The 144,179-nt window shown below is 38.6% G+C and overlaps 1 protein-coding gene across 1 annotated transcript; it reads right to left on the reverse strand.

The window, feature by feature from the left end:
- Window positions 1–86,979: 86,979 nt before the first annotated feature.
- Window positions 86,980–87,492, reverse strand: LOC141617021 (uncharacterized). The gene has a single exon (XM_074434191.1). It carries the CDS (start codon window positions 87,490–87,492, stop codon window positions 86,980–86,982), a length of 513 nt encoding a protein of 170 aa, XP_074290292.1.
- Window positions 87,493–144,179: the final 56,687 nt, after the last annotated feature.

The following is a 144,179-nucleotide window of genomic DNA, read 5'->3' on the forward strand; positions in this document are numbered from 1 at the left end:
TCAACCTCTCTGCTAGGCGAGTGGCGATAGCACCACAACTAAGGTAACGAGTCGAAGACCTCGCCATCAATGCTAATCTGGCACAAACTATCGCCGGAGCACTGTAGGCAAAGCACTCCTGTCGGGTGGGGTTCAGGTAAGAGACCAACAACATCGCCTCATGTGAGTTAAGCTTACTCACATATTTCCTACCATAGAGAAAATAGGTCAAGGCTCGGAGAAAGATCTTCAAAGTCACATGATGAATGTCATTGATCAACATGTTATTCGAAGTAGGGGCAGATCAACCAGTGAACAAGAGCAGGTAGTCACTAGCTCTACACTCAGTCGGGACATCCCTAAGATATCCCTTCTGGGCCCGTGAATGTAACACGCCCATACACCAAGGTGCCTTACCAAGACCACCTAAGGTATAAGAATGCTACCATCTTGGTTTGTCGAGGCAAAGTATATCAAATAGACCATCAAAGAACGTACTTTAATTAAATAGTTTAAGTGATTACATGCAAAACCAAACTGAAAAAGTACAATACAAGTTTTCCAAACCAAAATCCATCTAAAGTAAATAAAATGTCTCGACACGACAGCGGAAGACTACTAGCTGACTCGTGGTGACTCATCCCCAGCTAACCCTCGTGCATCCAAGTCATACCTGCTCAATAACTGCTCACCACCCCGAATGGATCACCACAGTTTTTAAAACAATTAAACGGGGCCAGTTACTGCATACACAATATAAGATAATACAACAACAAATACACAATCACAATTCTCCAACACCGTCACATCACCAATCATCTGACTAGCCTGAAGGTCTAGCCCTGCCGGATTACCAAGTCGCAACCAGTAATCCACTCCGCCAGTGGGGGACCGCAGCCGTTCCCACCTAAGCCCCGCTCATCTCCATCGAACGATCACCCATTTTCCTTAATGTGCACATCCCCTTGTGTTGGCAACCAAAAGGGGCAAATCAAGGGTGTAAAGCCACTCCCGAAAGTGACTCCACTCAACCGAGGGTGCACCTCGCGAACCACAGACAAACAACAACAACCAATTATAATATCAACAATACCAAAATCAACTATGATATAATCACATGCCAACAACCAACAACCATCTTAACATCATGTATATAATAACTGAGTAGGAAACCCTACCTGAAATGCAATCACCACAAATCGATACAACATCAGATCAAAAGCGCTCCTCTATGAAATCACCTCCTATCAACATATAATCATACAATCACAATCCATAATCAACATTACTCCAAAAAAACCCCAAACTACCCAATTAGGGTTTAACCAAAACTTACAAATTAACATAAAACTTGTACTAGGATCTTACCCACAATACGACAATCTCAAAGGTGTAAAGAACTCCGAAATCCGATGACTCAAGCCCTTGGATTTGATAGCAATGCGAGAGCGGGATGCAACGTAGACTTGTTCTCTTTTGTAAAATGTTTAGAATAAATTAAAAAAGGTAAAAGAAACTAACGATTCCACTTTATATAACTTTCTCGTGTTGCTATAAAAGCCCGGCCAAACACCCGTAAAAACCAACGTACTCGATCGAGTAACCGAGGTACTTGATCATGTAGCCCCTACTCGATCGAGTATCTATCAGGCAGAACACTGTCCAGAACGCAAAACTAACTCACTCGATAGAGTAAGCCTTACTCGATAGAGTACCCAACAGCTCGGAAATCCGTAGTATTACAGTAAAAGCCTCAAGTGATCGGCGAACTGGTCAAGGGTCAAATAGAAACTAGTGTTCATCAACCGGAAATCCACCATCTTCTCAGGCACATCATAAGTAAAAGAACTCATAAATTCTAGGGTCAAAAAGGCATATGAGTGTTTCCTCAAGTGGTACAACCTCTCCAAACCCAACACCTCAAAGATATGTCGGACATCTACTTGTATTTTCAACTCCTCCAACACACTCGTATCTATGCACCTCGTGGGTCTCAAGGTGCGACTCAACAACTCTACAAAAGCATCTCTCTGCTTAAAGTCAGCAAAGATTACCGTAGGGTATCCAGGTACCGGTGGAGCAACGGGTCCTTGGCTTCCTTCCTTCACCTCTACCTCAGCGGCGCGTGTCCTCTTGCTTTGTCGTGTAGCTGTACTTCTCGGCATCTGTTTTCAACATAGTTAGCCACACATCGGGTTTTACAAATTCAACGTAGAAATTTTCAAATGCTTTATATACGACGAAGATGATGTTTAAGACGGATTTTCTAGCCAAAACATGAAGAAATTTGGGAGCAAAACAAGATGTTACCAATTTCTCTTACCTTCACAACCATAAAAGATGATGTAAAAGTTCCTAAATATGAAGTTTAAACAAGTTGTAGAAGTAACCAAACTTAATTTCTACCAAAAGCAGGCTTAACAAGTCGATTATTGTAGTGGAATTGGGACAAAATTTCTGCTTTGTACACTTTTAAGACGGAGTTTTAAGACGAAAATTTTGATGAAAATAACCAAAATCAAGCACCAAATATGATACTACTAGCATCCATTACCCTTTCTCAACACTTTAAGACGAATTTGATGAACAAAATCGAAATTTGGGGCAAACCCTAGAAAAATTCGAGTTGAACATAGCTACAAATCGGGTTTAAATTTGCAATTCCTAACATCAATACAATGATTCAAGGTGGTTGCTATCAAAATACACAATTACAATACAAGATTTGGGTATAAAAATCGAAATTTTCAGAAAAACCAACACCATAACATATTACAAATTGATCTAAAATCAAAGAAAGGGGTAGAAATTTACCTTGAATTAGTTTGCAAATGGATTAGGTGGATGAACTTAGGAAGATGCGGAAGAATCAAGCACAAAAATCACCAAAGATTTGTAAAGGAAGAAGGTTTATGAGAGAATTAGGGATAGAAATAAGAAATAGAAGGAAAGGAATAAGAATAATGAAGATATAAGACCCGAAGGATTTTACGGAAACCCGTGTACTGTAGCGAGTTATTCGATCGAGTATCTGAGGTACTCGATCGAGTAGCCTCTACTCGATCGAGTTGAGGTTGCTCGGTCGAGTTTTGACGCTAGCAGAATTAGCATTGATTATGTTTTCTATCAAACTTGATCGAGTGACCCTCGTGCTCGGTCGAGTAGTCCCTCGTACTCGGTCGAGTGAGTCAAAATACTCAACGAAAGATTACGAATCGGGTTAGGCGTTCCTGCAAAATAATAAATCGTTCGGAGTCTAAGGCATACTTATAAATCATCACTAATTATTTCTATACTATTAATATCGATTCACATTACCTTGCATATAACACAGTTACCGCAGTTAAGACATTATAATTCTACTTTATTACATGTCATACAACATACGATCTTACTACCACGTACCTTAATTCACATATTCATTCATATCGATAACGGTATTCTACTTATACATATGCATATCATATTCTACCACACAACATGCCCATACAGTTTTATCAAAATTACAAACATGTATGTAAATCAATTATCACTTACATGTCACCATATGTCCTCAAGTATACTTCCAACACACCTCACCGTCCATCCACAAATTTTCGCATACACAACTATACAAGTAATTAGACATCACATGTATTACCATCTACACACATAACATTACCTCCGAACACACACACACATACACACACACACACACACACACACACATATATATATATATATATATATATATATATATATATATATATATATATATATATATATATATATATATATAAATGGGATCAAGTAAGTCCTTCTCTTAATGTTGAGTCCATAAGTCCTCTTTAGGGCCATTGGATAGAGAAGATGGGCGTCTAAGAATGAAAGGCAAAATGGTGCTTAATAATGTGTTTAACACACACTCTCTCCTACATACTCTAATTAATCACTAATTATACTATATATACTTTTCCCCCTCTCTCTACCTCACTTCTTCCTTACCCTAACAAAAAAAATCTCCAAAAAAATTACTCTCCCTCTCTATTACTCCCACTACTACCACCCACCACCAAACAAAAAAATCCCCAAAATTTTCTCTTCTTCCTCATAACCACACACCACCCAACCACCACCACCACCACATACAACATCACGTCGGCCACCACCACATACAACATCACACCGGCCACCACCACCACCACTACATACAAAATCACGTCGGCCTCCTTCCACGGCCACCATTCCTCACGGCCACCATATCTTCATTTTTATTCCTTTTGCCTTGAATAGCTAGATCTACACACAAAAAACTAGATCTACAAAAAAAACCCAAAATCTACCAAAAAAAGCTAGATTTACAAGAAAAACAAACTAAATCTACAAAAAAAAATAGCGTGGGGCTGCGATAGTTGGGAGGCGGTTGTCGTGGGCCGTGGGTGTAAGACGGTATGGTGACATCTTGGGTGTTGGTTTGGTGGGGTGGTGTCCGTGGATTAGTAGGGGTTGTCACTAGGACGAGGTGGGGCTTGTGGGTGGATGGTTGTGGTGGGGGTTTTTCAGATCTCGTTTTAAAATGGGTTTTTTTGGGGTTGAGGTTGTGGGGATGGCGACGGGGTTAGTTGTGGTGGACCGTGGGTGTGGGTAAGGTGGCGTGGTGGTTGCGGCCGTGGGTCTGGTGGATGGGTGGGTTTCGTCTTTCAGATTTATTGTTACTTTTTCCCTCTATTTTTAGATCTACTAAAATTCTAAAAAGTATAATTAATTTCGATAAACCAATAAAATAAATCCACCACCACATTTTTAAGATCTTGTTTTTATTTTGTGAAATCCTTTTATTTTAATCTTAGATTTACTAAAGAAATCTCATATAATTTGTTAATTTTTAATCTTTGATCTACTTAAATAAGAAGTATATTTTTGAAAAAATAATCATATTATCTTGTTTTTTTGGTGAAAAATAGTTGTTGTTGTTATTGTTGGTTGTTGAATTGATTTTATTGTTGACGGCGGCGGAAGTTGTTGGTATATTGAAGTTATATCATATAGGATTAAAGTTATACTCTTAATCGACTAAAGTTATACTCCCAATGGATTAAAGTTACACTCTCAATATGGACAAAAGTTACACTCTCAATGGACAAAAGTTACACTTTCAATAGACTAAAGTTACACTATCAATATGGACTAAAGTTATATTCTTAATTGACTAAAGTTACACTCTTAATAGACTAAAATTGCATTCGTAAATCAGTTAAATTAATAAAATTCAAAATAAGATGTGTTAAAATTACTTTTTAGTATAAAAATTACAGTTTTAAGGAGACCTGGCAAACAGATCGGGTCGTGTCGGGTTCGTGTTCGTGTCACATGTAAACGGGTCACAAACCCTTCAACCCAAACCCGACCAGTTTAAATCTCGTGTCGTGTTCGTGTCGACCCACTTACATAAATGGGTCATCAAGCCTCAACCCTAACCCGCTAATATCGTGTCGGGTTCGGGTCGTGTTTTCGTGTCATATCAATATTTGAAAAGTTTTAAGTATATTTATGTGATGAAAGATAAAAAAAATAGGATTGATTTAATAAACATGTCATTCGTGTCGGGTGCGTGTTTAGAGAGCTCAACCCAAACCCAACCCAATTAAATATCGTGTCGTGTTTGTGTCGACCCACTTACATAAATGGGTCATTGAGCCTCAACCCAAACCCGTTAATTTCGTGTCAGGTTCATGTCGTGTCATTATTTGCCAGCTCTAGTTTTAAGGATTGAAGTTACACTCTAAAAATATAATAAAGTCATAAAGTTATCCTAAAATTCAAAATATCAAAATAATTTAAGTCAAAATCATTTTTTAGTATAAAGTTACACTATTCATAATTAAAGTTACCCTCGTAAAAGACAAAAGTTACACTCTAAAAATACTAAAATGTCATAAACTTGTTTTAAAATTCGAAAAAATCAAAATAATATAAGTTAAAATCACATTTTAGTATAAAGTTACACATTTCAGAATTAAAGTTATACTCTAAAAATATTAAAATGTCATAAACTTGTCTTAAAATTCCAAAAAATCAAAATAATATAAGTTAAAATCACTTTTTAGTATAAAGTTACACATTTCAGAATTAAAGTTACACTCGTAAAAGACAAAAACTACACTCTAAAAATACTAAAATGTCATAAACTTGTCTTAAAATTCCAAAAAAATCAAAATAATTTAAGTCAAAATCACCTTTTAGGATAAAGTTACACTATTTAGAATTAAAGTTACACTATTTAGAATTAAAGTTACACTCAAAAATACTAAAATGTCATAAGCTTGTCTTAAAATAAAAAAAAAATCAAAATAATATAAGTTAAAATCACTTTTTAGTATAAAGTTACACTATTCAGAATTAAAGTTACACTCGTTAAAGACAAAAGTTACACTCGTGAAACAGTACACTCGTAAAAAAGAAAAGTTACACTTTAATAATCCTAAAATGTCATAAACTTGAGGCTATGAGAGAGAAAAACAATTAATTAGTGAATGACTAATTAATTAGTGTATTGGTACTTTAATTAATGATGGGTGTGCTTTTTGCTTTTTAATCTCAACCATCCACTTACTAAGATCTAAGGGCCTCTAAGAGGACTTATGGACTCAATAAATATAAGGGACTCATTGGAGCCCACCCCCCTCTCTCTCTCTCTCTTTCTTCTCTCGTATATATATATATATATATATATATATATATATATATATATATATATATATATATATATATATATACAATATTCCCATCCGAAGTGGCTGGCTTAAGCATAATGGGGCCATGATTTTGGAATGAGGGCGCATTCTAACACAAAATCAAGACATTCAAGGGGCTCCCAACACACATACATCAGGTTCATGTTATTAGACTCACTACGTTCATTAGGTTCATTGGTTACAGGTTCCAAAATCGTCGCTCTGATACAACTTTGTAACAACCCCATCTACCAATGAGCCTTAACAAGACATTCCCTAGCAGATAAGGGCATTACCTGGTATAGTTATGGTGATACTACTCCATGTTAGAATTCGGTGAAAGACTCGTCTCTCTAACGCACCCAGTTAAGCTCCACATATCAACACATGCTAAGACTAACTGCTCACCATAATGGTTCACGGCAGACACATAACATGAAAGAAAGACAAACAACACCACTCAAAGTCAGTAAATGAAGAACAACAGACAACATAAGGTATAACATACACACATCCATCTCCAACACCAATCATCCATCAATCATCTGACTAAGCTGAAAGTAAAGTTCTGTCAGAATATCCATCGTAACAGATATTCCACACCGCCAGTGGGGGACCGCAGCCTTTCCTGTAACACCCCCTCATACCAGGGTACCTTACCAAGGACTACCCTAGCATGAAAGACTGTTACCATCTGAATTGTCCGAGACTAGTATATCAAAGTTAACAATCCAAAACACATTTATTAAAGTGCAGTTGAGTTTAACGATTACATATTCTCAAAAACCAAAAACCAAAGTACAACTCTGAATGTCTAACAACTACAAATGAAACTAAGTCTCTTGATGGCGGAAGCTAGACTCGGGTGATGACTCCCATAACTGCCCCATAGCTAAAGAACTGCAACACCTATCACAATCTGCTCACCATCCCCGAATGGATCACCACAGATTTTATAAAACAACACGAGGTCAGTTATTGAATAATCAAAGTAAGACAAGTACAAAAGGCAACCAGCTGATCATCAACCTCCTCCGGTCTCCCAATCTCGTACAGTAACCGACTACACACCGAAGTGTGTAGCCCTGCCAGATTACCCATCGCAACAGGTAATCCTCGCCTCCAGTGGGGGACCGCGGCCAATCCCCACCTAAGCCTCGCTCATCAACGAGCGATATCTCTGTCCCTTAATGTTCACATCCCCTCCCGTGGCGGGTTCCACGGAGGGCGAACTAGGGGGTGAAGCCACTCCCGCAAGTGAATCCACCACAATCATCACAACACCAACATCACACCAACACCAACAGCAACACCAACAGCAACACTCCCACAAAGATCAGCAGGCAATCAATCGTAGACAATACAACATAATCTCAAATCAATTAAACAGGAACTGAGTAGGGAAACCCTACCTTAGCACAACTGCAAGAGATACACGCAAGCAATCTAGAACGGCTCCTCTACGAAGTCCTCACCAAACACAATCACATAAACAACAATCACCATATGCAAAACCCCTTTTCCCCAATTCCAAATTCAGGCTAAACCCTAAAAGATTAATCAAAGAATTAGGAAAAAACAACGACTTACCGACGATAGAACAAAGGATGAAGGAACTTGCTAACGATCACACACACTAGGGAGATATTTGGAGAGGATTAGAGCGTCGTTGAGTGTTTAGGTTTTGTAAAAATGTAATTAGAAACTGATTAACGCGTTTTATATCATCTCTAAATCAAACCGCGGAAATAACACCCGTCAGACCGGATACTCGGTCGAGTATAGAGTATACTCGGCCGAGTACCCTCTACTCGATCGAGTATTCCACATAATCGGCCGAGTATTCCTGGGCAGTAAGCATTCCAGGATACACGACACCTCTTACTCGACCGAGTAGGTCATACTCGGCCGAGTACCAACTTAGGAAAACCGTAGTATTACAGTCTTCCCTCCTTAAAAAGAATTTCGTCCCCGAAGTTCACACTCTACGCACAAAACAAGACTAACAAACTCCCAACACAACGCACCAAACGACCTAAGCATAGCAAAACCAACACAAAACATCACAAAACATTACTAAACCGACTAAAACTAACTCAAAATACAAACACGCGACTATCTCCTACCCCCCTAACCAAACATACCTGATCAAAAAGGTTAGGAAAACGTTCTCGCATAGCCTCCTCGGGTTCCCATGTGACCTTTTCCACATTATGATTAGACCAAAGCACCTTGAGAAAAACGGTCTCACCACTCCTTGTCTTGCGTACTTTGCGGTCTAAGATCTCTTTAGGAACCTCGGCATATGATAAGGATTCATCAAGTTCGATGTTCTTAACCTCAAGCACATGTGACGGGTCACCCACATACTTCCGGAGCTGTGAAACATGAAAGACGTTGTGGACTCGATCCAAAGCTGGTGGTAAAGCTAACCTGTAGGCCACCTCACCTACGTGATCCAAAATCTCATATGGACCAATAAACGTCTGGCTCAACTTACCCTTCTTCCCAAACCTCATCACTCCTCGAATTGGTGACAATTTCAATAGGACTTTGTCACCCACTGCGAACTCGATGTCCCTGCGGTGCAAGTCGGTATAACTCTTTTGACGGTCCTGAGCTGCTTTCATCTTTTGGAGAATTATCCGAACTTGGTCAACCATGTTCTGCACCATCTATGGCCCTAAAAACACTGCCTCTGAACTGTCATCCCACCTAACTAGACTTCGGCACTTCCTTCCATATAAAGCCTCAAAAGGTGCCATCCCGATGCTAGTATGGTAGCTGTTGTTATACGAAAACTCGATCAAATCCAGTCTACCCTCCCAACTTCCCCCGAACTCCATGGCTTAAGCTCTCAACATGTCCTCCAAGGTCTTGATAGTCCTCTCAGTCTGACCATCTGTTGCAGGATGAAAAGCTGTACTCATCGTTAAGGTCGTACCCATCGATTCCTGCAACTCTTGCCTAAACTTCGATATAAACCTCGCATCTCGATCTGACATTATATCCTTTCATATACCATGTAACCGGACCACATGTTTCCTGTAACTCAAGGCTAGCTGTATCTTAGTCCAGGTATCCTTCATAGGAACGAAGTGAGCTAACTTTGTTAACCGATCGACGATCACCGAAATCATATTGGTACCTTGTTGTGTCCTAGGTAACCCCACGATAAAGTCCAAAGAGATCGACTCCCACTTCCACTCAGGTACCTCAAGAGATTGGAGCTTACCCTGCGGTCTCCGCTGCTCACCTTTGACCCTTTGGCAAGTCAACCATCTAGCCACGAACTCAGCCACATCCCTTTTCATATTAGGCCACCAAAAAGTCTTCTTTAGGTTTATAAAGCTTGTCACCTCCTGGGTTAACCAAATAAGGAGTGCAATGAGCCTCTGTTATGATCACTCTCCTCAAGTCTGCATCATCAAGAATGCACCATCTCCTATCAAAACGAACACTCCCATCTGTATGGAAAGAAAACCTGGAAACTGTGCCACTTTCCACGCTAGACTTCCACTCTTGGAACTTAGGATCAAGCTCTTGTTTTCTCTTGATATTCTCATACAAATCCGGCTTGATCGTCAAATCCCCGATGGTATCCCCTTTCCGAATCATATGGATCCCCATCTTGGACATCTCATCCCTCAGTTTCTGTAAAGACATAGCTGTACATAGCGAATGAACACTCTTCCTGTTAGGTTCATATACCTATTATTAGACTTTTCTAATGATGAACTAATTAACATTTTAATATGAGTTATTAAGATCTAGTGCATGCATAACTAACGTAGAGATAAAAGAAGAAAACATTGGTTCTTACATTGTTGTTGGTTCGAAATAATGGGCACAAATAAGGACACCTTTCTTATTTGTTCTTGAGCTTAAATATTATGGATGATCCTCCAACCTCAAGTATAGAGATACTCCTTAAAAATTGCACCCAAAACTTTCCCTTAAAACTAATATATTAATTAACTAGATTAATATACTAGTTACCCTTAAAATGATTCTAATAACATATATATTACTACACTAGCAATATTATGTGATATTAGAAAGTGATTGAATAATATTTAGAGATTCTAAAACTATTTTTAGAGACATGAGAAAGAAAACCACACAATTAAATATTGTAAGAATGAATGAATAAAAATAAGAGCCAAACCCTTATTGTATAGGGAGGGTACCGATTTTGGAGGGCCAAGAGAAGGCCAATGCATGCCCCCTTCTTTTTCTTTTGTTCTTCACAAGAAACTAGATGTAAGGCTACTTACAAATAGGTTATGATGGTGTTTTATTTAACCATTAAATAAAACATCCACTATCCTATAAACCCCCCATTTTTCGGTCCATTTATAAAATGGAGTCCATTTTATTTTGTCAACTTTCTCAATTGTATCTGTAGATACCCAGTATCTGCACCTTCCAAAACCACCCGATGATGATCGGACTATAACGTGTTTTTGATATGCGTGCGTGGATTGGCTATACATGAGACGGTTTAATGCACTACTCGGATATGAAAAATGATTTCAAAATTTTTCTAACTTCATTTGCATTAAAATAACACTATTTAGAGTTAAAACTGTCTTCGGACCCAAAACCGACTCAGAAACCCGCAACTCGAGTCAACCTGAGTCAACCCAAATCTCGAATGTCAAAAATAATGCCATGAATGTTTTCATCATGTCATTTCCATTAAAATGACCCTAATTAGAGTCAAAACCGTCTTCGGACCCAAAACCGATTCAGAAACCCGCAACTCGAGTCAACCTTAGTCAAACCAAGTCAAACCAAATCTCGAATGTCGAAAATAATGCCATGAATGTTTTCATCATGTCATTTCCATTAAAATGACCCTAATTAGAGTCAAAACCGACACCGAGCAAAAAACCGACTCAAATTCAAATCCCGACTCACACGGGTCAAACCCGAGTCAAGCACACAAAACACCTACCTCAAGTAACACCCAAAATCATCTTATTAGATGCCCATATTGTTACATGACATCTTATATGAATACCACATATCAAACCAACCAAACAATGGATGGAGAATAGGCCACGTCCAAATTGAAAGGGACAGTACACCCCATTGAGTCACGGGGTGGCTCGCGCCTCAATGGGGTGTCTCCTTAGCCTCCAAGAAAAATCGACCGACCTACCATCCCACCTTTCTCTATAAATACCCATCATCACACACCATAATCTTCACGCGAGCGTCCGCCCCCTCACATCTCCCTTAAACTTCTATACTCGACTTCCTAAGTCACAAAATCGACACGTGTTTACGACCTACCGATCGTAAACACAAGCCTTACACATATTGTTTGGTACCGTCGCCATGCATTCGACCGACCCATTCGACCAACTCAACATTAATCAACATGTTTTAATTAACATATTTTCAACATATTTTCAAAACCAAATCCTTTTTTAAGGCACTCTTTTTAAACTTCTTTGATCGCGATTAGTCACAACGAGAAAACCGTCTCTAAAGTCGTCTACTTCGCAAACATCAATACACGTAAGTTTGAGAGTGTAAACAACTCCTTTATTTCATGTATTTACTGTTTTTATGAGTCTATAAGCATGAACAATGTATAACACGATTCAAATATAGGTTAGACGAGCCAAAACCGAGTTTTGGCCTGAGACAGAAGCTCCTTGCTATGCAAGGGAGCTCGCACCTCTTGTGGGTCTCGGGTCAGACTCATCCGTGTTTGAGTTCGTCTTTCCTTCAACACTTTCTTTTATTCTTACTTCTTTCCTCTTACGGTTTTTACCATTTCAAATGTTTTAATTCATTTTTATGATAAACATATTTTGACCATTACAAAAATCATCCTTGGTTCTTTATACCATGACAGTTTATTCCGTGACTCGATGATATTATTGGTTAATTACATTTTAATGGATATTTTAACACCCTTTCATTTTATTTACCATTTTTCTCGTTTGTTTACATTTGTAAATATATTAGTCATAATTCATAATCATCCTTGGTTCTTTATACCATGTCGGTTTAATCCGAGTACGATGACAAACTTGCCTAATTACAAATAATTGAACTTAACATAATTAGTTCAAATCAAACATTTTCCTTTTACACATTTTATCATGCTTTTCAAACATGCAAATCCGAAAATGAATATTACTAACATAATAGTAATTATTCCGAGTCATGGAAATCATATTTGCAAATCTTTCATTATAAATACGGTTTTAAACAACCTTTTCAAAAACCAGGAGACGCCCCCTTGTGTCGGCTCATGGCTCGCGCCCCAAGGGACCGCCTGTTTTCACATTTCAAAACCAGGGCAGAGCCCCTTCCATCGCCAATCGGCTCGCGCCCCAATGGGGCTGCCTGGCGCTGTTCTGCCTCGTTTTTAGCACTTGTCTAGGACGATCCTGATTACGGTTACTCCGAATACATGACGGATCAGATTGACAAGCTTACGTTTTTACACTTTGTCATTTGACATCCTTTTTCAAATAAATGGATCGTGTTAAGCATCATAACCCGAATTTGGTAAATGGATGTTTAATTTCCGTTTTCACATGCAAATCAATCTAAATCCAACTTTGACATCTTATACTTGATATTTGGATTAACAAACCGACTTAGAAAGCTCACATGTTAGGTTAAACTTTTGGATGCACATTCATGCATTTACACCGTTCTATCAACTTTTGCACTTAAACAACCACGATCGATCAGTAGAGGCCGCTAACGCGGGCGGGATTGGGTGTCCGATTAAAGGGCTTCCCAATACGTACCCTCACCCCTTACTCAGAACCTTTGGTTAGTGGATGGCCTTATCCAGGGCGCACGAGAGTCATTTTAGGCATAGAATTCTAAAAGGGGGACGAGTCCTTATCTTTAGTACCTATGTCAAACACCGCTTTTTGCCTTGATTGACCTAGGTATAAAGTGGATTCGAACGGGTTCCAAGCATCCCACAAATGCTTGGTGGCGACTCCAAACATCTCTACATCGTTTCGCGGCCTTTGCCGAGACGATACCGACCGATCTAAAAGCGATCCGGTCGAAAGCATTTTTACGCCGCCGAGCGTGGCTTTCAAGAGACCGCTGCATGTCCACAGATTGGCCTGGCGTGCAGGTGGCTCGTGACTACGGACCGGTAGGTGGACCCCCAAATCCACAGACCGAGACGCGGCCCATGTCCACAGTTTGGCGACTCTGCTGGGGAAAACTAGGACACTTATGTCTTTGTGAACGTTGGAGGTGAAACTCGAACGAGGTCGTGGTTAAAGTGCATTAATTGATATTATGGTCATAAGTCGGGTTCCTTGTCCAGGCCCACAACCTAACCCTTTTCGACCAATTGGCCCGTCTCATCGGCGTGAGTTTTCTCATCCCCGCGTTTTGAATCCCGATTGAGTCAAGCATACCGTTGACGTTACACATTTCTGTTTCGTCAAAGAGCTTTCATCACTTTCGAGCACGAGGCTAGGGCACCCTCGTTACACATTTTGTTTGGATTGGTATCCCTCTCGCAAATCGGGGTTTGATTGCTTGGTGTGTAACCCACCCTTCTAAACCAAAACCCGTGTCAGCATTATGCATAATATAATGAAACTGTGAGTGCTTATGTGCTAATTGATCATAAGTCCTTCCGTGTCATTTTCAAACTTTCAAAAATGCCTTTTTGCGCCGTTATAATGGCCATTTTAAACCTCGGTCTTTCGCCGACCGTTGCACGCCTTTCTAGGCCGTCGTAATGACGATTTTCAAAACCCGGTTTTTACAACCGTTTCAAATGCACCTCTTCATACCGTCGTAATGACGATTTCAAACCTTGGTTTTCACAAACCATTTCAAAGTACCCTTTTACATCGTCATAATGGCCGTTTCAAACCTCGGTCTCTCGCCGACCGTCGTATTCTCAAAACGCTCTTTTACGCCGTCGTAGCGACGAATTCTACCCTCGAATTTTCAAAATTCGAAAACAGTATTCAAACAAAAACGTTTTTCAAACCGTCGTAATGACGATTTCAACCCATGCAACTTTCCGAATTTCAAATCTCGTTTCAAATTCAAATTTGGCTTTTCTAAGCCGTCGTAACGAAGATTTCAATTCTCATAATTTTCGATTTGCATGCCTCCTTTCAAAGGTTAAAGCGGTTTTCTAACCCGTCGTAATGACGAATTCAATCCTCACGACTTTCAATTTCAAATCTTGAAAACGAATTTAACCATTTTCAAATTTCATTCAAAATCAAGTCATTTGAAAAAGAATTTAACCGTTTTCAAATTCCAATTCAAAATCAAGTCATTTGAAAGCCAATTTAACCGCTTTCAAATTGCAATCAAAAATCAAATCATTTGAAAGGCAATTTAGTCGTTTTCAAATTCCATTCAAAATCAAATCATTTGAAAGGCAATTTAACCGCTTTCAAATTCCAATCAAAAATCAAATCATTTGAACGCCAATTTAGTCGTTTTCAAATTCCATTCAAAATCAAATCATTTGAAAACAAATTTAACCATTTTCAAATTCCATTCAAAATCAAGTCATTTGAAAACAAATTTAACCGTTTTCAAATTCCAATTCAAAATCAAATCATTTGAAGGCCAATCTAACCGCTTTCAATTTTCAATCAAAAATCAAATCGTTTGAAAACAAATCTAACCGTTTTCAAGTTTCAAATCCTTTGAAAACAAATTTAACCGTTTTCAAATTTCAATTCAAAATCCAATCTTTGAAGGCAAATCTAACCGTTTTCAAATTTCAAACCCAATTTCAAATCTTTGAAAACAAGTTTAACCGTTTTCAAATTTCAAATTCAAAATCAAGTCTTTGAAAACAAATTTAACCGTTTTCAGATTTCAAATCAAAATAAAATCTTTGAAAACCAATTTAACCGTTTTCAAATTTCAATCCAATTTCAAATTATTTGAAAACAAATCTGACCGTTTCCAAATTTTCAACCTAATTTTAAATCCTTTGAAAACAAACTTAACCGTTTCCATGGCCATTGTGATGACGATTCCAAATTATTCGATTCTCGATTTTCTAATCCGTGATTCAGAATTTCAAAAACCGTCTTTGGAAACAACACTTTGTTTTCAGAGCCACCGTAATTTCAACTCAAACCGTCTTTTGAAAACAAACTTAAGACAACTCTTCAACTGGTCGACTTTCGGAGATCCCTACTCTTCGGAAGCCGTCCATAAAGCGACAAATGAATCTTTTTGAAAATTTACTATTTCTGAAAATTTCAGTCCACCTTTCTGATTCAGCCTCGAGTCGATTAGAGTCCAGTCGATTTCAAGTCAAGTCGTCTCGATAACGTCGAGTCTTCGCCAAAGTTAGTCCTACCTTGTAGTCTAGGTCATGTCGCCTAATTGTCGAGGTATTTCCAGTGGCATTAGCTGAGCTAAAACCTCTCGGGTATTAAACCCACATTTCCCCTACATTACGAGTCAAAGGTCAAGCATGTGTACATGTCTCATCCAATGGCGTCACGCCATCAACACACATCCAAACTGAGTCAGAAGTCATCTGTCTAGGTATCACTATGCCAAAGTCGACACTTGAGTCTAAGTTCAATGTCATGCACCAAGAGTTCAAACACAAGAGGTCATTCACGATCTTTAATGAACTTATAACCTAGTCACACTGTCGCGTCTTCACGACAAAACAGCCTTTTGTACATATGTGTCGCACTTGCCTTTGTTTGTGCAATATCTTACCAAGACAAGTTATAACGCCTATCGTTATGTCAAATAGGAATACCTTGGGTGCCATCGATCATCGACAAGAAACTCAAGAAGCTGATCAACCTTCATCCGCCATGACTTCTGCTGAAACCAACGACATGGTCCTTCGACTCCTAGCTACCGTGGAAAACTTGAGCACTCGTCTCTCCCAAGTTGAGGACAAAATGATAACCGGGAATTTTACATGTTCTGATATTGAGCAAAGGGTTAAGCTCCTTGAAAGCCGGCTACTTGCCATGGACAAAACTAAAACCAGACGACCTCATCGGTCCTTTCCTGATCTGGGTATGCCTTATGCCACAGCCTTGGAAAGGCTAATCTCCCAAGGAAAACTTCGACCACTTGGTCCAACTCCATACCCTCTACCAAACAAGCGAGGACGAAGATGGGACGAAAAACGGTTCTGTCAATATCACCAAGGCCGCGGACATGACACTGAAATGTGTCTCCCCCTCAAAGGCGTTATCCTTGACATAATTGAAAAGGGAGAATTACCACTACCCCCCTCAACAAACAACAAAAACAACCCTCCAGAAAACCCTATTGGACACAGTCAGGAATCTTCCCTAGACTGCTCTCACCTCAGTCCTCCTGACGATGAGGAAATTCATGCAATTGATGAGGATGGCATACAAAGCGGTATAATGATGCTCTCCGTCTCTATCAACAACATATTCTCAAAGCTGCAAGTGGCTATCGATGATTTGAACACTCGGGTAGCTAATTTGGAGAAGAGGTTTGGTAGTACCGAAAATGAACCTGGCCATCAAGGAAGAAACCAACCCTCCGTTCACCAACCAACAACCGTTGAAAATGAGGAGTCAACCGATGGTTCCCACATCCACGAACCTACCAACAAAGAAATCACCTCACCAAAATACCCTTCAAAATATCAAGCAACATCCCCAAAACTTCCCATTAACAACAACCAAATCCTGCTTCCGCCCAGGATTGACAAAAACAAAAACACCCCAAAAAACACCAATGTGGGAACCATTGGAAAACATCAAAGGGTATTCACATATCTGGGAATAACATATGGCACCGCTCTGGAGATACGTGCTTCAGAAGGAATGCTCCAACCCATTGGTCCGACTCTGGACAAACCCGAACACAAAAGAGCCCGATTCTGGGATGGTAATGCCTATTGCCAATACCATCAAGGCAAGGGTCATGACACCGAAACCTGTTTAAAACTCAAGCATGCCATTCAAGATATGATTGAAGCTGACAAAATCATAATTGCACTTCTCAGTCAGGACAATCCTCCTGAATGTCTAAAGTCAAACAACAAGGTTGAGCGTTCCCAAAGGACATTCACCAAACTAAACACGACCTATACCGCAACTCTTCAAAAGCTTGTGACTGAAGGGAAGCTACAACCAATCGGGCCCACTCCGGACCCGTCTGAATGCAAGAAAAGCCGTTTCTGGGACGGCAATTCCTATTGCCAATATCATCAAGGAAGAGGTCATGACACTGAAACATGCTTCAAGCTGAAACATGTTATTCAAGATATGATCAACAACCAGGAACTGATAGCTTCATCCCTATGCCAACCAAGTGATGAAGACAACCCTAATGAACATCTCTTTCTGCAAGGAGATAAAAGCCTCATCGACTATTGTCCTCATATCATCCCCAACAACGAGAGTGAAGTGCTCAAGTGGGTCAATGCTCAAGACCAGGCATTCAAGCTGCCGGATGCTGCGAAGGAGACCTTCAAGGAGGAAGATGATGATTAGGAGTCCGTATCTAGATTAAGTCTGAGTCCGAGTCCGAGTCTTAGGCTTTCTCATATCTATCCTAGTGTCTTTCTTTTTATTCCTAAGTGACAACTGGGGGCTGTCCCCATAAATCACATGTATTCATCGAGTCTGTGCTAACATCTTATTTATCTAAATAAAAGCACAATTTCCAGCTATCATATATTCTCCTCTTTACCATTCCCCGTTGACAACGAGAATTGATTTAAAACGAACAATATGTTCCAATTCAATGTGAGTACACTCGAGTGACGTTCCGTACCGAGTAAGCAGAGGACTCGAAACTCCGTGTCCATTTTCTTTACCTTTTCCACGTCTGGCAATAGAAACCTTTCACTAGCACCCTATTTAGGACGAGCTTTTATCAAAGGGATTCTACGACGAACCTAGATAATAAACCAGGACATCTCCTTGTTCATGTTCAATAACGGAAGGCAAGCCCATTCCCCACAAAAAACATCCCATCGCCAAATTTCAACCTCTCACCAACGGGTACATCCCCGTCTGCACCTTTACCTGCCTCGAACGAAGGACGGCAAAGAACCAATAATTCAAAAGCCAAAGCTCACAGCCAAATCAAAAGCCAAGGCTGAAGCCAAATGAAAAAAATAAGAATAGTGAAATTCAAATTCGCTATCTCTCACAAATTCCAAACGACAGAATCAAAAACCGTCCGTTCAAACAAAAATGAAATAGCGAAATTCAAATTCGCTACTTTCACAAATTCCAAACGACGGAATCAAAAACCGTCCTTTCAAACAAAATGAGATAACGAATTCAAATTCGCTACTTTCACAAATTCCAAACGACGGAATCAAAAACCGTCCTTTCAAACAAAAATGAGATAGCGAAATTCAAATTCCTGCTTTCACAAATTCCAAACGACGGATTTAAGAACCCGTTATCTTCAAATCAAAAAACGAAATAGTGAAATTCAAATTCACTATTTTCCGACAATTTCAACTGAGGAAATTCAAAACCGTCACTTTTCTAAAAAATGAAATAGCGAAATTCAAATTTGTTATTTTCCCACAATTTCACTTTTCAAACTTCGGACCAACAAGTCCGACGCCAACATCAAAAATCCAGGACCAACAAGTCCAAAGTCCAGGACCCATGAGTCCAACACCCAAATACAAAGTCCAGGACCAACAAGTCCAAAGCCCAGGACCCATGAGTCCAAAACACCAAGTCCAGGACAAATAAGTCCAAAACCCGAGACCCATGAGTCCAAAACACCAAGTCCAGGACAAATAAGTCCAAAGCCCGGGACCCATAAGTCCAAAACACCAAGTCCAGGACCAACAAGTCCAAAGCCCAGGACCCATGAGTCCAAAACACCAAGTCCAGGACCAACAAGTCCAAAGCCCGGGACCAACGAGTCCAACACATCAACTCCCGGACCCACAAGTCCAAAACACCAAACACTAAAACCTCGATCAAAACTGCTTCACCCCTAAGTCCTTCTAGAGACTCTTACAGGGAGACCTATCTAGGATCCTGGGGATTTCCCTCAAGATTAAAACCAATATCGCTTCACCCTTAAATTCTTCTAAAGACTGTTATAAGGAGAACTATCTAGGCTTCTGAGGATTCCCCTCATGCTTGTAATATCACACCTTAACCTTTAAGGTCCAGACATGGAAATCTGATCCCATATTATTTACAAACCATTTCGTGCTCAGGCCACATCAAGTCGGAGACCCTATTCCGCACCACACTACAAGACGTTACCCTTCGGCCTAAACACCACAAAATTCTTGCTCCAGATTTTTATCTGTTAAGCAAACCCATTATTACCAAGCTCCACATTCCCTAATGTTGAAGCCATTTTTCACCACAAACCCCACGGAGTCCTCGAATGCTTTGCTATCGAGAACGGGACATACCTATTCTACCCTTAGAGTCCACTTTTTAGTGTGCTCAAATGATAAGGAACTTTTTCACAAGTTACACCTCTTCGATTCACGATCAAGAGGTATTTATCTCCAATCAACCTTCAAGTCACCAAACGGAATTTTCCGTCGTGACGCTCAACCCCAGATTTTTATCTGTCAAACAAACCTATTATTACAAAGCTCCACATTCCCTAATGTTGAAGCCATTTTCACCCTGACCCAGATACGGAGTCCTCGAATGCTTTGCTACCGAGAACGGGACATACCCAATCTACCCTTAGGGTCCACTTTTTAGTGTGCTCACATGATAAGGAACATTTTCACAAATTACACCTCTTCGATTCATGATCAAGGAGGAGTTATCTCAAATCAATTTTTCGAGTCACCAAACGGCTTTTACCGTCGTGACCCACACACTTTAAGGTCCTAACAACTCGCTTAGGCACACACAGTTCTGAACTACGATCTGGTTTGATTTCACTTCACGTGTATACGTAGGCAGTCCTTCATGGACACAACCATACACCTCAAAATCACTTTAAGGTCCTAACTTTTCGTTTAGGCACACACTTCAGAACTATGATCTGGTTTGATTTTGCAAACACGCGAATATGTAGGCAGTCCTATTACGAGGACACAACCACACCCCCATACACATTCAATTTTCAAACCTTCAATTTGCAACTCATTGCACACACACTCAGAACTACGATCTGGTTTGATTTTGCAAACACGCGAATACGTAGGCAGTCCTATTACAAGGGCACAACCGCATACTCCTTTCACAATATTTCCAATTTTCAATCCTCAATAACCAGCTCAGAACTACGATCTGGTTTGATTTCGCAAGCACGCGAATACGTAGGCAGTCCTATTACAAGGGCACAACCGCATACTCCTTTCACAACATTTCCAATTTTCAATCCTCAATAACCAGCTCAGAACTACGATCTGGTTTGATTTCGCAAACACGCGAATATGTAGGCAGTCCCCCAACAAGGACACACCCGCATATCCCTTTCAATCTCAACCATCAACATCAATCCTCAAAAGTAGCCCACCCAGCTGCAAATATTAATCTTATACCTCTTTACTGGGGGGCTTCTTCTTTAAGATGTCGCCCATTCCTTGTTTTGTCAAATTCTCACCTTTTCACTCTGGGGGCTTCTCTTTCGAGACGTCACCCGTCCTTTATCCTCAAACATCTTTTGAGTGTCGACTACAGTCTAAAATAAACCACCTTTAGCCTAGTGCTCGGTTCGGACGATGACAAGGTCTTGGTTCCGCTTTCCGAATCATCATGCCTCAAGGAGGGATCTCAAACAAGCAAACAGAGGCAAAGGTGTCTGGCGAAGATAATCAATTCTTATTCCCCAACCGAGCGGATCTTCTACTCCGATGATCTGATGCGCGTTGACACCCTTTCTTGGCTAGGAGTTGCACTTACATGTGCAAAGTCTGTCAGAGTTACCCCCGTGTCGTGTCAATACTGAGTTAGCATCACGTTCACGACTGTGTGAGTCCGTGTCCCAACGGCCACGTGTCTCCAATCTATTAAATCACAGATCTACGAGTAACAAGACTCGCCTTTAAGCTTCACAACATTCAAAATTTCTATCTCCCCTCCCGTGGGATATTACGTGCTAGTTGCTTATATGCTAACTGCTCACATGCTTATGTGCTTACGTGCTTATGTGCTTACATGCTAGTTGCTTTTTTGCTAAATTCTCACATGCTTATGTGCGTACGTGCTTATATGCTTGCATTTAACGTGCTTGTCTATGCGACTGCGGATTTGTGTGGTCACTAACCATGCAGATAATCTTGAGAAGACAAACTCACTCCAATTGAGTACTGGGTTCTTCCCAACAAACGGGGACCCATCAAGTCCAAGGGCTTTAACCCCGTCGATTACATGGCATACACTACCTCCCAGCGAGCATTAACTCATATCCCCGGCGAGTCCTGAGAAGTTTCTAACTCCCCAGCGAGTGTCGATTTTCAAATGGATGTCACACATGCTATTTCCCACAGTCGATCTTTCGACCACCATGGCTGGCGAGCCTTTGTCCGCAAACAAGATACAACTCAAGGACGTATCCCAAAGATGCCTCGGGTACGACTCCTTTTCACAAGCGGGCGAGCCTTTGTCCGCAAACAAGGTATAACTCAAGGACGTATCCCGAAGATGCCTCGGGTACGACTCCTTATCACAGTTGACGAGCCTTTGCACGCACACAAGATACGACTCAAGGACGTATCCCGAATATACCTCGGGTACGACTCCTTATCACAACCGGCGAGCCTTTACACGCACACAAGATACGACTCAACGACATATCCCGAAGATGCCTCATGTATGACTCCCTCCTATGGCTAGCGAGCCTCAAAACGCACCACCTTCATCACCGGCTGGCGAGCCTTTGCGCGCAAATGATTGAAGGACGTATCCCGAAGATGCCTCAGGTATGATTCCTTCTTATGGCTGGCGAGCCTTTATACGTAGTCTAATGGACTTTAAACGACCCGAATCGGAAGTCGGCAGACTCTAAAATGTTCCCGACGGTAGGTCCTTGACTCGAATCCCCGAGTCGCCTTGACGTCGCCCTTCCCGACGGCAGGTCCTTGGCTCAAACCCTTTTGAGTCTCCTCGACGTCACAATGGTCTTCAGGTTGTAATCTTCGATTGACCTGGAGCTCATACTTTGACTTTCGCCCTGTCCAAGCCTCAGTCAAAGTGGGGGCTCTGTAGATACCCAGTATCTGCACCTTCAAAAAACCACCCGATGATGATCGGACTATAACGTGTTTTTGATATGCGTGCGTGTATTGGCTATACATGAGACAGTTTAATGCACTACTCGGATATGAAAAATGATTTCAAAAGTTTTCTAACTTCATTTGCATTAAAATAACACTATTTAGAGTTAAAACCGTCTTTGGACCCAAACCCGACTCAGAAACCCGCAACTCGAGTCAACCTGAGTCAACCCAAATCTCGAATGTAAAAAATAATGCTATGAATGTTTTCATCATATCATTTCCATTAAAATGACCCTAATTAGAGTCAAAACCGTCTTCGGACCCAAAACCGACTCAGAAACCCACAACTCGAGTCAACCTGAGTCAAACCAAGTCAAACCAAATCTCGAATGTCGAAAATAATGCCATGAATGTTTTCATCATGTCATTTCCATTAAAATGACCCTAATTAGAGTCAAAACCGACACCGAGCCAAAAACCGACTCAAAATTCAAATCCCGACTCACACAGGTCAAACCCGAGTCAAGCACACAAAACACCTACCTCAAGTAACACCCAAAATCATCTTATTAGATGCCCATATTGTTACATGACATCTTATATGAATACCACATATCAAACCAACCAAACAATAGATGGAGAATAGGCCACGTCCAAATTAAAAGGGACAGTACCCCCTATTGAGTCACGGGGTGCTCGCGCCTCAATGGGGTGTCTCCTTAGCCTCCAAGCAAAATCGACCGACCTACCATCCCATATTTCTCTATAAATACCCATCATCACACACCATAATCTTCACGCGAGCGTCCGCCCCCTCACATCTCCCTTAAACTTCTATACTCGACTTCCTAAGTCACAAAATCGACACGTGTTTATGACCTACCGATCGTAAACACAAGCCTTACACATATTGTTTGGTACCGTCGTCGTGCATTCGACCGACCCATTAGACCAACTCAACATTAATCAACATGTTTTAATTAACATATTTTCAAAACCAAATCCTTTTTTAAGGCACTCTTTTTAAACTTCTTTGATCGCGATTAGTCACAACGAGAAAACCGTCTCTAAAGTCGTCTACTTCGCAAACATCAATACACGTAAGTTTGAGGGTGTAAACAACTCCTTTATTTCATGTATTTACTGTTTTTATGAGTCTATAAGCATGAACAATGCATAACACGATTCAAATATAGGTTAGACGAGCCAAAACCGAGTTTTGGCCTGAGACAGAAGCTCCTTGCTATGCAAGGGAGCTCGCGCCTCTTGTGGGTCTCGGGTCAGACTCATACGTGTTTGAGTTCGTCTTTCCTTCAACACTTTCTTTTATTCTTACTTCTTTCCTTTTACGGTTTTTACCATTTCAAATGTTTTAATTCATTTTTATGATAAACATATTTTGACCATTACAAAAATCATCCTTGGTTCTTTATACCATGACGGTTTATTCCGTGACTCGATGATATTATTGGTTAATTACATTTTAATGGATATTTTAACACCCTTTCATTTTATTTACCATTTTTCTCATTTGTTTACATTTGTAAATATATTAGTCATAATTCATAATCATCCTTGGTTCTTTATACCATGTCGGTTTAATCCGAGTACGATGACAAACTTGACTAATTACAAATAATTGAACTTAACATAATTAGTTCAAATCAAACATTTTCCTTTTACACATTTTATCATGCTTTTCAAACATGCAAATCCGACAATGAATATTACTAACATAATAGTAATTATTCCGAGTCATGGAAATCATATTTGCAAATCTTTCATTATAAATACGGTTTTAAACAACCTTTTCAAAAACCAGGAGACGCCCCCTTGGGTCGGCTCATGGCTCGCGCCCCAAGGGACCGCCTGTTTTCACATTTCAAAACCAGGGCAGAGCCCCTTCCCTCGCCAATAGGCTCGCGCCCCAATGGGGCTGTCTGGCGCTGTTCTGCCTCGTTTTTAGCACTTGTCTAGGACGATCCCGATTACGGTTAATTCGAATACATGACGGATCAGATTGACAAGCTTACGTTTTTACACTTTGTCATTTGACATCCTTTTTCAAATAAATGGATCGTGTTAAGCATCATAACCCGAATTAAGTAAATGGATGTTTAATTTCCGTTTTCACATGCAAACCAATCTAAATCCAACTTTGACATCTTATACTTGATATTTGGATTAACAAACCGACTTAGAAAGCTCACATGTTAGGTTAAACTTTTGGATGCACATTCATGCATTTACACCGTTCTATCAACTTTTGCACTTAAACAACCACGATCGAGCAGTAGAGGCCGCTAACGTGGGCGGGATTGGGTGTCCGATTAAAGGGCTTCCCAATACGTACCCTCACCCCTTACTCAGAACCTTTGGTTAGTGGAAGGCCTTATCCAGGGCGCACGAGAGTCATTTTAGGCATAGAATGCTAAAAGGCGGACGAGTCCTTATCTTTAGTACCTATGTCAAACACCGCTTTTTGCCTTGATTGACCTAGGTATAAAGTGGATTCGAACGGGTTCCAAGCATCCCACAAATGCTTGGTGGCGACTCCGAACATCTCTACATCGTTTCGCGGCCCTTGCTGAGACGATACCGACCGATCTAAAAGCGATCCGGTCGAAAGCATTTTTACGCCGCCGAGCGTGGCTTTCAAGAGACCGCTGCATGTCCACAGATTGGCCTGGCGTGCAGGTGGCTCGTGACTACGGACCGGTAGATGGACCCCCAAATCCACAGACCGAGATGCGGCCCATGTCCACAGTATCATTGTGTGAAATGTGACATATAATAAGTCACATGTCATTTTAATGCATATTTAACCCCTTAAATATCATTTTACAACAAATAAATTACTTGTGACAAATTAACTAGTAATGCATGATTACAATTATTAAAATGGGTCATATAAATATAATTTACAATATTTTGCAATTATAATTATTCAATCATTCTTAATTTAATTGTTTCACAAACAATAATAAATTTTAATAATGAAATCTTTTAATTACTAAAATAAATCTTATTTAATCAAATTACAATAAGATACAATTATTCTCACTCACAAATGAATTGTTCAAATTTAAGGAATTGATTAACTTGTATCGATATACAATTAATCAACTTTTCTATTAAAGGAATTGTCCTATAGGTGTGACCTTAAGGGATCAACTGATCACCATCGTCAAACGACAGTAATGTCAAACTCTAATTAGCCAATCATTACCGGTTAATGTTGATCAGTTGACTATATAATTGAATCATCCCTTACGTATTCTTATCATGAGATTTAAACATGTGATTGCAATATTGTTGAGGACACTTACTCCAACAATATCCCACTTGTCCGAGACATGTGTGCGTCACCAATTATCTTGTCCTATTACAATCTCCCACTCAATGCAAGGTGTCTTGCAGGTCGTACTTGCATTTGATCATATCTTGAGTGGTTTCCTCGATCTGGAGTGTAACTGTCTGACCGGAATTATCTACCGTAGATACCTTCCAAGCGTGGCCATGCATTTTCAGTTCACTACTCCTCGAGTGGCCCTGAGATTTTAAACAACCCTGACAAGGGGGTGGACAATTCCTATCGCACTATTCCCTTCATATAGCCACTGTTCATCACGACCTAAAATATACTCATTTGACATTAGTTACGACAGTCGTAGAGTATAAATCAAAGCCAATCAGAAACTTGTGCCAACTCGGACGAACAATCTCTAGTCAAAAGAATTGACTCATAAGAACACTATAGTATTAGCTCTTGCCACGACCAGGCTTTATGAACTTCCAGAACTCTATAAGCGATCACTGCCCGATAGAGTATCTCATACAGTCTGCCTATGTGATCGACTAGGCATCCCATATGACTCTATGACACTTGAACTTGCCATCAATCGCATCACACTCTAGTCACTTCGAGACGTCACCTCATATAAGCAACTAGGGGCCAATACTATGTTAATCCAGTTCACTTTAATAGGGTTCAACGTTGTCCATACAACCTATTTGGATATAACAAAGCAATAAAAGAGTTTTTAATAAAACTCAAATGATGAATGCATTATCACAAATGTAAAATTGATACAATATCAATTACTACATAATCTATAATCCATATTCCATTTTGTATATAATTGCATATTTCAACTCAATTAAAATGACATGACTTATCATGTTAAGCCATTGAAAAGGCCTTTGGTTAGTAAGTCTCAGCAACACCTTTCACTCTTCCTAACCTTACATTATACTATTTCCCATTGTTATGTATAATCTTTATTATAAAAACCTTTTGAGTACGTGTCTAGATCCAATCTAGATATAGGCTCTCTTACCTTAAATAACTCCTATTGTCCCCACAGTGTGTAGGGATAGGACTTTTGGCTATTGGAACGAACTACCATAGTTCCTCCAATTCATAAAACCGACTCCTTATATGATCCCTTCCTTCTTGCCTATCCCATTATTGTAAGTGTACTCAATTTCCGTTGTGTATATCTCATTGTTCAACTGCCTAGGACGTTTCTAGCAGACATCCTCCTTAAAATATAGCCAAGATGGTTCTCTAACCATCTTTGTTCTCTAACCATCTTTGTGTGATTAGAATATGGTTATCGTGTAACACCTTGCACATAAATCCATATCATTTTAAATCACTTTAGCTTCATCTCTTTAGTGCTTCATGAGTACTAACTAATGAACTATGTGGCTATATAGAGACTTCTCTCAAAGATTCGATTCATTACTTCTCGTCATACTCCAAGTATACGAAGTTTAAGAATGGTAGGTCTGGAAACCTTATAGATGTATTCTCCTTCTCCTAAGTCTTCCATCATTCACAATGATCAATATGTCCCTTACACATAAGACTAGTAACACCATATTACTCCCACTAAACTCCATGTATAAACAGAACTACTCGATAATTCGAGAAAATTTTATCACATGATCAAAACATACAATTCAACTCCTTTACTTCTACTTAAGACTTCTTAAGTTTTCATCCTACCTTAGGATAGTTGCGATTTTAAAAAACTCATACAAGATGATTTTTAAATCCAACTATAAAATCTGAATTTTAATGAAGCGTTGTTGCTGCGTGCAAAACCCTTTGCCACCAACCAACCAAGCTAAATAAACATTTTCATGTTTATGCTCATCTCGAACTTTTGTGGAGTTGAAACTAGATAAAGCATCTTAATAAGTTACAGGTTTGTTACTTTCAAAAATAACATGACTCCTGTCCACTTTGATTTCGAAGAAATATTACTGATTTTGTCCAAGAAGGAACATCTTCCTACGTCTTATTTTCAGTTTGTGGCTCTTGAACATTTTCTCCCACTCTGTCTTTAAGAAATAATCCTCTTTTCTTTAATAGACAGCATACCGAGCCACAAACTTGTTGTTCTCGTGATAGTTGGGTTAGAAAGCCACATGCTTTCTTTCGAAATAAGCTACAACTTAGGTATTATGCCTAATCATATCATATATGAATCGTACTTGATTACTTTAACTATGTTTGGTTTAGTGGAATAAATAAATACTAGACAAATTGTAATAGAAACTACTTCCAACTTTATAGTAAAGATTCAATCATATCGTATAGGATTATTTGTCACTTTCTAACACACCTTATTTAATATTATGTGCTTATGAAGGTGAACTTGTGATATCATATCACACTCCTTTTGGTGCAAATAAAAGTCTTCACTTTATTGTTCCCTATGAACAAAGTACTAATACTTTGGTTTTATAATCTCTAAGTTTTGATACTTTTTAAACATTCATTGAACTTATTCAAAGAATTTCTCTTCTTACCTCATTAAGTGGATACCAAGTATCTACCTAGCTAGTTCGTTGGTAAAAGAGATGAAGAAGTAATAACCTTCTCTGATTGAAATTTTATTCGACCATACACTTCAAGGTGTAAATAGGGCGAATATCTTGCTCTATTCATAATCCTTTTCAAGGAAAAATCATGAATTATCTTGCTTTGAATATAAGATTCGCACACACCAAGAGATTTCCAATCAAATGGTTTAGGACACTAGTCAAAACTAGTTTTTAAATGCGATTTTCAATCGTGAAATGAGAAATGATTGGGGTCACCAACTTGAGTCTTGTATATATGACATTTATTTTTAGTTTGAATATAATTACCTTGATTTGTATGGTCACACCATAAACTTAATTGTGGTATGTAAGAGCACAACGATTGTTTTAATTACATAATAGAGAAACCCTTTGCGTTTTATACAAAAGCTTGAATTATATTCTTATTTAGACTTAGTGTACATCATAACAATTATCGAGGTACATTTCTAAATACAAAACTAAAATGAGTACACTACATCATTCATACGTTCATGGATGAAATGGCAACTACCCTAGTTCCATTCATGCAAATTTCTAAACTTATTCTTGCCAGTCGTCATACGATAATGCCAAATATTATGATGAAATCCACAAATTTGTATCAAATACTCATGATGTGGTAATTTGGCAAGAATGCAGTGTCAATGTCACAGATATTCAAGAAGGAATATGTTGGGGTCACACAACCAACTTTCTTGATATTTAAATATTTGGGGTTTGTATCTATTTTTGTGTCTAACACTTTCTCTTTTTGAGCCCAGTTCTATCCTTAACAATTAAGATAGGTACTTACTTCTTATTGCTCCCACTCACTTCAAGAATTTCTACTTGTTTTTTTTTTTGTTTTCTTTTTGATGACGAGGGGTTGAATCCCTCCGGGTCCATGCATTCCCGCACTACCACATGGACCATGTAAGCCACCCCCTTTGAGGGCTGCAGTGGCCAAGTGATCATCGCCTCAGCTGGTAGTCTATTGTGAAGACTACTTGATGAAGACTTATCTTCATATAAAATTCTAGTTAATCCTTCGCAAGGATGAACTCTATTGTGGTATTTGGTCAATCAAAATTTCTAACAAATTAATTTACCAATTTGACATTGTCATGTTCTTAACAACTTAAGTGCTTGATGACAAGTGTTTAGGTTGAGTAATAAGACTTTTGAACCGTTGATGCATAAAAGATATTATCAAAACATATTTTGACTTAATCATTACCTCTAGTCATATTTCTTCACAAGAAATAATACATAGGTATGTTAGGAGTTTAAGATGCTAATCTTATATGACATAGGACAATTCCTATGGAGTTCTATGGAATAGAACAATTCCTAGGGAGCTAGTCCATGCCTTATTTAAATGGTTCAATTGACTCTATTTGTCTTTAGCTATAGTGGTTTAATGGAGACATAAGTTAAAATCGAAATGACATCGTATATGTCTAGGAGCAAAGATATAGAACAAATTAAACAACGAAATAGTGGTAAAAACATCATTCATCGTAATATATAAAACATTTAAGTATGCTTTAGCATTTATAGAATGCCCTCCACCCAATTATATAAACGATTCCAAGACCCAAAATTTATATTAAATCTTGGATGTGAGCCTACGGGCCCTTTACACCTCTTGCTAATATAATCTTGGTGGGTTAACCCTTTTAACCGATTCTACAATTAGAACTCTCGGTCGATGAATTTACGTTAAGTTCATCTTTAGCCCGGACAACGGTCCCTCTAATACTTTCATTGAGATCAACCGAATTTCGAAGTGTAATAACTATTTATTACCCCCCTTACCCAACGTCAAAGAAAGCACCCCGGCATAATATTTCAATACCGTATTGTACCCCTAATGAAATTGGATTCATGGGTTCCTACTATTTGGTAAGGCTAAGTCTCAATTTTTAATAACGTGAGAGGACGAGTCAATTTATTATCTATCAAATTTAACTGAACTAAATTTTCGAACTAACGATAATTATAATTGACACGGTCGAATACTCGATATAATATGCATGTTTAGTTTATGACGATTTGGCTATGCATGCAACATATTAAAAGAAATGCAAAGCAAACAATAAAATTCCTAGTATGGCCTTCCTAAAATAGAAAATCAAATAATCTATTACAAATTCAGAAACCAACTCCTTTGGTCCCTTGAATCTTCAAGTGGCACGCCTCCCAAGAACACCGTCTTTGTCGAAACGCCTTTCCGAATGGCACCGTCTTGAAGGAACTCCGGGATTACAAATAATAATAAAATACATAGCTATTCCTATTATACATTTGTAATATGAAAAACTAGTAAAAGTAAAAGTGATACGAGATCACATTAAATTACAACCGAATCAATATCCCCTTACATTACGGGTAATATCGATTAAAAACTAAGGCCATACTAAGATAAATTACATAATTCAAAAATACATAAATTAAATATGACATTCATCAATGAAAAATTCAGCATTATAATATGTATCTAACATGCCAATTTTATGTGCCAAATCGCCCTATTTAACTTATATCATTCATATAACTCGGTTTTATGGAAATTCACGATTTTTAACTTATTAAAATCGCTAAATAATACTAAAATCTAATTTTAGTCCAAGTTAATTATTGAAGCCTTCTTAAGACTAAAAAATTAGTCATTAATCAATTTTTGACAATAATTCAACTTGATATAATTTTTATGCTCATTTTTGACCCTAAAATCACAACTTTTATTAAATAAATCCAAATTAAATTACAATAATTTCAAATTTTGAATTATAAATTTTTGAACATTCTCGAATATATCCATGACACTCATAATGTCAAAAATTATGGTTTAAAATTTTCGAATTTATTTCGAGAAAATGTGGTTGCGATTTATCGGTTTTATCAAATAAAACATCTAAAGCATACAAAAAATTAATCTAATTAATTTTACAACTTTAGATATGATAAGTGGGATATAAATGCAACCTAAAATGATTTTCTCATGCCATGTAATTTGTTTTAGCTATTTTTGCTAAAATAGTCACTATTTATGTCATTTTTGTACTAAAAATTCATAAATCATGCATAATGAAACAAGTTCATCTTAAATTTTACACACAGTGAGTAAAAAGTGCATGTGACAACACATTAAAATTTCATAGCCTGTTTCGAAGTCTAACTATTTTTAACCATTTTACGTCCATTTATTTCATTTTTATTTCATACAAATCATAAGTCATGCAAAATAAATCAAATTTATACGAAATTTTACATACAATAAGTAAAATATGTATGTGAGGTCATATAAAAATTTAAAGGTCATAAACTAAGTCTAACTATTTTTAGCATTTTAAATACCATTTTACCCATTAAAATGTAATAAAATCACTAAAAATCATTAAAATGAGCAATAAAATACCATAAATCATCAAAATGACCTAACTATATTTTAGGACCGGAATATATAACATGCAATAAGATTTCGTGACATTATCTAATAAATCACAAATTTTTAGTTTTAATTAAGTTACTTATAACTCGAAAAAACTATAAATCGATTATGCATGCAACATCCTATGCTCTGATACCAATTATTATGTTCATATACCTATTATTAGACTTTTTTAATGGTGAACTAATTAACATTTTAATATGAGTTCTTAAGATCTAGTGCATGCATAACTGTAGTAGAGATAAAAGAAGAAAACAATGGTTCTTACATTGTTGTTGGTTCGAAATAATGGGCACAAATAGGGACACCTTCCTTATTTGTTCTTGAGCTTAAATATTATGGATGATCCAACAACCTCAAGTATAGAGATACTCCTTAAAAATTGCACCCAAGACTTTCCCTTAAAACTAATATATTAATTAACTAGATTAATATACTAGTTACCCTTAAAATGATTCTAATAATATATATATTACTACACTAGCAATATTATGTGATATTAGAAAGTGATTGAACAATATTTAGATATTCTAAAACTATTTTTAGAAAGATGAGAAAGAAAACCACACAATCAAATATTGTAAGAATGAATGAATAAAAATAAGAGGCAAACCCTTATTATATAGGGAGGGTGCCGGTTTTGGAGGGCCAAGAGAAGACCAATGCATGCCCTCTTCTTTTTCTTTTGTTCTTCACAAGAAACTAGATGTAAGGCTACTTACAAATAGGTTATGATGGTGTTTTATTTTACAATTAAATAAAACGTCCACTATCCTATAAACCCTCCATTTTTCGGTCCATTTATAAAACGGAGTCCGTTTTATTTTGTCAACTTTGTCAATTGTATCATTGTGTGAAATGTGACATATAATAAGTCACATGTCATTTTAATGCATATTTAACCCCTTAAATATTATTTTACAACAAATAAATTACTTGTGACAAATTAACTAGTAATACATGATTACAATTATTAAAATGGGTCATATAAATATAATTTACTACATTTTGCAATTATAATTATTCAATCATTCTTAATTTAATTGTGTCACAAACAATAATGAATTTTAGTAATGAAATCTTTTAATTACTAAAATAAATCTTATTTAATCAAATTACAATAAGATACAATTATTCTCACTCACAAATGAATTTTTCAAATTTAAGGAATTGATTAACTTGTATCGATATACAATTAATCAACTTATCTATTAAGGGAATTTTCCTATAGGTGTGACCTTAAGGGATCAACTGATCACCATCGTCAAACGACAATAATGTCAAACTCTAGTTAGCCAATCATTACCGATTAATGTTGATAAGTTGACTATATAATTGAATCATCCCTTACGTATTCTTATCATGAAATTTAAACATGTGATCGCGCTATTGTTGAGGACACTTACTCCAACACTTCCTACTCAAAGCATCTACAACAACGTTAGACTTACCCTCGTGATTGATGATCTCAATGTCATAGTCCCCGATCAGCTCCATCCATCATCTCTGTCGCATGTTAAGCTCTCTCTGAGTGTAGATATATTTCAGACTCTTATGATCTGAAAACACCTTTAAGGTTCCCCCGTAAAGGTAGTGCCTCCAAATCTTAAGAGCAAAGATAACTGCACCCAGTTCCAAATCATGAGTAGGGTAGTTCTCCTCATATGGCTTCAGCTGCCTCGACGCATAAGCTATAACCTTCCCATTCTGCATTAAAACACAACCCAATCCCTTCTTTGAAGCATCGGTATATACTTCAAAGTTCTCACAACCCTTTGGTAAAGTTATGATAGGAGCTGTGGTCAAACGCTCCTTTAAGGTCTGGAACGCCGTCTCACAACTCTCATTCCATCGAAATCTGGTCTCTTTCCTCATCATGGTGGTCATAGGTCGTGCTATCATAAAAAAGTCCTTCATGAACCTCATGTAGTAACCAGCTAGACCCAAGAAACTCTGAATCTCAGCAACATTCTTCGGTGATTCCCACTTGGTCACTGCCTCGATCTTGCTAGGATCCACCGACACACCCTTCTTGGATATCACATAACCCAGAAAAGCCACCTCCTCTAACCAGAACTCACACTTGGATAGCTTGGCATAAAGTTGATTGTCTCGCAAGGTCTACAAAACTAATCTCAAGTGCTCCTCATGTTCTTCCTTAGTGTTAGAATAGACTAAGATGTCATCAATGAAGACAACCATAAACCTGTCCAAGAACGGTCTAAAAATCCGGTTCATCAGATCCATGAATGCTGCTGGTGCATTTGTCAAACCAAAAGGCATCACCACATACTCATAGTGACCATAACGGGACCGAAAAGCCGTTTTGGGAATATCCTCATCTGCTATCCTCAACTGGTGATAACCTGACCTCAGATCGATCTTAGAGAACACCCCTGCACCACTCAGCTGGTCAAACAGATCATCAATCCTAGGCAAAGGATACTTGTTCTTCACCATGACACGGTTCAGCTCCCTATAGTCGATGCATAGCCTCATGCTCCCATATTTCTTCTTCACAAATAGCACTGGTGCTCCCCATGGTGACACACTAGGCCGGATGTACCCCTTGTCTAACAGCTCATGTAACTGTTTCTTCAACTCTTCCAGTTCTTTAGGTGTCATACAGTATGGTACTTTAGATATAGGACCAGTTCCCGGTTTAAGCTCCACATTGAAGTCGATATCTCTTTTCGGTGGTAACCTCGGTATGTCTTCTGGAAAGACATCACTAAACTCTTCCACCACATGTATATTTGAAGCTGTCAGCTATTTCACGCGTTGATCTCTCACTTGGCAAAGAATCCAGGGACACTTTTTCCTCAAACATGACTTTAAAGTCATTACCGCGATGAACTTACACTTAGGCCTCACAACAAACCCCTTATAAGACACCCGTATACCCTTAGGACCCTTTAAAGTCACTTTATTTTGTCGACAATCTATCTTGGCATCAAACTTACCCAACCAATCCATCCCGACGATGACCTCAAACCCATCCATAGGAAACTCTATCAAGTTGACCGGTAAGTCTACCCCTCCAACCAACATGGACACATCCCTATACAACTTGACACATGACACCGACTCCCCAGAAGGTATAAACACGTCATCCTTTACAAGCTCAAACTCCCCCAAACCCATAGACAAAGCATGGCCTCTAGACACAAAAGAGTGTGTTGCCCCAGAGTCAAATAAAACAAAAGATGGTGTATCGTGAACAAGAAAGGTATCAGTAACCACATGAGCGTCGTTCTCAGCTTCCTGCTTGCCCATGATGAAGAGCTTCCCGCTGCTTTTCTGACCTCCACCCCGGACCGAGGTGTCAGAAGAACTCGGCTTAGCTGCCGAATTTTGAGTCACACTATTGTTCGGGTGCTGAGAAGATCCTCCACTGTTGCGGTTGAAGCCGCCATTGTTGTTCTGCCCTCCACGGTTACCCCACGACCCAGATGGCCTGTTGCTAGCAAAACTTTGACTCGGACTCTGTGAGAAAATTCCCTGATAAGCCCTTGAGGCTCCTCCAGCTCGAGCACTAGTACAGTCCACCACCCCTACCCCATGCTCGCGACCCTCCAGAGAACACAGCTCCTCCTGAAAAAGCCCTTTAGTGACCAAAGTTGCCCTTCTTGTGACCCGACTGGTTGCTACTCCCACTCTTTGCTTTCCTCTTCTCGGTAGCGGTTCTCTCCATAGCTTCCTTGGATAGATTCACCAACCTCTCTGCTTGTCCAGCCCATAAGTATACATCGTTCAGATCGGTGATAACCCCAGCTGGTAACCGGTTCATGATCTTGGGTGCCAACCCTCTCTCAAAATGAAGAGCCAAACCCTTTTGCCCTAACTGCATGTCCTCCGCATAACGAGATAACTCAAGGAAGCGGTGATAGAACTCTATGGCTGTCATGTCCTCAGTCATGGTAAAGGAATCGAACTCGGATCTCATCTTGTGACGGATATGTTCCGGCATAAACTGTTCCCTCATAACGCTCTTCAAACCCGACCACGATATAGCTCCAAGCCCCTCATCCTTGTAGTAAGCTCTGGCATCTTCTTTGACATTCTGCCACCACAATGCAGCCTCACCTCTCAGGTAGTACACTACCTGCTCAACAGATAACTCGGGCGGACACTTCCCCACTTCAAGGAGACTCTCCATCTCACGGTGCTAGTTATCAAGCAGCTTGGGTTCCCCGACGCCCTCATAAGTTGATGGGTTGAAGCGAGCGATGATAGTGCTAAGGTGGGTAGCATCCACCGGTTTCTCAGCCCCCTTACCCACATTCTTAAGAGCTTCAAGGAGTGCATCCTGCTGCTCGATCATACGAGCTACCTCATCCGTGGACATCTCAGTTGCTTGGATATAGGCGGCTGACCTCTTTGGCAGCATTTTGAGCTGATAAGAAGCAAGGAAACGTACGCACAAAGCCTACGACTCAAAATATAAATGACCCTCTGCCAAAGAAGCACTCGACCGAGTATAACATAATACTCGGTCGAGTATGGACTACTCGGTCGAGTACTACTAATACTCGGTCGAGTTTTCCACTCCAGAAGCAAACGTCAAAAACGCAGAAAACATACTCGGTCGAGTATGGGTGATACTCGGTCGAGTATGGGTGATACTCGGTCGAGTATGCTCCACTCGTATGAGTATGGTCTAATACTCGGTCGAGTGCTTGGTTACTCGGCCGAGTACCCTCTACTCGGTCGAGTACCTTCCCTGCTCGGCCGAGTCATGCCAAAAACGATCTACTGCTATACGTAAACATACCCTACACATGTTTTTCTACCAATATATACATACGATATGTCACTACCCTTTGAAAGCCACATAATAAACACTTAACATGCCAACATATTCCACGCTCAAAGTTCAACATCAACAAATTTTGATACGTCTTTCAACTACTATCATGTTCCACTTCCTTCATCATTTCATTCAACCATGCATAAGATTCATGCCACAAGTACTAAACACACATGACTCGACACATAACAATTCCCCCATGTGACCGGCTTGAGATCGTAATGGCCTTAATGCGATTTCGGGACGTCTCCCAAGTCTTTGCGGTAGCTCCAAACAACTCTCCCCGGGTTCATTTTATTTAGACTCCCTAAGCTCATTGGGTTCATTAGTTTGTAGGTGCTAGAATCGTCGCTCTGATACTACTTTGTAATACCCCCTCATACCAGGGTACCTTACCAAGGACTACCCTAGCATGAAAGACGGTTACCATCTCGGTTGTCCTAGACTAGTATATCAAAGTTAACAATCTAAAACACATTTATTAAAGTGCAGCTGAGTTTGACGATTACATATTCTCAAAAACCAAAAACGAAAGTACAACTGTGAATGTCTAACAACTACAAGTGAAACTAAGTCTCTTGACGGCGGAAGCTAGACTCGGGTGATGACTCCCACAACTTCCCCATAGATAAAGAACTGCATCACCTGTCAGAAACTGCTCACCATCCCCGAATGGATCACCACAGATTTTATAAAACAACACGGGGTCAGTTACTGAATAATCAAAGTAAGACAAGTACAAAAGGCAATTAGCTGATCATCAACCTCCTCCGGTCTCCCGATCTCACACATTAACCAACAACACACCGAAGTGTGTAGCCCTGCCAGATTACCCATCGCAACAGGTAATCCTCGCCGCCAGTGGGGGACCGCAGCCAATCCCCACCTAAGCCCCGCTCATCAATGAGCGATATCCTTGTCCCTTAATGTGTACATCCCTTCCCGTGGCGGGTTCCATGGAGGGCGAACTAGGGTGTGAAGCCAATCCCGCAAGTGACTCCACCACAATCATCATAACACCAACACCACACTAACACCAACACCAAAACTCCCACAAAGATCAGCAGACAATCAATCGTACACAATACAACATTATCTCAAATCAATTAAACAGGAACTGAGTAGGGAACCCTATCTTAGCACAATTGCAAGAGATACACGCAAGCAATCTAGCACGGCTTCTCTACGAATTCCTCACCTAACACAATCACATAAACAACAATCACCATATGCAAAACCCCTTTTCTCCAATTCCCAATTCAGGCCAAACCCTAAAAGATTAATCAAAGAATTAGGGAAAAACAAGGACTTACCGACGATAGAACAAAGGATGAAGGAACTTGCTAAAGATCACACACACCAGGGAGAGATTTGGAGAGGATTAGAGCGTCGTTGAGTGTTTAGGTTTTGTAAAAATGTAATTAGAAACTGATTAACACGTTTTATATAACTCTAATCATCTCTAAATCAAACCACGAAAATAACACCCATCAGACCGGATACTCGGCCGAGTATAGAGTATACTCGGCCGAGTACCCTGTACTCGGTCGAGTATTCCACATACTCGGCTGAGTATTCCTGGGCAGTAAGCATTCCAGGATACACGACACCTCTTACTCGACCGAGTAGGCCATACTCGGCCGAGTACCAGCTTAGGAAAACCGTAGTTTCCCATTTCCCACATAAGCCCCGCTCATCTCCATCGAGCGAATAACCCATGCCCACTAATGTGCACATCCCCTTGTGACGGGAACCACAAGGGGTGAATCAAGGGCATGAAGCCATTCCCGATGATGACTCCGCTCAGCCAGAGACGCGCCCCGTACACAAACACAACATTTCTATCACACAATCAACAATGTTATAACCACACATGACAATCAATCAACAATACTGAGTATGAAAACCTACCTTTAGCAATCAGCATCAACACAGCATACACCCCTATGAAGACAAAGCAACCACCATTAACACCTATCACAAACAGTAGGGAAAACCCTATTACTTACAAACATAACCACAAGAAAACCAAAGTATGATGATGATGATGATGATGATGACTTACCTATGCTCGGCATTCCGGCGACAAGACCGCTACCCGACTCAAGTATCCATCCCCTTGGTGTCTCCAAGGGTAAAGATATCTCATGGGTTGAATGTTGGTGAAGGAGAGAAGTGTCGTCGATTAGGTTTAGGAAGAAAAGAAATGAAAAACTGATTTGGGGTTTATGACTACACGATTTATAACTTACCGCTGAAACTGCCATACTCGACCATGTATGGGACATACTCGATCGAGTGGCCTCTACTGGCGCAGGCGAGTGGTGGCAGGAGTGGGTGTGTGCGAGTGTTGTTGTGTAGTGCAGGTTGTGTGTTGCGTAGTGTTGTGCGTGGTTGTTGCTAGAGTGTCGGTGGTGCTGGCCGTGGACCACCATGGCTAGTGGTGGTGGCCCACGGTGGCAGCGGCAGGTGGTGGCAGCGGCATGGGTAAGGAGGGAGTCACAGTGTGAGTGAGTCGGGTTGATCCATGTTTAGCAGACATGTGTGTAATACCTAGTATTTATAAAGACTGAGACTTGACTGAGTAGAGACCGAGTAGACGATTCACTCGGCCGAGTGAAGGACCGAGTGCCATCTAGCAGTAGGCTGGAAGCCTGTAAGGATGGTTACCCGACCGAGTGACCGTCCACTCGACCGAGTGGAGCCCCACTCGATCGAGTCGACCGACCACTCGACCGAGTGTTGGACGAGTGTAGCTTATACGGGAAGTTCAGTTGGTGGGATGTCGCTTTCATGCCTTATCCCCTTAGATTTCCCCACCCAAAACCCATTCTTAAACACTATTCACCACTCTCTACAATCCTAAATATCTCTCTAAAAACCTCCATCTTCATATCCTCTCAAAACCCTAATTCTCTAGAGAAGATTCTTGCCTCCTTTGTTCACCACTTTGTTTGTAAGTTAATCTATACTCCTTTTTCCCTTTAATCTTGTCTTAATAATCTTAATTAGTTTAGTAGACTACTCCATATTTAATTAAGTTGTAGAAACTAAAGGGTATGTTTAAGGGGTTTAATTGGTATGATTATTATAATATATTGTAGTAATGAATGTAGTAATTAATTGTGTAGAGAGCTTCATTGAGGAGCACTTCTAGTGGCTAGCTTGAGGATTTGGCAAGACAATCTTAAGGTAGGGTTTTCCCTAATTAGCTATAATGATATGAGTGTTTAATTGTGCATTCAGTACCATTAATTGCATTTGTTTCATGTTAGTTGCATTGTAACATGTTTTGGATAATTAGGGTTTATCACATAATGATTCTTTATGATGATTATGGAAGAGTAAGTATGGTGAATGGTCACAATGTTGATTATCTTGCATAATAACATGTTAAAGCCAATTAAATGAAAAGAAATAGATTAATGAAGAATTGAGCATGATTTTAATTATTGTGTTGATATGGTCGTATATGTGCCTTGTTTGGATGTATATGGCTTGTTGGTGATTGGGTTGATAATGGAGGATGTTGGAGGATTCTTGGTTACGATTGTGGAGACGGAAGGCGGTTGAGAAACCGTCTTCCGCTCAAGTTACCCTTGGAGCTTCCCACTCTAAGGAGGATGTGCACATTTTGTACTTGGGTTATGGAGGGACTCGTGTGCTTAGGCACAGCGCCTGGTAGGGGACTCGAGTCGCACTCGGCCTAGTACCACGAACGTGTTCCAAGTACCTTGTGTGATAGTGGCGTCGTGGGCGTGTGCCGGTCACCGGTTTGTGGAGATGTATGTTGGAGGGTGTTTCCTATCTTTCATCATACCTTGTTGGTTTCATCTTGCGTTGTCATATGATTAGGTAAGCTTAGTATTGCATGCATTGGACATTTATATCGTTAAGCTAACACTTGGGTTTGAATTATCTGTGATGAACCATATGGTGACTTCCGCCCATATGGGGAGCAGTGTGACAGGTGTGCATATTGAGTCGCGGACTTTGGGAGCGGTCTCCATTGTTGTCACCACTTACTCTTGTCTTAGTTTTTGACATTTAAAACTCCTATTTTGATTTGGTTGTATAACATTTGGGATGGTATTTGCATCCCCCAACTTGTAACCACTTAACTACAACTTATCTATTTCTTTATATTAAGTTGAGAACTTCTTTACTTGATTGTTCGCACTACAAACTTGGGAAACCAAGTCTTGTAATGTCTCCATGCGTTGAGAATGCCTAAGAGAAAGGATCCCGACTTATGAGGGTGTTACAAAACGGTATCAGAGCAACGGTTTTGGAGCCTAAACCAATGAACCAATGTACCAATGAACTAGGGTGAGTCAATCTAAAATGAACCCAGTTTGAGTCATAAAGAGCTTGTAACAAGTTTGGGAGACGTCCTAAGGTTGTGTCATTGTCCTCTTAACTTAAGTCGGTCATTATGCGGAGGCAATGGGGCGTGTGTAGTGCATATGGTTGTTGCATATTCCTTGTTTAGTGTTGTGAATTTGTTATATCCTTGATAATATCCTATGTGATAACATGTTGGTGATGGTACAAATATGAAGACTGTGTTGGATGTGTTAACATGAATATATACTAATTACCGTCATATGTGAGTTGTATGTTGATACGTGCAATTAATATAGAATTTTTAGCCTCTTATTGCACGCAGTTCTATGCCTTTTTTTATCAGTTTGTATTGCAAAACGCCCCGAATTGGCTACTTTGGTTTGTTTTGTATTAATTGCAGAAATGGACCCGAAAGTAGTGGAATCGACCATTATTCGTCTCATTTAGCATGCATTGTAAGCAGACGAAAATATTGGAGCAAGATTGTGCCTCGGGATGTGTGAGGGAAGTCATATGAAGCTGCCAAAGACGAGTTGAAAGTTGATGAATATGGAAATCACTCGATCGAGATACTTTGGAGGTCGATCGAGTGCTTTGGCAGTAACATGAGGTCGATCGAGTAGTTCTATTCACTCGATCGAAATGTGCTTTATTGGAGATACTCGACCGAGAGCCTAAAGTGTTCGATCGAGTACATCTTCTGAAGAAGACCTCGATTGAGTAGTCTGAAAATACTCGATCGAGGGGTTTGCTAGTTTACACGGGTTAACTTAATCCGTGATAGATTTATTTTGTTAGTTTTATGCTCCCCTATATAAGGAAGTCGTAATTAGGTTAATAAACACTTCTGCTTTACAACTCTTTATCTCTCTTTACTTCTCTTAGTCACTTTTACAGCTTAATCTCTTAACTTGGCTCTTGCACTTTTGTGGATTGTTCTTTACGCTGGATTCTATTTGATTGTAATCTCTCTTTTCTCTTTAATTTTAAGACTTCATTTATCCATAATTGCTTGTTCTCTATTTATTATTCTTAATTTTATTTAGTTTATGTTTGATTGTAATTCCTTTATTATGTCTCTTATTAGCATCATCATGTCTATTGTGATTATTGTTAATTCCAAGAACATGAGTAGCTAATTCTCTTTATGTTAGGACTAGGGGATCCATGGTAGCATTGTGACTATGCAGTAAATAGACTAGATAATTTGCATGTGAGAATCTGTCCCCATAGCAATATAACTGTAACACCTATTTAGTTGAGTGCACGCTTCTAAATTACATTAATCTGGTTAACTTTGTTCCTAGATCAGAAGATTGGAATAAACAGACCTGCTATGAACAGTAGACTACCCTAACGTGGACGGAAGTTAAGTTAGTGGAATTCTAGGGTGGATAGCGGACCGGAAGGACCTTTCCCATGCCCTTCTCACAGTAGATTGTCTAGGCTATTTGCAACTGAGTCGATAGACTACCATGGTGAATCGAAATCCTGGCATATTCTCTCTTATTTGATCACTTTTATCACATTTTCTCGTTCTACTGTTGTTACTTTATTTCTCTTGCCCTCAAACCTTTAGTAGTTTAGAAAACCAAACTAAACCCCCCTATTTGTGACCTAGATAGACGAACTATAAGATAGATATATTGCCTCCCTGTGGAGATCGACCCTACTTACTGCTAGTTTCTGTTAGTGTATTTAGGTATTTATTTTTGGTATAGAAACGACCGTATCAAATTTTGGCGTCGTTGCCGGGGAAAGATTATAAGTTTCAAGCAGGCACCTGATGAGAATTTTTATGAGGCTTGGTGTCGTTTCAAGAAGTTGGTGAGGTCTCTTCCTCACCATGGCTTTGATCAGTGGTTTCTATGCAACCAATTCTACAATGGTTTGTATGATGACCACCGTGCTATACTTGACGCCTCATCTAATGGGCGATTTCAAAAGATAATGATGATGATAAGGGATGGGGCATTATTGAGGAGATGGCGACCCATTGTGCTGAGTATGGGAACCCAAGGGACGGCATTCGGACTGTTCATTTGGTTGATAATGCGTGCAGTTGTGGCTCAGCTGGAAGCCATAAATGCCCGTTTTTATAAGTTAGAATTACAAGCTGCTGGTGACCAACAAACGGTTCACTTGTTGACTAGACAAGAAGCCGTTATTTGTGAGAGATGTGGGAGCAATGACGGTCACACTGCTGTTGACTGTCTGACAGAGAAGGAGCAAGTCCTTGCCTTTCAGCAATATAGGCAAGGAGGAGGTTCCTATTATAATAATCAAAGTGCAGTCCATCCCAATTTAAGGTGGACTAGTCAGAATGTGCTCAATCCTACTCCTCTGCAGCAGCAGCAGGCTTGTGTTCCTCCTCATAAGGCTTAACAAGGCTTTTAAAAGCCTCCATCTTTTCCTCCACCGCATCAAGGAGCTTCCTCTAGTTGAGTTAGTGAGTTAGCTGAGTTGAAGCCGATGATCCAATCATTGACTAAGCATATGCAAATGAGTGACCAACAAAAAGAAGCATCAATTAAGTCACTCGAGACCCAAGTTGCCCAACTCGCCGCTAGCCAGTCCACGAGGAAACCGGGTCACTTACCGTCTCAATCTGAGAAGAATCCACATGAGACGATAAATTTGATTAACCTGCGAAGTGGTCGTTCTTATGAAGGACCAAAATTGTCAACTGTTGAGGAGTAATCAGACCCGGGGAACGCTTTTGCTGACAATGAACAGTCGTCCATTGCTGAAACCATGCTTAATCCGAAGAGACTGATTTCTGGTGGTCGATCGAGTAGAAATGCTGATGATATTACTCGATCGAGTAGTTCTGAGGGTCGATCAAGTAAAGTGGATAATCAGGGTTTTGATCGAGAGGCTGAAACTACTCGATCTAGTGTAATGCCTGAGAAAATTGTTCGATCGAGTGATATTTTGTCTCGATCGAACAATGCTGATTATGAGGAACTCGATCGAGAAGCTGTGAATGCTCGATCTAGGTGCTAGCGTGAGTGTCTTACCCTTGTAATGCCCTATCCTATGTTGACTCGAGTACAGACACTCCAGTTGAGAAAATTGAATATTGTTCTGCAATTGTAATCCCTCCGCCTCAGACTGAGAGCGAAAAGGAGGACCATTCTTTTGTTTGCCTTGCTGCAGGTACATATAGAGTGGATGCTGGAGATGATAACGGTCAAAGTGCAGTTAGAGTCAATCAAACTGATGGAGATACCAATGTCGATGAGAATGTCAAGGGGAAGAAGAAAGTTCGGGCGTATGTGGACGTCAACTACTCTCCTTCCACCAGTTTAAATTCAGCCTCGTGGCGATCAAAGAGGACGGTCCGAGATGCTGAAGGGACCTCCTCCAGTCAGAAGCCCTCTTATGGGCTACTAAAATGTTTTGGAACATGAGCGGGAATGCCCCGTTGTAATAACTTTTAATTTTGAATTTCCGTTAAGACTTTTTAATTGCGGTTTAGACTTTTAGACAATAGCTTAGTTAGTTTTTAACAAAAACCGACTATAGACTGCATGTTTTTGTGATTTGGTATTTTTGGGAATTATTTTTGCGTGTTTTTATGCAGGTTTGGGGAGGACATGTCGCAATGGGATGTGTTCCACGAGAAAACAACCCGATCGAGTACTTTTTGTACTCGATCGAGAGGACTGCCCTGCACAATTGTTCGATCGAGTGGTTTCAGACACTCGATCGAAATGTCAAAAATAAGGAGTTCTCGATCCAGTGAAAAGCTGTTCGATCGAGCAGAATGAATGCCAGAGTCCTCGATCGAGTGATTTCAAATCACTCGATCGAGTGAATATGCTTATTATACACAGGAAGTCTCCTTTTCTTCCTCTATTTTTCATTCAAACCTTTTATCTTATTATTTGTGCGACATCTTTGGCGATTTTTCCCCAAATCCTCCATTAATCTTTTCCTAATACCAAATCTAACACCCACATTATTTTCCTTGTGCCTAAATCGATAAAAGCCCTCACTTTTCCCCTTAAAATTTGTCTTGGTTGCTTCGATTTTGGGAAATTAGGGTTTATTGGGTTTTTGTTCGAAATCCGTCCGTTCGCTAGGATTTTTTGTCGATTTCTTGCTATTTCTAGTGGGATTATTGATCAAGTAATTCCTTTATTCCTTTTTAGTTTAATGCTTGTTTAGACTTGAATTGAAGGATTAGGGTTTGATTTTTCGAAATGTTTTTTCGAAAATCCGTTTTTAACTGGGGAGTTCGTGTTTCAATTGTTTAATTGATTAAATTCCTCCCTTACTTGATTGATTAGGATGGCTGGTAGCACTACCCCTTCGACTAGTTCGACTGTTGCCCCATCCTTGACTGAGATGGTGGTCCATGCTGCTACCTCCGTCACTTCGACTGTTAGTACTGCTGTTTTTACTGCTGTTACTTCTGGCACTACTGCTGCCTCTACTATTTCTGCTGTTGCTAGCTCTATTTCCGCTGCTGCTAGCTCTGTTCTAGCTGCCACTGTCAGCTTTGCCTCTACTAGTGCAGCGACAGCCAATGCTTCTACTTCTGGAACCGTCTCTGCTACGGTGGAAACCCTTGCTCCGTCGTCACCAGCTGTCACAGCTGCTTTCCGGGCTGCCCTAGTACCTCACCCCGCTACTGGACGGGCTTCTTCTTCAGGTACTGGAGGGCGTGGACGGGGTCGAGGACGAGGCACACCCGCTGCTATTCGTGTTACGTTGCGTGCCGATGTCTCTCTCGACTCGCATCCTGACTACCCTGAGGTACGTTTTTTTAATGTTATGCATCGTACCCGTTTTTATGCTTTAGAGAGCTGTGACTTTGCTTCGACTAATTTTCTGTGTCGAAAATCGCTTGAGAAGTTAGGTATTTACGAGCCTGTAGTTGAGATATTGAACGGGAAGGGGATGTCTGGACTGATTACTATGAGTGCCTCGACCTATAAGGAGCTGACCCTCGAGTTTTTCAGCTCCTTCACTTTTTCTGTTGGTGCCTACGCCACTGACCAGGGTAGCTCTTGTGTTTCCTTCCGGTTGTTTAACCGGACTATGACCTGGACCCTAGCGGAGCTGCTGACGAGTAGCTACTGGTCTACTCACTTCCCTAGGTTTCTGGCTGGTTTGGGGAAGTTCGTCATTTTGTATGTACTTTTTGCTCTTTTATTTATTTTTGTCTCCTTTTTATTTTCTGTTTTTCATTCATTTATTGGTTGTATATATCCCTTTCTCATTATATACCTGCTTGTGTATGCTGGAGGACAACGAGGTCGTTGTCCGTTTTGGTTTGGGGAGGGTAATGCATCCTTTAAGTCTGCATTTTTGCATTGTTTTTGCATTCACGTTTACTTTTTCCGCTTGCATTGTATTTATTTATTTATTATTTCAATAAATTCATGAAAAATCCAAAAAAATTGAAAATTTCACAAAAATCAAAAAAATATTCACGTTTCATTTTACATATAGGTTGAGTCGGAATGGTAGATTTCCCTGATGAAATTGCACTTTAACTCGTCATCTTTACTTGAGCCTTGCATCCAATTGACAGTTATTAGCTTAGTCTTGCGCATATCTACGAGTTAATGTTGAAAATATAGCTGACTGTGTAGACTTGACCTGATAAATTGGCAACCTACTTTACAATGTCTGAGTTTTAGAGCCATATAACTGGTGACATTCATGACCGGTTCATGTAGGAATTGAGAGTTGTACTCCTTGCATAACATGTTTATCACTTTTGCACATTTATGAAATTCGATTTCTTGTCAATTGCATACATTCGGGTTTGTGGTTGGTGTCACATGCATGGAGGTGCTTACAATTTCCCTTTCTTTCATTTTCACCCATTTAGCTCCATTTTAGCCAAATATAGCCTTTTTGACCCATTAGCTACACCCAAAATTTAGCTTGCCAGTCAAGCTAGTTTAGTGTTACTCTTGTGGTATTTTTATCATTGTTGTGAGTTTGGCCCGTTTGTTATTTGTACGGAGTTGGTAAGAAATGAGAAAGAAAGAAAAAGAAATGAAAAAAAAAAGACATGAACAGAAGAAGAAAAAAGAAAAAGAAAAAGAAAAAGAAATGAAAAAAAGGATGAGAAACGTGAACAGAAGAAGAAAAGAAAGAAAAGAAGAAAAAAAAAGTTAGAATTTTAAATAGAAATTAAACCGTGTTAAAAAAGGGAAGTCTGTGAAGGTCTTACTCCTCTGTTTTATTCATATCTTTTTGAGGAGATAGTGTATTGGGTAGTGAGTTGTGTGCCAATGAAGGACACTTGTGCTTTATTTGCCAGACAGTTGAGATTCGGATGGTCTTATATGGTCCTGTGTAGGAGCTAGCTTGACGCTTTACCTCCACATTTCCATAATCTATTTTGCCTTTCTCACCTATAACCTCACGGTCCCATATTAATTGTAAGCCCTCGGCTGTGACGGACATTGTTGTTTGGAATGTGTGTATAGTACTTGAATCGTCTATCATTTTTGTTGCATGCATGTTATGTAGGTCGCAGTTTAGGTGAGTGACTGTTTCCTCTTTCTCTCTTACACATTTTTATTCACCCTTTGCTTCATGAGAGAAGAGTGACCCCGCGAGAGTCCGATTTTGTTGGTCTTGCAAGGTCGATAGGTCAGCTTTATTTATGGACATCATACAACTCGTTTGCGTACTTGACTGCTGTAGGTATAACTGTTAATTTTTGATTGCATTAAATTGGTTCAAGTAGACAAGTTATAGCTAGCTATGAGTTTTCGTATCCGTTCGATTAGTTTGCATTTAGTTTACTCGAGGACGAGTAAAGGTTCGGTTTGGGGAGATATAATACGTGCAATTTATATAGACTTTTTAGCCTCTTATTGCACGCATTTCAATGCCTTTTTGTATCACTTTGTATTGCAAAACGCCCCGAATTGGCTACTTGGTTTGTTTTGTCTTAATTGTAGAAATGGACCCGAAAGTAGTGGAATCGGCCATTATTCGTCCCAGTTAGCATGCATTGTAAGGAGACGGAAATATTGGAGCAAGATTGTGCCTCGGGATGTGTGAGGGAAGTCATATGAAGCTGCCAAAGACGAGTTGAAGGCTGATGACAGTGGAAATCACTCGATCGAGATACTTTGGAGGTCCATCGAGTGCTTTGGCAGGAACAGGAGGTCGATCGAGTAGTTGATGTGAACATTATTTGCACACATTTAGTCCCCTAATTGAACCTATTTTGTATACTATTATATCATTCCCTAGCCATTTTATCCGTCAAATGCTTCCTATTTTGTTTTCCTAGTGCATTTGGTATGATTTGTAGGAAAAAAGGTAATTAGGCGGAAATTCCCGTCTCCCGTGCATATTTAGAAGCTTTTTGACGATCTTGGATGGACTAGTATGAAGAGGAGGCAAGAATGATGACCAAGGATGTAGGAATAAAGAGTATATAGAAGGCTCATAGGCTTAAAAGCAAGGATGAGGAGAAGGAAGTCAATGTAAGAATAAATTGCTCGAAACCAAACCAAGGGTTGTTCCTTTGGCTTTGAAAGTATACTAGATGAAACGGCGTCGAAAAATCAAGTGATCTAGGCTTTTGGATCACTCTAATAGAAGTCCGGATGAGAAAATGACGTCCGTTTTACAATCCGAGCTCAAACAAAGAAGCTGTCCGCCAATCCGCTCGTCCCGAGACTAAGACGCTCGGATTGTTTGACAGACAAGAATGAAGAAGAACACTGACTTAAGATCCGAGCGTCCCGTGCTTGATCCGCTCGTCTCCCCTTGCTACAGGACGAGCGTCCCGACCCCTTAGCCGTTCGGATTCCTCTCCAGTGCCAACCGTCCCTACTGCCTAGACGCTTGGGATGCGCATATTTTTGAAAGACTAGCTAAAAGCATACCCGCATCTTGTCTTGAGAGGAGCGATTCCTCAATGACTTAATTGTTGGGGCTGGTGTCCTCTACAAGTAGTGCAATAACATTTAAATCTCTAAAAGGATCAAAGGGTATACTTTTGTATTATTATCAATTGGTCCACGTTTATCAATAACGGTTGGCTTGCTAGATAAGTTTGACGTTATTGTCATACAGATGGCGGTGATCAACTGGTCCCTAAAAGTCACACCTATAGGATACGTTTGAGAGATGTGACGGTATGAAAATACAGTCATGTTGATGCCAAAGTTGACTAAGCAGTTAGTCGGAGTTATTGACTAAACATTTAGTCAAACGCGATGTTGAGATATTTTATTTAATACGGATTAAATAATATTGGCTAAGACGAATTAAGCAGTTAATTCGTAAATTAAATATAAACGATTATATTTGATTAATGTATATTGAATAAATTAATTATACAATATTGTCATTATCAGACATGTATTATTATATCGACTAATTCATGTTACTTGACGATGTTTTAATAACCGATAACCGATGACGGTTTATAATAAAATCGTGTCATATACATTTAGCATTTTACGAACCGGACCACGAGGTAAAATTAAGAGGAAGTGGAAGCCCACTTCCCCATGTAGGCTCACGGCCGGCCAAGCAAGAGGAAACAAAAGAGAGGCTCTCTCTCTTTTGTAATGTAACACCCCCATACTCCGAGTGCCTTACCAGGACCACTCAGGTATGAAGACATCACCATCTCGGTTGCCCGAGGTATGATAATCAAATAGACAAAACAGAAACAACATTTATTATAATAGTTTAATGAATAAGTACAATCCTCGAAACCAAACTGAAAGTATAATACATTATTCCAAACCGTCTGTGCTCAACTGAAATGTAAATAAAACTAGACTACAGCGGAAGACTCTATCGTCATGTCGTGGCCATCCCAGCTATCCCAGTATCATCTCTATACCTGCTCGATATCCGCTCACCATCCCCGAATGGATCACCGCAGTTTACAAAACAACACCGGGTCAAGTACTAATCACACAATCAATATAGATAACAACAATAAGACAAACAGACAAATTTGAACCGCCACACACACACACATCCAACCAACCGTCTCAATCATCGATCGTCCCTTTGGACCACCCTGCCCGATGGGGACCGCAGCCGTTCCCACCTAAGCCCCGCTCATCGTACGAGCGATAACCCGGCTCATTAATGTGCACATCCCCTTCCGTGGCGGGTTCCATGAAAGGCGAAACTAGGGCGTGAGATCACTCCCGCAAGTGACCCCACTCACCGATAACGCATCTCGAGAACCATCAACAAACACAACCACAATCACAATTACAATCACAATCACAATCATCATATCAAACAACTAATCACAAAGACATCACCAATATCCCATTATGGGACTAATACTGAGTAGGAAATCCTACCTGGAAAGCACAACACGCAGACGGTATCTACAACTGTCTCAAAACGCCTCTTCTATGAACTCTCCTCCTACCATACAACACATAGGTACTACTATTCAATTACTATTCATAAAAACCCCCAATTCCTAAATTAGGGTTTCACTAATCTTAACAAAACATTATATAAATTACATTAAAAGCTTACCCTCGACGCAAGGAAACCAACGACACGAACTACGATGCAAACCGACCGTCTGAACTCCGGGAATTGTCAAGAACGCGATTAGGAAGAAGACAAGTTGCTTTCTCTCTTAAACAGGTTTTAGGTTTTGTAAAAAGTGATTTAGAACAATGCCGAATATGTTTATATACCTTAATCGCGTAATTAACAAAACCCGAGAAAACTCCCCCGATAAACCGGACACTCGATCGAGTACCCACGGTACTCGATCGAGTACCCCCCTACTCGATCGAGTGCCCCTGCTACTCGATCGAGTGCCCAACAGGTCAGAAACTATTTATCTGCGCAACTTGCCCTTACTCGACAGAGTAAGGGCTACTCGATAGAGTACCCCCAAGACTATAAATACGGAGTATTACATGTAACCTAAGCATTTCATTTGCAAACAAACTAGGGTTTTGAGAACAATTTTCTTTCAAAACCTAGATCTCACATCTAAAGAAATTCACAACAAATTCTCTCAATATTGCAAGGCAATTAGAGAATACATTTCTAGCACAAGGGCATAGTCTCAGACGGTCTTGGGTGTATCGATTAGGAGGAAATCTACTTTGATTTCTGTTCTTAGGCCACATCTCAAAGGACCCGAGGTTATTTCTAATGCTTTATCGTTTCTTTGTTGTTTTTCGTTTATGACCATAAATCGCATATTAAATTTACGTTATAGTCCTATAATTTAAGGGTTTTATACGGATATTACCCTACAAGTGGTATCAGAGCGAGGCCACGTAAATTTTTCTATGTGTTTTTCATCAAACGAATTTGAATCGATAAATTGTTTGCATAAAATTTCGTGCGGCATAATATTTTTTTTTGTCTCGGCCAATTTTTTTTTGGAAAACCGTGCGGCCATTCTCGGCCTGTTTTCTGTTTTTTTGCCTAGAAATGCGTGCCACACGTTTCTTGCTGGATCAGACGATCTTTTGTTTTTTTTTTATTCTTTGCATATTGTAATTTTAATCGATCATTATTGCAATATGTTAAAGATGTATCAATTGTAGTTTCAATTCTATACGGATTAGATTAAATTGCAATTGGGTTTTAACAAATCGTTTTGTTTTGTTAATTGATGCTCACGTTTTTGAGCCGAGAAATTTTTTTTTGTTCTTTTGTTGCTCTCGGCAATCAGCAGCAGTCATAAAAAAAAAAAAAATTTTTTGGTACTGTTCACGTTCAGCCGTGAAGAAAAAAAAAAAAGTTGTTTTGGTTTTTCGGCCATGTTTTATGCATAATACAGATTTTATGCAATCGCTTGATAGTGAAACGGTTCACTCACGTACCATTTAGTTATTTTAAAACGATTTAAAGTAACGGATTATCACGGATTAAAATTAAGTTGATTAAAGCGGTTTTGTCACATAATTTTAATCATTAAAGGTGGTTTGGATAAATTTAACATAATTACGGAATTATGTCACGAATAAATTTGTTTTAGTTGATGCATTTTATTTATCGTTATTTTGAATGTTTTGAATGCTTTTATTACGTATTTATTTATTTTTACAAACGGTTGTAACTTAGTGTGGCCTTAGTAGAACGTGCTACCGTAATGATGGAACACGGTCTTGGTTGTATTTTGAGATCTCGCATCTCCATTTTGTTTTTTTTCTTTATTACAGTTTTTTTTAGAATGTAAATAGGTTTATATTTTGTAAATTTTAATTGTAATTTTGAGAAGACCAAAGATGGAGATCGGATGCTCACTCATTTGCATGGAAAAGATGGAACATCAAGACAAGCTTCTCGGGTCCAACGGTGGATTCCAAAGTTGTATTATGTTCTTTTTACTAGGATAGGCCACACTAGGAATTTTTATTTACGTATTGCATTCTTTTATTTATTTTATCGTAACGATAGATTGCATCATTTTCCGCCTAAAAACCAAACCACCTAATAATTGCATGAAAACTGACTCATATAGAGGTCACGCGTTAGTTTTCTTTGATGTACAGATATCACACGTTTTAATTAAGCCATCACCTAAATTAATTCATTCACGTAATGCTAGTTTTCGTTCACTTAAAATGAATTAAAATTAAGTCGATGGGATCTTCCTCGTATAAACAAAAATTGAGAACAGTCTTTATAGGTCAAACTCCAATGAATCCCTTCTTCGTCGGTAGGCATAATATGACCCCTTCTACGTCGGGTAAGTTGGAACTGATTGACTTATTTTATCTCAACACTATGGTCACTCGTACGATCCTGTGACTATGGTGGACTATAGATAGGATTTACGGAAATCTATCGACCAAGAGTTCTTACGGAAGAACTAGCTAAACAGTTGGCTTATCAATTTACGGAAATTGAGTCTTGGGATCACTTGTATTATTCTTGAGGGAGATCAATTATGCAAGTGCAATGAGTTTACACGATTAAAATGAATTTTAAATAGACTTAAATCACCTCGATGAGTTGCTTATTTCGTTTTTGTTTTTCTTTCTTTTTCAGCGTAGATCACTTTTTAAAACTGCTAATAACATAATGGCTGGCATCCTCGATGACCCAATGCCAAGTGCCACATTGGACCGTGAGTCCTGGCTTCGGATCTTTATGAATCAGATGAATCATTCTACTAGACTGAAGAATGATGGATCAAACTTCGCGGAATGGGAGGCGGCATTACGGAATGCTGCCACTGCTGACGGGAAGCTCAAGTATCTGACTGAGCCCCTCCCGCCAGCCCCAGGCTCCACGGCTCGAGTTAACGAGGTCTCCACGTATAGCGACTTCGTCATGGAATCGGGTGCGATTAAAAACGTACTCATTTTTGCAATGGAGTCCAATTTGCAGAAACGCTTCATAGCCCAAGGTGCAAACAAGATTTTCACCACGCTCACCAAGGAATTCTCTAAAGCACCAAGAATCGTGACCTATGAGCATACCACTCGCTTCTTTGATGCGAGACTCCAGAAGGGCCAACCGGTTAGCACACACATTCTCAGCATGATTGAGAATGTCGAGAGACTGGAGGCGCTTGATTGTAAAATCAGCGAGAACATCGTGATTGACCGCATGCTTCATTCACTCCACGATGGTTTTGCGCTCTTTAGAGCGAATTACTATATGAATGATTTGAAGAAAAGTCCCCATGAACTGCACTCCCTTCTCGTACAGACCGAGAAGGACATGAAGTTTAGTGGGAGCCTGAAACAGGATGTTCTCGTTGTGTCAAACAAGGGCAAGGGTAAGGGCAAAGCTCGGGCGGACCTAGCGGTGAGGCAAACCGAAGTTCAAGAAGTCGGGTCGGGTAAGAGTGGGCCTGGTGAGGCAAGTAACTCATCGGGCGCGACAAAGAGCAAGACCGAAAACATGGAATGCCATCATTGCCACAAGACTGGGCATTGGAGGCGTACATGTCCTGTCTACCATGAGGACATAAAAGCAGGTCGTGTTAAACTTGTTGGTATGTTTTCTTCCTCTTCTACTTTTATTCATATGATTGAGATTAACCACGCAAGTTACGGAACTTGGGTACTAGATATTGGTTGTGGTTCTCATCTGTGTAATCATGTGCGGGGGCTCCGAAACATCGAACCCCTCGTAAAGGGTGAGGTGGACTGCGTGTCGGGAATGGAGCACGAGTGGCTGCCGTCTCAAGGGGAACATATGTGATCCAACTTCCTAGCGGATTTGAGTTATTTTTATATAACTGCTATTATGTACCCAGTCTTTCTAAAAACATTATTTGGTTTCGCACTTGACAAACTTGGTTTTTCATTTGTAATAGAGAATAATTCTTACATTTTCTCATTACACGATATGATTTATGGCAAGGCAGTCTCCATGAACGGAATTTATGTTTTAGATCGGACCTCAGAAATATTACACGTAATGAATAAGAAGTTAAAGGTCGGTGACAAAGATCAAACATACCTATGGCATTGCCGTATGGGACACATTAATGAGAAACGCGTAAAATAGCTCATAAAGAATGGAGCTATCTCGGCCTTTGATTTTCAATCATTTGGCACGTGTGAATCATGTCTCATCGGTAAGATGACTCGAATTTCCTTCAAAGGTGTTGGAATGCGCTGGCTGCGACCTATTAGGACTCATACATACGGATGTGTGTGGGCCTATGTCAATCACCGCACGAGAAGGCTATAGGTATTTCATCACTTTCACGGACGATTTAAGTAGATATGGCTATGTCTACTTAATGAAGCACAAAAGTGAATCCTTTGAGAAATTCAAGGAATACCGAAATAGGGTACAGAACCATGGGAAGAAAGATTAAAAAACATGCGCTCGGATCGTGGTGGCGAGTATCTTTCTCACGAGTTTGATCAACACCTTAAAGACGGTGGGATTGCCTTACGATTAACTCCACCCGGAACACCTCGGTTGAATGGTGTGTCCGAACGGAGAAATCGAACACTACTTGATATGGTTCGATCCATGATGAGTCACACCGTCGCCTCGACTCATTGTGGGGTTATGCTCTTCGTCATTTGCTCTAATACTTAATCAAGTCCGTCTAAAGCTGTTGACAAGACTCCATATGAACTATGGAAGGAACGGTCCCTAACTTGTCCTTTATACGGGTTTGGGGCTGCGAGGCTTATGTCAAGTGGAGACACGAGGATAAGCTCGGCCCGCGATCGGTCAAGACATACTTTATAGGTTATCCTAAAGGAACACTTGGTCATTACTTCTATTCGCCAACCGAACAACGTGTTTTTGTTGCGGCTAGTGCGACATTCTTAGAGAAGGAATTTCTCGAGAATGCAAAGAGTGATAGAACCTTCGACCTGTCGGAGATTCCAGAACCAAATACCGAGCAACCATTGGAGGAACCAATTCCTTCAATCCCGGCTGCGGTGAATATTCCTGAGGAACCTAGGAGGTCGGGAAGAGTCTCTATTCCTCCGGACAGATACATAGGTATGGTCGAGGAACATGACATAGATGACATTATACTCTTAACGAGTAGTGAACCCGCGACCTATAAAGGTGCCATGACTACTTCTGACTCAAAGCTATGGCTTGAGGCCATGCAATCCGAGATGGACTCCATGTATGAGAACAACGTATGGGATCTTGTTGACTTGCCTGCTAAGGTTCGTCCCCTTCAATGCAAATGGCTTTACAAGATAAAGCATTTTGTGGAAGGTCAACAAGATATCTATAAAGCACGACTAGTTGCTAAAGGTTTCACCCAAGTGCCAGGTTTACACTACGATGAAATCTTTGCACCCGTAGTCATGCTGCGTTCCATTCGGATTATCTTAGCGATTGCCGCATTTCATGACTATGAAATTTGGCAGATGGATGTGAAAACCGCCTTCTTAAACGGTTTTTTGGAGGAAGAGTTGTACATGGTACAACCCGAAGGTTTCATCGATCCAGAACATCCTAAGAAAGTATGCAAGCTTAAGTGTTCCATTTATGGACTTAAGCAAGCTTCTAGGAGTTGGAATCATCGTTTCGACCAAGTGATAAAAGAAAATGGATTTACTCGATCGGTCGAGGAACCATGTCTATATATCAAGTCGAGTGGGAGCAAGATTGTCTTCCTAATATTGTATGTCGATGACATACTCCTGATTGGGAATGACATACCTCTCTTAACTTCGGTGAAAGTATGGTTGAAAAACCATTTCCAGATGAAAGATCTGGGTGAGGCACAAAGAATTTTGGGCATCCGTATCTATCGAGATAGATCACGTCGGATGTTATCTCTCAGTCAGGAGTCTTACATAGACAAGATGCTAGAGAAATTCAGCATGACTAACTCCAAAAAGGGGTTTCTTCCTATGGCTCCAGGGGTGCATTTGAGCAAGTCTCAGGCACCAGAGACACCGGAAGAGAAAGAGCGCATGACACGGATTCCTTATGCCTCGGCTATAGGATCAATCATGTATGCCATGATATGCACACGTCCAGACGTGGCATATGCATTGAGTATGACAAGTCGATTCCAACAGCATCCAGGTGAATCACATTGGATGGCTGTCAAGAACATTCTTAAGTACCTACGGAGGACTAAAGATTGGGCATTGACTTATGGAGGCGATCAAAAGCTATGCGCAACCGGTTACGCAGATGCTAGCTTCCAAACGGATCGAGATGACTCGAAATCTCAGTCTGGATTCGTTTTTACTCTTAATGGCGCTGCAGATCACTGGAAGAGTTACAAACAAAGTGTTACAAAGCAGATTCTACGACCGAGTCCGAGTACTATGCGCGTCGAAGGCTGCAAAGGAAGCGATATGGATGCGTCAATTCTTACAAGGACTATACGTAGTGCCTAGTTCGAATGACCCGATCACCATCTATTGCGACAATAGAGGTGCCATCTTCCAAGCTAAGGAGCCAAAGTCTAGCAACAAGTCTAGACATGTACAACGGAAAGCTCATCTAATCCGAGATTACGTGGAGCAAAAGGAAGTAGTGATAGAAAAGATTGCTACAGATGATAACATAGCAGATCCTCTCACTAAACCATTACGACAAGATAAGAATGAAGGGCATGTTAATTCCATGGGAATTAAACGTGTTCCTAAGTTGTAGTACTCTTTTATGGATTAGATTCATTCCCTTATGTACTCTATACGACATCATCATTTTGATATTTATATATTTTGTTTTTCATGTGGTTTTGTACGACAATTTTGAACACCACAAAGTGAACTGAACAAACATTATATTTTTGGTCCTTAATTGCCCACGTGAGCTGATAACTCAAGGTAATTATTTTGTGACGTTGGTTGATGGTGGGTTCAACGAGCCATAAGTCAAACGTTTGACTGACCAATCACAGAGGCGAGTTATATGGATATCTCGTAGGACACAATTGTGACATCGACGTGGAGTCCTAAATGTTTTATAACATTCGGTGCCAGGTCGTGGATACGACCTCCATGGTGATCCTAAGAGTCGATTCTTTTGACTATCGACTGTCTCTTGAGATTAAGGCAGATTTTGGGTGACTTTGGTTTCTTTCTCACGGTCATCCGTAACAGGGGGCCAATTAGTTTTTTTCTGGGTCATTTCATGCTGTGCTTAGTTCGGAAGGAGTCGAGTTGAAGGAAATATTCAGCCTTTATCAGGTACTCGATATTTCTCGGGGCCACTCGAGGAGTCAGAATCGAAATGCATGGCCATGCTCGAATACGAATTCGTTTTATCAGTTGAGTTACTCTCTAGTCGGGGAAACCACTCTAGATACAGATCGATTGTAAAATACGACCTTTGCGGATCCGGATCTGCAAATTGTTTTACATTGAGTGGGAGAAATTTTAAATGAATATGAGAATCGGTTATCGCACATACACTTGTACGGACAAGTGGGAGTTTGTTGGTTTGTGTCCTCCGGTTAGTGCGGATAACGTTATTACGCATACACTTGTACGGACAAGTGGGAGCTTGTTGGGGCTGGTGTCCTCTACAAGTAGTGCAATAACATTTAAATCTCTAAAAGGATCAAAGGGTATACTTTTGTATTATTATCAGTTGGTCCACGTTTATCAATAACGGTTGGCTTGCTAGATAAGTTTGACGTTATTGTCATACAGATGGCGGTGATCAACTGGTCCCTAAAAGTCACACCTATAGGATACGTTTGAGAGATGTGACGGTATGAAAATACAGTCATGTTGATGCCAAAGTTGACTAAGCAGTTAGTCGGAGTTATTGACTAAACATTTAGTCAAACGCGATGTTGAGATATTTTATTTAATACGGATTAAATAATATTGGCTAAGACGAATTAAGCAGTTAATTCGTAAATTAAATTTAAACGATTATATTTGATTAATGTATATTGAATAAATTAATTATACAATATTGTCATTATCGGACATGTATTATTATATCGACTAATTCATGTTACTAGACGATGTTTTAATAACCGATAACCGATGACGATTTATAATAAAATCGTGTCATATACATTTAGCATTTTACGAACCGGACCACGAGGTAAAATTAAGTGGAAGTGGAAGCCCACTTCCCCATGCAGGCTCACGGCCGGCCAAGCAAGAGGAAACAAAAGAGAGGCTCTCTCTCTTTTGTAACCTAAGCATTTCATTTGCAAACAAACTAGGGTTTTGAGAACAATTTTCTCTCAAAACCTAGATCTCACATCTAAAGAAATTCACAACAAATTCTCTCAATATTGCAAGGCAATTAGAGAATACATTTCTAGCACAAGGGCATAGTCTCAGACGGTCTTGGGTGTATCGATTAGGAGGAAATCTACTTTGATTTCTGTTCTTAGGCCACATCTCAAAGGACCCTAGGTTATTTCTAATGCTTTATCGTTTCTTTGTTGTTTTTCGTTTATTACCATAAATCGCATATTAAATTTACGTTATAGTCCTATAATTTAAGGGTTTTATACGGATATTACCCTACATTAATCGTCATTTAAGCCCTTAGTAACCCTAATTTGTGCACCTAATCCCTATTATAAATACCCCATTTGTAATAATCAAAGGGAGCAAGCTCTCTTAACTAAGTTCCCATATTTGAAATTCTTCTTAGATTAGATTAGGAGTAAATTAGAATAGATTACTCTTTAATCTTTCCCCAAATTACACATTAATCTTTCCTTAATTATTGTTCAAGTTTATTATTCAAGTTTATTATTGGCTAATTGAAGATTATTGGGTTATTATTGGAGAATTGACAACTCTTCATCAATCAATCAAGTTCTCTTCTTTTATTCTTTGCTTTATTATTTGGAATCATCTCAAGTTTGGTATAATTCTTTTACCCTTTACTCTTTATTGTTTGTTTCCTCATTCTCTTATCATGTTTACACTTATTGTAATGATTGGCACCATTAATGACATGTTCTCCATGATAATGAGTCAGTAGTTATTAAACTAGGATTAGTGGGTAATTAGGGGAAACAAACATGGGACTAATCATGCTTAATCTAATATGTTTTCATAATTAAATTGCTTGCTTGTTGTGATGTCAACCTATGCACATGTTATGTTTGATGAAATGCTAAGCCTATGAATCCTTGCATTTATGACCATCCCTTATCTATTCAACTTGACTTGTAAGATATAAACCATCTCGAGTCTTGTTAGACCATGCATAGAAGTGATTAGGAGGAAAGTAAGTCGACTTGTAGGTGTTTTATAATCTAAACAATTCGGCTCCGGGACCCAGCTCTTCCTAAGAACCGTAAGACATACACCAACTCGGTTCCTTTACAACATTAATTGCTTGGAACTTTGTGAACATGTTTGTATGGATAACTCCCATGAATCCCCTATGAACCCATGATATCCTTGTACTTTTAATCATTTATTTACATCCTTCCTTTTATTGCTTGTTTTACTTTATTGCTTGCAATAGTCTAGAACACAACTACAAACCCAAATCAATTGTGACACTAGCATAAATTGAGATAGATAGACTTAGAACCCAAAGCACACCGTCCCATGGATCGACCTCGACTTACCACTAACTAGTTGTTTGTTGAGAATTATAAATGTGTTTGATTGAGAGCCCCAACGACACTCTTCATCAAAATGGCGCCGTTGCCGGGGATGGTGCTATGTGATTAAGTTCTTACTTGTTTGTCTATTTCGATTTTGCTTTCACCTTGAGGAACTTGTTCCTCAAGAATTGTCCTTACCATTTTTGTGTAGTTTCCATACTTGTTGTTTCCTTGTCTTAGCTATGATGGATCAAGATTTGACATATGGAGTATGTGGTGGACCTTTTGAGTATGACTATGGGTATGGGGAGTTTGAGGAGCAAGTCAACACAAACCTACCTTACAACTCATACAATGAAAATCCTAACTACTACCCCAACGTTTCCCACCAAAATCACCACATCCAATATCAACAACAACCACCCACTCAAAACTCACTTTGCAACCAATTCCAAATGCCACAATATGAGCACTTTCACACCCACCCACAACAAAAGATGAGCCCAACTTTGACAATCAAGATATGGTTCTCCAAATGATGGGAGACCAACAAAATTTCTTCACACAAATTCTAGAGGAGAGCCAAAATAGGAACAATGTTCTTCAAAGCATGGTTACCCATGGTGAGGAGTTGGAGATTCAAATTGCCCAAATGAAAGAATCCCAAGCAATCACTCCCCACCATTCTTTGGACATTGATCACGAATGTGAATTTGAAGTAGTAACCTTTGATATGGAAAATGAGAAGTGGGAAGAGCCAACCTCTTTGAGCTCTTGTGAGTATGAAAGTGTGGTGTTTAATGAGGAAGATATGAGGTTGAGTAAGCCAAATACTCTTAGACTTTGTGAGTATGAGGGTGTGTCTTTTGATGTGAAATTTGAGATGTTGGAGAAAGAATTGAATGAAGCGCCCATTTATGATTCATATGAAGATAGTAATGATGACAAGACCATAAAAGAGGCCTATGAAGAATACGTGTCTTACAAAGACCTTTGGAATAGGGGAGAAGAATGGACTTGTGATATCACCTTGCTTGAGGAGCCTATCCTTGAGAAGTTTGAGGTAAGCTTCCGTGAGGAAGATGAATGTCCCTTCCCTATTGCCCATGAAGACTACTTAGCACCCACCATGGAGCCAATGATTGTTGGAGATGATATGGTGGACCTTCTTCAAAAGGTCAAAACATCATACAAAGGATATTTGATGGATAAGCTAAAAAAGAAACTTGCAAATGAACTTACTTGTGGAGATTTGGCACCCACAATTTCGACTCCAAAGGTACCCCGTCATCAATGCCATGAGAATTTTCCTTCTACTCTTGAAGGATTGATAAATTCAAATGCTATCATCATCACCAAAGTTGAAGAAAAAGGTAGTGAGTGGAAGTCTCCGGACGAATATGAACCATACTTCACACCTTGTGTTGACAAGAATCATGGGCTTATTGGTTTGAAGCATTGGGAAAGCTCTAGTGCCAAGGACAAGATAAAAGAAAGAATTTACGACAAGCTTCCTTGGCCAAATTTCACGTTCAAATGGAGCAACCCATACTTATGCTTATTTGGAGCTTGTTCACAAGATTTTGATCTTCTTCTAAGAGCCTTGAGCTCTATGGACAAAGCAAAAGAACTTCAACAATTCAACATAGTTTGGTGGAGTCCTACCTCAAACCACCATTTGTAAGATATCCTTTCCTTTCACTTTGTATTACATTTCCACTTCATTTAGTTATATACATATACATTTAGCTTGCATTTGTATTATATTTCATATTTCATTTACATTAGTTAGTTTATATAGTATAGTTGCATTGTAATATATCTCACATGATTCATGTAGCTAGTTGCATATAGACTAGAATTCATGCATAGTCACTAATGACCAATCCTATTCTTTTCTACACTAGAAATAGTGCTTAAATCGGTTTGGGGAGGTTTGATCATAGGTGACCATAGTTTACTAGAAATCATGCATCATATAATATAGTTTAGATTGCATTCATTTGTTATATATGTCATATAAAATTGCATTTAGTTAGAGCATGCACTCATTCATATCATATCATTGGATTTGTACTTCAATTTCCATAAAATCAAAAAAATCCAAAAACATGTTTTTCTTTTTCATTCCTACTCCTACATGTACATTGAGGACAATGTCCAAAATAAAGTGGGGGATGAAAATTTATATCCAAAAATACATAAAAAATTTTTTAAAAAAAATTGAAAAATACAAAAATATGTCTTTTAATTTCATAAAAACAAAACCCATAAAAATTTGAAAAATTGAAAAATCCAAAAACATGTTCATTTCCTTTGTAGTGTAGTCTTGTATATATTGTGTTTGTTCATCCTTTTTCACATTGATTGACTACGCCACATCCGAGACGTGAGGATATAGAAGACCGCATGGTATGATCTTTCAAATCTCCTTTTTCCTCTTTATGTTAATGACTATGTGGCTTTATTTTGATTGATGCGGTATAAAAAATGTGAATTTTGCATTTAGATTATTTGGCATACTAGTTGGTAGAAGCATATGCATTAGGTTGTATAAATGTTAGTTGCATTTAGGAAAAATATTGTGAAAACGTCTACTTGGGAAACTTGACAAGTGTATATAGGCCCTTGTAGGTACTTTTTCTTCTTAAGACTTTGCTCCTTAGAATGCTTGTAAAACACCCTAGGATGTGTTATGCTAGTATCCTTTGACCCATGGATTAAGGCCTAGTCAAGAGTACTATGTGGTGTGATAACTCCTTGACTACCGTTTATTCCAAGGTGACCCTTGAAACCATGCAACCATCATCCATGTTCTACCATATTTTCTCATCAAAGGGAATGGACACAAAAATTGTTCAAAATTTGAGTTCAAGCAATGAAAAGAAATGAAAAAAGTTTGCAATTGCATCAAATGAAAAGAGGAGCAAAAATAGACTCCTAATGCTTCAAATATAAGCACCCTCCCTACAAATGGGGTAGCTTTGGAAATGTTCAAAAAGAAATGCAAGAAAAAGTTGAAAAATTGTCAAGTATTGAAAAGCCAAACATCAAAGAAATGGCAAAAAGAAATGTTCTCAAAATGTCAAATGCCACAAATTGGGGGGAATAACAACAACAAAGCAAACTCCCATATGAAACTCAAATACTATTGATCCCTTTTCCATCGTATCCACTTTTGTGCATGGTAGAGAGGGGACGACCCTTCTTCTTGTCTAGGCAAGAAGGGGAATTCCGCGATCCTCCAGTGTTTCTAACACCATAGGGAGTCTACTCTTGACGAAAGCATTTAACGATTGAGGACAAAGGTACCCTAGCTTGACACAACTTGGAGGTGATTTATTGGTATCCTTCTAGGCTTAGGAGTTTGAAGAAACCATATCTATGATGGAATGTGTACCCTTAGATTGCTTCCCTTGTAGATAATTTCTGCCACTTAGATGAGGAAAGTGGCTATTCTTTTGTAGATGCGTCCATTACTTGTTTTGTGTGCTTAAATGCTTGGATGTGTCGCATTTTGGCAAGCCCCACCTTGCCTTGCAAGAAGGCATCCTACCTCATGGTTGTATTTTTGTGAGTTGAAGGGGCGGATTGAGACCCGTTAATTATCTCATATCGATTATATTATTAGGATAGTTTAAATAAAGGTCTAGTTTTAGTCACCTCTTTACTCGGGACGAGTAAAGGTTCGGTTTGGGGATATTTGATGTGAACATTATTTGCACACATTTAGTCCCCTAATTTAACCTATTTTACATACTATTATATCATTCCATAGCCATTTTAACCGTCAAATGCTTCCTATTTTCCTTTCCTAGTGCATTTCGTATGTTTTGTAGGAAAGAAGGTAATTAGGCGGAAATTCCCGTCTCCCGTGCATAGTTAGAAGCTTTTTGACGATCTTGGATGAACTAGTATGAAGAGGAGGCAAGAATGATGACCAAGGATGTAGGAATAAAGAGTATATAGAAGGCTCATAGGCTTAAAAGCAAGGATGAGGAGAAGGAAGTCAATGCAAGAAGAAATTGCTCGAAAACCAAACCAAGTGTTGCTCCTTTGGCTCTGAAAGTATGACAAATGAAACAGCGTCGAAAAATCAAGTGATCTAGGCTTTTGTATCACTCCAATAGGAGTCTGGATGAGAAAATGACGTCCGTTTTACAATCCGAGCTCAAACAAAGAAGCTGCCCGCCAATGCGCTCGTCCCGAGACTAAGACGCTCGGATTGTTTGACAGACAAGAATGAAGAAGAACACTACCTTAAGATCCGAGCGTCCCGTGCTTGATCCGCTCGTCTCCCCCTGCTACAGGACGAGCGTCCCGACCCCGTGGCTGCTCGGATTCCTCTCCAGTGCCAACCGTCCCTACTACCTAGATGCTCGGGATGCGCATATTTTTGAAAGACTAGCTAAAAGGAGACCCGCATCTTGTCTTGAGAGGAGTGATTCCTCAAGGACTTAATCGTCATTTAAGCCCTTAGTAACCCTAATTTGTGCACCTAATCCCTATTATAAATACCCCATTTATAATAATCAAAGGGAGCAAGCTCTCTTAATCAAGTTCCCATATTAGAAATTCCTCTTAGATTAGATTAGGAGTAGATTAGAATAGATTACTCTTTAATCTTTCCACAAATTACACATTAATATTTCCTTAATTATTGTTCAAGTTTATTATTCAAGTTTATTATTGGCTAATTGAAGATTATTGGGTTATTATTGGAGAATTGACAACTCTTCATCAATCAATCAAGTTCTCTTCTTTTATTCTTTGCTTTATTATTTGGAATCATCTCAAGTTTGGTATAATTCTTTTACCCTTTACTCTTTATTGTTTATTTCCTCGTTCTCTTATCATGTTTACACTTGTTGTAATGATTGACACCATTAATGACATGTTCTCCATGATAATTAGTCAGTAGTTACTAAACTAGGATTAGTGGGTAATTAGGGGAAATAAACATGGCACTAATCATGCTTAATCTAATATGTTTTCATAATTAAATTGCTTGCTTGTTGTGATGTCAACCTATGCACATGTTATGATTGAATAAATGCTAAGCCTATGAATCCTTGCATTTATAACCATCTCTTATCTATTCAACTTGACTTGTAAGATATAAACCAACTCGAGTCTTGTTAGACCATGCATAGAAGTGATTAGGAGGAAAGTAAGTCGACTTGTAGGTGTTGTACAATCTAAACGATTCGGCTCCGGGACCCAGCTCTTCCTAAGAACCGTAAGACATACACCAACTCGGTTCCTTTACAACATTAATTGCTTGAAACTTTTTGAACATGTTTGTATGGATAACTCCCATGAATACCCTATGAACCCATGATATCCTAGTACTTTTAATCATTTGTTTACATCCTTCCTTTTATTGCTTATTTTACTTTATTGCTTGCAATAGTCTAGAACACAACTACAAACCCAAATCAATTGTGACACTAGCATAAATTGAGATAGATAGACTTAGAACCCAAAGCACACCGTCCCATTGATCAACCTCGACTTACCACTAACTAGTTGTTTGTTGAGAATTATAAATGTGTTTGATTGAGAGCCCAACGACACTCTTCATCAGTAGTTCTATTCACTCAATCGAAATGTGCTTTATTGGAGTTACTCGATCGAGAGCCTAAAGTGTTCGATCGAGTACATTTGCTGAAGAAGACCTCGATCGAGTAGTCTGAAAATACTCGATCGAGGGGTTTGCTATTTTACAACGGTTAACTTAATCCGTGATAGATTTATTTTTTTAGTTTTATGCTCCCCTATATAAGGGAGTCGTAATTAGGTTAATAAACACTTCTGCTTTACAACTCTTTATCTCTCTTTACTTCTCTTAGTCACTTTTATAGCTTAATCTCTTAACTTGGCTCTTGCACTTTTGTGGATTGTTCTCTACGCCGGATTCTATTTGATTGTAATCTCTCTTTTCTCTTTAATTTTAAGACTTAATTTATCCATAATTGCTTGTTCTCTATTTATTATTCTTAATCTTATTTAGTTTATGTTTGATTGTAATTCCTTTATTATGTCTCTTCTTAGCATCATCATGTCTATTGTTATTATTGTTAATTCCAAGAACATGAGTAGCTAATTCTCTTTATGTTAGGACTAGGGGATCCATGGTAGGATTGTGACGATGCAGTGAATAGACTAGATAATTTACATGTGAGAATCTGTCCCCATAGCAATATAACTGTAACACCTATTTAGTTGAGTGCATGCTTCTAAATTACATTAATCTGGTTAACTTTGTTCCTGGATCGGAAGATTGGAATAAACAGACCTGCTATGAACAGTAGACTGCCCTAACAAGGACGGAAGTTAAGTTAGTGGAATTCTAGGGTGGATAGCTCACCGGAAGGACCTTTCCCATGCCTTTCTCACAGTAGATTGTCTAGGCTATTTGCAACTGAGTCGATAGACTACCATGGTGAATCGAAATTCTAGCATATTCTCTCTTAGTTGATCACTTTTATCACATTTTCTCGTTCTACTGCTATTACTTTATTTCTCTTGCCCTTAAACCTTTAGTAGTTTAGAAAACCAAACTTAAACCCCTTATTTGTGACCTGGATAGACGAACTATAAGATAGATACCTTGCCTCCCTGTGGAGATCGACCCTACTTACTGCTAGCTTCTGTTAGTGTATTTAGGTATTTATTTTTGGTACAGAAACGACAGTATCATATGTCGTATCAATGCCTCTATCTTGTAAATGCGTTTAGGAACATGTAAATAGGATTATATGTGGACTTATATGAGTTGGGATGAGTAAATAGCCCTTAAGGTGCATACTTGGTCAAGTGGAAAAAGGGACTCGGTCGACTAGAAGGCACTCGACCGAGTGGACATATTTACATACCCTTAGGACCTCTTGTAAGCTTTGGCAATCGACCGAGTGGGGGATCCACTCGACCGAGTGTGTGCCACTCGGCCGAGTAGAAGGACCACTCGACCGAGTGGACTATGGGGGGATTTCTGGAAACTTTCTGTAAGCCAAGTCACTCGACCAAGTGGGACACCACTCGACCGAGTGGGCTCACCACTCTAACGAGTAATATTCCACACTCAATCGAGTGGACCTGTGTGGTCAATGCCTTTTGCCTCCCAATTTGGAGCGTGTATTGACGTTTATTATGCTTATTGAAGAGACATAATGTCGAGAACCCGTGCAAGGGCCCCTTCACCTCCATCCCGCGTATCGGAATAGGAGATGGAGCGACTCATAGCTCAAAATGAAGCCATCACTGAGGCCCTTAGGAATGTCACTAGAGAGAGAGAGATGCGGCAATGGATGCCTCCGCCATGACAACCTCCATCTCGCGCCACCGCCCTGTTGGGGCTTGTGTCCTCCACAAATTAGTGTGATAACATTTGTAAATCTCTTACAGGTTCACAAGGGTATACTTCGTATTTTAATCAGTTGATTAACGATTACCTAATAACGGTTGGCTTGCTAGAAAGTTTGACGTTATTATCATACAGATGGCGGTGATCAACTGGTCCCTACAGGTCACGCCTATAGGATGTGTTTGAGAGATGTGGTTATGGAAATGTAATCACATTGATGCCTTATATGACTAAACAGTTAGTCAATGTGTTGATGAGACAATTATTTAATGAAGATTAAATAATATTAGTTGAGACGAATTAACTGTCACTTCGTAAATTGAATATAATAAGTTATATTTAATTAAATGTATGTAATGTTAGCTTGGACGAATTAATATGTTAATTCGTAATTAAATGTAATCGGTTATATTTAATATCAACAAGATGAATGTGTCATAGTGGTAATAGTGAGGGTACTCAAACCAAGAGGTTGTGGGATCGATCCTCACTAGATGATAATTTATATTTAACACATTTTACATTTTTGGAAACCGAAAATAAGGAATTAAGACTCCTTATTATTTCGGAAAATGGGCCGAAAAATAGGAAGAACTTTCTACCCTATTTCACTTCCTCATACACGGTTAAAAGGGAAGGGAGTAGAATTTTTCTAACCTAATTTTCATTTTTCCCATTTGCTTGCCTCTCATCAAAAACACAAAAACGATAAACCCTAATTGAATTTACTGAAATTTGGGGATCGATTCTAGCAACAAGTTAAGGGCATTTCTCATATCATCTTGGGTGCAACTAATAGGCGAATATCATTGCGATATTGTTCTTAGGCCAAATTTGCTAGGACCGAAGGTTATTTCTTAATCCTTTACGATCTTGTTTATGCATTTTATTTTATGACTAGTAATTCATCATGTTATAAATTTCGTTATAATCCTTAAAATTAAGGGGATGCATACAGATAAATCCCACACGCCCCACCAAGTACCTTAGGGATGGGGAGCCTTGTCTCTTTAGCGACTGGGTGAGGTAAATGGAGAATGTATTCGAGGTACTAAGGTGCCCCGAGGAGCTTAAGGTGGAGCAAACCGCCTTCTACTTAGGAGGTATCGCGGGGGGATAGTGGTATAATGAGAGGGACGCTATGAGAGAGTTTTATGAGGAAAGAGGCGAAGCCGCAATACCATGGACTGATTTCAAGGTAGAGATGAGAAATGAATTCATTCCTGAGCATGTAAGATGTAAACTCTGGGCGGAGTTCGATCTCTTTGTCATGACCGATGCTATGACCGTTCAAGATTACTATATCCGTTTCAACGAACTAGCTAAATACGTGGAATATCTTCATCTTAACCAATCCCACTTGGCTCTCAAGTTTGAAGAAGGACTAACCGTCAAGATCCTAGAGAAGCTCCAACCCGAAGATGTGTTAAGTGTGAAAGAGGTCTATGCGAGGGCCGGGAACACGGAGAGGCTACTCGTCATGGCCAAAGAGGCTAAGGAAAGATCGGGGGAGAAGAGGAAATTCGAAAGTGAGAGTGGAGGGTACCAACCCAAGAAGACTAATTTCAATCAAGCTAGATCCTACTCGGGAGGAGCGCCTACAAGTGGTTACGGGAAGTCGGGCGACTACACCGGAAGGGCTGTGAGTGAAGGAGGAGGACCTAGATGCTATAATTATGGTGGCCTTGGCCATAAGAAAGTGGAGTGCATGAGCACCCCAAGAGGGCCCAACCGGAGGTTCGTGCAAGGAAACTATTACTACACTCCTTCTCAAAGTGGGATAAACAACCATCTAGAGCGACTAGCTTCACGGGAGGCAATGTTTCGGGAGGTAGGCCAACCCTATCGGCAAGCACGGTGCAAGGTGAACCCAAGTCTAGTGGCAAGCTCTTTGCCATAGATAAGAAGAGTGTCGAGGAGGATGCCCACGTTGTCTCTGGTACATTCCTTATTTATTCTCATTCTTGTTTCGTTTTATTTGACTTGGGGGCTGTCTAAGAGTCATGTGTCGACCCTAGGTTTGGGGGAGGGAGACTTAGCCAATGACGACGTGTCCTTACCTTCGAGAGAGTCAATTTTATGTTCAAAAGTATATAAAGAAGTGTCGGTCATGGTGCATGAGACCAATTTTCCGGCAAACGTCTTTGAATTCCCTCTAAATGGGTTTGAAGTGATCCTAGGGATAGATTGGCTAAGTAAACACAAAGCCAACATAGATTGTTCTTAAAAGAAGATTGCCTTGAGAGGACCCAAAGGTAGTAGGGTCTCATACAAGGGTTACTTAGTCAAACCAAAGGTAAAGCTAGTTTCGGTGATGACCTTGAAGACATGTTTGAAGAAGCGTTGCCCTATGCTCTTGTGTTATGTATGGGACACTAGTATGGAAGGACCGTAAGTACAAGATATACCGGTGGTGAGGGATTTTGAAGATGTGTTTCCGGAGGAGTTACCTGGATTACCTCCACCTAGAAAAGTGGAATTTGGGGTGGACTTGAAGCCGGGTACGGGACCAATCTCTAAGGCCCCGTACCGGATGGGTCTGAAGGAATTAGAGGATTTAAAGAAGCAACTTTGGGAGTTGGCGGATAAAGGCTACATTAGACCGAGTGTTTCACTATGGGGAGCACCGGTTCTCTTTGTAAAGAAGAAGGACGAGACATTAAGGCTATGCATCGATTATAGGGAGTTGAATAATGTCACCATCAAGAATAAGTACCCTCTACCAAGAATTGATGATTTGTTTGACCAACTTAGTGGAGCCGGAATATTTTCAAAGGATTGACCTAAGATCAGGATATCAGCAATTGAAGATTAAGGATAAGGAAATTCAAAAGACCGCATTTAGATCAAGGTACAGACATTACGAGTTTGTGGTGATGCCATTTGGGTTAACAAACGCACCGGTCGCCTTCATGGACCTCATGAATAGGGTTTTTAGTCCATACTTGGACAAGTTCGTGGTGGTATTCATAGACGATATTTTGGACTACTCCAAGACCAAGGAAGAACACGAGGAGCATCTAAGAACTGTTTTGCAAACCTTAAGGGAGCACCAACTCTATGCAAAGCTTAGTAAGTGCGAGTTTTGGTTGGAGAAGGTGGATTTCCTAGGACATATAATATCAAAGGAAGGAGTTGTCGTGGATCCTACCAAGATTGAGGCCGTGTCTAAGTGAGTGGCACCCAAGAATGTAGCGAAAATTCGAAGCTTCCTAGGCCTAGCCGGGTATTATCGCCGATTTGTGAAAGACTTCTCCAAGATTTCTAGACCCTTGACATCATTGATGAGAAAAGAGAATCGTTTCAAATGGGACGGGAGTTATGAGACGACCTTCTTGACCCTAAATGAGCATCTAACCATGGTCCGGGTACTAGCCTTGCCGGAAGCGAGTGAAGATTTTGAAGTATACATTGATGCTTCAAAGAATGGTATAGGATGTGTGCTTATGCAAAATGGTAGAGTCATTACCTATGAAGAGAACTACCCAACCCACGACTTAGAATTGGGAGCCGTTGTCTTTGCCTTGAAGATTTGGAGGCACTACTTGTATGAAGCAACCTTTAAGGTGTTTTCCGACCACAAAAGCTTGAAGTATATCTACACCCAAAAGGAGTTGAACATGAGGCAAAGGAGGTGGATTGAGCTTATTGGGGACTATGACATGGAGATAGTCTATCATGAAGGGAAAGCTAATGTGGTGGCCGATGCCTTGAGTAAGAAGTCAGTGCACTCCTTGTGCACCGCCTTGTCCATGCTATGGTTGAAGGAAGAAGTGAGTAAAATGGGTATCCATGTGATACGAAAGGGGGAAACAATGGGAGATTTGACCTTGGAGCCCGAGTTATATGATGAAATCCGGGAAAGGCAATTAAGTGATGTAAAGATTGAAGAATGGAAGGGAGTACTAGAAAGGGGAGAACCCTAAAGATTCGAGTTACACGAGGATGGAAGTCTTAGGTTCAAAAGGAGATGGTGTATACCAAATGATGATGAAATTAAGAAGAATATTATGAATGAAGCCCATAAAACACCTTATTCGGTGCATCCGGATGGCGATAAGTTGTACAAGGACCTCAAGAAGACCTTTTGGTGGACAAATATGAAGAGGGAAGTGGCAGAATTCGTGGCAAGGTGCTTGACTTTCCAAAGAGTGAAAGGATAACACAAGAGACCTCAAGGGAAAGTACAACCCTTAGATGTGCCGGAATGGAAGTGGGAGTCGATATCTATGGACTTCATAGTTGGACTGCCAAGAACCCAAAAGGAGAACAACATGATTTGGGTCATTGTGGATAGATTGACCAAGTTGGCTCATTTCATCGCAATGAAGGACACTTGGAGCAAGGTAGAGTTGGCTAATGCTTATTGCAAATATGTGGTCAAGCTTCATGGGTTTCCAAAGGACATTGTATCGGACCGAGATTCGCGATTTATTTTAAGATTTTGGCAAGAACTTCAAAGCTCCTTGGGCACCCAATTGAAGATGAGTACGACCTTTCACCCGGCAACGGATGGACAAACGGAGAGGACCATCCAAACATTGGAAGATATGTTGAGAGCTTGTGTCTTGGAATTTGGAGGCTCTTGGGAAGAAAGACATCATTTGATCGAGTTCTCCTACAATAATAGCTACCATGCTAGCATTGACATGGCACCATTTGAAGCCTTATATGGGAGAAAATGTCGAAGCCCGGTATGTTTTGATGATAGCACCAAAGCCGTGCTATTGGGGCCTCAAATGATTCAAGACATGATTGATCAAGTCCACGTAATCCGAGAGAAGATGAGAGCAGCACAAGATAGACAAAAGAGTTATGCCAACTTGAGGAGAAGTGACATTGAATTTGCGGTAGGAGACAAGGTATTAATCAAAGTTTCACCCATGAGAGGAGTCATAAGATTTGGGAAGAGAGGCAAGTTGAGCCAAAAGTTCATTGGCCCCTATGAAATATTAGATAGAATCGGGGAAGTGGCCTACCGTTTAGCACTTCCACCGGCCTTGGACCGAATTCACAATGTCTTTCACGTGTCTCAATTGCGTAAATACATTAGTGACCCCTCTCATGTACTCGAGGCGGAGATGATCGAACTTGATGATGCCCTAATGTATGTGGAAACACCCAAGGAAATCTTAGACCAAAAGGTTAGGAAGACAAGACATGGCGAGATGGTCTTGGTGAAAGTGTTATGGTCCAACCATCTTGTGGATGAGGCCACTTGGGAGGCCGAGGAAAACATGAAAGAGCGATACCCTCACCTTTTCTATGAGGTATGAGTCGGTTACGAGGTCGTAACCATGTTTCTAGAGGGGTTGGGCGTATTACGCAAGTACAAGTAGCACGAGTTTCTTAATTGTTTTACTTAACTTGATGGTTTTAGTTATTTATAGCGCATTCTTTTTTAGTTACCCGACTCATCCTCTTCAACCTTGAGAATTTCATGGGATATAGAATTTAGACTTTTATAGTGTCGGGTGTGAACTTTGGGGACGAAGTTCTTTTTAAAGGGGGAAGATTGTAATACCTCGTATTTATAAAGACTGAGACTTGACCGAGTAGAGACCGAGTACATGATTCACTCTGCCGAGTGAAACCCCACTCGACCGAGTGAAGGACCAAGTGCCATCTGGCAGTAGGCTGGAAGCCTGTAAGGATGGTCACTCGACCGAGTGGCCGTCCACTCGACCAAGTGGAGCACCACTCGATCGAGTGGACCGACCACTCGACCGAGTGCCGGTCGAGTGTAGGTTATACGGGAAGTTAAGTTGGTGGGATGTCGCTTTCATGCCTTATCCCTTCAGATTTGCCCATCCGAAACCCATTCCTAAACACTATTCACCACTCTCGACAATCCTAAATATCTCTCTAAAAACCCCCATCTTCATATCCTCTCAAAACCCTAATTCTCTAGAGAAGATTCTTGCCTCCTTTGTTCACCACTTTGTTTGTAAGTTAATCTATACTCCTTTTTCCCTTTAATCTTGTCTTAATAATCTTAATTAGTTTAGTAGACTACTTCATATTTAATTAAGTTGTAGAAATTAAAGGGGATGTTTAAGGGGTTTAATTAGTATGGTTATTATAATAGATTGTAGTAATGAATGTAGTAATTAATTGTGTAGGAAGCTTCATTGAGGAGCACTTCTAGTGGCTAGCTTGAGGATTTGGCAAGACAAGCTTAAGGTAGGGTTTTCCCTACTTAGCTATAATGATATTAGTGTTTAATTGTGCATTTATTACCATTAATTGCTTTGTTTCATGTTAGTTGCATTGTAACATGTTTTGGATAATTAAGGTTTACCATATAATGGTGCTTCATGATGATTATGGAAGAGTAAGTATGGTGAATGGTCACAATGTTGATTATCTTGCATAATAACATGTTAAAAGCAATCAAATGAAAAGAAATGGATTAATGAAGAATTGAGCATAATTTTAGTTGTTGTGTTGATATGGTCGTATATGTGCCTTGTTTGGATGTATTTGGCTTGTTGGTGATTGAGTTGACAATGGAGGGTGTTGGATATTCTTGGTTACAATTTTGGAGAAGGAAGGCGGTTGGGAAACCGTCTTCCTCTCAAGTCACCCTTGGAGCTTCCCACTCCAAGGGGGATGTGCACATTTAGTACTTGGGTTATGGAGGGACTCGTGTGGTGAGGCACGATGTCTGGCAGGGGACTCGAGTTGCACTCGGGCCCGGTACCACAGATGTGTTTCGAGTACCTTGTGTGATAGTGGTGTCGTGGGTGTGTCCCGGTCACCGGTTTGTGGAGATGTATGTTAGAGGGTGTTTCCTATCTTTCATCATACCTTGTCGGTTTCATCTTGCATTGTTATATGATTAGGTAAGCTTATAATTAGTATTGCATGCATTGGACATTTATATCATTAAGCTAACACTTGGGTTTTGAATTGTCTGTGGTGAACCATATGGCGATTTCCGCCTATATGGGGAGCAGTGTGACAGGTTTGCATATTGAGTCACGGGCTTTGGGAGCGGTCTCCATTGTTGTCACCACTTACTCTTGTCTTTGTTTTTGACATTTTAAACTCCTATTTCGATTTGGTTGTATAACATTTGGGATGGTATTTGCATCCCCCAACTTGTAACCACTTAACTACAACTTATCTATTTCTTTATATTGAGTTGAGAACTTCATTACTTGATTGTTCCCACTACAAACTTGGGAAACCAAGTCTTGTAATGTCTCCATGCATTGGGAATGCCTAAGGGAAAGGATCCCGACTTATGGGGGTGTTACAATGTGAGTCGGGATTTAAATTTAATTATATAATTATATAATTATATTAGTAATTAGATTAACTAGTAATTATGTGTAATTGTATTTTATTTAGGTGACGGTTTTGTGAGACGGTATTATGAGACAAATCTTGCTTGTGTCGAGCAGCTTATGGAGATTTGCTAAAAGGTAGGTTTATCTTACTCAGTTTCGATAACGTGTATGTTTTTTAGTGGGTCGTTTGTTATTACTTGCATTATATGAGCCTTATTGCATATCGTAATTGGCATGCGTATCATGATTAGTCGGTAATTGGCATGACATGTGGTATCTCGTATTATTGGGTTTGTCATGTATATTGGAGGACATGGCGGTTTGTGGTTGGTTACTTGTACTTCTGGAGACGTAAGTTGGTTGAGAGACCGTCTTAGGCTCGGGTCGCCTCTTGGAGCTTCCCACTCTAAGAGGGATGTGCATATTAATGACTTGAGTGCGGAGGGACTCCTGTGGTTGAGACATGACGTCTGGCTGGGGATCCGGTTGGCTTCCGGGCCCGGTACGTCTGGCCGTGTCCCGGTACCTTGGTGTGAGGTATAGTGTCGTGGGCGTGTCCCTGACACCGGTAGTTATGGGTACGTCTGGGCGTGTCCCAGTACCGGAATAGTGATTGTATAATAGCGCTCTTTCACATCATTGTCATGTTGCATACACATGTATATATTGTGTCGTGTCTCATGTTTATTTATCGAAACTGGCGTGTTGTTTGTCCGTGTAATTGTTACCTATTTCTGGGGTTGGCCTGTGTCGATCCATATGATATTTTTGATCATATAGGGAGCAGGTTGAGCACAAGTGGTGTTGGTATCACGCGGGAGACGGGACGCGCTTTGAACTTGGAGTCGAGTACTTGGATAGTTTATAGATAAAATAGATGGTAGTCAAGTTGTATAGTTCACTTTTATTTTATTCATTCTTTGTTTTGTAACCACTAAACTTATTATTTATATAAAGAGTTTCTTAATTGTAATTCTGAATTCAGTGCCTTGAGAAACCGAGTTGGTAACATCTCCCATTTACCTTGGCCGGGTAAGATGGGGGTGTTACATCCTTACCAAGATCTCTCATATGTACGTTGGGCGGGATTCACAAGACTAGAAACTACAACTCTGACTAGGCTAAAGTCGTATCACCTTAATCAAAATAAACCTAACTCAGTACTAACAAATAGCTAGCAGTAAGACAGGTATCGAATCCACAGGGAGACAGCAATTACTGAGTTTGTTAATATTTAAAGTGTCTTAAAGGTAACAATTTCTGGGATTTTGTTTGTTTGATTTCTAACAACTAATGGCAATGTAAAATAAAGGTGAATTTATATATATTTAAAGAGTTTAGGGTTAAAGTTCACTAGGTCAGTTATCCGGGGATGCGATTTAACTAATTAATTGAGCAGTTATGTTGTTTAAGGTCATATGATCGGTCAACTTTAATATGCTCTTTAGATCTAAACTTAACATGCGGTCGCTACAATTAGGCTAGTCTATTCAATTGTCGCAGTCTTTATTAGCCTTAATCCGGTCGGCAATAATCCTAATTCGCAAGACTAGTCAACTAATCCTGGCCAAAACTAATCAACTAGATTCAGGACAATAATTGAACAACAACTAAAAGCAACTTAACAACTAATTCATTAAGATAAACCCCTTCGAACAACCTAGATCCCTTTTCACCCTAGATGAATAAATTAGCAACTCATACTAGTAATGATAACAACAATAACTTAAATTAACAAAGAAAGATTAATAATACCGTAGTCAAGAATGTAGATCTGAAACAATGCACAATAATGATAAACTTAAAGGATTCTAAGAGTTTCGAGGAGAAATAAAGCGTAACCTAATAATAATCTACGAACTTCTTTTTTATGTTACAAAATAAATCGACTTAAGGAAGTTTCGTAGAAAGCAGGAAATAGTAAACACTCAATCGAGTATTGTGACACTCGATCAAGTATTTACACCATCACGACTCGATCGAATCTTCAGACACTCGATCGAGTGTTCTCAGCCTTTGCCTTTCTTCTTGCCCTTTTTTCGTGTTTTCTTCTTGATTCTTGTGCTAATCCTTTCGTGCTCCGTCTTGCCGACTCCGCGGTTCTCCATATCAATCATTTGCTCCACAAATGCATCCAATCTGCATTAAAACACCAAAAGGCGGAAGTATCGACATTTCTAATATAAACGGCATATAATTAGCATATATAAGCACAAAACCGTTTCAAAACAACTAAAGGGGAGGCATATAAATGTATATAAATATGACTCATCAAACTCGTTATAAATCTAGACGTTCTTCCTCCTTTTTTGGTCGAGGACTATCTTATGTCTCTTGAATTTCATCGAGATCAATTCTACTCCCACCGGTCCCTTTGGAAAGATACTCTTTTTCTAAAAAAGATACTATACCGAGTTACAAACACTTTGCCCTCAGATGGGTTATAAAAATGGTACCCTTTAGGCCCTGTTCTATAGGACTTAATTTCAGCTCGTTTCAGTTCAGTTCAGTTCTGTTCAGATCAGTCTCTTCACAAATTAACTCTTATTTCAGTTCGGTTCAGTTTAGTTCAGCTCAATTAAGTTCAGTTCAGTTCAATTCAGATCCATTAAGTTCAATTTAGTTGAGTTCAAATAATTTCAGTCCAAAAGAACATGGCCTTAGTCTCCTTAGGATACCCTACAAAGAAGCATTTGTTGAATTTGATGTCAAGTTTTTCAAGAAATAACTTTCTTACAAAAGCCTCATAATACCCCAAATCTTTAGGAAAAACAACTTACAAACATTTTCAGTTCATATCTCATATGGTGTCTTTTCTACCGATTTTGATGGACACCTATAAAGTGTGAATGCAAAAGTTTTAAGTGCATAACCCTAAAATAAAATTGAAAGAGTAGCATGACTCATCATAGATAGACCGAACCATATCAAATAAAGTCTAATTCCTCCTCTCAGACACACAATTCCACTATGGTGTTCCAGGTGAAGTTAGTTGTGAAACGATTCCACGCCCTCTAAGATGATCAGTAAATTCTTGGCTCAAGTATTCACCTTCATGATCAAATCGTAAGGCTTTGATTGTCTTGTCGAGTTGATTATGTACCCCGTTCTGAAACTCCTTGAACTTTTTAAAGGATTGAGACTTATGTTTGATCAAGTAAACAGAACAATATCTATTTAAATTCATCACTAAATTTTATGAAGTACTGAAATCCACCTTAACTAGTATGACTTGTTGGAACACAAACATCATAATGTACAAGGCCTAATAAATTAGCTGCCCTCTCATTGTAACTAGTGAAAGCCGTTTTTGTCATTTTGCCAAATAAAAAAGACTCGCATCTTTCAAATAATTCAAAATCAAATGAAACAAAAAGTCTATCTTTATGAAGCTTTTGAACACATTTCTCATATGGCCCAAACGATCATTCTTTTTAAAGTCTTTTGGTATTGATGTTATAATCCTTTTTAGTTAAATTTAGAATATATAATAGGCCATCCACAATATAAGCTTAACCATATAAAATAGCATTACGCATACTAGAACAACGGTTGTCTTTTAATCGAATATCAAAACCATTTTGTTTAAATATTCCTGCTACTGATAGGTACATGAGAAAAATTATCTACTTCTAAAAACTAAGCAATATGACAATGATAAATGAAATGTTCCTACAACTAAAGTAACAACTATTCCTCCATTGCCCACATTTAAGACCGCTTCACCTTTTGTCAATGTTCTACTCATTCTTAGCTCCTGCACATTATAACAAATGTTAGAACCATAGTCAATATCTAATACCCAAGAGGCAAGAAGTAAAACAATGAAAAGTAACATTTACTTCTATAACATACATACCTGAAATGGAAGCAACACTTCTCTTCTTCAAATCTTCCAAGTACTTTTTGCAGTTCCTTCTCCAATGCCCCTTTTCATTACAATAATTGTAACACCCCCTTCTTACCCGGCCGAGGTAATGGGGAAATGTTACCTTCTCGGTTTCCCGAGGTAGTGAAATCGGAGTCGCAATTGAGAAACAATTAACATAAATAAATATTTGGTGGATTACATAGACATAAATGAATAACTCGAAATGAATAATACAACTCATGTCTACTAAACTAATCTAATCAACTATACTCAACTCGAATGTCAACACGGCTCGTCACTCCTCCCGCAAGCAACCAAAGCTAACCTATAAACAACGGCTCCTCATATGATCGGAAATATCATATGGATCGACACAGGCCACCCCGAAAATAGGTGACATTTACATGGACACAACAAATGTCAGTTTCAATACACAAACATAAGACATGACTTGATAAGTGTAGACGCGACATAATTATATGAATGAGACTCAACTATACAATCACCATACCGGTACCGGGACACGCCCAGACGTACCCACAACCACCGGTGCTAGGGACACGCCCACGATACCACACCTTACACAAAGGTACCGGGACACGCCCAGACGTACCGGGTCCAGAAGCCAACCGGATCCCCTGCCATATGTCGTGCCTTAACCACACGAGTCCCTCCGTGACTCAAGTCATTAATGTGCACATCTCCCTTGGAGTGGGAAGCTCCAAGGGGCGACCCAAGCGCAAGACGGTTTCCCAACCGTCTTACATCTCCTCAACAATCAAGTCTCACCACCAAAGACCTCCAACACAACACAATCACAACCATACATTTCAAATGGAAGAACAACATTAAACATATGACTCTTTCATGAATTCAATCCCACATACATAGTAACCGACTCATGTATGCATTATCAAGGAAAGACACTCAAATATGCATACAAAATATTGAAACCGAGTAGGATAACCTACCTTTTAGCATAATCCACAAGTTAATCGAAGTCACCAAGTATCCATCTCATAAAACCGTCTCATCCTACATAAATCATGTAATAACTATCACAAACCATTCTATACTATAATGTAATAAAAAATTCTTTATTATTAGTCACTAATTACTCATTTTTCATAACTAAATGCTAACTAATCTCTCTTATTAAACCCTAACTCGAGATTACTCATAAAAAAAGAGGAAAAGGTGAGATTTCTACTTACAAAGGTAGATCGGGAATTAGGAGAGGTGTTCCACTATTAATCCAAGCTTGAAGGCCAAGGGAAGGGCATTAGGAGCATTTTAGAGAGAGGGGAGAATGTTTTAGAGTAAGAAAGGGGAAGAAGAAGAATGAAGGGGATAGGGTTGGGATAGGATGAAATCCCGAAATATCCTTTCTCGGGTACAGCTCAGCACCACTCGATCAAGTGACCGGTTCACTCAACCGAGTGGCACTCACTCGGTCTAGTATACCCTTAATCGACCGAGTGCCGACTCACTTGGTCCACTTGGAGTTTTACTCGGTCCACTGGAAGTCTACTAGGTCTAGTTTAGGTTTTACTTGGTCTCGTAGCAGGGGTCATCCTTTACTTCCGAGTTCATGTGGGTTCCCTCACGTGTCCCTAGGTTCTTTGTGGGTCCCAAATTATCCGAGTATTACAATCTTCCCTCCTTAAAATGAACTTTCTCCCTGAAGTTCGCCACTCACTATCTTTCCCAATTATTCCTCGGTCTTCTCTTAAGCTTCATTCTCGATTCTCGTGTGTTCTCTTGCCATCATCACTCTTATTGTTATACACGTATATCCTATATATCCTAAGTTTCTTGTTCACTCTCGTTGCTTTCCCATGTATCACACTCTTTCTTTTCTAAATTTTCCGAGTTCTTACATTCACTCCCCCTAAAAGAGAACTTCGTCCCGAAATTCGCTATAAGTCTCACATGACACTCTCCCGGCAATCTACCATTATTGTCAAGTGTTGTGTTTTCTAAAAGGGTCTCGGCTTGTTTTACTATATCTATATGTTATGCGTGGCCAAGGTCGATATCTATTGATGGGGTTTTTATTTGTATGATTACTATACGTATATACATGTATATGAGTACTCTTCCTGACTAGGTTCAACCACTCTTAATATTTGACATATGATTCACATATCGTATTGAACCGTTATTATACATACTAGTGTTACGAACTCGTCATGTGATATGTACTTACCATTATTGTTTACTTATTCACAACTATTACAGAATGCATGCACCTTTCATGTACTTTTATGCCATCATATAATCATTTGTAGCTTGACTATGTTCGTATACCACCCAAACAAATGACGAGATCCAATGTAAACAATTCATCAAGGTCTATCGTGTGGGGTTTCTATGGTCACCCGACTCTTAGTAGGTCGGTATAGTCCAAAAATCAAGGTCAAATGCGTCATAGGTGTTCTTAAATTCCTAGAAAGGGTCAAATTCCAACATACTCGGTCAAATTCAGCAGTTACTCGGCCGAGTGAAAGTCACTCGGTCGAGTGGTCACGCCACTCGGTCGAGTGAGGGTCTTTACAGGAGGTTTCCAGGTCTATCTTTCGGCCTACTCGATCGAGTAAAGGCGTCACTCGGTCGAGTTGACCGCCACTCAGTCGAGTGAAGAGGGCACTCAGCCGAGTGTCGCTCGGTAGTCTAACTTTTCGGCCATTAATGGCCTCCAAGTTCCTCTATGGTCGAGCATACATACAATGAAGTTCAAACGGTGTTTACCACACCATTTAATCATACAAGGTCCACTAGTATTGGCCTTATGGCCGATTTACAACACGAGAACAAAATTGTTCAAGGTTCTAAACGATAACGAAAAGTCCTAAGGAGTCCGAATCATAAAATCGCCACTACTCGGAGGGCTTCCTCTTCTTGCCAATGCTTGACACCCACCGTGCCCACCCGGAACGACTCTTCACCGTCTTGCTTCCTCCTTTTGCTTGTTCCTCCTTCTTTTCTTCATTTTCCTCCTCTTCTCCCGGTGCTCTACGAGCCGCCTTCTCCCATACCTCATAAAGGTCCATGGCCTCCACCGCCGTGGATGTTCCCGTCTCACTTCCACCTCCTTGGTAGGTATTGCCATAGTATATCCCGACATCACCCATAAATGGATCAGGCAAGTGCCCTACACCGAAAGGAATGTGGTACTCCTAATCCGTCGGTTGGATACCATAAGCCTTGAAGACTCCGGAGGTGTCTCCGGGTCCGGACCAAAAGCTGGGGCGGTGGGCGGGTCATACTCCTTGATTATAGGTCGCCTCGTGCATGTCTCTCAATACAAGGTCAGTGTTCACTTGGAGTATGAGGTATGATATGGGATAGTTGGAGTCAAAGGTGGGTGGGCCTTGGCCAAAGTTCCCGGTATATGGTGGGTCATCATAGTTGTAGGCATGGAGTGGGGAAAAGATGTGGGGGATTGCTCAACAGGAGCACGGGGTGAGGGAGATAACAGAGGTGCCTCCCGTTCATCGGTAGCATCCTCTAGGTCAAAGGTATGGCTACTAGGGATGGTATACTGTTGGGCCTCGGTACGGGGTGATCCCTCTCTCTCCAAAGGGGAAGTCGGGAGTAGTTCCTCACTGGCGGGGAGCTTCATATACTACTCACCATAAACCTTCTAAGAGTAGGTGTCGTCCTCCTCCCCATCCACAACCCAAGACTGAGCCCTCAACCAATCAAGATCAAGATAAACAACTTTCTTGGACATGGGTGCATCCACCGCCCCCGGTTCGTAAGCTAGCAAATTCTTGGCCAACCGAGTCACCAAGGCCCCACAATCTAAGGAGCATTGGTCTGACTCGACCATCCTCCCAAGGGCAAGACACACCAAAGACACGACATTGAAGTGAAAACGGCTTTCATGGCGGGGGTTAAGGTAAGATCTCAAGATCAACACCTCTGTGAAGTTGAGTTTGCTCGGGTCCTTCCTCCCATAAAGGAGGTTGGTCAAGGAGCGCAAGTAAACCTTTAGGACGGGGTGCTCAATGTCACTAGTCTTCATGTTACTCACACGAACCTTTTCCTTACTTGTATAAAGATGATAATACTTTGAAACTTTCATGTCTTTCTCAACCTTATCATGGTGACCCACAACTCGCTTGCCCACCCCTAGATGGCCGGCAAAGGCATCGCTACCTAGGTTGAAGGTGGTATTCTTGAGCCTAAAACTCACATTATGGGTCTCCTTGTCATAGGTGAAGGAGCTCAAAAACTCAAGGGTGAGGTTGTGATAACTTATCTCCTCCAAATTGTGCAAACCCTCCAATCCGAGAACCGTGAAGATGTTGTGCACCTCCTTCTCTATCCCTAGGGCCTCTAAGGTACTTATCGATATGCACTTGGTCGGGGCCATACTCCTAGTGGCTAGGACCCCAAACTTGTCTCGGTGCTCCTCACTCCCAAAAGCTATAGATGGGTAGTCCGGGAGGGTGATAGCGGGCGCTACCTTTTGTTGAGGTTGGCGAGCATTCCTTCCACGACCGGTTCTAGCGTTCTTTGCCATGCTACAAGAGAATCACACACAAGATATGGAATGGGAAAGGTAAGAATTTGAAGCAATTTTTGGATATGGATGAAGATTTTCTCAACTTCCCAAATTGATGAATATCAAATGAAAGGAATTTCCAATATAGTTTTCTTTGTATTTTAACTAACCTTCCAAAATTTCACATGTTACAATTTCTTTTCCGGAAATTAAAGATTGTTGTGATATAATATGGTTTTAAAACATGACTTTCACAACATATATTACCCTTATTCCTCACTCAACTTGTCGAATTTTTGACTCAACCATGACACACTACACTATTTTCTTATTATCTTAGCCATTTGCCCAAGCTTTGAAAATTTTAACACTTTAAAGTCTTACTTAAGAGGTTACATGTTGTTGGCATCACTTTAACTTGTTAAACTTAAGAAAAGAAGGGGATTGTTTGGCAAAATTTTAAAAGGGGTCCGGGCAAGTGAAATGCTTCCTTGCCATTTTAAAGTCTTCGAGTCGAGCGGATTTTAAGAGTAAGGCTACTTCAAGTATCATGGTTCGAAGTTTTGGAGAAGTCATGAGAAAGCAACTCAAGTAGTAAACAAAAGAAATTTAAAATTTGACAGGTTAGTGTCAGATTTTTCAAGAATTTGAGACAAAATTTTCCTTTGATCCCCCTTATAGAATAGTAATAACCATAAAATTCTCAATCCCACAACATGGAAAAATTATCTTTAAGACATGAAAAGGCATTGTTCATGGAAAAATTTCACCCAAATTTTAAGACAAAAATTGGTTTCATTTTGGGACGACATACCACTTTATCAACCAAGATAATAGTCTCATAAGGCAATTAAACCAAGTTTTTACTCATGAAAAATCAAAAATTGGGCATGACTTGTCTAAAATTCGAAAATTTAAGACGAAGTTTTAAGACAAAATTTATATATATTAAACAAGATCCATCCATGACAACAAAGGTTAAGCCTTTGTTGTCTAATTAGACACAACAACAATCAACAAAATCCCATTATTGACTCAATAACACCATTTTCGAGTTCAACAATGGTGGATGAAATTTCATCACAAAGATTTGATTTTTATCAAAAACCATGGTGTGAAAAGCTTACTAGTATCAAGAATCAAGCAAAATGAACAACTAATTAGCAAAACTTAAAAGATTTAAGAGTAGATCTAAAGAAAACTCAAATTGGGGAAAAAGATGGGAGGAGATGAGATGAGAAAAGTGGAGTAATAGGATGAATTCCAAGCAAAATAGAGCAACGATGGAGGTTTTTGGGGAATTTTGGATGAAGAAGGAGATGAAGATACGAAGATATGAATATAAGAATGAAGAATTGGGGGAAATAAAGGCTTTTAGCCGAGTGGTCCAACCCATGTGAACCCACTCGGTCGAGTGCCGAGTTTACTTGGTCGAGTACGACTGCACTCGGTCAAGTAACGGGTTTTTCCAGAATGTATTACCTCGTGGAACTGGGTCCACTCGGTCGAGTGCTTGCTTACTCGGCCGAGTTGGTACTCGCACTCGGTCAAGTGATTCCGTTGGGTTTAAATTCTCAATAAAATCTTATCGATGGGTTTCCTGCAAGAAAATACAAGGTTCGCGAGTCCACCGTCTGTCGGTGACTCGTCCCGAGTTAGTTCATACGTCATTCAACTCACCGTTTATGGTGCACTACCGTAGCACTAGTGGCTACTCCACTAGCATCCATTACTAATCATACATGATCAAAGGCACTAATAGGCATTTAATTAGCACACAATGTGTTGCAAAGATTGAAACCATTATCCATATACCAACACATGTTAACCATTTCCCAAACACGCTTCTCACCCTAATCTAAGCATTCAACTTCCATACATATGTGAAATTCATAGCATGCAAGAATCTAACCACAACCATATCATTCATGCAATCACACAACGTTGTACATATCATTCACCCTTACTTGTAACCACCCACGTAGTGATCAACCGAGGCAATAGACACTAGTTTTGATATAAGGGCGCCCACTCATCCAAAACCGATCTCCTATTGTACTCAAATCGGGTTCATTTTATTAGACACACCTAGGTTCATTTTGGTTCATTAGTTTAGGTTCCAAAATCGAAGCTCTGATACAACTTTGTAACACCCCTTTCTTACCCAGGCGAGGTAATGGGGAGATGTTACCTTCTCGGTTTCCCGAGGTAGTGAAATCGGAGTCGCAATTGAGAAACAATTAACATAAATAAATATTTAGTGGATTACATAGACATAAATGAATAACTCGAAATGAATAATACAACTCATGACTACTAAACTAATCTAATCAATTATGCTCGACTCGAATGTCATCACGGCTCGTCCCTTCTCCCGCAAGCAACCAAAGCTAACATGTAAACAAATTCTCCCCATATGATCGGAAATATCATATGGATCGACACAGGCCATCCCGGAAATAGGTGACATTTACACAGACACAACAAACATCAGTTTCAATACACAAACATAAAATATGACTCGATAAGTGTAGACGCGACATAATTATATGAATGAGACTCGACTATGAAATCACCATACCGGTACCGGGGCACGCCCACACGTACGCACAACCACCGGTGTCAGGGACACGCCCACGACACCATACCTCACACAAAGGTACCGGGACACGCTCAAACGTACCGGGTCTGAAACCAACCGGATCCCCTGCCAGACGTCATGCCTCAATCACACGAGTCCCTCTGTGACTCAAGTCATTAATGTGCACATCCCCCTTGTAGTGGGAAGCTCCAAGGGGCGACCCAAACGCAAGACGGTTTCACAACCGTTTTATGTCTCCTCAACAATCAAGTCTCACCACCAAAGACCTCCAACACAACACAATCACAACCATACATGACAAATGGAAGAACAACATTAACCATATGACACTTTCATGAATTCAATCCCACATACATTCTAACCGACTCATGTATGCATTATCAAGAAAAGACACTCACATATGCATACAAAATATTGAAACCGAGTAGGATAACCTACCTTTTAGCATAATCCACAAGTTAATCGAAGTCACCAAGCATCCATCTCATAAAACCGTCTCATCCTACATAAATCATGTAATAACTATCATAAACCACTCTATACTATATTGCAACATAAAATCCTTTATTATTAGTCACTAGCTACTTATTTTTCATAACTAAATGGTAACTATACTCTCTTAGTAAACCCTAACTCGAGATTACTCATAAAACAAAGAGAAAAAGGTGATATTTCTACTTACAAAGGTAGATCAGGAATTAGGAGAGGTGTTCCACCATTTATCCAAGCTTGAAGGCCAAGGGAAGGGCATTGGGAGTATTTTAGAGAGAAGGGAGAGTGTTTTAGAGTAAGAAAGGAGAAGAAGAAGAAGAATTAAGGGAATAGGGTTGAGATAGGATGAAATCCCGAAATATACTTTCTCAGGTACAACTCAGGACCAATCGACCGAGGGCCGACTTACTTGGTCCACTTGGGGTTCTACTCGGTCCACTGGAAGTCCACTAGGTCTAGTTTAGGTTTTACTTGGTCTCGTAGGAGGGGTCATCCTTTACTTCCGAGTACATGTGGGTTCCCTCACGTGTCCCTAGGTCCTTTGTGGGTCCTAAATTATTCGAGTATTAGAATAATGACAAGTATCTTGGTCTTGAGTTTGAACTTGACAACATTTGCCTTACTCTTACCCTTACCTTCATATGACCCTTGCCTTTTAAAGCCCCCTCCCTTATTTATCATCACAAAACTAGGGGTAGAAGCTTTCTTAATGATAGGTTCAACTGTCTTAAGCATTTCATGCAATTCTTTCAGAGACTTGTCCAAGTTATGCATATTGTAGTTCAAAATAAAATCACTATAACTTGGATTCAAGGACTGAAGTACAATATCAGTAGCCAATTGTTGGCTTATTCCAGCATCAAGTCGTTCAAGGTTATCAAAATAACCTATCATTTTTATAACATGTGGACTAACAGGTTCTTCTTTTTCCATTTTACAATCTAAAATGGCTTTAACAGTATTGCACCTTTCAGTCGTAGCTTGTTCCTGAAACATAGGTTTCAGGTTCTCAATAATATCATAAGCCGACTCCACATTCCCATATTTCTTCTGAAGCTTAGAGTTCATGGTGGCAAGAATCAAACAGCAAACATTCGTATTATCATCTAAATGCTCTTTCCACGCGTTCTTAACGGTGGTGTGAGCATCATTGTTTGGTTTCTTAGGTAATTTCTTCTCAAGTACATATACCTTTTTCTCTTGGTTGAGAATGAAGGAAAATGTAGATCTTTATAAATACTAACATACTCATATATGTTAAAATTAATTTGTCATAAAATTAAATACGGATTTTATGCATGCAAACAAATAATAAAATAGAGGAGAAATCATGTTCTTACATTGGTGATTTCGGTTTTATTGGGCGCAAAAGAAATCTCATTTTCTTTTGTTCTTGAGCTTTCCTAAGATGGAAGAAACAAGATCCAAGTGTAGGATCTCTCCTTAGGATTAATACCCAAAGCTTACCCTTAATTAAGATTAATATTATGAGAACTAGTACAATATTAATCTAAGAAAAATGACCCAAAAATATTATAATACACTTAATATTTTCGGTTTATAGAGAGAAGAAGAGGAGGATTATTATTCTCTCTAGAATGATCTTTTGGATGATAGAATGAATGAATAATAATCTACAACATTTTGTATATTATTAGGTAAAAATTATAGAAAAACCATGATGGTTTTTGTCTTCTCAAAACCGGGTAAGAGGAGGGATTTTGGGGAGCCAATGCATGCACACATTTGTCTTCACAATGTTTGATAGGGTTGCATGGCTAGGCAATTAGGTAATCATTGTGTTTACCATTATCTTAATCAAACACAATATTAGCCCATTTGGGTGAAAGGCGCTGATGGGACTTGGCTATACGATGAAGGTCAGGTAAAGGGGGAGTTTCAGAAGGTTTTTATGGACCTTTTCCTGGCTTCGGGTGAGGGTCACGCGTGGCGTGACCAATCTGCCTTCCTGCACACTCTCACGCATGTGGAACGCAAGTTTACACAGGACGAGTCTGACCGTATCAATCGGCCGTTTACGGCTAAAGAATTCAGGAGGGCGGTCTTCCAAATGGGAGCTTTTAAAGCTCCGGGGCCGGATGGCATTCCAGCGGTTTTTTACCAACGATGTTGGTCCATGGTTAAACGGGATTTCACGAAAGCTGTTCTGTCCATTCTGAACTCAGGAAGGCTCCTAAATGAGGTAAATCGTACTTTTATTACTCTTATTCCTAAAAAGGAGAGTCCGGAGGGAGTGTCTGATTACCGACCTATCAGCTTGTGTAATGTGATGATGCGGGTTGTCTCCAAATGTATTACAAATAGGTTGGCAAAAGTCATGAACTCCTTGGTCGGGGAGACGCAAAATGCGTTTCTCCCGGGAAGGAGTATTAGTGATAACATCCTAGTGGCTCATGAGGCAATTCATAAAATATCCAACAATAAGAAGGGGAGGACTGGTGTAGGAGTTTTTAAAGCAGATATGAGTAAGGCCTATGACCGTATTCGATGGGATTTCTTAGAGGCGGTCTTGGAAAAGTTCGGGTTCCCTCAGCGTTTGAGGATGTTGATCATGAACTGTGTCACATCGGTAAGCTATGAAATCTTTGTAAATGGAAGTCCACTTCCCCAGTTTCGGCCCCGATGTGGTCTACGGCAGGGCGACCCTCTGTCACCTTATCTGTTTATCTTGTGCATGGAGGTTCTAGCCAGTAACATTGATCATGCCCATGACCTGAATATGATTCATGGAGTTCAGCTTGTTAGGGGTACTCGGCCTATTACTCACCTTTTTTTCGCAGATGACTCGGTCTTCTTTTTCAAGGATAAGGGTGACACTGTCCAACATCTCATGGGACTTATTCTCGACTATTGCGAGGCCTCAGGACAACAATTAAACCTCGTCAAATCTGGGATTTTATTCAGCCCTAATACAACTTTGAATAGGGCACAAAGGATGTTAAAGATTTTCAGGATCACTAAGAATAAGGGCATTGGTAAGTATCTGGGAATTCCGGCAGAGTTTACAGAATCCAAAAAAGGAATTTTTACTGCTCTTATTGAGCATGTCACCAAACGTATCTCTTCTTGGAACGGAATTTTTCTGTCACCAGCGGGTCGCCTTACCCTAATTTCATCGGTTCTATCCAATCTTTCAAATTATGTTCTATCGGTTTTTAAAATTCCGGTAAGTGTGGCAAAAAAGATTAACTCTCTTTTGACACAATTTTGGTGGACGGGATGTAAGATGGGTAATAACATCCACTGGTGTAGCAAAAACTTTCTGAGCTTACCTAAGAGTGCGGGAGGGCTCGGAATCAGGAATGTCGAGTGTCTTAACCAGGCCTTGTTGGCCAAACATGGATGGAGGCTTGTCTCTGGGGAAAATTCTTTATTTTGCAGGATTTTCAGGCAAAAGATGTTTGGGTCTCAGGCTTTCCAGCACGATTTGCACCCCATCAGAGGGACTGGGAGTTCGTGGGGTATTCGTAGCATTCTACATGGGCTGTCTTTTATCCTGGATAATTTTGGTTGGAAAATTGGGAGGGGCTCGAGGTTAAATGTGTGGACTGCTCGATGGGTGGGGGGCAAACAACCGGAACCAAAGGATATGTGGCTTGATCTGAACAATAGCCATTTGGCAAGCTTGCAAGTAAGTGATCTTTTTGACCAAAATGGTAAGTGGAATGCTAATTTAATTAGTACAGTTTTCAAGGAAGAGTGGTCAAGTCATATTCTTGCTATCCCACCTTGCGAGCTTAGGGTGAGGGATAAGGTCTACTGGCCGTTTACTAAGAATGGAGCTTTTACGGTTAAGAGTGGCTATGGACTTATTTTTCATAACTATATGACTGCAAGAGGTTCCATTAAAGACAGGTCAAGAATTAATGACAGAGGGAGAGAGTTCTGTAGGAAAACGTTATGGAGATTACCCGTTCCGGAGGTTTGGAAAATTCTTATCTGGAAAATTATTGTTAAGGCTCTGCCTATTGGTAGTGAGTTCCTGAAGCGTAAGCTTGACATCGAACCTTTCTGTGGCATGTGTGGAGAGGGGCTGAAATGTGTGGAATCCATGGAACATCTCTTTCGCGACTGTAGTCTTGTTCAACGTCTATGGGCGACCTCGGATTTGGGAATCCGGGTGGAAAGTACCGAGGGGCTATCGGTCACGGAATGGATTTATGATTGGATGCGATACTTCTCAAAAAGTGAAGGGGGCGAGGCCAAGATGATCACTTTTATGGCCATCCTGTGGGGTGTGTGGTCGTTGAGAAACAGGGTCATTTTTCAGGATTTGGATCTAAATCCGATTACTATTACGGGATGTTTCTTTAGTTCAATCCGGAGAAATATTCAGGTGTTAAGTAATTCCCATCCTACACAATCAGCACAGGATAAGCTCCAAAGTTCTGTGGAAGACTCGTCACAGGAGGATCGTGAAGCCATTCGTATTGGTCACCCTGTCAATCTCATTGGAAACCACAACGCTTGTGGGGTGGTTAAGATCAAAGTGGATGCTAGCTGGCTACGGAGCTTTGAAGCGGTGGTCGGTTGGATTGCTTTAGATCAAACAGGTAAGGAAATCGCGAGGAGACAAGTGCACATCAGGGCTGAATCAGCGTTACAAGCAGAAGCACTCGGGGTCAGGGACGTCGTGTCATGGGCGCAAGATCAGAGAATTCTCCATCTAGCCGTTATGTCCGACTGTCTACAGTTGATCAATCAAGTAGCGGGAATCGACAAGGAAGATCACTTGATTGCCGGTATCCTGGAGGATGTTCGTGATCGATTCAGTTTCTTTCATTGCTTGAGTCTAAGTTTTATTCCTAGGAGCCTAAATAGTATAGCGCATGGTTTGGCTAAACAAGCCTTGCGTATGTAGAACTCTTATTTTACAGCTGTCAAAAAAAAAAAAAAAAAAAAAAAAAAAAAAAAAAAAAAACAATATTAGCCCATTTCTTCCCCTAATTTCGGCACACATGGATAACAAGTAATCCATTTTATTTTTGTCAATTGTAAATATGTCACATGTTATATGTGACATAAATTTGTTATGTATTTTTAACATATCAACGTATTATTAAAAATACGTCACATACAAAAATCGACTTAGTAATTTCATAATTACGTGTACCAAAATATTTTACCATTATAAATCACAACAGATTGTATTTATAATAATTCATTCAATTCCGATTGTTTCTTTAAACAAGAATTTCATCGGAGTAATGATACAATTCAATTACTCAGACCGTATCTCATTTAATTACATTTTAATGTGATACGTAAATTTTACTTCCAAAATCGTCCGTCAATTTTTCAAGTAATTTAATTAACTCGTAACATTATACGATTAATTAAATAATCAAATAAGAGTGTTGCCCTATAGATATGACCTAGGGGGTCAACTGATCACCACCGTCGCACGACAGTAATGTCAAACTCTAGTCAGCCAATCATTACCGATATATGTTGACCAGTTGACAGTAACAATATTACTTCCCAATTGTATTCTTTATAATGAGATTTAAACATGTGATCATCATGATCAACAGTCGTGATCGCATTATTGTCGGAGGACACATATTCCAACAATCTCCCACTTGTCCTCGACAAGTGTGCGTCACCAATTCTCTTGTCCTATTACTATCTCCCACTCAATGCAAGGTGTCTTTCAGGTCGTACTTGCAAGTGATCATATCGAGAGTGGTTTCCTCGATCTGGAGAATAACTGATTGACCGGACTTATCTATCATAGATACTTTCCGAGCGTGGCCACGCATTTCCAGTTCATTACTCCTCGAGTGGCCCTGAGATATTGTTATAACCCTGACTAGGGGTGGACAATTCCTATCGCACTCATTCCCTTCGTCTAGCCACGGCCATCATAACCCAAAATATGCCCATTTGACCCCATTTACGAAGGTCGTAGTAACACAAATCAAAGTTAATCTGAAACTGTGTCATCTTAGGCGAATAGTCTTTAGTCAAAAGAATCGACTCATTTGAATACTATAGTAGCTCTCGCCACGACCAGGCTATATAAATTTGCCAGAACTCTAAAAGCGGCCATTAGGCCCGACAAAATGTTCCTAACAGTCTGCCTATGTGATCGACTAGTCATCTCACATGACTCTATGGCACTTGAACTTGCCATCAATCTCATCACACTCTAGTCACTTCGAGACGTCACCTCATACAAGTAACTATGGGCAAATACAATGTTAATCCATGTTCACTTTAACGGGGTTCAATTGTCTCCACAACCCGTTTGGATATAACAATGTACAAGGTGAGTTAATAATAACTCAAACGACAAATGTCGACATCACACTCGGGTAGTCAATATCATATTACAGCCTTGTGATGTATATCGTAAGTGTAAACACTTATTGATTGCAATAGAAGTTTAACATCCCATGTGTCTATGTGTTCAAACTTCTTACACTTGCAATTTCCTTTGCATTCATGTTCTCTCTTATAGCATGAATCTTACCAAGTACACATCAAGGTTCCCGACCTTGGTTTCGGTTCTTTAACTTGAAAGAACTTTATTATCGACTATCACATAACGAACGAATTTGTGATGAATAATATAACTTGTACTGATCAAGTATTCCATCCACACACAATGCACTAGGTATATGTTTTGTAGAATCTTGTAACAATTGCCAAGATTTACAGCTTAGCACTTCTCACAAGTCCTAGCTTAACTAGGAAAGATTATTTTTGAATAAGTTCTTATTCAACCAAGCATCTTTCCAAAACTTCTCATTTCTCTTTCTGGGCTTGAAAGAATTGGGATTCTCATAAATCCTCATATGTGCTCGGATTTTCTTTAATATGTGCAACCTCTTGACACACAATGGAACATTCCGTCAAACACTGAAATCGCTCATCGGATTCTTCTTGAGAATTCATGACGTTTCTATTATGGCTTGCCATCCATCATCATGCTCTTATGCATATGATTCATGATTGGACATGTACATGATAATTCTAATGGCGGAAACATTAGTTACTAATAATCATGAGATCAACCGTTCATAGGTTCAATGAACGACCATGACTGCTAATGGTAATTCCATTTTCATCTACATGAATAACCTTTTGAATGTTGATACGATGTGTATCTCTTAATACTAATCCAACATCCCTTGATGTAATTGGATTCATGATAGTCCATTTTCATCCAGAATTGAAAACTTAAAAGCTTCTTTATGAAAGAAGGTATTAGCTCGTCATTCTTTAATGAGTGATGAGTTGTAAACATTCAAAGGATGATAGCTCCCACTAAATTCCATGTCTCCACATGAGACTTTCCTAACTCCCACTCAATTCTACATATTTCGAAATTGACTTCTCAATCGAAATTTATCAAGAATTGAAATATAAATTGCATTGCCAAGTTATTAGGATAAAACCATATATGTTCCTATCATATCCTTTCAAAATACTTATTTTGAAGTGGTCTCATCTTAACCTTACGGAAAGAGATTTTGAGTCTCCAACACACTCATGTCATAATGATGTGTAGTAATGTCATTATTCAAATATAAACAATATCTAGAATACGTCCTTTGCAAATACCCTTTTGGAAGGAGGTTTAACCATTTCATAGTGAGGTTAAGCAATGACATTTGCGTGGTTAAAACTTTGGCCATTGAAGATATCGGTATATCAATCTTTGCAACTCGATCATAACTAGTATGTTACTATAATTCATTTAGGCTCTTAAGTAAATCTCAAGGTTGAAACTATTGGTCAAATATATCATAAACTTAGTCAAAAACTTATTAAGACTTTTCATTAGTCATTTTTCTTCCAAAACTTTCTTTTGGTCTCCTCGTGTAGTTATCTTGAGAATATACTCTTATGATTACTTCACTTGGTCTCTTTAGTCATATAGAACTAACTTGAGACCATAGATCTCATCTATTCGGTATACTATGTAAATAGATATACCTTCCTTCAAATCATTCTCTCTTGCGTAGATCTTCATTTACACAAGTACACAATTTTATCTTGCCTTGTGTGTTGTGTCCTCATTTTTCTCCCACTCTATCTTTAGAATAAATACACTATAGATTCAAAGATAGCATATGAGACACAAATAATGATGTTGAAATATAAGGAGAACTATCTCATAGATAGACTAATAGTTATTGATTTCATATGTGTACTTGGTGATTGACATTCCCTTAAGAGAGTTCATAGACTCAAAATCGCTTTATAAATGATCATACACAAGCCTTAAGCATGTGGACATATAATGAAACCCGTCATTATATTTGTCTATTAGATCACTTTAAGTGAATAATCTTATGTTTCAAAGTGCAAGCATTTAAAGAAGAATTTTAGAACATAAAAGGATAAATGATAAAACGGGTGACTTGAGTTGCAAACCAAGTCACCATTATCCAAAATACAAATCATTATCCAAAATACCTTTCCATGTCGAACACGGAAACTTAAAGTTCTAAAATCCAAAACATAATTTAAAATAAGACAATGAAAAGCAAAGCTCCATAAAAGCTATCCATAGCTTCTCCATGGTTTCTCATGCTTGCTTTTCCTTTCCCTTGTCTTTGCTTGGTGGAGGCCCTATTTACAATAAAAAGGAAGATACATTATCACAACTTTGCATCATATTACCATAGTTGAATTAGAAACATAAAAGAAGGATAGTCATTTACCTACTGGAGTAATCTTTCCAGCTTTGATATCACCAAGGTATTTGGAACAATTTCTTTTCCAATGTCCCATGCCATTACAATAATGGCATTTATCAAGAGGACCCTTCTTAACTTTTGAGGTGCTAGCTTCATTAGGCTTAGCTTTGGTGAATGTGGGAGCTAGCTTCTTGCCCTTTCTCCCATTCTTCTTGAACTTCCCCTTACTCTTAGTGCTTATGTTAAGCACATCCTTGGGAGGGTTCACATTTAACCTCATGTCCCTCTCGGCTTGCACAAGTAACTTGTGCAACTCCTCAAGAGACACATCCTTGTCTTGCATGTTGAAATTCACCCGGAATTGCACATATGCCTTGACTTTGGACAAGGAGTGTAGAATCCTATCTACGATGAGTTCTTTGGGGATTTCAACCATTTTAATTTTCAAGGTCTCGACAAGCTCCAATAGTTTGAGCACATGAGGGCTAACCTTTTGGCCCTCTTTGAAGTCGAGATCAAAGAATGCCGCGGCCGCCTCATATTGGACGATCCGCGGAGTTTGTGAAAACATGGTCACAAGTTTGGAGTAAATCTCATTAGCATTGCCCATTTTAAAGGCTCTCCTTTGGAGGTCCGCCTCCATCGCAAATATCAAGACATTTTTCGTTGCGGCGGACTCCTTTTGGTAAGCCTCATATGCTTCCCTAGTGGCCGCGGTGGACCTAGTGGAGGGTTCGGGTGGAGAGGCCTTGGTAAGGTAACGAAGCTTGTCGTCACCTTCGGCGGCTAATTTGAGTTGGGCATCCCAATCGGAGAAATTTGACCCATTCTTTTCAAGTTTACATCGATCCATAAAGGATCGGAGCCATGACGAACTAGCGAGAGGTGTGGCATTAGGAGTTGGAGTTGGTGTTGCCATTTGTTATGAAAAAGAAGTGGTCTACAAAACAAAATATAAGGAGTAAAACAAATGTCGTTTTAATAATACTCGTAAAAATGTATGATTTAAACAAGTTTTATGCATTTTTCTAGTGACCTCTACCCAACTAGATAAATGATTCCAAGACCCAAATTCATATCGACTTAGGCACGGTAGGGCCGATTCATCCTTTATCAATATAACTCGGTGGATTAACGTTTAATCGATTCTACTTTTAGAACTCTTGGTTGATAATATTACATTAAAAATTATCTTTAGCCCAAAACACATTCAATAAGGGCACGGTAGGGCCGATACATCCCTTATCAAAAACTTTTGTTGAGTTCAATCCAAATTTCGAATAAATGTGTCCATGATCCAAATCCATATCAACTTGGGCACGGTAGGGCCGATTCATCTCTTATCAACACGAATTCGGTGGATTAACATTCATCACCCACTTCCCCTACGTAACAAGGTTTGTACCCCGGTAGGGCCGAGTGCACTCCCTCGCGAAATAGGTTTTCATGGTTTCTACTATTTGGTAAGGCTATGTCTCAATTGTTTGTTTTAGCGAGAGGTCATGTCAATTTATTATCTATCACGTTTTAAGTGAACTAAAGCGGTGAACTACGATAATTCTAATTGACACGGTCGATAAACTCGATAAAATAAGGATGCATGTTTTAGTTATGGCGATTTAGCGATGCATGTGACATAAAATAAAATGCAAGCATAAAGATAAATAAATCCTAGTATGGCCTTTCCTAAAATAGAAAAACTATTTAACTATTACATATTCGTAAACCAACTCCATTGGTCCCTTGAACTTCGGTTGTGGCACGCATCTCGAGGTAACACCGTCTTTATGTATCGCCATTCTTGAAGAAATCCGTCTTTGGGAACTCCGGAATGAATAAAATTACATAATAAATTACATAATTTCCTATTATACATTTGTAACTAAAATAAAAATAAATCTATTAAATTACAAAACGGTGATACGAGATCACAATAAAATTACAACCGAATCGATATTCCCATACATTTCGGGAAATACCAATTAAATCTAAGGCCATACTAAGTAAAATTACATAATTCAAAATTACATAAATTAAAATTATGACAATCATAAAGAAAAATGAAGCATTATAATATGTATGAACATGCTCAATTTTATGCTAAATCGCCTTTAATTAGCCAATATCGTATATTACTCGGTTTTTACGGATTTGCGTGATTTCAACATTTTACAATCACAAAAATACATAAATTCATATTTATGCATAAGTTAATTACCCTAACCTCTTAGGACTCAAAATTTAGTCTTCACTAATAATTTGACCATAATTAACCTATATTTTATAAAATTGTTCATAAATAGACCAAAAATTACAAAAATAAGCTATAAACTTCAAATAAATCACAAAATTTCAAATAAATTCAAAATTTGAAATTTAAACTCATGAACATTCTGAAAAAATACCATGACACTCATAATGTTCAAAATCTTAGGTTAAAAATTTCGAAATTTTTTCCGGAAAAACAATGTTGCGGTTTATCGGTTTTAACTAAAATAATCATAAAATCATGGAAAAATTATATTCATTAACTTTTCAATTTTAGATCTGAAAAAGATAATAAAATGCAACATTACGTTTTTCCTAAGTCATAGATTATGTTTTTTAATTTTTCACTAATAATGTCACTATTTATGCTATTTTTCTTCAAAAATCCATAAATCATGCAAAAAGACTTCTTTATAGCCAATTATTTTACACACATCTTGTAAAATTGCATGTGACAACATATTAATTTTCTATGACCAGATTCGAAATTTAACTCATATTAACCTATTTTTCACCTAAATCCGAATTTAATAATAAAAAATTCATTTTTCGAGCATAACAAGTCCAAAAATTATGAAAATTTACAGGTTATCGCAAAATAATATATGTGACAACATATCCAAAAATCAACTGAAAATTCGAAGTATAGCTAATTTTAGACCGAAAATGACATTTTTACTCATAAAATCATATTTAAATGTCATTATTGTAAATTATGAACAATAAAAATCCGTAAAATTAACCAAAATATCCTAAAACATTTTAGGACCAGAAATATTAATATGCATGGATTAATTTCGTGATATCTCATAATAACACAAATTTTACAAGTTTTATATGTTATTCTTATAACTCGGAAAAACTTTTAACCGATTTGCATGCAAACAACCGTGGCTCATGATACCGATTGAACGAAAATGTAGATCTTTATACATACTAACATACTCATATATGTTAAAATTAATTTGTCATAAAATTAAATACGGATTTTATGCATGCAAACAAATAATAAAATAGAGGAGAAATCATGTTCTTACATTGGTGATTTTGGTTTTATTGGGCACAAAAGAAATCTCCTTTTCTTTTGTTCTTGAGCTTTCCTAAGATGGAAGAAACAAGATCCAAGTGTAGGATCTCTCCTTAGGATTAATACCCAAAGCTTACCCTTAATTAAGATTAATATTATGAGAACTAGTACAATATTAATCTAAGAAAAATGACCCAAAAATATTATAATACACTTAATATTTTCGGTTTATAGAGAGAAGAAGAGGAGGATTATTATTCTCTCTAGAATTATCTTTTGGATGATAGAATGAATGAATAATAATCTACAACATTTTGTATATTATTAGGTAAAAATTATAGAAATGTCTTCTCAAAACCGGGTAAGAGGAGGGATTTTGGGGAGCCAATGCATGCACACATTTGTCTTCACAATGTTTGATAGGGTTGCATGGCTAGGCAATTGGTAATCATTGTGTTTACCATTATCTTAATCAAACACAATATTAGCCCATTTCTTCCCCTAATTTCGGCACACATGGATAACAAGTAATCCATTTTATTTTTGTCAATTGTAAATATGTCACATGTCATATGTGACATAAATTTGTTATGTATTTTTAACATATCAACGTATTATTAAAAATACGTCACATACAAAAATCGACTTAGTAATTTCATAATTACTTGTACCAAAATATTTTACCATTTATAAATCACAACAGATTGTATTTATAATAATTCATTCAATTCCGATTGTTTCTTTAAACAATAATTTCATCCGAGTAATGATACAATTCAATTACTCAGACCGTATCTCATTTAATCACATTTTAATGTGATACGTAAATTTTACTTCCAAAATCGTCCGTCAATTTTTCAAGTAATTTAATTAACTCGTAACATTATACGATTAATTAAATAATCAATTAAGAGTGTTGCCCTATAGGTATGACCTAGGGGTCAAATCGATCACCACCGTCGCACGACAAGTAATGTCAAACTCTAGTCAGCCAATCATTACCGATATATGTTGACCAGTTGACAGTAACAATATTACTTCCCAATTGTATTCATTATAATGAGATTTAAACATGTGATCATCATGATCAACAGTCGTGATCGCATTATTGTCGAAGGACACATATTCCAACAGAGAAAAGTTCTCAATTCATGATACTATTCCAAGAAGTTTGAACCATTCAACTTCTCCTTCTCAAGGAGTGAACGGAGCGAAAATGATTTGGTGGTTGACATTATCTACAACAATATAAACATGCAAACATAAGTGGCATGCTAAAAATATGCAACAAATGAATCTTAAAAATTTCTAAAAGTACTAAAATTGTACAGGTAATCCTCATACATATACAATATCTCTAAAACCCTAAATACCTACTTCCTCCATTTCAATCAATTCTATACATTTTATTAAAATACAACTCACATAAATTCAACAAATGTATAGAAATGATTGGAATGGAGGAAGTATAATTCAAGCGAGCTTTGGTTCTGCGCTCGAATTTAAAGCATTAAGGTAAATATCTCTATGTTAACTGCATCTCATATACAACCCTCGGTTTGTTAAATAATCATCACATAAATTTGAAGTATATGCCTCAAGTTCAGAACTGTTTTGAAAACTTTGTTAAGACAATCAACCTAAATGTGTTGAAAACTGTTATCCACCTGGTCAACTTACATAACCAGAACGCTCTACTTTGGTGGGCCCAATACTTGATGATATAATCATATGAGTGTATTACAGTCACTAAGTTGAAAAGGCATCCTCTATTTACTAAAAGAATAGGTGAAACTAGGAATTTTCCCGCTCAAATCACCCTCAACTACAAATTGGGCCTTAATAGTAAATAGGTTTGGTTATTCTCAAATATTGGGATTAAACTTTTGTTTATTTTATAAAAATGTTGGCCTACTTTATAATTCTTATTTTCAATATTTGCAGAGAAATATATTACACTTAAGTACTTTAGACTACCATATATTTTATATATGCTATATTCCATGATATATGTCAGTTTGTAAGATTACTATATATTTTACTCATATTATTATTATGACATTTTAACCATAAATATATTTTAATTATTATATTTAAGAATTTTCTCCATCACAAAAATCTTCGATCTCTTATTTGAAAAATACATCGCCGAAATACTAATTAGTATGATTTATAAAATACGAAAATCTCCCTAAAATACAACACCAAATATACAATATTTATTATAATTAGTAAATATAATGATATTTTGATTTTCGTATTTAAAATTGTCCTCACGCTTTTTCCCTTTTCTATCTTAATAATTAATAGAACACATCAATATTGTAGACTTTAACAGTAAATTTAATGTGTAATTATTAATAATGCTCATTTCTCTATATATTACAATTTAAAATACTGTGCATTTGCACGGGATCTAAACTAGTTAACTTAATTTTCAGATTGAGTGATTTTAAACATATATGCCAAATGTACATGACCCATTCATGCATACTAATAAAGCTATACATATTACATGCATGTAATACAAAAAGGAATTAACACTAACATATATCAAATTAAAAGAAAAGCATATCATTAACATAATTTCATGATAGATTAATAAAACATTAAAATTTTCACCTTTTGAACAAAAAAACTGCCCAAAAATTAATTGAACCTTTCGATTTTGCCTTAAAACGCAGACCTTGCAAAGCAGTCCTGTTTAAAATGGCGTTTAGATGTGAAAAACACTTTTTTTTGTCAAATTCTGACACTCGGGACTGATGAACAGTACATATGAAATAATGTCAACAATTCGTGATCTCTAAGTTAATCATATTAAATTAGTCGCAAATAAATATGAGTTCGAGGGCAATAATATAAATACTTTGTATTAAACTAGTATAGATCCTGCGCGAATGCGCGGTTTTTTAGATATGAATATTAAATAAAATACGAAGTAACAATTATAAAACCTAATATTTAACTCAATTGGATATTTAATTGTAAAATTTATTATTATTAATGTTTTGTATTAATCGCTGAAAAGGGGAAGTTCATATAATCCAGTTGTAGATATTAGGGGTGTTCACCGGTCCAGAACCGGACCGGACTGTAAAGACCCGCGGACCGGACAACCCCATATCCCAAATCCGGTGACCGGACCGGGTAGATGGGAACCTGGACCGGAACCCTTTAGGTCCGGTTTTTTCCGGGTTTGGACCAAACCGATTCTATTTTTAAAGGTAATGTGATGCGATTTTTTTTCTTGGATCGGACCGGATCGGACCGGAGACCGGTCACAATATTTATGTGGACCCGGAGGCCGAGTCGGTCCGTTTTACCAGTCCGGTCTACTTTATGTGTAGCCCTAGTAGATATAATATAATAAAAGACCAATTATAGATATGATATAAAGAAAGCCCAATTATAGCCAAATTCATTTAGGCGGGAAAATTTAGAAATTTCTTATCAATACTATATATTAATTCTAGAAACCAAGGGACTTCAATGTAATTAAAGAAATCTATACAAATTAATTATACTATACAGTTTTAAATCGATAGCACCGTGTGATAGACCTGATAAAGGGACCTCAATGTAAATATTATATAGTTTTGGTTAAAAGTATATCATAAAGATGCCTTGATGAAGAATATTTATGGAAATTACATCAAATTAAAATAATTAAATTTAGAAAACACGAGAATATAGTGATTTTCCTTAAAATTAACATGCCCCACTTATGTAATTAATTAGTATCATCATAGAATTATAAATTAAATTAAATGTAGTAAAAGTAATAGTAGAAACGAGATTAATAAAATTAACGGTATTAATGTGAGATTAGTGACAGTTATAATAATGATAGTGGGAGTAGTGAATGTAACTACGAATGTAGTGAAAGTAATAGTGGTAACAATGAGAAAAAGTATGAACAATTAAATAACCGATCGACTCAAGGAAATATTTTATTTATTTAAATATAGGCCGGATAAAATTAACGGGAATAATGAATTTAACAAAAAAAAAAATAGAGGAATTAGTAAAAGAAACAATAGTAACCACGGGAGTAGTGAACGTAATGATATTAAGAAAGAATGTCGTGAAAGTAATAATATTAATAGTGGGGTAGTGAACGTGTCTCATAATTTGAAAATAAACTTTACATTTCATCATAATTACAAGATATGCCGTAGAAAAATATATTACAAATAGTAAACGCGTGAGTTAGACAATTCCAATATAGTTTATTTCATTGAAATTAAAATTTAACGGTAAATAGAGGTAGCCTGGGCGAAGCCGGACACCAAACTTAGTTCTTTTAATATATGGGGATTAGATTAATTAAACTATTCACCTAATCAAATTAGGATTAACAAAAAATCATAGTGGATTTCACATGTTAATTAATATTAAGACCCTAATTATAATATCTAATTTCACAATTAGCTAAGTACTATTGACACTTTTAACTCTAACAATTAACGATGGATAAGCAGCCATCATAAAGTTACCCACTGTCAATAGCGGGCCGCGACAACTAGTGAACAAGATGATAAATGCTTATAGCAAAACATAGGAATAAACCTTTGTGTCTCACAAGTTCCAATTAAAGCAATCGACCAGCCTCATATGCAAAGTTAGTCTCACGTAGCAACTACGAAATATATCAAATCATGTTAGTAAAATTGAATCTTGAATAGGTTTCGTACGTAATTCGATTTTAACATTACCTATTCCCTCTTATATCACTGAAGCAAAAACAATTTCAGGATCATATGCATGTTAAAATTAAAATTAAACACAAATTATTCTGTCCGTTCGGCGTATAGGCTTATGGTTAAGCAAGATGGGAATTTGAAAGGGGCGCCGAGTTACTTCTCTGATAGTTGGCTTTGGAATAAAATTTGGAGGGTTCCAGTTTTACCAAGAATCAAAGTGTTTTTTTGGCAGCTGTGTAATGAGGCCATTGCTACTAGAGGCAATATTTCGTTAAGGGTGAGTTCGGCTGCGAATGGGTGTTTACGGTGTGGGGATTGTGTGGAGTCTTGTTTACATGTTGTTCGAGATTGCGGGTAGGTTGGGGGTGTTTGGGATGCCCTGGACCTCGAGTTGCCATCAAGTTCGGGTTTTGCAAGGGTTAGGGATTGGGTGGAAGTTGCTATGAGGGAGATGGGGTTGAAAGAGCAGGTGGAGTTCATGACTGGTTGCTGGGCTATTTGGGAAAGGAGGAATAAGACTATTTTCGAAGATGGAGAGTGGAGGGCGGACTTGGTCATACGAAGGGTGAGGGATATAGTATGTGAGATGACGGACAGTGGGAGTTTGGGTGAGAGGACCCGTGGGGTAGTGGATGTCGGGGAGAGTTGGAGGAGGCCGGCGAGGGAGGTGTTGAAGGTGAATATTGATGCCGATGTGATAGCTGATGTGGGTGTCGGGTTGAGTGCGGTGTGTCGGAATGATAGGGGAGAGGTTGTATGGTGTGCGGTGGAGCAGGAAATGGTTGAGATGGACCCAGCGGAAGCTGAAGCAGCTGTTAAACTGTATGGTCTTAAAGAGGCGAGACGGAGGAATAATTCAAGAGCTATCTTGGAAGGCAATTGCTCAGCTGTTATCCACGATCTACGGTAGCAACGGAAGGGACGTAGTAGTATTTATTTAATTTATAATGACATTTATGCTATTTGTAATTATTTCGACAGTGTTTCGTTTACTTGGGTACGTAGAGATTTTAATAAGGCCGCTCATGAGCTTGTTTATTTGAGACCATGGTCGATAGGTTCTCGTAGATGGTTGGAATCCTTGCCGTTGGAAATCGCTGATGTAGTTTGTGTTGATTCTATTAATATTACTTCTTAAACCTACGGGTTTAATTCAAAAAAAAAAAAAAATAATCGAAATACCTCGGAACAAATCCGTGAGCAAATAATATCCAACAAATAAACAACGAGACTACGATTTGTATACTAGTACAAAGGATTTAGGTTTATTAACTCATTGAGGAATAGCATGATTAAAACTGTCTCCCATCTATCTGTATTTATAAGGAGCAAGACTCTGTTTCCTAATAAAAAACCTTTATTGCAGTTGGGCTTAATCTGATTAGAACCCTATTTCCATATTTCAATCCGATATATATTAATTTGAGGCGCAAAGAGTAGTTTCCTAATCACAAATCATAACCTTTATTGCAGTTGGACTTAATCTAATTAGAACCCTATTTACATATTTCAATCTGATCTATCTGTATTTATTTATAAGGAGGCAAAGAGTCAGTTTCCTTATTAAACCCTAACCTTTATTGCAGTTGGGAACCCTATTTGCATATTTCAATCCGATTGTAAATAGGAAACACCGTGTTCACCTTATGTGTGATTAGATAAGACTTTTTAATTCTACACGAATCCCTAAAATGCTTTCAAAACTCAGCCCATAAACGACTTCTAAAAAAATGTTACAATCACTCAAAATATAAATCGGATTAACTTAATTAAACTCTGAACATAAATCCAAACAAATTTAACTATCATTCAAATTTGAACCCCTCACTATAGGTCTATAGCTTGTAATCCCCCTTATACTAAAAGAATAAGAGTTCTCAAATTTTCCCGCCTAAATGAATTTGACTATAATTGGGCTTTTATTACATCATATCTGTAATTGGGCTTTTATTATAGCATATATTTTATTGGGCTTCAACCTGGATTATACTGAACTTTTGCTTTTCCACCGATTAATACAAAATATTAATAACAATAAATTTACAACTAAATTTCAAATTAAGTTAAATATCAGTTTTATTATTATTTTCTTTAATGTTTCTATTTAAAATACCGCGCATTCGCGCGGGATCTATACTACTTATGATTATGGCATGATAATCTTAGCTTGCCAAATAGCTAGCAATGTAATTATTATTTTAAACCTCAACCCACACGTATAAGCATTTGTTAGGGTGCAAACTCATATCCCAAATCGATAGAATAAAGATGGAAGATCATATTTATAAGTGTCTAGAAAATATAATAGTACGATGCCTTTTGGAAAGAAGCCCAAGAGTAAATTTGTGAGGGCTTGGCCCAAAGCAGACAGTATTATACTATTATGGTTTTTGGACACAGATGCAGTAGAGGCCTAACACGAGGTATTCACTTTTCCGTACAACAAGTGGTATTAGAGCCCAATGTTCGATTTGGGCTGGACACGAGGATGCATCAGCATGCCCAAGACTTGAAGTTATACACTGTAAGGCATTGAACTCCTAGCTCGGGGTGTGTCCTCGAGCAAGCCCGGTCCAGGGATAAATGGATGAAAGATGTCATAGGTCTTGTGGGACAGAGACCATTTGTGCACTAGAACTGATGATTATTAGGTGGACCCTTATCAGGTTGGGTGCATGCCAGAGACCATTGGTGTTCTAGGACTTCTGAAGTGGCGGACCCGATCCAGAGTGTATTAGATGCAGAGTATGTTCGATATGCATGTGTAGCGAATTCCCAAGAAGGGCACATGAACATGCAGGCTCAGGAGCATGTGGGGGCACTCACTTAACCAAGCGGTGACATGTGGTGCAAGACATGGCTCGTGGTAGCATGGTGTGTCGGCTAAGGGGAGGTTATCAAGACTTGTGATGTTTCGGGTGTCTAGAAGTTGGGGCTATAGGTTGTGGGAGTAGAGTTCTCCATGTCGGTCAAGGTCCCAAGTCAAGATGATGGTCCTTGGTTTGAGGGGAGGATTGTTAGAGTGCAAACTCATGTCCCACATCGGTAGAATAAAGATGGAAGATCATCCTCATGTCTAGAAAATATAATAGTACGAGGCCTTTTGGGAAGGAGCCCAAGAGTAAATCCGTGAGGGATTGGCCCAAAGCGAACAATCTATATATCTATATATATATTTATAAAAGAGGCTTTTTTCGAGCGATTCTAAGTTGTCCACATCATCAAAAATTAATTTAGGAAAGTTTTATAAATAATAATTTTTGATGTAAATAATAAAGTGGAGAATCTTTTAATTATTATAATATAGTATATTGTATATATTTCCTAATTTATATTCAAGTCATGTTTCTATTTTTTAGATGAAAACTTTTACATTTGATTTGACGAAAAAACATTATTTAAAAAATTATGAAAATAATATAATTAGATTCGTGGTAAAAAAATGCTATTATTAGAGTATAAATTTCATATAATTTGAACATGTTAAAAATTGTGTATTTCATAGTATGATATATGTCCCACATTGAAAAATAATGTTGATGAGGTAAATATACTATGTATAAATAATACAATTATTCCACATCGAAAGATTAGCATAAAGTGGAGTGATCCTATGATTATAAATAGGAGGCATCCTTGGAACTTAGGTATCAACCCAAAATATTTTGAGTTTCTTAAGTATTATTTTAGAGAGCTCTTAAGAGTTTGTACCGTTATCTCTAAAATATGATATACTAGGTAGCATCCCAAGCTTCGCGCGGCCTGTTTTAAATTTAATTATTATAATTGAAGAAAAATAACATAATTCCTATATAATCTTAAATACTTTTACTTATAAATAAAAATAAATTAATTTTTCTCAAATTTAATTTTATAAGGTTTAATTTCAATGTTTTAAAATAAAATACATACAATTTTAATTAAAACTAATAAGTGTTAATTAATTATGCATGATCAACGTTTTATAAATTATTTTGTGACTGGTCAAATATCATATTAACTAAAATAAAATTTATTCGAATAATGCAACAATCTACATTAAGTTCTCAAATTATATCATTTCTCGATACGTTATATTCCAAATCAATTAATATTTGTTCAAAATGATGTGAATATAATTTTATGTAATTTTTAAATTTTTATGTATAATGTGCGATATTTATGTATCAAACATATATAGTTCAAACTCAACTTATTCAAATATTTTGATTGTGTCTTGCATGTATTATGTGTCAAACATATCTATAAGAATTGCACCTTTTGTATTTTTAAATAACTATATATAAATGATGTTTAAGAGTTTACCTGTAAATAAAATAGGTTAAACTTTCTCAAATAATATTTTTTGAGATTTAACTTCAAAGTATTTAAAAGTTAACATATAAAATTTTTAACTAAACGTACTATTTAGCTAGTCATAATCAATATTTATATACTTGAAGTATACAGATTTTAATTGAAAATATTAAAGAAAAAAGTAAAGTTTATTCTACTTTTTCATGTCGTTTATTGTTTGGGCTAAATTTTGCATAATAGGAAAAGCCCGCTTAGTAAAGTTGTTAAGAAAATGGGCCTTGAAGGGAGGTATGGTGGAAGTAGAGTCCACAGGTGGAGGAAGGATAGGTGGGCCAAGATGCGTATGAAGGGAAACGGGGCCCATTGGGAAGGCGTCCGTATTTAGGAAAGGGTTCAGGGAGATCAGAGAGAATGAAGGAAGATCGTGTGTTATGGCAAGAGTTGTTATGGAAGTTGTACTCCTTTCCATAATCAAGGTAGGATACATCTAGGGTTCTTACCTTATAAATAGTCAAGGAAGCAATCAAAGAAGGAGATTCACAGATACATTCATCCAAGAACACACATACACAAGACTTCATGCTAGCAAGATTTACATTACGTTCCAATTGTATTCATCCTCTCATTCAAAGCTAGTGCAATATTTGGCAGGGTACCGTCCCTTCCGCGGTTGTTCCCACATTGGTTTTCCGCGTCACCAAATCTTACGTGTCAATTTACATTACAAGCATTATTTCCTTATTTAAAGTATCATCATACAAACAATTAATCAAATAACCAACGAGTAAGACCGCATTGACCTAAAACAACCAGTTTGGTAAAAATCACCCAAACAGTTTAGCGCCCACCGTGGGGCATTGTGGTCGTCAATCGTTGATAATCTAAGTACGCAATGGATAAGCAAGCATCGGAATCCGTGTCAGGGAGCAGACAACCGTCGCCACCGCCGACCTCTACTCAAAATCCGGCATCGACAGTGGCAACGCAGGCTCCCGGACATACCTCAAGAATCACACCAACGGCAAAAACCTTTTTGCCTCCTAAAACTCCTGCTGTCACAACCCAGGCTAGATCAGATAAGGGAGCAGCAAGCTCAGGCCTCACCCCGCCACCCAGTCCTACGCAAATCTTGCTCGCTGGCGTAGAGAACCTTCATAAGGCCATGGAAAACATGAGATAAGACCAGAAGATAGCTGAAGCTGCAACAAGGAAGAGAGACAGAGAGCTCTGGGCGCAGATAGATATCCTAAAACAGTAGTCTGCCACCTCAGCAAGCAGGGCAGGGGAAGGAAGATCTCCGTTAGTAGATCTGACACAAGGGGCATCAGACAGCAGGAATCCACTTCGGTAGATACCAGCTGAACTGGTAACAAGGTTGGATCTAGCTACAATACCATCAGATGGAAGAATAACTCCACAAGGACTAAAATACCTCACACCGGATAAGTGGCCGTCACCCAGCCGTGAGGAAGCACGAACAGACGGCACCCCTGTCAGCAATTCCGCAACAATTGACCAGACACCTGGAGCAAGATCCGAGTGGAACCAACAAGTAAACTGGCAGCAGGGAACAGTCGTTACTTCAACCCCCCTAGCTGCTGAGATACATCACAACCTTCAAGAGCTTGGGTCAGGAGGCGGCATATTAAATCAACAAGCAGCTGACAGGCAAACCCCAGATTCGGGTAGCATAACAAATCAGCAGTACTTGGAGTTAAGAGAGATGCTAAGCAGGGTTCCAGGACTGCCTCCCCCACTAGAGAAAGAAGCACCTGACAGTTATGTCGACTCGCCATTCGTGGACGCCATATCCATCACAGCTATGCCAAAGGGATTCACGAGTCCAAATATGCCTCTCTTTGATGGCACAACAGATCCCTTTGACCATATAAGCCAGTACAAACAGAACATGATGACGGTAACAGCTGTAGGGCAAGTCAAGGAAGCTTGCATGTGTAAAGGATTTGGATCCACCTTAACGGGGCCGGCACTTCGATGGTTTGTGAGGCTACCCAACAAGTCGATATCCACATTTGCTGAATTGGTAAACGCGTTCACCTAGCAGTTCGCAAGCAGCGGGAAGCCACAAAAGCACATAGGGGATCTATACAGAATCGTCCAGGAGGCAGGAGAAACCATCGGATAATACAACACCAGATTCAACAATGAAAAGGTGGCAGTACGGGAATGTGATGTTTTGACAGCATTAGAAGCCTTCAGGAAGGGCCTCCACCATGATTCTGACCTATATAAGCAGCTAATTATGCATCCTTGCCATAGCTTCGAAGCAGTGCAAGAAAACGCTGTTGCCGCAATCAGACTAGAGGAAGACATCCTAGCCAGAGCAAGCCTACCTAGTACACCAAGCGTTTCCAGTACCTCAGCCATAGAGAAGCCAGGAAGAAAGCAACCTACCAGTAAGAGGGACGAAAGATATAGGCCATACGGAATGGGAGTCAACAGAATCGAAGAGAATTAGCAACTCCCTACTCTGGCAGAGTATGGATTCACTACAGGCACCGGAGGAATCCTGAAGGCACTCAGGGAGATGGGAGACAGGGTAAGGTGGCCCAAGACGTCAGTAGAAGAACAGGCGTGGCGAAAAGATAGTAAAAAGAAGTGTGAATTCCATCGTGATATTGGGCATAACACCGAAGACTATTATGCACTACGAAGAGAGATCAAACGCCTGTACGAACAAGGTGAACTGAGCCACCTATTACCATGTGGGGGCAAGCAGCAGGATAAGGTAGGCTCCGCAAAGCCCGCAAATCCACCCACATGCACCAAGATCATAAACATGATAACAGGCGGCTCAGATATAAGTGGGCTAACATACTCGGCAGCCAAGAGGCATGCCACCGGTACTAAAGGAGATATACCAGCAAATTCTTGCAGAATTTCTTACAGTGATTTACCAGCCGTCACCTTTGATGAAGGAGACACATATGACGAACGGGAACATCATGATGCACTCATAGTCACCCTGTCAATGGCCAACTACACAGTTAGAAAGGTCTTGGTAGATGCAGGCAGCTCGGTAAATCTGATCATGCTGAAAACTGTAGAAAATATAGGATTCAGCGAGAAGGACCTGCAGAAGAAAACCATCCCGCTAGAAGGCTTCAGCGGGGAGACAGCCAACTCACTAGGTGAGAAAGTCATCCCAACCTATGTAGGAGGGGTCAACAAGCAAATCAGATATCTGGTCATAGATGGACCCTCCACCTACAACGTCATTCTGAGAAGACCCTGGCTGCACCAAATGAAAGCAGTCCCCTCAACATAACAACAATGCATAAAATTCCCCACTCTATGGGGGGTAGAAACAATACAAGGAGATCAGGAGGAAGCTAGAGGCTGCTACAAGAAAGCACTAAAGTGCACCACCAGTCCTCCAGCATAGCAATTATAGAAGCAGCCTGTCCAGAATGAATACATTGAGCCCCACCGAGGAGCTAGATCAGATCAACCTGGACAAGCGGCACCCAGAAAGGACCGTGTTAATTGGAGCCGGATGCACAGGGAACCTAAGACAGTAGTTAATCAAATTTCTTCAAGATAACATGGACTGTTTTGCATGGTCACACGACGACATGATAGGAATAGATCCGTCCATCATAACGCATAAGCTCAGTGTTGACCCAAAGTGTAAGCCCATCCAACAGAGAAGAAGGAAGTTTGCAGCAAAAAGGAATAAGGTAATTAATCAAGAGGTAGATAGCCTTCTGGCACCAAAGAAGATAAGAGAGGTAAAATATCTAGAGTAGTTGTCCAACGTGGTGGTGGTACCTAAGAAGAATGGGAAGTGGAGAGTATGTGTGGACTTTACCGACCTCAACAAAGCATGTCTTGTAGATCCTTTCCCACTACCTCACATAGATGCAATGGTAGATGCGACAGCTGGACATGAGATGCTGACATTCCTGGACCCATAGAGTGGATACAATCAAATTAAGATGGATCCTGCAGATCAAGAAAAAACGGCATTCATGTCTGAAAGAGGAATATATTGTTACAACGTCATGCCATTCGGCCTAAAGAATGCAGGTTCCACATATCGATGATATGGTAGTAAAATCAGAGAAAGCCAAAGATCATATGCAGCATCTGGCAGAAACATTCAGCACCCTAAGGGAATACAAAATGAAGCTAAATCCATCTAAGTGTACCTTCGGAGTATCCTCTGGGAAATTATTAGGTTACATTGTAACTCAAAGAGGAATAGAAGCCAGCATCGAGCAGATCAAGATTGTCTTGCAATTGGAGTCACCTGAAAAGCCTAAAGACGTTCAAAGACTAGCTGGCAAGGTAGCAACCCTGAGCAGGTTCATCTCAAGGTCCTCAGATAAGTGCAGGTTGTTCTACGATATACTAAGGAAAAGCCAAAAGTTCGAGTGGACCGCAGATCACGAGCAAGCATTCAGAGAGCTGAAACACTACCTTAGCAGCCCACCACTGCTGTCGAAACCGGAACCAGGAACTGTTCCTCTACCTGGCCGTCACAGAGGTGGCAGTGAGGGTTGTTCTAGTCAAAGAACAGGAGAAGGAACAGAGGCCAGTATACTACATAAGCAAGTCTCTGCTGCCAGCAGAGACCAGGTACACATCTTTTGAAAAACTAGTACTAGCTCTGGTAGTAGCATCTTATAAGTTACGCCCCTATTTTGAGTCCCACACCATACACGTTGTGACCAACTACCCACTGAAGTCTATCATGAGGAAACCTAAACTGTCAGGCAGAATGTCGAAGTGGTCCGTACACCTTAGGGGATATGATATCCAGTATGACCCTAGAACAGCAATCAAATAGCAAGCATTAGCAGACTTTGTCTCAGACTTCAGCCCAGCCATCCAAAATCTGGCAGATGAGAAAATCCTCGCCCTAGAAGGGGCAGATGTAAGGTTGATCCTGCGGTCACCACAGAGAGATCTGATAGCGCAAGCAGTAAGATGTGAATTCAAGGCAACTAATAACGAGACAGAATACGAGGCCTTTATATTAGAAATGCAGCTAGCTCTGGAATTAGGGGCCAGGCACCTGCACATATCCAGTGACTCTCTACTAATAGTCAACCACGTGAATGATGAGTTTATAGCTAGAGATTCAAAGATGATTGCATACTTAAAAATAGCAAAAGAGCTAAAACAGAAATTCAAAACTTGCAAGCTCAAGCAGATTCCCAGGGATCAGAATGTGGAAGCAGATGCCTTAGAAACCTTGGGGGAAACGTTCAAACCAACAGAACTGTCCAGCATTCCTATCGCACATATGCTAGAACCTTCTATCCAGAAGACAGATGAAATAGACAAAGGAGAACTGGAGGATCATCGGGACGAAGTGGGAGTTCAGACAGCTACGGAAGCCGAGGAAGGCTCTCAGCCAGTTGACCAGCCGTCTGATCAACCATCTGCACAGGCAGACGACTGGGATTGGCGCACACCCTACCTAGACTGGCTGCGTCATAATAAGCTGCCAGATGACAAGAAGGAAGTGAGGGCTTTCAGAGTAAAGGCCTCCAGGTTTATACTTATTGATGATGCACTATTCAGGAAGTCACTGGAAGGTCCCTACCTACGATGCCTGAGCAAGGAGGAGGCGCAGACTGTGTTACATGCTCTCCACAGTGGTGAATGTAGAAACTATGCAGGGGCAGGAGTCTGTCAAATAAAGCACTCAGACAAGGATACTTTTGGCCCACAATGAGGGCAGATGCAACAGAATACGCACGTAAGTGTGACGCCTGCCAGCGTTCAGCACCAATGATCCATCAGCCAGCAGAGCCCTTGCACCCTATCATTTCTCCTTGGCCGTTCATGACATGGGGCATGGACATAGTAGGCCCCTTACCAAGAGCCACAGGGAACAGAATATGGATGCTGGCAATGACAGATTACTTCTCCAAGTGGATAGAGGCAGAAGAATTCACAGAAGTGAAGGACAAACAAGTCATCTCTTTCATAAAACGCAATATCATCTGCAGGTTTGGTATCCCATCAGAGATCATATGTGACAATGGCTCACAGTTCATCTCCAACGATGCTGAAGGCTACTGTGCTAGATGGAACATCACCTTGAAAAAATCAGCACCCAGGACTCTAAAGTCTAATGGGCAAGCTGAGTCCAGCAACAAAATTATCATGGACAATTTGGGAAGGAGGTTATAGGAGTTAGGATGAAAGTGGGCAGATGAATTGCCACTGGTGTTATGGTCAGATAGAACGACGCCAAAGATAACAACAGGCCAAACACCCTTCAGAATGGTGTTTGGCGCGAAAGCAGTCATTCCATCAGAAGTCCTAGTTCCCACTCATAGGTATGGATGTATGACAGGGGAGCTGAACAATGCAGAGATGGTCAGAAGCCTAAACACAGTAGATGAGCTACAAGCAAGTGCCAAAATACGTCTGGCTGCCTACAAACAGTCGGTGGCCAGAAGTTACAACAAGAATGTAAAAGTCAGGCTCCTGGAGGTAGGGGACCTAGTTCTCCGCGAAGTGTTTCAGAACACTAAAAATCGAAAGGCAGGTAAATTCGCCTACAAATGGGAAGAACCATACCAGGTAGAAGGAGTTGTTGGCTATGGTGCATACAAACTGATGACTATGGACGGTCAAATCATACAACGCCCATAGAACATAATTCACCTGAAGAGATATTACTTTTAATAATAAGTAGATTTTAGCTTACGGAGTAATGTACCATGAAAAGCCAAATTATTTTAAGACAATGAAATAAAAATCCGGTAGTAGGCATACTACCAATTCCATATCCTTTTCTGATATCTTTGTTTTCTTTCAACTTTCAAACTACTATCGGATGGTATGGTCTGACAGTGTCCTGGGACCACAATTGCTCTGGTACCCCATGAGATGGCGTCAGGTACTTCATATCATTCTAATAGACTTTTCTGTTTTCAGGCTTCTCTAAGTACATCACTTCGAATCCTAATGTCTATGGTACGTTGAAAGTGTATCTAGCATGACTTTCAACTACCAACGCGGGGTGACAAGGCACATGGCACTCCAATATGCCTAACCTACTTTCTCCACTAGGAGCACCCTCACCAGGCGGACTGTGGAACATACGAAAGGGGCCTGGTTGACAGCTAAACACGCTTACCCAGCTACCCCTGATACCACCCCCTGGACGTAGCTCGCACTAATCGCAATTAATCAGGGCCCCAGCATGCATGCATACAAATATGGAACGTAGGGATCTTTGAGCAACCAGAATCCTGCAGCGTCCCATTGGTCCTAGAACGACAATAAACTTGCCTAAATTACGCCCATGTTGGCTTTAAACGTGATGAACACACCTTGCGTCATGAACAAGGTTAAGTAGTCCAAAAACTGCGGCATACGCCTAAATCAGTCATCAGACTGACACGACAGCTAGCTGAGTCAAGTTCAGCCTCCTCAGGCTGACTCGACTGGTTTAAATCAGCTTCTAAGGTTGACACGGCCACCCCTCCTTACAATGCGGCACATGCCTAAATCAGTCAACAGACTGACACGGCAGCTAGCTGCGTCTGAGTCAGCCTCCTCAGGATGACATGACTCGCCTAAATCAGCCAATAGGCTGACGCGGCAACCTGCTAAAATAAGAAAAACAAAATCTAGCACACAAGATATAACTAAAACTTGCCTAACCACGACAAGGAGCTTTCCAAAACATGGCCAAAAGTGCAGCCCCAGAGTTTCATCGCCACCATGACGAGTTACCAGAAAAAGTCTAAAATATTACAAGTTTGTCACCACAGGGTCAGACTACCAAAAAAGTTCATTGATAAAAAAAAAACTTCTTAACTATCGGTCACATTAATGACCTCCACATCTGGCATCTCCTCTGCCTGCTGACCATTTGTTTCAGGTACCGGACCAGCTTGTACTCCCTCAGCTGCCATAGCTTCCGGAGCTCTGTCAGCAGCATCCTGGGCAACCCAGCATCTCCACCAACAGCCTGCTCAGTCAGCACAGGATAATTCATCTCACCAACCTCAGGCATCAGCGCACTCAGATCAGGTTGAGCGGGATAGAGCATCTCCAGCTGCCTCTCCTCCTCATCTATAGCTTGCTGGGTTGGAGCCTCCTCAAGGGCAGCACGCATCCCGCTGATCTTTCCCCGCCAGGTGGCGTAAGCAACAATATTTGTGGCCAGGGTGATCAACTCACTGATCCTCTCCTCAGAACGCTTCAAGGAGTCAGAGAACGTGGTGCAAACCTCTTGGGTACGAGCCAGCTGATCGGCTCCCTCCTTCAGCTTCCTCTTTGCGCCAGCCATATCCACTTTTAGCTCAGCTACCTTCCCCCTCAAATCAGCATGCTTCTTCTCTAAATTAGCATTAGACGCAGTCAGCTCCCTTTTTTTGGCACTAGTGGCTCGGCTGGTGGTCTGCACTATGTTGATCATCTTCCTGTTGCAAAGAGCAGACTGGAGAGTCTGGGGCGAGAAAGATTAAAAGTTAGCAAGGAATTAAAGGTAAAAATTTAGAACAGGTGGAAGACGAAGATCACTCACCATGAAAGCGTTGTGCACATCATTCTCATCCATTTCCTCTCAGAAAATTCTGAGAAGGCCTCCTTTAGTGGAGGAAAAAGCAGCTGGTCGATTTCTGGCCAGTATGGCACCTTATCAACGTTCCCAAAACCCTCTGGGAAGTGAGCAATGATGCCTCCGCTAGCTGAAGTACGAGGACTGGTAGGAGGAGTAAGGGGATGACGAGACAGCGGGTCGACCTCCAAGGGTTCAGGCCTGGCAGAGCTAGAGTGAGTAGAAGAAGTCTGAAAAGAGGCACCAGGAGCACTCCTCTTGGAGGCAGATGACACATCAGGGATGGCAGCAGATCTCTTTCTTTTTGCGCTCTGGAAGATAGCTTCCAGAGGGTCAACTCTTGAACCTGCAAACAAACATCATTTCAGGCGTCAGGAAAATTGAGCTGACAGTAAGGTTGCATATAAATTGAAACGACTATAGAAAGCTTACCGGAAGACATGATGTGAGACGATTGAAGGGGGTTGGAAAAAGAGGCAGGAGAAAATCCAGGAAGCAGGTCAGGAAACTTCCTCTCTAACTGAGGAATGCAGAATAACTTGTTGCGGGCAGGGATCTGGGCACCAATACGGGTCAGGTAGCAGGGACCTGCACGAGGACGGTGAAGTAAGCTAGTAAGCAGCAAGATAAACGAATCAGACGACAGGAAGGCTACTTACTCGAAGTTATGACCCATTTCTCGAAGATGTAATCGGCAGGCGGCTGGATAGAAGCCTTCCTCACAAAGAAGAAGTCCTCGAACCATTTCTCATCCCGATATTTTGACACATGCCTGAAAGGCGCCTCTCCAGAGCTCCGGAATGAGAATTAGCCCTTACCTAGGGACCTGATATCATACATATGGGCCAGATTGCCCAGAGAGATGGAGTTGCCAGTATTTTGACAAGCGGCCAAGGAATAGAGACGAACCCTCCAGACAGTGGCAGAAATTTGTGCCATGGCAAAATTATTTGTAAAGATGAAGTCTTGAACGAGTTTTGGAAAAGGGAAGCGAAGACCATATCTAAATGGGTATAAGTAAAAGCAAACCCACCCTGGACGGATGGCATCAGCTTTTTGGCCGGGCTCAGGAATAGCGACATCCACCCCGTCACCAAGACCAAGTAAATTTTTGATCAGAGGGATGTCGGCATGGGTCAGGGCAGAGTCACAATCATGGGGGTGAGTGAAGAGTCCCCAGGAAGGAAAGACCGGGTCAGGGTTGCGATCAGAAGGTGTAGGAGTCGATGATGAGTGTCGATTTTTGCCCATGGTGGAAAAAGGAAAAAGGAAATTAAGAAGAAAAGGAAGGGGGAAATACCTGGTGAAGAAGACGGAGGGAGTGAAACAGGGAAGCCGGCGGAAAAAGAGAAAAGGGAGAGATGAGAATAAGGGGAAGAGTTTTTGGGGAAATAGTGGAAGTGAGTAAATGAAGTAGGGAGGGAGTTGAGGTTATAAAAGAGGAGAGAGAGACGGGGGCGAGAAATGAGGACGGCAGTGATGATGAGTTTGCATGAAAAGGAGTGCAAATGACGGCTTAGGGTTTTAGCAGTTGATTACGTAAATTCCTTGTTCGACACCTCGAAGCGTACTTCACAAGAAATTTGGGGCAAACTGTTTGGGCTAATGTTTTCTTAATAGAAAAAGCCCACTTTGTAAAGTTGTTAAGAAAATGGGCCTTGAAGGGAGGTATGGTGGAAGTAGAGTCCACGGGTGGAGGAAGGATAGGTGGGCCAAGATGCGTATGAAGGGAAACGGGGCCCATTGGGAAGGCGTCCGTATTTAGGAAAGGGTTCAGGGAGAAGTCAGGGAGATCAGGGAGAATGAAGGGAGATCGTGTGTTATGGCAAGAGTTGTTATGGAAGTTGTACTCCTTTCCATAATCAAGGTAGGATACATCTAGGGTTCTTACCCTATAAATAGTCAAGGAAGCAATCAAAGAAGGAGATTCACAAATACATTCATCCAAGAACACACATACACAAGACTTCATGCTAGCAAGATTTACATTACGTTCCAATTGTATTCATCCTCTCATTCAAAGCTAGTGCAATATTTGGCAGGGTACCGTCCCTCCCGCGGTTGTTCCCAAATTGGGTTTTCCGCGTCACCAAATCTTACGTGTCAATTTACATTACAAGCATTATTTCCTTATTTAAAGTATCATCATACAAACAATTAATCAAATAACCAACGAGTAAGACCGCATTGACCTAAAACAACCAGTTTGGTAAAAATCACCCAAACATTTATACTACTATATTATTTAATAATCATTACTTTTGTTTTGATTATTCAAATGCACTCGCGATCACTATGTGCATACATACTCGTACACATACTCGTTATCACATTATTTAAATCTATCGAAATCTCATATGTATTCAATTTTTCGCAATATTATTTTTCATTCCCACATAAAAACTTATCTCTTTGTAGTTTTATTTAAGTTATGTTTTTAAGAAATACAATGACTCTTCCAAATATATATTTCTTAGGATTTAATGGTTTAAGTTTTATAACTTTCTCAAAATGTCTTTTTACGTAAACATAAAACATTATGAAACACTCACTTTAATTATCTCTACAAATCAAAGTATTTCAATAAATATAATGAAAAGTATACTCAATTTGAAGCATTTTTCGCAATGAACGTAACTATTTACATTTTAGAATTTTTATCAAAATGATGTTTTAATAAATTTAGAATCAAATTACCGTAATTATTTAATGTAATTTTATAATAAAATTTATAAGCTATAATTAATATTTTGATGAGATTTATACCGCATTTATTTTGTTTACATTTAATGTTCAGCTATCATTAATACTTGTATTTAAAGCTGGGTTGACACGTGGCGCATCCACGACGCTTCAACTTGTTTTTATATATATATATATATATATATATATATATATATATATATATATATATATATATATATATATATATAAGATAATTTCTATATTATATTTAAGTGAAGTTTATAATTTTTATATAAAAACTTATCATTTGAAAAGAAAAAAAGCATCGTACAAAGAAATATGAAAATTATATAATTAGATTCGTGGTTAAAAAAAGTTATCATTAGAGTATTGATTTCATATCATTTGCACATATTTTAATTATGATAAAAAAAATAGAAAAAAAAATGTACGAAATTAATAGATAGTATAGTATTTGCTTAATATTAAATTGGGTTGGTTGTCAAAGTATTTTCGAAGATTATGGTGTATTTCTAAGTATATTATTCGTTCCACATCAAAAAATAATGGAGGTGTTATAAATATATATACTACAGACAAATAGTTGAATTGCCCACATCAGAAAATTATCATAAGGTGGGGTGATCTCATTATTACAAATAGGATCCATTCTTGAAACTTACTTATCAACCCAAAATATTTTGAGTCCCTCAAGTATTGTCTTAGAGAGCTCTTATATATTTTAAGTCTCTCAAGGCTCTCAAGTATTGTCTTACATAGCTCTTATAAGAGTTTGTATTAACGACACGCCTCAGTTACAACAATAACATACAAATATTGATCACGTAAATAATTATAAAGACAATTACATATTAGTGATATTATAGTATGATTATTTTAAGACAATCGGTACTGTAGGAGTAGACCTGGCAAACAGATCGGGTCGTGTCGGGTTCGTGTTCGTGTCACGTGTAAACGGGTCACAATCCCTCCAACCCAAACCCGACTCAATTAAATCTTGTGTCGTGTTCGTGTCGACCCACTTACATAAATGGGTCATAAGGCCTCAACCCTAACCCGTTAATTTCGTGTCAGGTTCGTGTCGTGTTTTCGTGTCACGTCCATATACTGAAAGTTTAAGCATATTTATGTGATAGAGGATCAAGAAAAATTAGGATTAATTTAATAAATAGGTCATTCGTGTCGGGTTCGTGTTTAGAGAGGTCAACCCTAACCCAACCCAATTAAATATCGTGTCGTGTTCGTGTCGACCCACTTACATAAACGGGTCATTAAGTCTCAACTCAAACCTGTTAATTTCGTGTCGGGTTCGTATCGTATTTTCGTGTCGTGTCATTGTTTGCCAACTCTAATCGATAGTGTAAATAACTTCATTTATGTCAAAATCACAACTTAAAATAAAATGGTGCTAAATATACGTAAATTGGTTATTAATTTGTCATAAATAATGATAATTTCTACACTAAGATAGAAAATTTAATAAATATAATAAAATCAGGTGTTACATAAAAAGATCGTGAATACACAAACAAATCAATAATTAGCTTTTTACTTTGATAAATAGTAGAATTAAATCTTTTTAACTTTCAAATATAGGTAATTATTATGCGTCATAACTTTTGAGTAAGATTAAAACACAACGTTATTTTTAACCATTTATCAAAATCGCACCAGAAAAAAATGCATTTTACATTTTTTATACATTTTCTTGATTCCTCCATTTCATATTAAGATTCGTGTTAGGAAAAAAATGTAATTAAAACAATTAGATTATTAAAAATATTTATTCTATATTCCCAAAGATCAATAATTGCATAAGCTAGGTGCGTGATCCTATGATATAGTTTAAAAAAATTATGAAAATAATATAATTAAATTCATGGTAAAAAAATGTTATCATTAAATATAGGTTTCGTATTATTTGCACATATTATAGATGGTATACTTCTTAGTATGTTATAGATCCTAAATTGAACGTATAAATAATAGAATTATCCCACATCGAAAGATTAGCATAAGGTAGGTGATCCTGTGATTATAAATAGAATGCATCCTTGAAACTTTGGTATCACTAGTAGAAAACTGACATTCGGCAAGTGGAAAAGGCTACGGTTGTTTTAAATGACCGTAGCCTATTGTAAAAGGCAACGGTTATTGGGAAAGAACCGTAGCCGAATATATGAAAGCGAAGAAAAGGCAACGGTCACTATAAGGAACTGTAGCCTTAAATAAGAAAAATCTAATTAAAAAAAAGGAAAATATGGAACACACTACACAATACACATGTGACATGTCTTCTAATATATTCTCAGCTATTACCAAATACCAAGCAGCCTTTATCTTCATTCACAGTTTCACACCCAAAACCTAACTCATGACCCATACCGACTATATCACGGCCAACGTCTCATCGACAACCACCATGTTATCGCCGGCAGCCACCATGTCACCGACGACCCACGATAATCTCGGCTCAATTCGTTAACCTTCGAGTTCGCAGTCCTCAATCAGGTACGATTCTTTATTTCAATTATTTTTAAAGTTATCGCCCAAGTCATATGTTTTTCGAGGATTTCTTATCATTTGTCACTGAATTTTGGTTTTGTATGATGTTTATGTTATGGGATTCGATTATCTTTATCATGGTAGGGTACACTTACGTATTAGGGTTAGGATTTTCAATTAAATTTGATTTCACTTTAGAGATAATTCATTTTCTCCTGATGATTTGAGTAAAAGGGATAATTTCCGGGTTTAATTATGCTAACAATCTTAGTGTTGAGGGAAGGATATGTTTAATTGAAGTTTGTACTCCGTACATTTCCTATATTATATTTAAGTGATGTTTATAATTTTTATGTAAACACACTTATACATTTCATTCGACAAAAAACTATTGTAAAAAACAAAACTTATGGAAATTATATAATTAGATTCGTGGTAAAAAAAATGCTACCATTAGAGTATATATTTCTTATTATTTGCACATCCTCTATATACTAAAATATTAACACATCTCTAAATATTTCCGCTTAGTTTTCCCGCCTAAGTGACACTCTACAATAAAATATTTTCCTTCTATTTAATTGATCTCACTATCATATATTATATTATATTAAAGCAAAAATCAGTCTGCCACATGTCATTTGCTGAGAAATTTTGCCACGTGTCAACTCTGAGTTTAATAGTTATATTGAATAACTTAATCTATTTATAGCAGTTATAAGAAATTTTTAGTTACAATTATTTAAAAATGTAAATAATAAATAAATTCAAGATTTAAGCCCTCATTCATGGAAAGTATAAAATCAATCTTCTCAAAATTAAAATGAGTACCCAGTTTAACAAGATGTGGTCAAATATATGCAATCTTAGGCGTAAAGGAATTTGCATATAATGTTTGATCATAATTAATCTATTAACTTACCTTCTACTATTAGAATATCTCAACCCCCTATCTTCTTCCCTTTGGTAAATGATTTTTCTTGGTTTTAATACTACGTACTTTATTTTAAAATATTTCGTCTAATATCTACTTTATAATTCGATTTTCTAGGGATCTGACAATTCTATTGCTGCTTCGTAGATTGAAATATTTCATCTAATATCTACTTTATAATTCGATTTTCTAGGGACTAGACGATTCAATTGCTGTTCCGTAGATTAATTTACGAGTGTATGGGTTGTAGTTTGAGAGTTGAGTTTGAGGCCAAAATGATTGTACGTGTAATGGCTTTTGAAGATTTAAATTTTTTTATATTATTTATCTCAATCATTTGTTTACTTTATATATTGTCTATTGAACCAGAAACATCGATCAATTTTATTCATTGACATAACATTTTTGCTGATAGATAAATTATAGATATACACTATGACCTGACACTTCATCATCTCGAGACAAAGGTGGAATCTAAGGGAGGTTTGAGCATCATCATTCATTCATTGAAAGAAACAGTCTGATATAAAAAATTGGTCAGGTGAGTTACAAATCAATGTTAAATAATTATGGAGTTGATAATTGTTGGAGTTTTTAATATGAGAAATAACTTTTAATAAATTATGATTATTGAATATGGGTTATTTGTAATAATTTAGACTCGGTCAATTCATGTGGTTTTATTTTTTAAATTTTGGCATTTGTTAGTCAAATTAAATTGAATATATTATTATTGAGATGTAATTTTGTTAATTCGATCATAACCAATAATTAAGACTTAATTGAGATGACTATCTCCCGATGTATCAAAATAACCGAGTGAGTTCAAAATCTTAAATACAATAATAAGTATAATTAGATGTATATTGCGTGATAAAAAAAAGTATGAAATCAACACTAATTTTATATTCATATTTTCATATTTTACCTCTCATAAGTTAAAAAATCAGAGGAAAAAAATAGAGTACTTCGAATAAAATTAAGCAACATATATAAACTTATAAACAGTGTGTGACAAATAAGGGTGATTAATTTTTCTAAAATTTAGTTATTTACGCCGTACTAAATAAGAAAATACGTAAGTTTTTTACTTTTAATGATACTTTTCATACCACCCGTACTATTATTCCAATTAGAAAATTAGCATATTAATTTGGCCAAATTCATTCAAAATAATTTGGATTATGATTATTCCAATTATGATTATCCTCATTAATGTTAAAAAGGGATTTCTTTCCCATTAATATTCCAATGAGTAGATTGGACTAGAGTACTCCATATTACTCCCTCCGTCAAAATCATTTGTTTATCTTTGATATTCTTTGTGAGAGGTCTTTTATTCAAATGTACAAAAATAAATGAATTGGACGAAGATAGTATCTTTCAAAGAAATGTAACTAACACAAATTGATTGAACAATTTATTGGAGACGAGTTAGATAGAGGTTAATATTGGATTCGTATAAATTGATATGTTAAATAAATCATCCTTTAATTCATCTTTTTTTGTGCTCTAATCTACTCTTCATAAAATTTCTTTTAACTTGCAGTTACTCTAATTAAGGTTGATCTAAAAATATATATCTACCATATAATTTTACACAAGTGACAATACAACACTAACCAATGACGTAGAAATTCACAACGGTTATGGTTGTATTTACCACCATTTTGATACTTCACATTATAAATGCATAGTTGGTATTTCTTAAGAGGGGGTTAAATAACACCGTACTTGGATGGATCGGACAAGCTTATTATTAATCCCTAAATATTATGCTTTTGTCCTATGTATTTTATTTGATCCGTTTTAAGTTTAAGACGAGGTATTAGTATTTAGAACGTAAACATTGATATGCCAACGGGGTACGAAAACCATTTTATACATCTTTACTTAAATGCGTATGAGAACGTAAACATTGATACGTCAACGGGGTAGGAAAATAACATGTGTCGCATTGCAATAGTTCCAGTTTGGGTAATAACAATTCGGTAAATAAAATATGAAGTTTCATACTCTCTTGAGTCCTTTCGTCCCGATCATTCATTTGTTTGCCTTGGGTTGGACACAAATGGCAAGAAAAGAGGAGGAGGTCAATTATTAAATAACAAGTTATTCAAATTGAGTGTGGAGTATCAAATTGCTTATCAAAGGCATTCCTAAAATATAAAGGCACACAATTGATTGAGACAACCAAAAATAGAATAAGCAAACAAATGAGTGGGACAAAGGGAGTTTCATATAAGGAGTTACTTATCCATTGTTTTACACAATTCGGGTTCAGATCAAGATTTGGTCCTGAATTTGGGTGTCAGGTGGGGTTATTCAGATTCGCTCAATTTGGACAAGTCTAAGTTACCTCAGCCGCCTACTTCGACTATTTGCCAATAACTTATCAAAAGTCGAGAAAAAAATCATAGTATTTCGAATAAAAAAATCATAGTATCAAAAGTGTATGGGTAGTAGACAAAGTGAAATTTTCTAAAATTTAATAAATTACTAAACTCAAAAAATATGTAAGTTGTTACTTTTAATAATACTTTCCGTTTCCACCCATGCAGTGCACGGGTTCAAAAACTAGTCTATATTTACTCTTATTACAAAATTTACCTCCTAATTAATTACACACCATAAATATTAACAGGTAATTATGGTCATAATCTTCCTATATACAAGGAGAATAAAATTTCTCTAAAATTTTCTCTCCAAAGTGCTCAAGCTTAAATATGGAAATAAATTAGATTTTCATTCATTAAACTAATATTTCATTAAAAATATCTTTTCATCATCAAACTTAAAAATATAATCTTTTAATTAAAATAAAACAAAATTTGTATAAAACTATAAGCGACTACTATACATAAACATAAACTATTACAGTATTACCCCTAATATTAACTTCGTGGCGAAAAAAGAATTTATTAAAATAATTTGAGATAATTAAAATACTTTCATAAAAAACACTTCAAGGAATTACTCAATTCTCTTGATTAATTTTAAGAAAATTCATAAGATATAAATCTAAAATCTATAAGTAATATAGTAAATAAAAGTTCTATATATACCGCGCATTTGCGCGGGATCTATACTAGTATTTAATTATGATAAAAAAAATAGAAAATAAAAACTTACGAACATAGTATGTTATTTATCCCACATTGAAAAATAATATAGATATGATTAATATTAAAGTATAAAGAATCGAACTGGGGTGATCCTATATTCCTATGATTATAAATATGAGTCATCTTTTAGTTTACGTGTCAGCAACCTAAAATCTTTTGAGTCTCTTAAGTATTGTCTTATAGGTCTCTTATTAGAGTTTCTATTATTATCTCTACAATAACAACATTTATTTATTATTTGTTTTTCTCGCATAAATAAGAAACGGTAGGTGTGTATGTATTTATTTTCTATTTTCATTGAAAGAAATATTATTGTAATCATATATAAACAAGTAATTATATGTAAAAATTAAAGCCTTATAATATTTTTTTATTATAACTAATTTAATTACCCGTGCAACGCGCGAGCTTTCAACCTAGTATTGTACTATTATGATTTGTGGAAAGAGATGCAGAAGAGGCCCAACACAAGGTACTCACGCTTCCGCACAACACATGTCAAACACAACTTTTTATTGAACTTCTATGAAATTTTTGTCCCTTATCAGCGTTTACTTATATATCAAATTCTGTTTGTGAAACAATACAAACAATTAACAAACAAAACTATTGTTAACCATTACTCCATTAGACACCTTTATTTGTATTTAGTTTTTACAAAAAAAAATTAGATATTTAATTACAATGTTTCTGTCTACTTTCGTTTGGAGTCATATTTACTCGAAGCATTCAATTATACAGCACAAATAAATGAGTGTGACATAGGATCATATGAGCGTCTGTTATGTGGATGAGCATCTTTAGCACATGATTTGCATGCATTCAGGACTTCAAATTGGGTTAAACTGGACGTGCATTCCTTGATATTTAATTTCAATTTAGTTGACAATTATTTTAAACACCTACTTCCTATATCCCGATTATTTATTGTCCTTTTTCATATTGGGGTGTCTCAGTCAATTATTGTCCTTTTTATTTTAAGAATAAATTTGATGAGCATTTTAATCATTCACACTCAATTTGTTTCACTTGTTATTTAGTAATTGACCCTTTCTCTTTCCTTGGTCTTTGTGCCAAAACCAAAGGATAATAATTGACTGAGACGGAGGGAGTATTTTAATAAGGTTCAGTTTGAATTCAAATCGGGTTAATATATAATCGTATGGGATTTTATTTAGACTATTACTGAATTTATGTAATGGACTAGTGGTGTTACTATTTCTTATGTTCAACACTCGTTATATCTCTCTAACAACCGTTGTTTAACCTCAAATCTCGCTCATAAATATCATATCATCTTTTTTTATGATAATCATCATAAACTAACTTTAACCAACCATGAGTTACCTTTAATACCTCCTCAAAGAAACGTACAACGTTAATGAAAGTTTTGTGCATTTTTGATAATATTATTGATTATTAAGAGAAATAGAGGATAATTGGGTGAGCTGATGATAAGTATACGGACATGTTAATGAGTGATTGGTGGCTAAATGAGTGAATTAATGGATCAACTAACGAATTAAGTTAATGAGCACAAACAACAAGGTCATGCTATAGACTATATATAGTATAGGGTTTAGGGGTACGTACACATAAAATTTCAAAAAGATAGGAATACAACTTAGAAAACTCAAAAATTTAGAAGTATAACTTAGAAAATTCCCGATTTTAATACACACTAGGTAGTAACCCGCGCGAATTCGCCTGGTCTGTTTTAATTTATTTAATTTATTTATTTTTTTGATTACGAGGGGGTTGAATCCCACCGGGCCCATATATTCCCGCACCACCACATGGACCATGTAAGCCACCCTCTTCGGGGGCTGCAGTGGCCAAGTGATCATCGCCCCAGCTGGTAGTCGAACCCGGGACCTCTCAACTCCTGCATTTTTGCAAGCTTTAATGTTTAACTCGGCTACCACTGGACTAACACCACTTGGTTGGTCTGTTTCAATATTTTATGATTATAATTGAAGAAAAATTATATAATTCATATGACCTTTAATATTTTCTCTTATAAATAATATTTTCTCAAATATAATATTTTTAGGTTTAACTTCAATGTTTTAAAATAAAATAATAAGAGTTTTAATTAAAACTAATAAGTGATAATTAATTATGCACGATCAACGTTTTATAAATAAATTTGTGACTGGTGAAATATCATATTAATCAAAATAAAATTTATTCGAATAACACAACAATTAAAAATAAGTTCTCAAATTATATCATTTCACGATACTTTATGCTTCAAATCAATTAATATTTATTCAAAATAATGTGAATATAATTTTATGTAATTTTTAATTTTTATGTATAACATGTGACATTTATCTATCAAACATATAAGGTTCAAAATCAACTTATTCAAATGTTTTAATTGTGTCTTGCATGTAATATGTGTCAAACATATCTATGAGAAATTTGCACCTTTTGTTTTTTTAAACAATTATATATAATAATGTTTAAAATTTTATTACCAGTAAATATAATAGGTTGAACTTTCTCAAATATTATTTTTTGATGTTTAACTTCAAAGTATTTAAAAGATAACATATAAAATATTTAACTAAAAGTAATACGAAGTATTTGTTTGTCATAATCAAATTTTTATATTTGACTTATACATATTTAGTTAAAGATATTAAAGAAAAATGTAACGTGTTTTCTACTTTTTGATGTCGTTTATAATAGTATATTACTTAATAATCATTACTTTTGTTTTGATTATTCAAATGCACTCGCGATCACTATGTACATAGACACTCGTACACATACTCGTTATCACACTATTGAAACCTATCAAAATCTCATAAGTATTCAATTTGTCCAATATAATTTTTTTCATTCCCAGACTATAAAAGCTTATCTCTTTGTAATTTTTTTAAAGTTGTGTTTTTAATATATACAATGACTCTTCCGATCCAAATATATTTTTCTTAATGGATTTAATAGTCTAAGTTTTATATATTTCTGAAAATGTTTTTTTACGTAAATGTAAAACATTGTGAGACACTCACTTTAATTATCTCTACATATCAAAATAATTATTTCAATAAATATAATGAAAATTATACTCCGTACTCAATTGAAAGCATTTTTTCACAATAAACGTAATTATTTACATTTTAGAATTTTTATCAAAATAACTTTTTAGTAAATTTAGAATTAAATCACCGTAACTATTTAATATAATTTTATAATAAAATTTACTCCCTCTATTTTTTTATATATGACTTTCTCACATTTTGAGACACTCCTTTCTCTCTTCAATATCTCTTAAAATATAAGACTAAATATTATGATATGTATACTCATATGAAAGAGTTTTTCGTAAGGAATTTAATGGTACCATTTTTATATTTTTTGAACAAATATATTTTTGTAAATATTAAAGTCAAAGGCTTACCTCGTAAATGCAAAACGTCATATATAAAAAAATGAAGAGAGTATTAAACTATAATTAATATTTACTGAGATTTATACTGCATTTATTATGTTTGTATTTAATTCCAGCTGTGATTAATACGTGTATTTAAGGCTGGGTTGACACGTGGCACATCCACAGCGTTTCAACCCAGTTATATATATATATATACTAGGTAGTATACCGTGCTTCGCACGACCGGTATTAATGTTCAGTAGGGAGAATGCTCATTCTAACATTTTATTCGATGAATATTTAATTATTATTATTATTTTTTTTTGCTAGAAAGATATCTCCATTTTTATTCATCCATTATGGGAACAAAAATAGAGTAGACTTACAAAAACTATCCTCTAGAAGCCTAATACAAGGCTCCATATCAGAATCAACTATGAATATGTTCTATTACATCACTTAGCTCACTACCTTTGCTATGTGCAATCAGCCTGATGCCAACAATATACTTAATACGCTGCAAAAAGATGCTTACATTCCGTTCCTGCCCTTTGAAAATCCTTAGATTCCTTTCTTGCCAAATCTGATTGATTGCCACTGTAAGACTTAAGACATACCAAATATGCTTCTAGTGCCTTCTATGCCTTCGACTTTGGCTCCACCTAATCTCTCTCTGTAAATCCATTGCAGAACGCAGGATGGACATCCAACTCAACAAAGTTTCCCAAAGTAACTTAGAATAAGGACATTGGAAGAATAAATGGGAATGAGTTTCAGAATTTCTTTTGCACAGAGGGCACCTATTAATCAGAACAAACCCCTTCCTAATGATATTATCAGATGTTGCCAGTTTCAGTTCAGCAGCAAGGGAAGCAGTGACCCTCACTATTACAAATACAGGCAACTACAACGGCCCTTTAACAACGCTTATTCACGAAAATCATCAAAACACGTTGTAGAATTGATGCCGCGAATTTTACCAAACTTAATTACAACGGTTCTGTGTCGTTAACCGTTGTTATTGGTTTTAACAACAGGTCATACTTGAAAAACCGTTGTTAATATAAAAACTAATAACAACGGTTGAATCTGTAATACATTTTAACTGTTGTTAATAATTTGGCGCAAAATTAGTGAAAAGTAATTACAACGGTTTGTTTAGAACCCGTTTTTAATACTTTTTAACAACGGTTGTAGACTTAATAGCCGTTGTTATTAATGTTATGAAAATCTTAAAAACAACAGATTGCTTTATTCTGCTATACGCTACAAAACACAAACACAAGCTAATACTGCTACTATATCATCCTCCATTCCTCCCTGATCGTCTCTCTGTCTTCATCTCCGTCACTGTTGTCACCGTGTTCTCTCCCTCATCGTGTTTATCAATCAGGTATATATATGTTTCTTAGCAACGCTTATAGATATAGGATTTTTTGGGTTATTATCTAATTTGTTGATAATTTAGCTTAATTGCTTTCCTGAATTTCGTTTATTTGTTTGCTTATTATTGTATTTTATGAATTAGTTGCCTATTATTACGAATGTAGAATAATGACTCGAACTTGGATGATTGATGCAAATATGAGTGACCGCACCTACAAGGATGGTTTAGCTGAATTTTAAGAATTCGTTTCGAACAATTTGAAAGGTTCTTCTAGTATTGCATGTCCTTGTGAAAGATGTGGTAATATTAGCTATATGGCTTTTCCGGACGTTAAAATACACCTAGAAAAGTGGAGATTTAGTCGATCCTATACACGTTGGATTTTTCATGGGGAATCATTAGAGGAAGAGAATAACTCGGAAGAAGATGATGTTGAGGTACACGAAAGGCTAAGCGATGATCCCGAGTTTGCCGAGTTTTTGAGTTGGAAGAGTTGGAAGTAGAGAAGTTGAATGTTGGGTCTATAGATAATGAAGAGAATGATGATGAGTCGATTGCTTTTGAAGATGTAGGTGATGACACTAGTAATTGGGATGATCTTAACAACATGTATGAGAAGTTGTGTGAGTCTGAAGCACCTCTGTATCCTGGTTGTAAGTTCACAAAAATGTGTATTTGTGGTGAAGTTGTATAATATCAAGGGGGCAAATGGGGTGAGTGACACGTGTTTCACTAATTTTTTAGCCTTGATAAAGGAGTTGCTTCCTGATGGTAATGTTCTACCTGTTAAGACATATGAGACGAAAAAACTAATAAGAGAAGTGGGTATGAAATATGAGAAAATACATGCATGTCCAAATGATTGCATATTGTATCGGAAATTATATCAAAACTTAACCAATTGCCCTAAATGTTTGGAGTGGCGTTATAAGGATAAGGAAGGGATCCCGGCTAAGGTGTTGTGGTATTTTCTATTGATACCAAGAGTCATAAGGATTTATGCGAATCCCGATGATTCAAAAATGTTAACTTGGCATGAAACAGGAAGAATAAATGATGGAAAGCTAAGACACCCGGCAGATGGTATGCAATGGAAATCGTTCGACGCTAAGTATCCCGAGTTCGGCAATGAACCTAGAAACTTATGTCTAGCGCTGTCCACTGATGGAATGAACCCACACGGAAACATGAGTAGCCAACATAGTACTTGGCCAGTAGTGTTGGCTGTTTATAACTTACCTCCATATGTGTGCATGAAAAGCAAGTATTTGATGTTGTCGTTGTTAATTTCCGGCCCTAAACAACCTGGAAATGATATAGATGTATATTTGGAACCTCTTCTAGATGATTTGTGATTGTTGTGGGGTAGTGGGATAGAAGTATTTGATGCATATAAGAACGAAACTTTCAATTTGAGAGCGATGTTATTGTGTACAATAACTGACTATCCGGCTTATGGCGACCTTTCTGGGCACACAGTTCATGGGAAAGAGGCTTGTCCATTGTGTGGGGAGGATATCGAGTCTGAATACTTGAAGTCTTCTCGTAAGTATGTGTATATGGGAAATATGAGGTTCTTGTATCATGACCATTGTTATCGCAAGATGCAAAAAGCATTCAATGAAAGACAAGAACTTCGTCAACCTCCTAGAATTTTGAGTGGGCATGAAGTTTATCAGAAAGTAAAGCATATTGAGATAGATTATGGGAAGAAGAGCGGCTCTAAATTGTCTACTCGTGGGTATAAGAAAAGATTCATATTTTTTGATAAACTTCCATATTGGCCTGACCTGGAGGTCAGGCATTGCCTCGATTTCATACACATTGAGAAAAATGTCTGTGATAATATTATCAATACCCTTCTGAATGTTCCTGGTAAAACAAAGGATAACGCCGCACCTAGGGAAGATATGAAAATGATGGGTATTAGGCTAGAGTTGGCACCACAGAAGAGAGGTAATCGTACATTTTTACCGCCAGCAGCTTATACCCTTTCACGGAATGAGAAAAAAGAGTTATGTGCATGCTTGAATGGAATTAAAGTGCCACATGGTTATTCGTCGAACATCAAAAGCCTAGTGTCGATGCAAGACCTAAAACTCACCGAGTTAAAGTGACATGATTGTCACACTTTGATGCAACAATTACTACCTGTGGCTCTTCGTTCCATTTTACCTGAAAAGGTAAGATATGCTATAACTAGATTCTGTCTCTTCTTCCAGTCCATATGCGAGAAAGTCATCGATCCCGATGACGCGGATTCATTGCAGGACCTCGTTGTAACCTCTTTTTGTCAGTTGGAAATGTATTTTCCACCCTCATTCTTCACTATCATGATTCATCTGACCATTCACTTGGTTAGGGAGATTTTGTACCTTGGGCCCGTGTACTTGAGATACCAGTATCCTTTCGAAAGATTGATGAAAGTCTACAAGGACTATACATCTAATCGGTATCGTCCGGAAGGTTGTATTACTGAACGCGCTATTTTAGACGAAGCTCTTTCATATTGTTACGCTCATCTCTCCCCGAAGGAGTTGATTGGCGTTCCTAAGAATCGTCATAGTGATTTGGATGACCGAAAAAGGTATTAGGGGCGGGTTGAAAAAATTGTGACACGTGAAATGTTGCATTTAGCACACACGTATGTGCTAAACAACGAAGATGAGGTGCAACCTTATATTCAACAACACAAAGATGAGCTCAAATACGATCACCCAAACAAGACCGAGAAGTGGATTGCGAACGAGGATACGAAGACGTTTGCAGAGTGGTTTAGGAATATTGTCTTAGAGTGTACGGATCAAACTGGTGATGACATCTCTCCTAGGTTACTACGTCTTGGTTTAGGTCCAAATGCCAGGGTCACCTTTTACAACAGTTTTACAATTAATGGATATACTTTTTACACCCGCGAGTAAGATGAGTTGAGCACAATGCAAAATAGTGGTGTGAGTTCTGAATTTGAGGCAATACACTTTGCTACTTCAAAAGATAAAAAGCCTATTTGGGGAAAATGCCTTTATTATGGTGTTATTCAAGAAATATTGGTACTAGATTACATTGATTTCACAATGCCTTTGTTTCGATGTAACTGGGTTGATAACAACATCCATTGTGTCCGAAAGGATAAGATGGGATTTACGCTGGTCAATCTGGGTAAGGTTGGCAATAATAAGGATGATCCTTTCATAATGGCATCCCAAGCTAAACAAGTGTTCTATGTCACCGATCCTATGGATAAGAAGTGGTCTGTTGTACTGCCTATAAGGAGTAGAAGGAGTAGTCCATCCGATAATGGTGATGATGATCAGGATGTCATTTTTGAGGGAATGGATCACTCTACCACTGTATCTTATTTCGACGATGTTGACATTGATCATGAGGACACTGAAAGCATCTATATGCGTGATGACCATGGTGAAGGTATTTGGGTTAACGAAGAAACTATGACATCCAAGAAACGTCCCCGATCCTGAGATAGTTCATCAGGACACAGTGATATGGACGACCAACATTTGGAGTCATTTTCAGATCAATAATTTAATGGTTTAATTTATTGGTAAATCAATAATGGTCATTGTTAAATAAAAATTTCCAAATTTGCATGGCATGGTAAATCCTGTGCTTAGATATGCAGTATGCATGCATGCTGGTGTTGTCTTATTTTCTTGATCTTATTATTAGATGTGGATGCTGGTGTTGAAATTGCGGAATAATGTTGCAGTATATGGTGCTTCTGCTGTTACAGTATGTATTGTTATAGGTTTGGACTGTAATGGAATTACAGTAATTTAAAAAAAAAAAAGTTTCAACAATAACAACTTAATGGTTATATTTAAATTACCTGTTGTTAATACTTTCAACAACGGTTAGAGTTACACTACCCGTTGTTAAAACTTTCAACAACGGTTGTAGTACCCCTACCCGTTGTCATTGATTTTTTTGACATATTTCATTTTGGCGCAAATTTGGTGAAAATATATTACAACGGGTATATTTTAACCGTTGTAATAAAGTTTTGACAACGGTTGACTTTTATTGACCCGTTGTTATTAACATATAACAACGGTTTTGTTTTCAGAACCGGTTGTCAATAGTTTGTCTTAATAAAAAACTAATTTACAAACATATACAGCATACCATACACAAACACACACAACACCAGTTCAACCGTTGGTATCCTGAGTTTATTCTTCTCTCTTCCTCGCTTTCTACATTCTCGTCGCCGGCCGTCGCCCAGATTCCGTTGCCTTCCCTTATCATCCTGCTCGTTCTCTTTATCATCATCATCATCAGGTATGTTCACTTTAGTTTTGTATTTCGTCATTAGGGTTTTAAGACGATCATCTTTTTTCTTTTTCATGCATCTCTTTGTTTTTCGTCTTCTTTGTTATCTTTATCATCCCGCATCATCTACTTCACTCCTCTTATTAGGGTTTAGGATTTTAGAAGCTCAATCTGTTATTTTAAATTTTCATTCCTATTAGGGTTTAAGGTTTTAGATAATACTCTGCATGTACGTTGTTAAGTTGTTCATTTCCTATATCATTCATATTTGGGTTTTAGGATTATCATGGGTGAAAAACGGAAAAGAAGTCAAAAGAATAATAAGCCTGGGGATAATAAGCCTGGTGAGAGGGGTGCTACAAAGTGCCCGAAAGCCCTTGCAGCTATAGCCGCTAAAGACCCGATGGAAATAACATGGAGCTCGAAGGGTTTCCCTACTGGTCCAAATGCGGGTTTTTTATCCAGTTGGATTGGGTGTTGCACAAGACAGTTTGTGCCTATCCATTTAGATGATGTTAGAACTTTGAATCCAAAATTGGCGGAGTTATACTTGGCTCATGTAAAGGAAGCCTTTATTATACCCGATGAAAGCCATGATAAGTATTTAATGCATAAGGCAGCGGATGTCCACAGGCAGTGGAGGTGTGACGTTGCTAGGGATTGGTTGTATGTGGACAAGGCAACGGGGGAGATGCGTAAGAGCCCATCGGCAAACAAGTGTCCCACCATCATTCAGGAACAATGGGATCTTTTCAAAGAGATGAGAACTACTGAGAAGTTTCAGGTTAAATATCCTCGCCTTTTAACGATTTACCTATTATTTTTTTAATTAATGAGTCCTTTATATAATCTTTTTATTATCTCATCTACTTGCGCTTTTATATATTTATTTAAAGGCCGTTAGCAGAAGAAATCGTGCTAACATTTCATGCAAGAAGAGGAAATGGTATGGTTCTCAAGGCGGTTACAGAAAGATAGAAGAGAACCTCGTAAGTAGCATGCATTATTCCCCGGCCTGTGAGACTTTATTTTTTTAATCACACTTGGACTTGCATTGATACACATTTACATGTATAAATGTTACCATGTTAATGTGTAGGTGGCAAAGGGAGTGACCAACTTGGATCGGCATGTAACTTATAAAGAAGGGCACACGCCTAAAGGATCCCGGTCGTCGCGTGAGAAATATGATGAGGAAGTGTTGACCAACATAGTAAGCATTATTTTATTAAGACGTGTTCATTACTAACTTTATTATTTTAGTCACAAATATAATTTGAAGTTTATTTAATATATTATAGGACAACGTATTGAAAGAGGTAGAAGAAGGGAAATTCACTCCCAGTGGTCGTAATGACGTTCTTGCTAGAGCGATCGGCCGACCCGAACATCCAGGTCGTTTGAGGGGCGTCCCGTTACAGGTTGGAGTAACGAAATATTATGGGACAATTGCCCCAATAAAGAAGAAAAGGAAGACTAAGTCTGAGAAGGCTGACATGGTATCATTTATTCTATTATTTTCATTTAAGTTCAATTCACATGTTATTGTTGGGATAAAAATTGCTGAAACATTACATTCTTGGCACGCAGCATCAGTAAATGGCATCCGTACTACTAAAGTTGAATGCTGGAGGCAAGCTTTCCGAAGAAGAAGTGAAGATGATGGAGGATGTCATTTACAAAGGGGGTAATAAGGTACAACAGATTGGTCAAGAGGCCGCTACTACCTTGGCAATACATGAGAAGGAAGTATCGGTCAACGAGATTCAGAAAGATCAGGTACCTAATGCTTCTGAAGTTGTAACAACTAAAGCCGATCAGGTACCTAATACTTCCTTATTTTTCTTTTCTTTTTTTTTTTGGGTAAGATCAGGGGGTGTGTTCCCTGCCAGCTCTAATGCTATAACTTCTGACATCGTGCCATTGGTTAATTTTATTAGGTAAATAATGGGTCCGAAAAGGAGATGCAACTTGAGAAGACGGCTGATGGAAAACAGCATACATCCCCTTCAAGTCAGTTCCTTGTTTTCAGTAAGGTATGCATGAAGTGTTTAATTAGTTAAATTTATATGAATAATGTATGTGTATATTCTTTAGGCCGTAAACAAGAGGCCAGTTATTCTTGCTGGCCCTAAATTCGAAAATCCATATGTGCGTGTTGGTCGGGGTCTCGTAGAAATGCACACCAAATCAGCAGAGGTAACTGTAGTAGTTCATGGCGAAAAACTTTTGCCGAATCATAGAAAATTAGAGATAACTACAGTCTTTCCAGGCCATGAAAACTTTCAACCGCCCTGTCCCGGTTCGTGACGACATTACCATTTCGGGAGATGCGGTTGGGAGTTTCATCCAATGGCCTGAAACTCACATCTACTTGGCTCGGTCGTCTCCGCCTCAGCAGCCGAAAGCAGTTGGGGTTAGAAGAAATACCTTTATATATATGTTACATTTTTAATTGTTGAATGTTTTTATTTGTTATTTTTTTTTGTAGGGAACAAAAAAGCCGGCTTTGGCGGATAAGCCTAATGTCCGGGGACTTGATGAGGTATTTAATTAACTTCTCCATTTTTATGAAAACCTCCCCTTAATTTTTTTTGTTTCTGTATTTCTAAAAAGCATGGAAATTTTTTGTATGTAGGGAACAGAAAAGCCGGCTAAGGCGAATACGCCTAACTCCCCGGACATGCCAACTACCTCGTCCAGACAACAACTTGATGAGGTATTTAATTAACTTCTCCATTTTTTTAAAAACCTCGCTCCCTTATATTTTGTCTGTATTTCTAAAAAGCATGCATGGTAATTTTGTGTAGGGGACAAAAAAGACCGATAAGCCTAAGTCCCCAAAGTCATACCTGCTACTACTACCTCATCATTGAAAGAGCAGGTTGATGAGGTATTTAGTTAAGTACGCTTTTATTTTTATTACTCCAACTAGGATATGTTACCTTTGGATTTTTTATTATTTTAATTATCTACATGGGTAGGCTGGTGGTAGTAGCACAAAATCAAAGAATCATTATTTCCCCGACCTGAAAGAAGTTAGGAGTTTAAACGACTCACAATATTCTGGGAAGAATTACATGCAAAAATTAAGAACGGTGACGATGAGGAAACTGCATGAGGAGGCTAGCCGTCGCATAGCCACCGATCAATTGATAGTTATTCCGCTCGAGGAGGATATTCTAGGGGTTGAGCGCGAAGCACTTATGTCATGGGATATCTTTGGCCATGTGGGCGGCCTAGACCGATTTATGTCCAACACCTATTTGTTTGGATGAAGTAAGTTTCTTAATAAATAATTTCATATTCTAATATTCGTTCTGACTACTAGATAGTGTTTTAAATACCGGAATTAATACCGTAATAATGTAGGATATTGAAATTGAGAGTGATCCCGGAGAAGAAGATTCCATCTCGATCAATACAGATTCTGTGCGCCTATGTTTTATCTTTATTTATTCTGGAATTCTCGTTCGAAGATCGGGTAGATTATATTGCTCAAAGAATTGGCGACAACCAAGAAGTCGATTTTTGCCCCTTATAATAAAAAAGGGTAATAAACAAATTAATATTACGTTTCCCCCTACAATTGCATTTTCATAACTAATATATGTACTTGTTAATAATGATGATGTCTCTTGATATAGGACTCATTGGGTTCTAGCAGCCATCATGCCGACAAAGAAGAAAGTTTTTTGGTTGGACTCTTTACATAATCAACCAAGCGATATTTTTAAGCGCTTGATTAATAAGTAAGTTTATAATACTGATTTATTTATAATAACATTAAGTTTCAATTTTTATTTATAGCAAAAAGCTTATTTTTGCCCCTAAAAAATGAGTTTCTGCCTCCTTTTTTTTTAAAAAAAAGGGCCTTTGAGAAGAGAAGAGCTAACGATCAGGATCAACCCACGAAAGATTCTGATGATGGCCCTGATTTTATTACGATAACAGGGGTATGTGCTCAAATACAATACATTAAGTGCAAAAATCTGTGTTTAATACTAATACAATACCTAAAGTTCAAGATTCTGATGTGAGCCTTCTCTCGTCTGTTTGTTTTTATGTAATAATAGGCCCATCGCCAGCCGGATAGCATACAATGTGGATACTACGTTTGTCGGTTCATGTTGGAGATTATTAGGCGAAGATATATCCTTATTCCAGAAAAGGTTAGTAATTTAATAATGTGTTTATTACTTTTTTTAAAATTAGAGTTCATGTTGTCTTGCTTGCTGCTATACCATGATGTTGCTATGCAGTATTTGATGTTGTTACAATAATGTCTTGTCTTTGTTTTTTCCGCAGTATGTAATCAACCCGTCACAAGAGATTCAACAGTACTCAAGTGTAGATATAGACGAGGTAAGGGACATGTTGGGCAAATACGTCTTAGAAAATAGAAATGCATGATACTCAGAGTTTAGATCAGCTTATTAGTAAATTTTTTGTTGAAGTTAGGGAATGATTAATTCATGTAAATTTAACTCCTTGTAAGTATATATATATATGATGTTGCTGTTGTGGTTGAATTGAATCTATTGAGTTCTGATGAACCCAGCTGTGATTTATGCTGGTGCTGGTATATGGTGCTGCTGATATATGCAGGTTTTTGAATGGCGTGAAACAAATTTAATTTTTAAAAACATTAGGAGTTCGTAATTGATGGGGCATATTCTGCACCCTCTGACCAAGTCAACACATTGAGCAAGGTCAAAGATATCCACAGCAAAGTCAACGACTTAGACAGCTTAACCGACGCAGCCTGTCGGCCTGTCTCATGTGCCTCGGCTGGGGCAACTAGCCAGCCGGGGCACATATCCGCGAACTCATACCCAAGACCCCTCGACGGCGAGTCAACAGGATCCGCCGGCCTGCCATAGGTCCCTCGGCCGAGGGTAGCTCAGTCTTTCCACCCGCTAGCCACTTGGCCACTACGTGACAAAAGGTGAAAGTCTATAAATACTCCTCAACCCTCATTGAGGAAAGGATCCACATTTCAACCTAAGAATCACTATTCATCTGGTAATATCTTCCTTATCTCTCTACAATATATACTTCGCCAAGTAACAACAACTTACCTCTCTAAGTTACTGACTTGAGCGTCGGAGTGAGTTCGCTCGGTCCAAAACCGAGCCCTCAGTTTGTTCACTGTTTCAGGAGACCGAAAGGAGAAGCCAACCAAAGACGTCATTCTACAAGCACGGGTGGTAACAAATAACTGCTCTGGAATTACACCCGGAACAGTAATAAAAACGGTTACTAAAAAAAACCGTTGTGAAGACCTTTAACAACGGTTACTAAAAAAAACCCGTTGTGAATATCTTTCACAAATACCGCGCATAATATTCAACAATAGGTTTTAAACGAAGAACCGTTGTTAAAAGTCTTCACAATTTTGGAGGGAAAGTAACAACAACGGGTTTTAAACTAAGAACCGTTGTTACTACAAATTTCAACAACGAGTATGTATCATATACCCGTTGTTAAAAGTCTTCACAATTTTGGAAGGAAAGTTACAACAACGGTTATACATATGACAACCGTTGTTATATTATTCCCACCAAATTTTTGAAACACTTTCCACAATGGCTTACACGCAACAACAACGGCTTTTAAACGTGGTGAATACTTTCGACAACGGTTTAAGTAAATAACCTAACCATTGTAAATACCTTTTACAACGGCCGCTTTAACAACGTCCGCTTTTTGTTTTTACAACGGTTTTTACCCGTTGTTATAGCTTGTATCTATAGTAGTGCATGTGTGCTGGAATAATGATAGGGTTAGCCAGAACTTTAGCCCAGGTGGGGGGTATACCAGAAGCTCGTAACCCATCATAAGCAGTGGCTATATTTACCTTGCCATGCTGCACACAACTTTTAAGCAAGTTTTGGGCAGCATTCAGAGTTCCAAATTTTTGGAGACAAAAATCCCTCACAGCCAAGATGCTTCTGAAACTTTCAGAAAACCTGTCAGCAGGCTGCACAGTCCAGATGTTGCTACCATTCATAGCATAAACCCTATGCCAACGTGCCCAGAGACCATCAGAGTGTTCAATTCTCCATAGCCAACGTAGAAGTAGGGCTCTATTCCATGAAAGGAGCTCTTTGATGCCAAAGCCTCCCTCAGACCAGGGGAGACAGATGGATTTCCAACTCTTCAAAGTCATGTGCCTGCATCCATTAGTGACTTGCCAAAAGAAATTTTTGCTCAACCTATTAATCACTTTGAGCACCCCCTTAGGCAGTGAAATGGTAGAGCACCAGTAGGTTTTCAAACCAAGCAGAACTGAGTTTATTAACTACAAACGCCCAACATAACTCAGAAAAGTAGATGTCCAATGATGAATAGCTCTCTGAACCTTAGTAAGGAGTGGGCCAAAATGCTCAAGGCAAAGCCTAGGCACATTAAGGGGGACCCCTAAGTATCTAAAGGGAAATGTACTTGGGGAGAATCTGGTGAACTGCAAAATTGCTGACTGAACATCAGGGTGCACTCCTACAAAATAAATGGAAGTCTTATCAGGATTAGCAGTAAGTCCTGATAGTCTGCCAAATTTATCAAGTACCTGAACAACAACAGCTACAGAAGGTACATCTCCCCTTGTAAAGATCATTAAATCATCAAAAAAGATGAGATGAGTGAGGTTCAATTGAGTGCACTTAGGGTGATAAGAAACATTAGGCTGTTTGCAGATGACTCTCAAATACCTAGGGAGCACTTCCATACTCAAAACAAAGAGATAGGGAGATAGGAGGTCTCCCTGCCTCACACCACTCTTACCTTTGAAAAATCCATGGCTAGTACCATTAATTTTAATTGAAAACCAGGAGCCTGTAATACAAGTCACAATCCATCTGATGAAGGTTGCAGGGAAATGAAAGGCAGTCAACATACTTTCAATGAAGCTCCATTGCAATGTATCAAAAGCTTTACGAATATCCATCTTCATAAGACATCGAGGAGTGAGATACTTCCTACGATAACCTTTGACCAAAGCTTGGAAAAGCATCACATTCTCAAAGATATCTCTTTCTTTTATGAAAGAAGCCTGCTCTCCTCCAATAAGATCAGGGAGGAAAGGTTGCATTCTTTTTGCCAAGATCTTACTGATAACCTTATACACAATGGAGCAACAAGAAATGGGCCTATAGTCTAGAACACTATCAGCTACCTTCTTCTTAGGAATTAGAGAGATAAGAGTAGAATTAGCCTGCTTAGAGAGTTTCCCAGTTTTGAAAAAATTATCAATAGCCCTGCAGAAATCCCCCTCAATAATTAGCCAAGAATGTTTAAAGAACTCAGCTGAAAACCCATCAGGTCCAGGGCTTTTATCAGAGCCAATACTGAATAAAGCCTCCTTGATCTCAGCTTGAGACACAGGGCCCTGCAATTTATGCCAATCCTTAGTATGAATAGTACTCCCTTGAGTAATATAACCCTTATCAAGATCCTCAATAGGGATAGCTTGTCCCAAGAGACTGGAGTAATAATCCACAAAAGTAGAAGCAACACCTTCAGGCCCTGATCTAAGTATGCCATTCTTGTCCTTAATTGAACCAATCGTTTCCTGAGCTTTCCTTTCAGCAATCTTGGCAAAAACGAATTTAGAGCTGCAGTCATCTTTATTTATAGAGTGAACTTTAGCTTTTTGTCTAAGCATACTTATTTCTGCTCTTTTTAAAGAACTGAATGCATCCAGGAGATCATTCTCCTTTTGGATTAGGGATGCTGACAATGGGTCAGATTGCAAAGCAGATTGGCAGTTGTGCAGTGCAGTTCTAGCCTCCTGAACCTGAGCACTCAAGTTAGTAAAACTAGCTTTATGAAGGCTAAGCAAATCAGACTTAAGACTCTTCATTTTACTAAAGAGGATGTGCATTGGAGTACCATTGTTAGGCCCAATTTAGCCTGGTCTGACTTCAATTTAGCCTGACCTTATTAGGCTGATTGGGGCAACCAGGGACCGGACAAATTTAACTACTATTTGGCAGATGAAGAATACCACAAGATAAGCAAGCTACCAAATCCTAGAAGAAAAACCTGATGGTAAGTGCAGAGTAGCCTGGCAGGATACTTAAGTAGGCTGGATTAAGTTGACAAGCAGCAAAACGGTTATATAAAGGCAAATGCCCACATCCTATTTTCAAGGAAGACCAAGTCCAACTACAAGAACACCTTATTCCCATGAATCAAAACGTGTAAAAGGAGAAAAGCCAAAGTTAGTTGAGGAAGAACGAGTCAACCAGATTAATAGGGAGCGTGCCCTATTTTTCAGCCAACAACTCCAACAGCTAAAAGGAACGTTGGGGTTGAATGCCGTTAGCATCTGAAGAACTATAAATAGCATGATCTAACAATTGTAAAAAGATAGATAATTATTCGTAAATTATTTACAACTTATCTCTTACTCTTTTCTGAATATTCAATTGTATACACGAGTTTGTGATCAGTTTATTAAGAAATACAAACAACATTATTTATACTTAATTCTTTCCTGTTATTTACTCATACTTTTATCCTAAATTCATTGAACTAGATACCCTTATTACTCAATAATCTAGCCGGATCCTTTCAGGGAAAATCCTGCTAAAACAATTGGCGCCCACCATGGGGCATCTAGTTCGTTAATCAAAAAATTCCTTTTACCATTCTTCATTTGATATCCACATACAAAAATGGTAGAACTCACCTCGGAACAACAATTAGCGGCTGCCTTAGCTAAGATCAAAGAATTGGAGACAATTCACGAAAAGGCAGCCCAAGCAGAGGCTGAAATCAGTAGGCTTAAGGAATCTGAGTCTAACCTGAGAAAAAAATTGGAAAATCAGGCTTCAGGCTCCAAGACCAGATTCGAACCAGGAACCTCATTCTCATCCATTATCAAAAACATTGACTTTTCCAATTTTGGAACTCCGGAGAAGGATACCTCATCCGGCACCCAAATCATTCCCAACGATGAAACAAACAAAAGCAAGAAAGCAATAATGATGGCTATGCTTGGGAAATTCAAAAACTCCACAACAAAATAGAAAATATACCGGAGTGTCGGACCACGTGGGTGAAGTAGAAGTTGACGACTTCACGATTCACCCTTTGCGGATGAAATTGCAAAGATTGATCTCCCCAAGAAATTTACCGTCCCATCCATGAGAACTTATGATGGAACCTCTGATTCACAAAATCACGTTGTCATATTCAAACAGAAGATGTTAGCCGCCTCAATACCCAGTGAACTCAGGCAGGTCTGCATGTGTAAAGGCTTTGGTACTGTAACACCCCCATACTCCAAGTGCCTTACCAGGACCACTCAGGTATGAAGACATTACCATCTCGGTTACCCGAGGCAATGGTAATCAAACAACAATAAAGAAACAACGTTTATTATAAATAGTTTAACGAATAGTTACAATCCATGAAACCAACTGAAAGTACGATACATTATTCTCAAACTGACTGTCTAACTGAAAAGTAAATAAACTAAAGGCTACAGCGGAAGACTCCTATCATCATGGTCATGGCATCCCAGCTATCCCAGTACTCATCTCAATACCTGCTCAATATCTGCTCACCATCCCCGAAGAGATCACCGCAGGTTTACAAAACAACACCGGGGTCAGTACTAATCACACAATCAATATAGATAACAATAATAAGATAAACAGACAGCTGAACTGTCACACACACACACACACACCACCAACTCCCATCATCTCAATCGATCGTCCCTTTGGACCAGACCGCGATGGGGGACCGCACCGTTCCCACCTAAGCCCCGCTCATCATACCGAGCGATAACCCTGTCCCATTAATGTGCACATCCCCTTCCGTGGCGGGTTCCACGAAGGGCGAAACTAGGGCGTGAAGTCACTCCCGCAAGTGACCCCACTCAGCCGA

Source organism: Silene latifolia, chromosome X, assembly GCF_048544455.1.
Source record: "Silene latifolia isolate original U9 population chromosome X, ASM4854445v1, whole genome shotgun sequence".
NCBI lineage: Eukaryota > Viridiplantae > Streptophyta > Magnoliopsida > Caryophyllales > Caryophyllaceae > Silene > Silene latifolia.

Excerpts from the sequence above, each read along its gene's own strand:
- LOC141617021 (XM_074434191.1), bottom strand. The coding sequence starts at position 87,492 with ATGAACTCTAAGCTTCAGAAGAAATATGGGAATGTGGAGTCGGCTTAT.